The sequence below is a fragment of the Pygocentrus nattereri genome, chromosome 26, assembly GCF_015220715.1.
Source record: "Pygocentrus nattereri isolate fPygNat1 chromosome 26, fPygNat1.pri, whole genome shotgun sequence".
Taxonomy (NCBI): domain Eukaryota; kingdom Metazoa; phylum Chordata; class Actinopteri; order Characiformes; family Serrasalmidae; genus Pygocentrus; species Pygocentrus nattereri.
Genome location: NC_051236.1, coordinates 23,490,425 through 23,634,603, shown reverse-complemented (window position 1 = coordinate 23,634,603; position 144,179 = coordinate 23,490,425). Strand labels below are relative to the sequence as shown.

General features: G+C 40.2%; 3 protein-coding genes across 4 annotated transcripts; 1 reads left to right on the top strand and 2 right to left on the bottom strand.

Moving 5' to 3' along the window:
• Positions 1 to 17,127: 17,127 nt before the first annotated feature.
• Positions 17,128 to 21,476, bottom strand: mafaa (v-maf avian musculoaponeurotic fibrosarcoma oncogene homolog Aa). Its single transcript, XM_017721640.2, has one exon. It carries the CDS (start codon positions 20,545 to 20,547, stop codon positions 19,558 to 19,560), a length of 990 nt encoding a protein of 329 aa, XP_017577129.1. The 5' UTR covers positions 20,548 to 21,476; the 3' UTR covers positions 17,128 to 19,557.
• A 17,682-nt stretch (positions 21,477 to 39,158) lies between these two features.
• On the bottom strand, positions 39,159 to 127,617 carry zc3h3 (zinc finger CCCH-type containing 3). Its single transcript, XM_017721629.2, has 12 exons — positions 127,510 to 127,617; positions 124,530 to 125,997; positions 121,912 to 122,117; positions 78,492 to 78,630; positions 63,279 to 63,424; positions 59,323 to 59,398; positions 58,790 to 58,948; positions 58,365 to 58,434; positions 54,657 to 54,788; positions 46,403 to 46,566; positions 46,062 to 46,213; positions 39,159 to 40,009 (listed from the first exon to the last, which is right to left on the bottom strand). The coding sequence occupies exons 1-12, from the start codon at positions 127,553 to 127,555 to the stop codon at positions 39,978 to 39,980; spliced, it is 2,790 nt and encodes a 929-aa protein (XP_017577118.2). The 5' UTR covers positions 127,556 to 127,617; the 3' UTR covers positions 39,159 to 39,977.
• A 59-nt stretch (positions 127,618 to 127,676) lies between these two features.
• On the top strand, positions 127,677 to 137,268 carry cyldl (cylindromatosis (turban tumor syndrome), like). 2 transcript variants are annotated; one of them, XM_017721610.2, is made up of 15 exons: positions 127,677 to 127,925; positions 128,203 to 128,644; positions 128,732 to 129,010; positions 129,093 to 129,174; positions 129,402 to 129,583; positions 129,735 to 129,864; positions 129,954 to 130,095; positions 131,186 to 131,296; positions 131,463 to 131,554; positions 132,597 to 132,660; positions 132,842 to 132,977; positions 133,691 to 133,799; positions 133,900 to 134,018; positions 134,854 to 135,055; positions 135,784 to 137,268. In XM_017721610.2, exons 1-15 carry the CDS (start codon positions 127,813 to 127,815, stop codon positions 135,966 to 135,968), a joined length of 2,388 nt encoding a protein of 795 aa, XP_017577099.1. In that variant the 5' UTR covers positions 127,677 to 127,812; the 3' UTR covers positions 135,969 to 137,268. The 2 variants fall into 2 exon arrangements, with proteins under 2 accessions (XP_017577099.1, XP_017577107.1); XM_017721618.2 differs by having other exon boundaries at positions 127,764 to 127,899.
• The last annotated feature ends 6,911 nt before the right edge of the window (positions 137,269 to 144,179 follow it).

The window sequence follows — 144,179 nt, the reverse complement described above, 5'->3', positions numbered from 1 at the left end:
CTCTTTATAGTAGAAACTTAAACCCACAGCACAACAAAGGACACATAACACGTAAACACATGTTAAACTAACATCCATTACCTATAAATAAATAATAGCTGTCTCTCCTAATGGGACTGTGGCTCTACCAGGAGCATGAGGCCCCCCAAGAGCCTCTTCACATGGTAGTGGCTCCAGTGGCAGGACACAGCAATGTGCTTAAGTGAAAGTAAAAAAAAATTGCAAATGGTCAAGTATTGATAAAATGGTCAATTATTGCTAAAATGGTCAATTACTGCTAAAAGCAGTAAACGTAAAGACAAGCAACTATGTTGACATAACATTTCATATATTCAACCAACTGACACATTTCAATCACATATACCGTTGCACGACTTCAGATTTTTCAGAAGTTGACAGTTATGTGATGAAAGACAGGCCAACGTCAAGTAATTTCTGATGACATAATGAATTAAACAATAAGAGAAGGGAATGCTTCTCTTAAAGAATAAGTGACTTTAAAAAGCCAAACTTCACAAGTCAGTAGATCTAGAAATATTTATAGCACCTCTGTGAAAATAAGAGCAACCAGATTCAAACTTTACAGGACTATAGGATGTTATGCCCCCTCGCCAATGACAGCCAACATTTATTATAGCCTTTAGAAAACCAAAGTTAACAAAATTCAGTATTTGATCTCTCAAGAATGGCAGGTTGGTGGAGAAAGGTTAGAATAAAGCCAAACTCCACAGGTCAGCAGAGTGTAATGTACACTTTGAAACAAGTGCAACTAGCCATCAGGAAACTGGAGAAACAGACCCTGAAATGACCAGGCTCCTCACCTCTTGTCTTCTCTGAGGCATCCATAATTAGCCCCATAATCATCTGATTAGTGATTACTTGACATCAAGCTTAGAGCATCATCTACTAGTCTGTGCAACTCCTACCAGTTGGTTGCAATGCATTCAAAGCATTTTACTGTGTAGGTGTAAAAGAGTGGGCTTGTGAAGTGATGGGCATTTGCTCTTAAAAGTGATATAGACAAGTTAAGAAGAATTAACTTACCTGACAAATGTTTTAAGAGCTGCTGAGAATGCTTTACTTTCCGAGAGAGAATAAGCAAAGTGTAGAAAGGAGGGAAACTAAAAGAAAAAAAAACCTGAGAGGACGGAAAAGAAAAATAGAGAAAGTGGGGATGGAACAGATGAAAAAGGGGGATGAATGGGTGGTTGCTCCGAAATGTTAATGGCTTAAATCAGGGTCACCACAACAGGAAATCGCAGACGACTTGGGTGTCATAATTTATCATAACACCACTCAGTGATGCAGTATAGGAATAATGCAGAAGATTTTCTCCGACTCCAGTATGCGTGACCTCATACTGCCAGTGCCTCTCACCACAAGACATGCTCACCACCATGTGAGACGAGAGAGATGATTTGTCAGTCTCTCTCTCTCTCCCTCTCCCTCTCTCCCTCTCTCTCTCCCTCCTTCTCACATGCCTTTGTGCTAACCAGCCGCTGGTGCTAACACACCTCTGCCTGTCACCATATGCCAATTTCCTGTCATTTTTTGTGACTGTTCTTACCACACTTTCTGTTTTCTTTCCCTTCCTTCTCTCTACAATCTACGCCAGCAACTAGCTGAGCGAGCACTCTTAACACAAAACTTTTCTTTTCCGTTCTACTTGGTGTTTTCATTCACCTCCATGTTCATTACGCCTACTCTGTGAAACATAACCCAAACTGGGTAAACTAGGACATGAACTAGAGGACTCAACCCAGAAGTGTGGAGAATGTTTAGTTCACTTAATGCTGTTTTTTTCAGGATTGAAATAAGTTTAACTCAAGCAATGCTGTTTTATCAGCAGCACTCGTAGTAGTTCAACTCAAAAAATGCTGTTTATTAAGCAATATCAGAATAAGTTTACCTCAAATAAGGCTGTTTTTCTCATCATTGGAGTAACTGTACCTTCAATAATGCTGTTTTTCTCAACAAGACAAGGAGTTTAACTCAAATGCTGTTGCTTTTTGAACACTGGAAGAGGTTTAATTCTAATAATGCCTTTTTATCAGCAGCACAACAACATGTTTACATCAAGCGATAATGATGTTTTATCAGCAGCACTGGAAAAAGTTTAACTCAAATAATGTTATATTTTCAGTAGCACTGAAAGAGGTTTAACTCAAGTAATACTTTTTTTTTACAGCACTTTTTTTTTTCATATACTGCTGTTTTTTTCCTCAACATTGGAGAAAGATTAACTCAAAGAAAAATATTTTTTTTTCACAGAATGACATTTTATTGAAATAATGATAATTTTTAGCACTGGAGAACATTTACCTCAAACAATACTGTTTATCAGCAGGAAAACATTGTAATTCTCAGTTACAGGAGCATGAAATGGGTGGTTGGGATAGTGTAGTGGTTAACACCTCTGCCTTCTATGCTGTAGACTGGGGTTCAATCCTACACTACACTATACCAATAAGAGTCCTTGGGCAAGACTCCTAACACCACCTTGGCCTACCTATGTAAAATGATCAAATTGTAAGTCGCTCTGGTTAAGAGCGTCAGCCAAATGCCGTAAATGTAAATGTAATGAAATATAAGCCTGGACCCACTGGGAGGTCCTGGTCATTTGAGAGTTTAACTGTAAACTTCCCTTCCCTAATTAATGGACAAAATGAAGACTTCACCATTCATTGAATAAAAAAGTCTGAACTTAATATAGATTATTTCTGCAGGCACCCTAGTCTACAAAGACGATAATCCAGTTTCATCATACATATTTCCATCAAAATATATTCCATAGTTCTAAAACGAAGTGACCTTCAAATTTTCCTGTGAGAAATGACTAATTATTCCACACATTTTCATTCACTCAAATGGATTAGAGTCAGCGTAAAATAGAATAAACATAAATGCAGCATATTTTCCCTTTGCAAGTTTTCCAGCCTTGATGTAAAGTAACGTTGACCTGCCAAGTTCTGAGTGTTCACTTCATGAATGTTGATGCAGCAGAGAACAGAAAGAGAGAGTTTCCTGGATCAGGGTGACACTGATAGGCTATAACAAGTAGACACCAGGACAAGATACAGAGGCTGAAAAAAGTGACATTCAAATCCATACTTATGCAAACATGTGACATGTACGACATGTGCTGGTGTGTCAGGGTGTGGTAAAGTTGCCCCTTAGGGTGGCACTGTGTGGCACAACTTGTATAAATCACAAAGGTCAGCACTACAGCACAAGATTAGCCACTTGGCCTGCCAATCCTCACCATAAACAGGGGAAAAATACCTCAAAGACAGCAGGGTACAGAAGATCTTCAGTTACAGAAGATAGAACTGGACGAGGTATTTCAAAGGTTTGACGTGCGCACGCATTGCAGCTGGAAGCCTTTAAGACATACTGCTCTACAACTTGCACTGCTGCCAGTTCTTGTATTACTGTCAAATATTTTGCACTACTGGTAGTCCTCTGCTGTATTATCACCACTTTATTTCTGTCACTTGACCATCCCGACTAGATATTGTTCTAAAAACTTTCTGATAACATTACACACATGTTCTAATATTGTTTTTAATGGGAAGGTTTATTTTTTTTGTTCCCTGAATGGTCTTCTAGGAATGTTCCCTAATAACATCATCATGAAACATAATCTGTGGAGAAATTCTAAAATACTTGATCTCAGTATTCCACTGTCACCATAATAAATAATGACTCATTGATAGCTTCAATTCAGCGAAGTATGCCGATGGCAGGTTTTACAGCTACTAAGAAAATTGTCTTACACTTTTGGTTTGTAACACAACTTTCAGCTATTAAATTCTGGATACCTAGTTTTCAAAATATAGCTTGGATATAATATCTTACAGCAAAGCCTAACAAGGCAAAACAGTAAAAAGTAAGAAACAGTGAGAATGTATATGACTCTCTTCAAGATTTTTGGTTTCCAATTAAATTATGTGATGTTGTTCAGTTGTGTAGTTGTTTATGTATTTGTCATTGTTTTAGTTTTATTTGTGTGTATTGCTAAAAATGTATGTCACCGTCCTGCCTTCCCGTACCTTTACCTTTCCCCAAACTTGTTGTAAATTTTTCTATATAATGCAATAAATAGTTGATGAAGAAATCATAAAATAAACTTCCTAGCAATTATTTGAAAGTGTGATGTTGCAGAAGATCATTTATTTGTAACTACATAGTCTCTATGTTATTGAAAACATTAATTCCAAACTTCTCAGTGATAGTGTTTGTTCTATATACACATGGATAAGTACATTATATAGGTGCTTATTCTTTGTTCTGCTCATTACAATTTTTTGCCTTTATTCTTGTTTGAATTATTCTTCTCAGAACATAAACAAACTCATGGAGTCACAAAATGAAACTATCTACTTGTATAATGACAGTCAAGATATTCTATTCTATTTGCTCAACAAAGCCACTGCTAATCTCCTCAATAGACCACCAAATAACTGAAGGTTCTCTGTTTAAACCTAATCCCTCTGTACACACCAGGCTGTGCACAAATGTCTTAACTACAGCTGTGGTAATCCTCTCTCTTCTTCTCCACCCCTTACTCTGTCTGTGTGCTGCACTTTCTGAGTGGAACTGGCAGCAGAGCTCTGTTCTCGTGCCAAGTCTGGAGTGTGCCAGGTGCCAGCAAAGAGGTGCAGAAAGGTAAGTGTGTGTGAGGAAGAGAGAGTTAGAGCAGAGACAGAGCATAGACAGACACACACACAGAGAGAGAGAGAGAGAGAGAGAGAGAGAGAGAGAGAGAGAGAGAGAGATAGAGAAGGAGGAGGGGGTGTATGATGGGATAGGTCCAGGTACTCACTTTAGTAAATCACACTGAACGGCGTGTAAGTCTGAGATTGCCCTGAAGAGCACCATGATTCTGTCATAGTAGATAAAAGGCAGTTTAGACTCATGGGGTCTTTCATCCTGTTGTCTGGAGGGGATCTACTCACTCAATCTTCAAACCACACGGTCACCATGTTCAGTCAGGAAGACAGAATGTCACGCCTCAACAGATCCAACTACCACTTGGAAAAAGCATACCTGTGCTGGGTTACCTTGTACAGGTCAATTCCTGCCATAGCGGACACTTTAGGGACAGAGGAGCTGCTTGTGATTTCTTCTCACCCCAGGTGCAGTTCTTGTCAATGTTTTTTTGGTGTTTCTCCTGACCAGAAGAACAACAGGACAAATGGATTTCAGAAAAAAAAATTGAAAAATTGTAACAATAAAATAAAAATTAAACTCTTAAACTCTAAGAAATGTTGACAGGTTCAGACTTCAGTTTCTCACTCTTATAACTATGTAACCTATACTCTCAGCAAAAAAGGGTGTTACGTACTAGGACCAGGGCTTATAACTATAGTGGAATGGAAGAACCATTGTAGTCATTTTTAGTTTTTGGCATAATTTGAAAATTCCCATTTCCCTTTATATTTTATGTTAATTGCACGATGAATGGACCAAAATAAATGACCCAAATGACTTGGAAAAATGTCTAGTTTGATTGACTTCCATTGAAAGTGAAGTATGTTTTTTCCTTCTCCTTACCATTTTGGAGATACAAGGTTTTGTTTTGACAGCAGCGATGTGCAACTAGCTTTCCATCATTTAGAAAAAATCACTTAAGAATGTATAGAACAATGTAAGCATTCAAATGATTCTTTAAGTTGTTGGTTCTGTGTCACTATTGCTTTTACTACAGAACCTTTGAAGAACCTCCACACACCATATAAATGGTGTATGTAGTATTAGACACTGAAAAGCTACTGGAAAGAAACTCAACTAGAAGAAACTGAGAGGTATTGTTGTTGCTTTGCTCTATTCAAAAGCAACTACACAATTACCTGATTAACAACATAATTAATCACACAATAACTTTCTGTATCAAAAGGTTTGAACATGCACTTCTGATGTTTCTGATGTCTATAAATTATAAAAATATGGTTATTGTCCACTATGAATCCTTTTCTACAGCACAATTCAGGAAGAAAGTCTTCACTGCTGAAGTGCACCACCTGATGGACAGCTGAGCCTGCAGTGTGAACACAGGGTATGTGAGGAGGCCCTGGTGTCCCAGACTGGTCTGTAGAGAGGCAGAGGCAGACACAGAGGCAGGGGTGGATGAGTCCTGACTGTTGGCACAAGGAGTGTAAGCCCACCCCAGTGTGTGTTCACTGGGGAGAACTGAGCTTGGCCTATTTACTGACAGCCACGACTGATGATGAGGCTTCTGGGCTCGGCTGGAGCTGCATGTGCAGCCTCTCTTCTCCACTGCGCCTTATCTCTCTCTCTGTGTGTGTTCCCAACCCCTGGTGAAAAGGTGGGGAAGCATGTGAAGCATGTTTTGACATGTATGTAGAGGCGAGTGTGAAGAACCTTCTCAAAGTTTAAACGTATAATTGTTCGTTTTACAATACCAGGAAAAAAAACAGAAACAAACACAGAAGCCTCAACAACTAAATATGACATCATTTTTCAGTATTTAGTGTGTCCAACATTGCTTTCATTACAGCTTCCATTGTTTTTGAGAGACTCACTTAGTTTTTCAAAGAAATCTGCAGGAGTATTTTTCCACACCTCCAAAATTCAGTCTTAGAAGTTAGTTGCATTTTCTGCATCTCAAGTTCAACAGAATCCAAACAAATCTGGTGGGCTACCAGATCTTGCTTGGTTATTTGGTGTGCCTTTTTGTCTTTTTCTACATGTTCTATTTCATCTTGTCCCTTCTTTACGTAAGTGGATTATTTTTAACTGAAAATTAAATAAGTGAAAAGTGGTCTTTGACTTTTACACAGTACTGTAAAAAGCATTGCTTAAACATGCAAGCCATTTAGGAGCCCGAGTCTTGGCTGGGTGTATTTGAACACTTTTAACTGCAATAGAACATGTACCATATGTAGAGATTCACATATTAATTACAAAATTAATTCTTTAAAGAATCATCCAGTGTAAGGTGATTTAGGAAACTAAAAGTGGCAACTTCATGTCTGAAAGCCTTTGTAAGAATGGTAAGGTGTGTGTGTGTGTGTGTGTGTGTGTGTGTGTGTGTGTGTGTGTGTGTGTGTGTGTGTGTGTGTGATGGCTGTTGGCCAGGTCCACTGGAGTAATGGAGTAATTGATTGCCGATTGACCCTTGTGCCACTGAGGACACTCCTTCCCACTCAACCACTGCATTACTTTTATTTTCATTATGGAGCTGAGCAGCTGCATTGCCCTGCTGGATGCACTCAAACAGTCATCAACTAACACTACACATATACATAACCAGTGGAGCACTGCAAAAACATAGCCTAACACACACACACACAAGACAGAATACAGCAAAACCACTAACACAGTCAGGGCAACACATGAATGGAAAATACATACAAATCCAGATGTTCCCCAGCTCACTTGGAGGGGTTCGATTCTGTCCTGCTCTATACTTTCCTGTAACTGGGTGAAAGCTTCCCTGTGTGCTTTTATGATGCTGGCATTGGTCCCATATCAACATGGAGAGAGTAAAAACCGATCTATTCACAGTATTTCTCTATGAGAAATGAAGAGGGAGAGAGAGAGAAAGAGAGAGAGAAATAGTGATACAGACAGAAAGAGAAAGAAGACAGAGAAGAAGAAAGAGAGAGAGAGAGACAGAGACAGAGAGAGAAAGAAAGACAGAGAGAGTTGAAGCACAACAGAAAAGATGAAGTTTATGCAACTGGAGTCCAGACTGACATTAAAGCTAAAGGAGAACATACTTAGAAACTCTGATATTCACATAAATATACATACACTATACTGCCAAAAGAATTCACTCATCTGCCTTCACACGCATATGAAATTGAGGGAGATCCCATTCTTAATCTGTAGGGTTTAATATGATGTCGGCCCACCCTTTGCAGCTATAACAGCTTCAACTCTTCTGCAAAGGCTTTCCACAAGGTTTACGAGTGTGTTTATGGGAATTTTTGACCGTTCTTCCAGAAGCGCATTTGTGAGGTCAGACACTGATGTTGGACGAGAAGGCCTGGCTCGCAGTCTCCGCTCTAATTCAATTCAATTCAATTCAAGTTTATTTATATAGCGCTTTTTACAACAAGGTTGTCACAAAGCAGCTTTACAGAAAAACAGGTCCACGCCTCTTATGAGCATCACCACAATGAAGCCAATTTTGTGGTGACTACAGTGGCTAATTCATCCCAAAGGTGTTCTATTGGGTTGAGGTCAGGACTCTGTGCAGGCCAGTCAAGTTCTTCCACACCAAACTCGCTCATCCATGTCTTTAGTACACTTTGTGCACCGGTGCACAGTCATGTTAGAACAGGAAGGGGCCGTCCCCAAACTGTTCCCACAAACTTGGGAGCATGAAATTGTCCAAAATCTCTTGGTCTGCTGAAGCATTAAGAGTTCCTTTCACTGGAACTAAGGAGCCGAGCCCAAGTCCTGAAAAACAACCACACAAATACACATACATTTTCTAAGCCGCTTCTCCCTCAGGGTCACGGTGAGGAAAACAACCCCACACCATAATCCCCCCTGCACCAAACTTTACACTTGGCACATTGTAGTCAGACAAGTACCGTTCTCCTGTCAACCACCAAACCCAGACTTGTCCATTGGATTGCCAGATGGAGAAGTGTGATTCATCACTCCAGTGAACACGTCTCCACTGCTTGCTCTAGAGTCCAGTGGCGGCACTTTACACCACTGCATTTGATGCTTTGCATTGCACTTGGTGATATAAGGCTTTCATGCAGCTGCGAAGCCATGGAAAGACATTCCATGAAGCTCTGTGAGCTGTTCTTGAGCTCATCTGAAGGCCACATGAAGTTTGGAGGTCTGTAGCGATTGACTGCAGAAAGTTGACTACCTATGTGCACTATGCACCTCAGCATCTGCTGACCCCGCTCTGTCATTTTACGTGGCCTATCACCTCGTGGCTGAGTTGCTGTCGTTCCCAATCACTTCCACTTTGTTATAATACCACTAAAAATGAACTGTGGAATATTTAGTAGTGAGAAAATTTGCACGGGTGCACAGGTTGTTGCACAGGTGGCATCCTATCCCGGTACCGTGCTGGAATTCCCTGAGCTCCTGAGAGCGACCCATTCTTTCATAAATATTTGTAGAAGCAGTCTGCAGGCCTAGGTGTTTGGTTTTATACACCTGTGGCCATGAAAGTGATTGGAACACCTGCATTCAATGATTTGGATGGGTGAGTGAATATTTTTGGCAACATAGCGTACCTTTCACTCTGTCATACTGATAATATAATTTATGATTAAAAACTTTAAAATTAGAAAAGAATACAAAACAAAGCATTTTGTCTCAGTTTACACATAGTTGAAAGTGTTTAGGTTCAATATATTTAAGTCATAAATGGACTTTCTCACAGGATATTGATGAGCATCTTACTGCTGACCAGCAGTCTCTTACAGCCATGCAGAGAAAGGAAGCGAAAGCTGTAGTGTAAGGAACACAGCGATCCCAGTGAGTCAGCAAAACCATGACCTCTCTCTGGAGGTTACTGGAGGTCAGCACCCCTGAAAAACAAGAAGGAACACAAAGTGCACTCACACTCACGGCTGCTTAACACACTGCAGCAAACCCTGAATCCAAATCATTACCCTCACATTACCTCACAAAAGACAGGAAACACACTGTTCAGGTAACATAAAGGCTGACACCTCAAAATCCCAGGCTTATTACATCGTAAGCTGTATTATTCAGTAACTACATGGAAAACTGTGGAATTCCAAAGAGGCCAGGTAGTAACAATTTTCTGGGCTGGTCTTGAGATCACAAGATCATTATGATCTCAAGATAACTACAGCTGTTTCCTTGAGATAACAAGACAGCTAAGTTATGACATCATAATAACTTTACTGTCTTGTGATGATAAGATAACTTTGTTATCTTAAGATCACAAGGTAATTAAGTTATGCTCTCAAGATAACTACACTGAAAACTAAGGTTGTGACCTCAAAATAACAACTGTCTTGTGATCTTAACAAAGTTGTTATCTTGGGATTACAATGTCATTATCTTGTGATCTGAAGATGCCAAAAGTAGTTATCTTGAGATCACAACTTTAACTGTGTTGGATAGCAATCCAGAACATCATAGCCACAGCTTATGGCCTCTCATGACTCTGTAGAAAACAATGTAAACTGGCTGGCATATTCTTACCTTACTAGAGTGAGGAATGAAGGCCTGGACTCACCAGCGGCTCCTGTCCACTTACGCTGCCAGCATGAAAGCACATCGGAAAGAATTCCTCCCAGAGAGCGGCTGCATTGAGCGCTGAAGTCATAGGCCACACAGACGGTTAATGCATAGACTTTTAACAGCACTCACATTGTTTTTCAATGCTTGATTTTTCCAGGCTTATGACAACAGATCTATCGTTGGCAGCTGTTCATGTGCAGGTTATGCGCTCTTACCAGAGCAGTTAAACAGTCTTAGAGAGGGAAAAGCTCTGCCTGTTCTCTGCAGGGGTCTGCAAACGAAATTGCGCCCTTTCCCCCCTAGCAATTTACCCACAAACCAACGGGAATTCCGCTCGCTCACCGCTGGATGGTGACGTGCTGTCCAGGTGACACCTGACTGACAGGAGCCCTTTAGCAAACCCTAATTGGCGCAGCTAGAGCGCCGCACTAAGATTATAATCAGCTCCCATTCTGCATTAGCGGCCCGTTTGTTCGCCTGTTTGTTTATTTATTTGCTTATTTTAAGTCTCGCTTGAACAATAAACGAAAACAACAACAACAAAAATCGCTGGTGTTGCAGATTTCATACCCCCCCCACCCCCCGAGCTTCCCCCTTGCGATTGCATGTTTGCGCTTTGTCTATTCAGCACAGCGCGCGCGTGCATCGGTGACAGGCGGCTGCGCGCACCAGCGGGAAATTGCCTTTTTTTAACAGTGCCGAGTGTTGCTGCTGTTTGTGGGGGGTGGGCTGGTCTGGGTCACTTCTTCAATCCTGAAAGCAGCCTGCATCATTATGAGCCGCTCCTGAACGTTAATAGAGCTTCATAGGCGATTCATCAAAGTGTCCGTTTGTTTAGGGGCCGTATGGCCACCGGAGCGCGCGCGTCTGTTGCCCAGGTGTGTGAAAGAAGTGAGAAAGCACAAACGCTGACCCTTCAGTGCACAAATAATCACGAGCAACGGCAGTAGTAATAACAGTCTAATGTCATAGTAATAAACGAACAGCTTCATTGATAAAGCATTGAACTGCCCTCCGCAGTTGCTGGTGCTTATAGATGATGATGATGTTATTAGGAGCTTCGCCTTACACTGAGAAATATAACCTTTCAACTCAGATTAACAAAAAGTCAACATCTTTCTGTTGCAAAAACATGTCACAATTATTAGCACCCCTACAGCCTTGATTCATCGGTCAGACGTTAATACAATAAATTGCATTAAAGGGGAGCTCCACCGATTTTTCAAAATTCCTGCATAGGTCAGTTGTTGTGAGATCCATCCAGAGTGGTTTGTGTGAAATGTTCTGTTCTAGAGAAACTTGCTGAGTCACAACTGCTCACAGTGGTGGTGATAGGAACCAGATGTCCGCCTCTTAAAAGCTCCATTCCAGAGGTTAATTGATTATGAATACCCTGCCTAGTGTATGAGACATTGTTTTACAATCGTTTCAGCCTTGAAATCTGTTCTTAATTCAGGGATACATAACATGTTGTGAGGCAAAGTGGTCCCCAATAAATCTTGCCATTGTTTTACCATCATCACCATGATGACATGCGGTGGTTTTGGATAGTAAATAAAATGGTTGTATTTATGTTATAGATATGTTGACCCCTGGTTCCTATCACCACTACTGTAAAGACGTTCCTCTACAATGAGACCACTCTGAAGGACTTTAACATGTCGTTTTTTGAAAATGGGCAGAGTTCCTCTTTAACCCAGTTATCAGTCTGCGAGTACTCTGACAATGCTGTTGATGCAGCATATTTTATTTATGTGGAACCACTGTAAGTTGAAAGTAGTAAAGTCTGTGTATTATTTCTATTATTTCTATTATTTCATTCATATTTTGCCATTTTTAGCCCATTTTAAGGAAGACGTGCTCTGTTTCACACCCTCAGTAAGCCATCAAAGATCAGAAAACACAACTGAAAGGACACACAAGGTCATTGACCTTCATTAGTGCAACATTGCAAAGCAGAACTCGTGTCTTTGAGCTCTTAAAGCAAAATTCCACCTTTTTAAACAATTTCTACACAGTTCAATCACTGATATGTAAACAAAGTCATTCATAGTTATGGTGCATTTTAGAGAAACTTTCTTTACAGTGGTGCAGGGTTCACAACACAGAAATAGCCATTTTATTTACTATACAAAATGACCAGCGAAGCTACACGTCTTCTGAGTTGTATGTGTAATGTTGATAATGGGAACGGTTAAATCAGAAAGAAGTCATTTTTAGGTGTTATTTTGTCTCATAACACACTGCACATACATATGCAGCATGAATGAATACATTTCAGGCCTCACTTGTATCTATAAACTGTCATAACATGATCAAACAATCTCATTCATCAAAAAAAAAAAAAAAAAATTCAAAAGCATTTAATGCAATAACTTTCTATGAGAGAGATTTTAGAGACATTAACGCTTCAGATATGTGGTTCCTATTATAACCACAGAACAAATCTGAACCTCTAAGTTCCTCTAGAACAGAGCATTTCACATCAAATCACTCTGAATGACTTTGTTTGCATCATTACCCTTTAATTACACAGATATTTTGAACAGATGGTGGAATTCCCTTGTATACTTGCCTACAGAATAACTCTATTTCAAATACAGGAATCTTTTAAATGATGCAGGAAGGGAAAACACATTTTTCAATAAGACACAATGAAATGACTGTTTTAAATGTATTTGGGTTTTAGGAGTGATCCTACAGGCCTACTGGGTTGGAGTGGAGCCTCGGTGTAACGGTTTATGTAAGCAGGCACACACAGTACACACTTGGAACGTGTCCTGTGTGTGTGTATATTGTGCATTGTGTGTATGTGTGTGTGTGTGTCTGTGTGTGTGTGTGTGTGTGTGTGTGTCTCTGCCTCTCCAGTAAACCGAGCCATAGAGACGCTGACTACAGGGGAATCTCATCAGCAGCGCAGCTCAGACGCCAAAGAGCACACAGGCTCTTCCTCTCCCTCTCTCGTTTTCCATCCTTCTCTCTTCCTCTCTTTTCTCTCAGCCTTCTCTCCAAGTGCACCTTGGACTGCCTCTGCAGCTGAAGATCACACAGTTATGTACTATGTTTGGGGAAAATGCAAGCCCATTAGTACACTTAACCCCTCAATCACACAGGCTTATTATACAGTGATCATTTTAAAGGCTTACTGCTCTGCATCGAATTACACAGTAACTAAACTAAACCTAATATGTCATTTATGTAGTGATGAGAGTGAGGAATTGAAGTGAGGGCACACATACAGACCAGGCTAAAGAAAATAATGAGCGCTGGCGCATGGACATTTGGAAACTTTGCAGTCACCATTAGACTGTGTTTGTGTTTATTTAGTGTTTAACTTCATCCAATTTAGCTACTCAATTTATTTCACTGCATTTTATTCTGTTTGCTTATGATTTTTACTTATTTTAACTTACTTAACTGCTGCAATATTGTCTATCTATCTATCTGTCCGTTCGTCAGTCCGTCCATCCATCCATCCACTTGTCCCCCCATCCACCCATCTGCTTGTTTGTCTGTCTGTCTTCCTACAGTAAATTGCCATTAAATGCAAGTCATTCTTTTTGCAGGAGATATTACTGAGGAGATATAAGATAATCTACTTGCACAAGGAAGGGTGAAGGAAAAAAAATAGTTTCCAAAACTAGAGTTCAAAAATGATTAAAAAGATATAGAGGAAAACAAGCCTCCTACGACTGTGCAAGACCTGGTAGACCACCAAAACTGACACCACCAGATAACCAGTATTTAAAGTGGTCATTTTAGCAGGAGAGGAGAAAATCAAGCTCCACACAATCTATCATAATTCAAAACAGTAAGGCAGGTGTTGAATACCATTAAAATAAACACTCACTGTATTGTCGTTGAATCAGCTGAAGGGCTAAAGCGATGTTTGCCACACACACAGGCCCTTCTGACTCAGCAGAAGTGTGAGGGTGGGGGTGGGGTGGGGGGTCTTTAAGCTGAGGTTGAGCATCAAGCTGGGAAACCACTTTGACTGGACAGTAAGAAACAAATCTACATTGCCACCCCTGGCTCTGACAAAACGCAGCCTGCGAGAGCAACACTGACAAACATCATGCTCATACTCTTTCAGTAAGTGACACAGACTCATACGCTATAATCATTTGGTTTTTCAATGTATTCCCCAAAGGCCAATGTCAAACAAAAGACCCTCTGAGTTGTGCTTGCAATGTCAGTGATCATTTCCATAACCACAGAGCTCCTGCGTTTTCACCCTACAAAGAAAACATGATCCAACAGACAGGTACCAATGCCATTTAAAATCTGCCAGAAGTCTTCACATTCTGATGGTTGTGTCAGTCTAAACTGAAAGAAACTTCACCTATGTCTGTAAATAAAACGCTTTGAATAAAAAAAAAGCAAATAAATTGATACTGCGCTGTGCAAAAGCACACCTTCCATTTATGTAATTTCAATTGAAAATGGCCTTAAAGTACAAGTTATTCATTTCTCAGGACATATTTCAGAGATTATGTAGAAGCCGTTCCACTGGGAAGTCAAAGGAAAATAAAAAGAGCTTCCAAAACTGGAGTTCTTTTTTTTTTTAAACAGACGAAGACACAACAGACCACCAGAACTGTCAAAATCAGACAGACCGTACTTAAAGCTTTCATCTTTGAGAGAGAGGAGGAAAGCTGCTGGTGTTCTTAGAACAATCAACTGACCAGCCCAGAGTCCAGACCATCACCGAGTGTGTTTGGGATTGCTTGGAGTCTGAGAAGCAGAAAATACATTTAACCTCTAAGACCGCTTCTCCTTTGAAAAACTGAAAGTCTTCTAAAAAGAAATAAGCTGTGATAAAAGCAGAGTTGGCACTGTGTATTTTTTTGTTAAATATATGTTTCCTGCTCTTATCCTGACTGATTAATAACTTGTACATCATGTCTGTTTGGACTAGAAATTAAGCAAATGTCATCTCTGATGTTTGCTCAGTACTGTGCAAATAAATAGCCGTTGTTTCAGAAAATGGCAACCTCTTTTTTTAAATACTGTCCATTCATTAATCCCTTTTTCTTTTTTTTCCTCTGCTCCAACACTGCGCCGAGCACTGTAATTTAGACTAATGCTTCTCAATAGCCACAAATACATTTAGATTATAGTCAGCTCATCCAAATGCCCATAGTGCAACTGTGCATTGTGTACTGTAATCACCACTAAGAGGTGTGCACAGGGAGTTACAACACAGTCTGAAGCAGTGACGATCACTGCTTCACACAGAGACACTGCAGCCTGAAGAAAACCAGTGTGGACACTTCAGACACTCAGTAAGCCAAGGAGCCTCTCCAGCAGTCCTCTCTCACTGCCCTCTCTCATTCACTTTCACCCTCTCTCGCTCTGCCTGTCACACGCTCATACACACACTCGCAGTTATGAGCATCACCACTAACAGCACGGTGTGGTGGATAAAGCATAAGTTTAAACACACGTCTGTAAGAGACAGGATCCCCAATATTCGTCTATATTCATCTGTTTGATTGAACAGACAAAAGGGCATGGCTACAATTAGGTGCAATAGATCTAAATTAAAAAGTCTCCAATTGGATCCTCTGAGTGGGGAGCACATGCAGGTCTATCTCTCTCTCTCTCTCTCTCTCTCTCTCGCTCTCTCTCTCTCATAACCAGTACATTACTGATGGTTTATTATCCTTATCCTGGGTTTGCCATGTTCCTCTGCTTCAGTTAGTGCACTCTGGGTAATTCTCAAAAAGATGTGACAAACGTGTCCTTCAGTTTAAATTCTCTACTGAGGTTCACTAGAAAACACTCCAGTCTTGCTGAGTAACGCAGCTGGATGAACTGTCTAACATGAGTTAGTTAAAAGGAGCGAAATGAGCTGAATGTGCGCGTGAACAAGTGATTAAATCTGAGAGAACAGAGCTGTGAGGGACAGGTGTGTGTGTGTGTGTGTGTGTGTGTGTGTGAGTGTGTGTGTGTGTGTGTGTGTGTGTGTGTGTGTGTAAACTCACTAACAGTGAGATATACACACTCTCATCTGCGGCTAAATGAGACTGAAGTCCTTCAACCCGTGTTGAGATCATCATGACGCTGTCTGCTTTAGCCGCTGTGATAAACAGTGAGAGCGCGCGCACGTGAGAACACTCTCACACGCGCTTCACTGCTTTTAATTTATTTACGGAACTGGCGTAAAATTATTAGAATAACGAAAGAAAACAATCACAATCAATGGCGTTTCCTCTGCTGACCAGTAATTAATGAACAGTATTAATAGCCCAATAATATTAATAACAATACTACTACTACTACTACTACTACTACTACTAATAATAATAATAATAATAATAATAATAATAATAATAATAATAATAATGTGGATAAACAGATCGGCGAAGGCAATTTCAGCGTAGGTAGGTAGACTGGCGAAGGCCTTAATATTATTATTATTATTATTAATGTTAATATTATTATTTTCTCATACAGCTATATACATTATTACAGTCCCAAATATAATGTTATTGTTATAGTCGCTTAATTTTTGCGTTTCAACATTTAGAAAGCATATTTTTAATTGAAGTTTATGAAGTGACGATTGTGTGAAATCGGATAAATGCGAGCGGCATTGCAGGGATTTATTAGAATATTATTATTATTTAAAATGTTATGTTAATGAAACGTTTCGTGTGATTAAATAAGCTGAACTGAAGCAGCCTGGTTGTAATCATCCCGTTGGTCTCAGAGGTCATGAGCCTAAATACAGCCTAACACTAACACTGTTTATTATTTACTGCTATTTATTTAAATAGCTATTTTTAATATGAGCTGACCGTTGATTTTTATAGTGTTAGCGGGTCCAACAGCGCAGATAATCTGACTTTGTTTAACACTGTAAAAGTCCTACACCCCGCGTGCAGGGACAGAGAAAGAAAGCGAAGCCTCGTTTGCCAGAACTTTTTATTAAACATTATGAAAACAAGAGTCTGAACAACATTCCAGTCAGAAACATTTCAGTTTAGACGTATCGACACGTTATGCACATTAAATGTTTCTCGAATAAATATATAGAAATCGTATGTACAGTATTTTTACACATCCAGCACACGTCTCTCTCAGGAGCTTCCTTTACATGTGACCGAATCACGCACAGAGCCACCGCGTGAGCGCTCAGTGAGAAACTGTTCAGCTGGCCTCCACTGACCATTCCCGCTAAAACCCAAATAAAGCAGAACTCTGCGTGGGGAGAGACCACTGAAGAAAAGCCTGAACGACCCTTATTTGGCAAAACGGGCCATTAAACGCCAGCTGGAGGTCTGGGGTGGAGCATCGTGTTCTCCATAAGCTACTGAGACTTTGTTTAGGTCAGTATACTGGGGTCATTTCTATTGCACATTCTCCTTAAAACGAGCTGAACGCCAGTCAAATGATCAGAACTGTGATTGAAGCTCCAGCTACGCTCACAGCCCTCGCCTCACGGTAATGCAATTAATGAACATAATTCATACATTTGGCAACCGCTGAAGACCGCAGCGAGCTCCGCCAACACGGAGCACAGTTTAGTCCTGTTCAGTCAGCTGCTCCTCTCTCCCCTCAGCTGTGACACTGCGCTCTCTATCAGCTCGGAAAGTCTCAGGTGGTGTCGAGCCTGGCTGTGCTGGAAAATCACTACAATGTTAGAGATGCTGGCGCTTTTTAACGTCTAACATTAATCTCCCCCAAGCGGAGATCTTCTACTCGTTTGGTATTCGTTTTAAGCACAAAAATTCACATATTCTGAGCTCGTTAATTGCTTTTGAGTAATTAGATGCATAGAATATAGCAGCGACTGAAGTCCTTGTCCTAGATGAAGTAGCTTGTGTACCATTCATCCAATACAAATCGATTTGGGCTCATTTTCCCCCCAATTCTTCTCGCCATAGTGCAGTAGGCTTCTCTTTTATATTGTACATTTATGGATAGGAAGAGAATATCGTTGACCATTTGCATGCTTTTACATACAAACATTGCATTAAGACGTTTTAAATAAACAAGCAAACAAATGATAGAGAGAGAGAGAGAGAGAGAGAGAGAGAGAGAGAGAGAGGGGACTTTGAAAAAAAGAGTCATGTAAATGAACACACTAAACTCATCTCTACATATTTACATGTGAGAATAAATAAATCAAATCTGGCTCAGTTCGTTTCGGGTGTCCTTGTTTTGTTGGTTTAGTTAGAAAAACAAACAAACCTGCATGAAAAAAACCCTTCGTTGAAATATTCGCCTCAGTTCTGTCCTGAACTTGTCCTGTCGCAGTTGAAGAGGTTACACACGTTTTATTTTTCACCACAGCAGGAGGGAGAGGACCAGGAGGAGGATGACGAACGTCTGGGAGGTATTTAAGGGCCATGCTTTTCATCCAGGTGTGTAATGGGGGGGCTGAAGCACCGTACATGTCCCGCATGCAGGGTCGAGGGCGCAATGCTAAAGTTCACGAGACGCTCTGGAGTGTCACACACTCTCTCTTACACACACACACACACACAACACACACACACACACACACACACACTGTCCAAAGAGGAGGTGGAGTAAGACGACCACGTATTGCTTTTTCCCTTCTTCGTTCGTTCATTCGTTCGTTGTTTTGTGTTTTCTCATTAAAGTCTGATCAGAATGAAAATAAATAACAATAATTATAATGATCTTAATAATTATTACAATAATAATAATAATATTATTAATAAAATTGGAGTTCCATTAAGTTTCCCCGCGACTTTAAGACTCGTGCCGGTCCGTTATAAGAGCAGTAAAACTGAAAGGAGTTAAACTGACAGTTCAGTCTTAACATGAGGTGGCTGTGAGTGACTTTATACGACTTTTGTTATTATTTAAAAGAAGAAAAGGAAGAAGAAGAAGAAGAAGAAAAGCCGTACGCGAATGTATGAACTCAATCTAATGAGAATAAAACTGAAAAGCAACTCCAGACTAACCCTGGAGGAGAAACAAAAAGACTCGCGCTGAAGTTTAATGGGATAAACGACATACTGCGCTTTGATTGGAGAGGTCTGACTGCAGGTGGTCTGACCGGAGGTGACTGATAGTGATCCCTTGTTGAAGTTCACAGCTTCTCTAGGAGCGCACTACGTTAACTATGTTAAGACTTCTGAAGCGTCTATGACAGTCTAAGAGTCTAAGAGTCTGCGCGCACTTCGCTGCTAAAAGGTCTGCGTGTGTCTGAACACACCAGCGCGGACTGTGAAGAGAAGTTCACTCTGAGAGAGACAGAAACCAAAGCTTAAAAAAGATGAACACTAATGACGATGACAATGAACCCGTTGTTGTGGAGCAAGAAGAAGAACTAAAAAAGAGAGTCTAAGACACAGAGCATTCTCACATGAAGAACTCCGCAGACGAAGCTTTGCCGTGGTTGCCGCTGGACGGGTCCCGGTTGCCGCCGCCGCCGCCGCCGAAGCTCCGGCTCGCGAGCTTCTCGTACTTCTCCTTGTAGAGGTCTCGCTCCTTGGTGAGTCGCGCCACGTCCTGCTTGAGCTGCTCCACCTGGTTCTGCAGCGTGCACTTCTCCGTCTCGAGCATGTGCCGCTGCTGCACGCGCTTGAAGCGGCACGACTGCGCGTAGCCGCGGTTCTTCAGCGTGCGCCGCTTCTGCTTGAGCCTGATCACCTCCTCTTTGCTGAAGCCGCGCAGCTGCCGGTTCAGCTCGCGCACCGTCATGCTGACGAGCTGCTCGTCCGAGAAGCGGTCCTCGAGGCGCGCGTGCGCGTGGTGGTGGTGCCCGTGGTGGTGATGGTGGTGGTGGTGGCCGTGGTGGTGGCTCGTGGCCGTGCTGAGGTCCTCGCCCACGTACTGCTGCGCACGGAAGCCCGCGCCCTCGTACGCCTGGTGCGCGTGGTGGTGGTGGTGGTGATGGTGGTGCGCGTTACCGATGAGCGCCTCAACGGCGTCCTCCGGTGTCAGGTTCAGGGCCTCCGGGCTCACGTGGTGCTGGTAGTTGGGGATCCAGTAGAGGTCCTCCAGCTGTGCCGCCTTGCCAGATGCGCCCTGGTTGTTGCCGCTGCCGTTGGCACCGTTGACCGCGCCGTTGGCGCCGTTGCTGTTGTTGGCGACGCCGTTGGCGAGGTTGTGGCCTGGCTGGGCGCCCGGGCTCGGGGCGCAGAAGCTGGGCGACGAAGGCACGGAGGAGCACGGCGTGCTGATGGGCGTGGAGGACAGCGAGCCTGGCGGCAGGCGGTGGCAGTAGCGCTCGGATTCGGGCGGCTCCTTCTTCACCTCGAACTTCATGAGGTCGAAGTCGTTCACGTACTCGATAGCCAGGGGGCTGTTGGGCAGCTCGCCGGCGCTCATGGCGAGGTCCGCGGCCATGTCAACGTCAGCGGCAGTCCATGCGATGGCGCGTGGAAACGAAGGGGGAGGGAGGGTGGTGGTGCTGCTGCTGCTGGTGCTGGCGGTGTGGCACCGAGACTGCAGTCCTTCTCTGATCAGGGTGGCAATGGTGGGTTTTGGTGGGGGAGCAGTTTAGCACATGTGCACGCAAACAGCCGGCCGCCCGAGTCTGAGTAGTCCTTAAAACAGCTTCTGTCTCGAGTGAAGGTGCTGCTGGTGGTGTGTATGTGAAGGCTGGGGTGGGGGTTGTGGGGTAAAGCACCCGTGTGCGTGAACTTGTCCACCTGGCAGCTCCTCCTGCTCAAAGTTCTCCTTTAATAACACCGGAAACCTGAAACTTCAGAAGCACCGACCTGTCTTGTCCTGTCTTCACCCTCAGTCCCGTTACAGGCCTTCTTTACAGACGGTCCTCGGCGTGACAAACAAAAAAGTAATACGCCAAAAAAAGGGATTCTGGACTCTTGTTATCCTGATTCGTCGTCAAGATGTTTTAGTCCTTCACAAAACCTGGAAGCAAGAAGTGTGTATCGTCATGAGGAGCGGAGGCCCAGAAAGTTTTCTTCTCTCAACTTGCCTGGAAATCAGTCTTTAGTCAAACTTCACCACTGGAGTCCGGTGGAATGACTAGACGCTTCAGGAAGTCGCCGAGAATCATAGCAGGAGCGCACATCAGAACAACAACAGATAATCACAGTAAGTTCCGGCGATGGGGCGCCCCAGTCACACAGCCCGTCAGCGCATATCCCGGGCTACCTGCGGGCCTTCTCTTCTCGTTTGTTTCACGTTTTCGGTGGGAATAAAACTGTAGTTCCCTGTAAACACCTTCCTTTTTTCTTTCTTTTCTCGCTTTCTTTCTTTTTCTCTCTCTTTCAGGGCTTGTGCTCTGTACCCCGCCGCTACTCTGTCCACTGAAGTACTGGCGAGAAAAACCAGCGCTCTGTTCCATTTATACACGCGGAGTTCAAGGTGGACCAATAGCAAGAGGCGATAGAAGAAAATTTGCATATTCCCGCAGTAACCTGCCGCTATAGGGCGAACCGGGTGAGCGCGCGGCAGCTGTTTTGGCGCGGTTTTTCCTTCTTCTGTTTTTTTCCGCCTCTTTTCGGGCAAAGCTCCGCCTTTTGCACCGCAACTGGCGAACAGTTCAAACCCGCATACAGCAGGGCGCGTCTCGTCAGGGTGGACGAGTAGCCAATCCCAGCGCAGGGGGCGGGGCTTTGTCGGAAAGTAGGTGGACAAAAGATGACCGCGGGAGCGCAGAGCAGCTCCGTCTCGCCCCCTAGCGGATATTTCACAAATTGGTAAGCAAAGAAGCTTCGCAAAGGGGCAGAGGACAGCTTCTTTACCCTGGACCGTCTTTAATCCTTACCTGAAACTGTTCTTTCACATGTTGATGATAAAAGCTCCAGCGCGTCTAATAATACAGCAGCCGAGTGCCATAGAGACCCCCATAGAATCCCCTTCCCCACTCCAGTGGCTCTTGGGATTTAACGCCATCAGCCAAAACATAACTTTCACGCATTCGCTTGGATGAAAGAACACAGCAGTAAGATGCACAGCCTTTATAATACAAGCAAGACGGATGTGAGGTATTCTAGACTGAAGATCTTTCAAAAGGTGAAATAATGCAGAAGTAATGCGCGCTGCTGCATTATAGCGAAGTGAGAGTGAAATTAAGACGTTTAAAGGCTCGTTCTTCATAATCTGAAGGGTACAAATAAAGGATAAATTAGAATAAATGGGTATAAGACCACCTTTCAAAGCCCCTTCATGCCCAGCACATGATTAAAGGATGAGAAAAAGAAATCGGCGGAATCAGGACGCTGCCTGTATTGGACGTTAGGCCGTATCAAGAGGCTAAGGCATGCGTTTTTAAGGGCACCTGAACGTTGCAGGTTAAACACACAGTCTTCAGGCTACCTACATAACACACACACACACACACACACACACACACACACACACACACACACACACACACACACACACACACTTTCTAAGCCGCTGCTCCCTCAGGGTCGCGGGGAGGTCCCGCGTAACAATGAGCTGTTATAATAAATTGATAGAAAAGGCGGATAAAGGACTTTTTTCCCCGATGTAATTCATTATAAACAAGACTTATGTGTTTAATGGCAGATCCTTCCGTGAGTGCAGGAAGGTAAAGAACGACCCCACTATTGATGGCGTGCTGATTCCTGCAGTGCCCTTTTCACTTCCCAGCCGTTACATCTGGCGATAAAATCAATCCTCATTTCCACCGGAAAAAGAGAGAGAAAATAAAATAATAATAAAAGAGCAGTGGGAGCGGATGGCTTCATTAGGACGGCAAGAGCCGGATTTCACTCGCTATTAACCCCTAATGGCCCCACGACTCATCTGCGCGGATCGACAAATAATTAAAGCCCCCCTTAGCACCCCTGGGTGAACACTGGCACTGGTGAAGACCTGGGGCCAGCACTCCTGGGTCATGGGAGAATGTGGGTCATCACATGCCTAAATCAGAGCGTTTCAGTGTCTAACAGACAGAGGCTGAATCGTCCAGTCTACACTGGACACACAGACAGAGCCTGGGCGTCAAGTCAAGCCTCTGGCCGCATTCGAATTTCAGCCTTTACCCTAAAGCAGTGGTCATGCCCCCTGATCCTGGTGACCTACCCTTCTGTGTAGTCTGGTTCCAGTTCCAATCTGACACTACTGCTTCAGTTAATTAAGTTTTTGATTGGCTAGATTAATATGTTTTGTTTTGGGGGGGGGGGGGGGGGGGGGGGTATTAGGGGGCATCATGTTAGATGCAGGTTGCAATTAAACTTTGCAGGAAAGTAGATCTGCCAGAGGAGGGTTGGGGACCACTGACAAAAAACACTGGAAAGCTCTTCTCGTAATGCCACTCCACAGTGCACCTCAAAATGCAGGGAACAAACCTGTGGCCTGTCCCAAAGTTCACACGTTCATGTTTTCCAGTAAGTGTCTGAGCCCCATTTCTTAAATGTGCAAAAAGACAGTGCGCATAACACAAGGATATAACACACGCTACATGCGTCCTTCTCTGAATACAGCATCTAAGCCGTGCTAAGTGTTGATCCCACAGTTCAACACGCTACTGGTGTTCAAACGTGTTGTTTTAGAAATATCAACGAAGAACACTAAAGTTGCAAGAACGTCCCACAAGATGGTGATGCATATCTGCACACTAGCAGGGATAATGAGGACTTGCACACTTTTGATAAATTTGTAAACACGCGCTGTAACTGGCGCAGCTAGAGTATCCTAGGAGGTGCTACAAGTCAAACCTGATAGCTGAATTGTCATCGCTTCATCGCTTCATTTACAAGTTAAACTGTTCTAAAATAGCTACATTTTCAAAGTGGAATGTCTCAGAGTTCCTATAGACTTGATCCCCCTACATGGCCTAATCAGGCCACTCTGTTTAATTCCACAGACAGTCATTTACTGTATATCTACCCTCTTATAAAAAGGGTTTTTTGATGCCATAGGTGAATCACTTTTGGGTCTCTGAAGAAGCGTTCACTGATTGGCTCTTTAAATAATCCTTTTTGTAAATGTGCAAGTGTGAACAACCGTTTAAAAGTTTAAAGAATGTTCTACAAAGCGTAAATGTTCAAAAACAAGCGAAGACCTAGAAGTGTTCATTCAAACCAAGAACCAGAAGAACAAGACGTTTTAAGAAGGATAACATTTTAAGGTGGATCCTTATGCCCTGCATGGGAGAATCCACTGTTGCAGACAGCAGAACCTGTGATTCAACTAAATGATTTTGTAGGCTAAGTTTACAGAGGTTTGCTCATAGTACAGTAATTTACTGTATAATTGGATAGTAATCAAATTCAGTCACATGAAACACAGTGCAGTATAAGTATTCTCTGTCCACAAGGACACACTGATTGTATCTGTGCATTTTCTCATTGTAAGAGTGGATATCTATCTAAGCTTTTGGACTCAACTATTAAATGGCTCATTTTCAAAATATTTCACGATGTATTGAATAGGTTATAGTTTGAGACATAGCCAGCCAGTCTTTTCTACAAGTGTATGTAACAGCAATGTACCATCATGAACAGTCTACCAAAGAAAGAGCAGAGTAAAAGAACAGACACAGAGCTGTAAGAAACAAACAGTAATGGTAAAACATCATGAAAACAACAAAGCAACATCACAAAGAATTAAGGGCCAAGAGCTAAGCAAGACACAGCACTTTAACCAATGTATTATCGCTATTGCATAGCATGCTGGGCAGGCCACAGGTGACCCACAGTACAGCCCCTCCATCATAGGCTATATTAGAATATCTTAAATAGTGTTTTTTTTTAAATTGATGAAATGTGCAGCCTGATATGCTGCCAATCTTTTGTTAGTTGTCAGGGTGTTTGCCAAATGTTTGCCAGTCAGTTAGTTTACTACCGCTACTGAATGTGAAACAGAAGCTGTGAGAGAATAATTGAATTAAGTTCTCTCCCCCATGTGCTTTCTTTGGTTTTGCCTTTGATGATTACTGTGTGAATCTACATGCTAGTCAGCTCTGCCAATATATTTGGTATGCCAGGGGGCTTATGGGCCCCAGTGCAAAAATACCAAATGCCCTTCCCTTTACTTACAGGAGTCAAATGTGCGCAATCGTGACATTATCTATATGAGGGGTCCAATAAAGATTCTACTGTGGTCTCCTTTGTGCTGTGGGCCACAGTGCGATTGCCCCCTTGCCCCCCACAGTTATGCCTGTAGTGGGCGATGCGCTACAGATGAGGCAAAATCAAAGAAGGCAAACAGGAAAAAAAGTTTCATTCAAATATTTGGATGAGTGTGTCACGTGTTTTCCAGCAGGGCTGAATGTTCCAGTAAATCTAACTTGGGTCATGATCAGGTCGTTCACCTTTGTAAAAGAAAATGGGTTGAATAGAGACACAGCCAGAGCAGATAAGAGATTCTAGTCTTATAGCCTATCAAAGCAGGATTTCTCAGTAAGAATTTAGTCAAAAGTGAGATATGTGCTTTTACCTTTTCTCCTACAGGGAATGATTCAATTTTGGCTTAAATTACCTGTTAATCCTAAATTAATCCTGAGAAATCTTGCCGCACTGCGTAGTTTAGCGTGTTCCGTGTGCTCCTGTTTTAACACATCTGATTCAATACATGCTGGACTAGATCATAATGTGATTTAAAATGCTGGGAAAACACAAAACTGTGTTGTACAGGTGGGACACAAAACTGGAGCTGGGAAGCACTTCAGTGGATTAAACACTATTGATAGATTATACTGATTCCATTTTGAGAGCCTTCATGAAACAGACAGAACAGTCCTAATTTTGCTATTGATATCAGACACTTTCTCAGCAAGTCATTACAAGATATTATCAAAGCTTAAATAGCAGCTGACCATGAATGGTTGCCTAATGTAACTGATGCAAGCCAAAAGTAAACTGGGGCCTCTGTGTTGAGCAGGGGGCCTGAAAGGCCTTAGGCCTCTAACCTGACACGGCAGAGTAAGATATTCTACCCAAGCTCGCAACAGTGAAATACAGACGCTCTCAAGGCTCAAATCTGCCTACGGAGGAGGAAAAAGGTAGGTAAAAAATATGGGCGATGAAGGGACAAATCATATCAAGGTATTTGAGGTGCGCTAAGTCATTACAGGGGGTTTTATCAAATAAGCAAGAGTGGACCCCAAAGTCCAAGCTAAGCAGTCCGCTTTAAAAATGCCACATTTAAGAAGATCTGCCGTGGTCCATTCAGTAAGCGGAGGCTGGGTGGGTGTGGACGAGGCCGAGGGCTTGAGACATAAATTTTGAAGTCAGGGCTTTCATTGTGCCTTTGCATATTGGGAGTTAGCTGCTGGTGCAGTTCTCGCGATTTAAGCAAAATGGACATCAGCATGTCCAAGGTGGAGAAAAAGAGAGTGATAGAGTGAAAGAGAGAAGGGCAGTGGGGGGGCTGGGCCAGCCGTTAGGGGGGAAATCACTGTGGCGGATTTAGTCCAGTTAACCCCCTTTTAACCAAAGGGAGAGTCGTGTGGTGAGGTGCTGGGGGTTATCAAAGGCAGGTTTGGAAAAGCAAGCATTAGTAGGCCTCCGAAGCTTAAAAGCCAGCTCAGAGATTCAGCAGTAATTGTGTATGTATACTCACACATTAACAACTTATTTGAAGTTCACAGCAAAAAACTAAGTACAAAAATGAATCAAATATTTTCACTGCAATATAGAAGGAGCCAGAGAGTTGTGAGTAAGCTGGACAGCTTTGTGCGTCAAACGGAGTGTCATACTGACTTACTGAAAACAAAGTTTAAAAGAAATAGTGACCTGTGAAACTAGCAAACAAACAGGCAAAGACGGATACATAGACTGACAGATATAGTACATAGACAAACGTATCGGGACACCTACACATTACATCTACAGGAGCTTTCATGACATCCCATTCTAATTCCATAGCTTTGTAGCTATAACAGGTTCCACTCTTTTGGGAAGCTTTCTACAAGATTTTGGAGTGTGTCTATGAGTTCATCCCAAAGGTGTTTGATGGCCATGCAAGTTCTTCCACATCAAACTCACCCAACCATGGACATTGCTTTGTGCACTGGGGCTCCATCATGCTGGAACAGAGAAGGGCCTTTCCCCAACTTTTTCCCACCTTTGCCAACTTTTTGTTTTTTGTCCAAAATGTCTTGGTAGGCTGAAGCATTCAAATTTCCCTTTAATGGAACTAAGGGGTCTAGACCTAGCCTTATCCCTTCTCCACCAAACTTTACAGTTGGCACACGTTGCAGTCAGGCAGGTAACATTCTCCTGGCATTCCCCACCCCAGACATCAGCCTTCTAGATAGAGAAGTGTGATTCATCACTCCATAGAATGTGTTTCCACTGCTCCAGAGTCCAGTGGTGGAGTGATTTTCATTACTCCTTCCGGTGTTTTGCCTTGAGCTTGGTGATGTAAGGCTTGCATGCTATTGCTCGGCCATGGAAACCCATGCCATGAAGCTTCCGGCGTGCAGTTTTTGTGCTGATGTTAATGCCAGAGGAGGTCTGGAACTCTGCAGTTACTGAGTCAGCAGAGCGTTGGCGACATTTGTGCACTATGCTCCTTAGCACTTGAGTTGATATGGTTCTTAAATGTTTCTACTTATCAATAATACCACTTACAGTTAATTGTGGAATATCTTCGACCAATTATTTCACAAACGTTTGTAAAGGCACACTGCATGGCTAGGTGCTTGATTTTATACAGCCACTCCAATGGGACTGAATGAAATACCTGAATTTCATGATTAAGAGGTGTTTCCCAATACTTTTGTCCATATAGTGTAGGTAACAGTGCTTTGCAAATGTTGGCTTTGTTTATTTCATTTCAAGTTCACTTAGCCAGTAAGTACATATTTTTCCTTTTTCACCTTCAGAAAAAAGTGCAAAGGATATATTTAACAGACAATTACACAAAAGCCTCAACAATTCTATGTCAAAATATAGAGCATCCATTATTTTTGTGAGAATTGCTTTCAATTTTAAAGAAATCTGTAGGCATATTTTATCACACCTTCAAGTTCAGTCTTACAAGTTGGTTGTATTTTCTGCTTCTTACAGTCCAAGTAATTTGGTGGGCTACCAGGTTTTGCACAGTTATTAAGAGTCTCATTTTCCTCTATATCTTTTAATAAGGTTTTAAACTTCTGTTTTGGAAATCCCTGTTATTCCTTTTGTCTTTCCCTTTCCTTATCTAATCTCTGCACAGATATCTCCTGAAAAAATAATGACTTGTAGGGGAGACCGGGTATGGTTGTGACGCTTTTTGCTTTAGCACCTGTAACTCACTCAATTTTTGAGCTAGAGTTCTCAAACATTTATACAAAGTACACACATTTATTTACTATAAATGGCACCAATTCAAACCTCTGCAAGATTATCACATACCTTGTGAGTTGATGTCAAATACACTGTGTTCCTTTGTTACAACCTACCCCACTACCAGGGTAGGTTGTAACACATGCTGGGGTGAGTTGTAACAATTAGACAAAAGAAGCAAAAACAGAGACCACATCATGCAATATGCTTCAAAAAGAGGTTTAGGGTTAGGGTTAGGGTTAGACTCAGACTCCTCATTGACAGGCTGGGGATCCGCTTCATAAAGAATGTGAACCAGTCAGGCCCTGCCACCTGCTTCTCATCCCATGTTTGTGGGTGTTTGATGTTATATATTACCGCCAGTTGATATGCAAACTTTCTGATCTAAAAGAAAGTGGAGTACAAAACCTGAGTACATAGACACAAAAAGTTTTTCGATTTGTCTGACACCCACACTACTATTCAATTCTTCTCTGATCTCCAGTGACTAACCGGTCATATGCTTACCTCATGTGGAGTGAGTCCATAATACAGGTCTGCTGCCTGAGTCAAACAGTCAACCAACACTGTCTCCTGCACCTCAGAGAAAACATTGTTGCTGCTCCAGTAACCCACACTGGGAAGATCACTGGATCCCTGGTCTCTCAGCTTCTGCAGTGATTTGCAGTATCTGCTCAGTGTTACATGGCAGATCCCATGTGCCTTCGCGACTGGTCTGACTGACTTGCCCTTCTTTGTGACCTCATCTGATGCTTTTTTTAAAACACTTGCAGGCACACCTCTGTCAGTCTTTCTTTTCCACTGCCTGGGCATTCTGTAAAGTTATTAAAATCAAGAAAGTTTTCTTAGTTGTACATAAGGGGATGGTTGTAACACTTTTTAAACATGTGTTACAACCCACCCCAACCCTGCCATGATCATATGATCTTATCCGTGATTGGTGCAATTGGTGGTGTTACAACTCTCCCCATGTTACAACCATACCCGGTCTCCCATACTTAGTGGCCATTTTAACTGGAAATAAGTGATAATAAAGAAGGAAATAATAGATAATAATGGAAATAATAAATAAGGGTAGTCTCTGACTTCTGCATAGTGCTGTACATGCACTGTATGTCCAAAAGACTGTAGACATCTGCTCATCCAAGCTTCATAACATCAAAGAACACAGTTTCTCTACTCCATGTTCCAATGTAGGGGGCCTTATACCCCTCTAGCTGACACTTTTAGCATTGATCATGATGATCTTAGGCTCATGTGCAACTGTTCCAGAGAGTCCCATTCTACTGTCGATGTTTTTCTATGGAGATTATACAACCTATATATGCACAATTGAACACCTATGTCAGCAGTGGCTGCACCTTAAAGTAGCTGGATACTTTGTTTAGAAAAAGCATCTGGAGAGTTTTGGAGAGAGTGAGAAGAAAAAAAGAAAAAAAAAGAGTGAGACTAATGAATAACTACTTGCAGAGAAAGTATGATCTTTATTGATGGGGCAGACTCTTTGCTGAGTTGTAATAAGTTTGTCTTTTTTTATGTCTCTGCAATCTATCGAGGGGGAGAAAAATTACATTTGACCTTTCATTCTTTCCCTTTTTTTCATTCAAGTCAGATTGTTCAAAGAAGAAAAGAATAGATGTTTTCTCTCTCTCTCTCTCTCTCTCTCTCCCTCTCTCTCTCTCTCTCTCTCTCTCTCCCCAACATTCCTCTTTGCTCTCCCTCTCTTTCGCGTGCGCTTTTACTAAAAATTGAAATATTGATCTTAATTAGAGTTTGCCGAGCTCAGCAGCTCGTTGAGCTTGGAGACAAGCGGCAGCAGACATCTGTCTCAGGCACTTCCATCCCCATCGTCAGAGCCAGAGAACAAGGGAGAGAAGGGAAGGGAGAGGAAAGAAAGAGTGATTGCTCAGTATCTCTGTCCTGTTTAGAGAATGTGCTTTCTTCCTCTGTTGGCAACAAAGTGGTGACTGCTCAGTACAAACACTTTCCGCTGTTCTTCCTCTTTAATATACCAGGCAGGACCTGTTAAACAGCTGCTATGAAGATATATTGCTGCAGTTTAAAAATCACTCAGTGCATTGTGCCCATTTTTGCACTGCTGTTATTTTATGCATATTAGTACTATTAATGTAATAACATTTTATCCCTAAACTGGTAAAACCGCATCATACATTTATCATTAAAATGTGGTCGTTTATACTATAGCGTATTGTCACTGTCGTAACTAAGTGTAAATTTACAGGAAAAGTAAAAAAACATTCAACTAAAAAAACATTCAACTTAATGTAACAAGATTTAAATGAATTCTATGGACTGCTGGTTCACAGGTTCAAAAGCTTCTGTATAGAACCCAGTACAACATATTCTTCATTAATAACTTCATACACAGAAACCTTTAAGGCAGGATGCAAGTTCATGTGTTCAAAGCCAGGATGCAAGTTCATGTGTTCAAGTGTTCATGTCTTTACTAATATATATATGTGTGTGTGTTTGTGTGTGTGTGTGTGTGTGTGTGTGTGTGTGTGTAAAAGTGGGCAAATAAGGACATTTTTTACATTTTTTTTCTATTGATGACAAGTGTTTGGGTTTATGTATGTACATTTTTATATTTCCATTTTTCATCATTTAATCTTTGTTAAATGCCTCCCCATGTATAGGCCTCATTCAAAAAATAGTGCAGGCTGAAAATTCCCAATAACTTCGAACGGATGGACCTGAACTGCTGTAAGCCAAACAGGTAGATATTAGTAAATGCCTGATAAGTATGACATCACAAAAAACAACAAATTCAAAATCTGATGTCTTGATTTCAAAGTATCAGTTATGTGGATTTCACAAAGCAGTCCAGGCTAAAGACTCCTCATAACTTCAGGATGACTGGGCGTGCTGTAGGCTGATGAGGCAGATCTATGTAAATGCATTGTTTTTGTGACATCACAGAAACCATCCAATCAAAATGTAAAAACTGCGGTCATGTGTTTTTACTCCATTGCTGAAACACACCTGTCACAGACACACCATCAGCTTCCACATGGAGCGTTTCTCTACATGACACACAACTGAAGAGGACCGATGGATAGAGTAAGAAGAGTGAAACAGAGAAGAGTGCAGCATTCTCTTTCACTCCATCCCTCTGTGTCAGCTTGTCTGGGTGAATGTGTACAGTACATCAGGCAGACAGCCTTTATCTCGTTAACACGGCGGCAGGCCTGTCAGGTTGTGTGAGTGTGGAGTGCTCCGAAGCGAAGCCCTCACTATGCTGTATTAATGCCCCCTGTCGTTGCTGGCGGCGACGGTTAACCAGGTTTCCCGTAGCGACCAGTGGTCGTTTGTCACGGAGTGCGAGGTCTTGGTTAAACAGAGTATTAATAGTGGAAATATCAGCAGCTTGTGCACAGTGAGGGGGAAGCAAAGGATTACACACCAGACATCATCCAGCATCCACCTTTCTATCATGCCACATACTAATTATATTAAGAGGGAGAGAGAGGGAGAAAGAGAGCACAGCAGCATCTCCAGCTGCTTTCTTTCGCAACTAAACCTCAGTGGAGAAAGCAGAAGAAAAGAGACAGTACCAGAAACAAGGAGTGATGAATTTGGAGATGCTGCAATACAGCAGCAGAGAGAAGCAAACAAGCACAGACAGCTTTTGCTCATTCTTTGATTCATACTTAAGACAATTATACATGTGCTTAGGGAGCATCAGTGTGGACTAAGGCCCAATCCCATTTCTTATTGTCACCCTGCCCCTTTTTTCCTTTGTAATGCTCCATTTGGAGTGTCCCTCTGAAAAACCTATGTTTGGAGGGTCATGTAGCCCTAACACTTCAAACTATCCCTCCACCAAATTGGGACCACCTACTCATACGTGTGAAAGCGCAAAATAGATGGCTAAGGGGTAAGTGGTAGGGGCAAGGGAAATGAAATTGGGCCCAACAGTTCACTTCATACTTGTAACCTTTCTCATTTGTGTCCTCAAAGAGACCCTAATTCTATATTATACTATATTTACTTAGTCTATACTTATCAGTTTTGTGTCATTTACAGTACCTTGCAAAAGTATTCAACCACCTTCTGTAAAAGCCATCAGATTTGCCTGGTGATATAAATTACTCATTCAACCCCTGTGCTGTGGAAGCTGATAGATGACAGAAATTGCCCTAACAAGGACTCAGTTGCCTTACAGTTGGCTTTTACTTGCGAATTGTCAAAGACATTTGAGAAAAGACCCCCTTAATTCAAGCCACTGATCAGACTGTGAATCTGAATGAAGACCACGGAGGATTCTAAAAAAATGAGATGCAAAGTTATAGACATGCACAAGATAGGAAAAGGCTATAAAGTAAGAGCCAAGTGCTTGGATATTCCAATAAGCACTGCTGGATCAATTGCGTGGAAATGGAAGCTGCATCATACCACCCATCCACTGCCTAGACAAGACCATCCCTAAAAACTCAGAAACAATAAAGTAAGAAAGGGACTTACTGATTGAAGCCACAGACAGGCAAGCAATCACTCTGAAGGAGCTACAGAGTGCAGTGGCTGAGACTGGAGTGGAGGTGCACCAGTCAATGGTATGACGAGCTCTGCATACAACTGCCTGTGTGGAAAGGTTGCTAGAAAGAAGACATTATGAAAGATGAAACACTTTAAAGCACATCTGGACCCTGCTAAAATATGGGATAAGGTTTTGTCATCAGATAAAACATAAATGGAGCATTTTGGCCAAAATTCAAAACACTATGTGTAGCACAAACCTAACACTGAGCATTCCTCAACAAACACTGTCCAAGCAGTGAAGTATGGGGGTGATAGCATCCTGTTGTGAGAATGGTGCAACATACAGGGATATAACTTGCTTCACTCTGATAAAGACCTAAAGCTTGGGTCACTTTTAAGTTCACTTTTTTTGTTTTGTTTTGTTAAGTAAACTTCACTTTTAAGCAGGACAGTGATCCCAAGCACAAGGCCAAAGTAACACAGTAGTGGTTGAACAGCAAAAAGGTGAAAATCTAAGATGACAGAGCCAAAGCCTAGGTCTCAGTCCAATTAAGAATCAGAGACACTAAAAAGCTGCTGCCAAATATTGAATTTTGATTTTTCCTTTAGGAACATATTGGTTTGCAATAAAAATACTGGTTGGAACACTCTTATGTCTCTAATCCAGACAAAAAATGTATGTATCAATAGTGATAATTAAACAATAGACAACTACAGTAATATGTGAAAGTTTTAGGCATGTGTTGGGCATGTGTTGTTTAAGTGTTCCCTTTATTTTTTTGAGCAGTGTATATTTTATATATATATATATACTAATATATATATATATATTTATATATATACTACTAATATTACACAGTACTGTGTGAAAGTTTTAGGCATCTAAACAAATTTTTCAGCAATTTCCCTCAGCAGTGAGTTTATCACAATATACATTAGAATAAAGTCATATTCATAATTCAAATAAACATAAAAACAATAAAAAGTAACAAGAATTTCTTGGGTCCTTTTTTTTCAACTTCACAGCCACCACAGAGACTTGATAATATCATTATTAATTCATATTCTATAAATGTTGTTCATTCAAATATTATCACTTTTCTCAGCAAATAAACACGTACTACACAAATAAATAGATTTTGAAAATGTGTCTTGGGTGCCAAAGACTTTCGCACAGTACCGTGCAAAAGTTTTAGGCACCCAAGACACATTTTCAAAATCTATTTATAAATCTATATATCAATAATAATACAAATAAATAGTGATTTTATGGATGTTTGTTTAACCATTTTCAAACCTCTCCTCCAGGAAGCCCAGTATTACAGTATTATATGCAGTTAAAAAGCAGCTCCTGGTTTGACCAATCAGTGCTCATGATGTAATTGATGATATTAACCAGTCTCTGTGGCGGCTGTGAAGGTGTCAAGGAAAATATGCACCCAAGAAATTCTTGTTATTTTTTTATTGTTTTTATGTTTATTTGAATTATGAATATGACTTTATTCTAATGTATATTGTGATAAACTCACTGCTGAGGTAAACTGTTTTTGCTTAGATGCCTAAAACTTCCATACAGTACTGTGTGTGTGTGTATATATATATTTTTATAACTGGGACGCTACCCGAGGACTGGGAAACTACAACTAAGGTGGTGCGAGAAACTGGCAAGAATGTGTTGGGTGTTTTGTCTGGTCAGAGGAAAGAAGACAAGGAAAGTTGGTGGTGGAATGAGGAAGTCCAGGAGAGTATTCAGAAGAAGAAGGCAGCTAAGAAAAAGTGGGATAACCAGAGAGATGAAGGAAGTAGGCAGGAGTACTGTGAGGCTAGTCGCACAACGACAGCATTTTAGGCTGATAAAGGATATAGAGGGAAATGTACTAGTGAGTGAACAGAGAATGTTGAGTAGATGGAAGGAGTACTTTGAAGAACTAATGAATGAGGAAAACAAGAGAGAGAGGAGGACAACGGGGGGAGAGATAGTGGATCAGGAAGTGCAGAGAATTGGTAAGGTGGAAGTGAGGGCAGCTTTAAAAAGGATGAAGAATGGAAAGGCAGTTGGTCCAGATGACATACCTGTGGAGGTATGGAGGTGTTTAGGAGAGAAGGCAGTGGACTTTTTAACCAGTTTGTTTAACAAAATCCTGGAGAGTGAGAGGATGCCTGATGAGTGGAGAAGCAGTGTACTGGTCCCCATTTTTAAGAACAAGGGTGATGTGCAGAGCTGCAGTAACTACAGAGGTATAAAGTTGATGAGCCACACCATGAAGGTATGGGAAAGAGTTGTTGAAGCAAGGCTAAGGCGAGAGGTTCAGATCAGTGAGCAGCAGTTTGGTTTCATTCCAGAAAGAATACCACAGATGCAATTTGTGCATTGAGAGTGTTGGTAGAGAAGTACAGAGAAGGTCAGAAGGAGCTACATTGTGTCTTTGTGGATCTAGAGAAGGCATATGATAGGGTGCCAAGAGAGGAACTGTGGTACTGTATGAGGAAGTCCGGTGTAGCTGAAAAGTATGCTAGGGTGGTGCAGGACATGTATGAGGATAGTGAGACAGTGGTGAGGTGTGCAGTTGGAGTGACAAATGGTTTCAAGGTGAAGGTAGGGTTACATCAAGGATCAGCTTTGAGCCCCTTCTTGTTTGCAATGGTGATGGAAAGGTTGACAGATGAGGTCAGGCAGGAGGCTCCATGGACCATGATGTTTGCAGATGACATTGTAATCTGTGGTGATAGTAAAGAGCAGGTGGAAGAGAATCTGGAGAGGTGGAGGTTTGCACTGGAGAGGAGAGGAATGAAGGTCAGTAGAGATAAGACGGAATACATGTCTGTGAATGAGAGGGAGGCAGGTGGAAAGGTGAAGATGCATGGAGTAGAGGTCGTAAAGGTGGATGACTTCCAAATATCTTGGGTCAATCATCCAGAGCAATGGACAGTGTAGAAAAGATGTGAAGAAGAGGGTGCAGGCAGGATGGAGTGGGTGGAGACGGGTGTCAGGGCTGATGTGTGACAGAAGGATAGCAGCAAGAGTGAAAGGGAAGGTTTACAAGACAGTAGTGCGTCCTGCTATGATGTACGGTTTGTAGATTGTGGCTCTGTCTAAAAGACAGGAGGCTGAGCTGGAGGTGGTGGAGATGAAGATGCTGAGATTTTTGTTGGGAGTGACAAGGATGGACAAGATTAGAAATGTGCAGATCAGAGGGACAGTGAAGGTGGAGCAGTTTGGAGATAAAGCCAGAGAGGCCAGGTTGAGATGGTTTGGTCATGTGTTGAGGAGGAATAGTGGATATATTGGTCAAAGAATGTTGGAGATGGAGCTGCTGGCTAGAAGGAGAAGAGGTAGACCTCAGAGAAGGTTTATGGATGTAGTGAAGGTGGACATGGAGATGGTTGGTGCGTAAGTAGAGGAGGCAGTAGAAGTAGATAGGGCAAGATGGAAGCAGATTATCCGATGTGGTGACCCCTAAAGGGAGCGGCCGAAAGAAGAAGATTGGCTGTGCATTACATGTGACAACAATCTCCAGTCTTCTTCATATGTCTGGGCTATGGGGTAGGGTGGCAAGACGAAAGCCTTATCTTTCAAAGAAAAACATCCAAGCCTGGCTTGATTTTGCAAAAAGACATCTGAAATCTCACAAACGTATGTGGGAAAATGTGTTATGGTCTGATGAAACCAAGGTTGAACTTTTTGGACATAATTCCAAAAGGTATATTTGACACAAAAACAACACTGCTCATCACCAAAAGAATACCATACCTACAGTGAAGCATGGTGATGGCAGCATCATGCTTTGGGGCTGTTTTTCTTCAGCTGGAACTGGGGCCTTGATCAGGGTGGACGGAATTATGAACAGTTCCAAATACCAGTCAGTTTTGGCACAAAACCTTCGGCCTTCTGTTAGAAAGCTGAAGATGAAGAGGAACTTCATCTTTCAGCATGACAATGACCCAAAGCATACATCTAAATCAACAAAAGAATGGCTTCACCGGAATAAGATTAAGACTTTGGAATGGCCCACCCAGAGTCCAGACCTGAATCCCATCGAACATCTGTGGGGTGATCTGAAGAGGGCTGTGCACAGGAGATGCCCTCGCAGTCTGTCAGATTTGGAGCAGTTTTGCAAAGAAGAGTGGGCAACTACTGCCACATCAAGATATGCCACACTACTAGGCTCCTACCCAAAAAGACTGAGTACTGTAATAAAAGCCAAAGGTGCTGCAACAAAGTATTAGTTTAAGGGTGTGCATATTTATGCAACCAGGTTATTTGAAGTTTTTTATTTTATATTTTTCCAATGTAAAGGTTATTGTTTGTTTTTCAATTGCATTATACAGGTTATAGGTCACATTAAAGGTGGAAAAAGTTGTGAAATGATTTGTCTTGCTGTCTTTTTTTTTACATCACAAAAAGCTGCCATTTGAAGAGGGGTGTGTAGATTTTTTATATCCACTGGGGTGTGTGTGTGTATGTATGTATGTATATATATATATATATATATATATATATATATATATATATATATATATATATATATATATATATATATATATATATATATGTGTGTGTGTGTGTATATATATTACACACACACACATGAATGAAATATTCTCATTGAATACTTTGTTCTGTACAAAGATGAGCTGACAACAAAATCACACAAAAATCATCAATGGAAATCAATGGAAATGTATTAACCAATGGAGGCCTGGATTTGGAGTCACACACAAAATTAAAGTGGAAAAACACACTACAGGCTGATCCAACTTTGATGTAATGTCCTTAAAACATTGTGTATTGTGTAAAAAGTATTGTGTGTGGCCTCCACGTGCCTGTATGACCTCCCTACAACGCCTGGGCATGCTCCTGATGAGGTGGCAGATGGTCTCCTGAGGGATCTCCTCCCAGACCTGGACTAAAGCATCCGCCAACTCCTGGACAGTCTGTGGTGCAACGTGGCGTTGGTGGATGGAGCGAGACATGACATCCCAGATGTGCTCAATCGGATTCAGGTCTGGGGAACGGGCGGGCTGGTCCATAGCTTCAATGCCTTCATCTTGCAGGAACTGCTGACACACTCCAGCCATATGAGGTCTAGCATTGTCCTGCATTAGGAGGAACCCTGGGCCAACTGCACCAGCATATGGATCTAACAAGGTGTCTGAGGATCTCATCTCGGTACCTAATGGCAGTCAGGCTACCTCTGGCGAGCACATGGAGGGCTGTGTGGCCCTCCAAAGAAATGCCACCCCACACCATTACTGACCCACTGCCAAACCAGTCATGCTGAAGGATGTTGCAGGCAGCAGATCACTCTCCACGGCATCTCCAGACTCTGTCACGTCTGTCACATGTGCTACATTCTACTCGGTTTTGCCTCCAGTGTTTTGTGCTTATGATAATTTTCACAGACATCAGCGTCACTAATGAATGACATTCTATTACAATATTGGCATTACAAGAATGACACTGGAGTATTTTCACCTAAAATAAGTTGATAAAGCAAAAGTCTCGTTACAAAAATGATAATAGGGTAATTAGAGTCATAATTAATCTTTCAGTACTTTCACGTTTGATACTTAAGTACATCTGAAGGCAAATACGTTGGCACTTTTACTCAAGTGAATGTCTAAAGGGAGGAACTTCTGCTTTTACTGGAGTAATATTTTACCTTGGGTATCTCTGCTTTAACTCAAGTACAAGATTTGTGTACTTCAGTGTTCTCTGTAAATGACGCGCATGTCCTTTACCTAGAAAATCAACAAAACGTCATTTGTACACTGCCCAAACAAGTACTTGCACACAAGTATGTCCAACAGACTACTGTTCTAATTGTCAGCATTTGATTGTTGTTTTCACATATATACTTATGTCCAATGACTCTGAAGTAACACCACCCCTTATCACTTCAATTTGAATGGTGACCATATAGAAATGTGTTCATGGATGTGACATCACAACAATGATTAATTCAAACCAGGATTTTTTTTTTTTTTGCAGCTTGGTCACTATAATGCACTGTATGGAGCAGAAGTGAACAGTACGTTCTTAAATGTGAACAGTGTTAGTGTAGTGAATCAGTACAACCTACTTCAAAAAAAAGCAAGAAAATTCAGTTCCTCATGATTTGTCCCCTTAAATCTTTTCATCTTCCTCAGTAAGGCATGTGCAACAGCTCCTTTTCTCATATTTCACAAACAGCACTTTGCATTGTTGGAAACACAGCAAACCCATGCAATCATTACTCCACAAAATCTGAAAACAGCTTTAATTCAACTTTCCAATACAAATATGCTCAAAGTTAAATATTCCACAAGAAAATTACAGATTATTTTCATTCAAACTAAAATTTATATTACTTTAAAAGTGTCACATGCAGAGAAAATAGTCCCTGAGATATATGAGCTCTAAAGGGCACCTGTGTGTATCAAAATAAAAATTGAATACAATTGTAAAACATTCCAAAAGTGATTTGACAGACATGGTCAGAGAGCAGATGATCCAGGTCTCTGGATGCAGAAGGAGATCTGCTGTCACATACGCAAATGGAAAGACACCGATCAGCCATACTATTAAATCCATCTCCTTGTATCTACACTCTTTGTCCATTTCATCAGCTCCACTTACCATATAGGTGCACTTTGTAGTTCTATATGCACAGACAGGAGGGCTAATAAAGTATGCAGAAAAACAGATGAACTACAGTCTGTAATTGTAGAACTACAAAGTGCTCCTATAAGGTAAGTGGAGCTGATGAAATGAGCGCAGACACAAGAATATGGTTTTATTGTTATGGCTGATGGGTGTAGCTGCTGTGTATATGCATATTCCAAGATATTTTTTTCTGTGTAACTTCTCTACGTAGTTTTCTGTATATTAAGTCAGTCAGTCAATCATTCAATAGTGTATCATTTACAATAAAGAATGACTTGGCTGCATTATCTCAAAAATATAATTAATAAATATGTCCATGAGTGGCAATCCTAAACACGCTTCAGTTGAGCCAAAGGACTCCTGCTGTTCTAGCCATCAGCTGTGTGTTGAAAAGGCCAAATAGTTCCTGGAGCTTCCTAGAAGCGAGGTTTGATGTGAAGTTTCTTTCCTAGAAAGCAAAATAAATAAGTTAAAGACAGAGAGAAAGCGGAGGCCATGGAAGAAAAAAACGTGTCCCTCCCAAGCATGTACAGCCAAACACGCAACAGCTTGGGCACCTCTGTTAAATGCCTTATTCTGTAGAATTTCTAAGAGAAAAAAAAGTTAACAAGTCCTCTACAGAGATCACAATTTAGTACACAATTACTGTTTATTTGCTGAACTTAGCATATTGGGGAAAAAAACTAAACATAAATTGTGGTCTGTGCAAAAGTCATGGTACATTTTGTGGTTTATGTTTTAATTTTTCCAACGTGCTAACTCAGCAAATATATATAAACTGTGCAGATACAGATTATACAGAGATACATATTTAAGTGTGTTAAAGTTATTTTCACTAAGAAAATCAAAAAGACATGTAATTTGGTACAGGGAGGTGGTGTTTAAACTTTATCATTAATTATAAGTGTGTAGCTCTGCAGGGATGTAAAAGTGATTGTCTAAATTCATTTTGGAATGTTAGAATTAATTATGGCAATATTCAATATTGTATGTGTCAAGGTCCTTTTATTGTGATATTTATCTCCATTTTTCAGTTTTTCACAGAGGACCAGCTGCCAAAAGAACTTTTTTTATATTATTTTTTTTTCTTTACCTTGACTTACACACAAAGTTAAGATTCCAACAATATAGTATATTCTACAGCTGCATCTGTTTATTCAGTTGATTAAAAAAAAAAAAATTGAGTCATACAAAAAAACAGAACCAAATTGTAGAGAAATTTGAGATTTTATGACACATTCCCCAAAAAGCTGTAATTGAACTGATCACATGAAATTAGAGGTTCACACCCCTGGCAGCTATGCATTATTTTTTTATGTTGAGCAGTAGTGCTGACTCATAGTGTGCTGAGGCCTGTGCCAAATGTGCGGCTGCCATGTGAAACTGAACAAGAAATAAAATATTCATACAACAAATGTAAGAAACGAGTGACACAAACCAGAGCAATGAAAGGAATCAGTGTAATGAAATCCCTGATCACAGTGACTCATGAGTGACAACACCAACGTGTGACTTCAGACTTGAGACTGAGTGAGTGCAAGGACCCCAGAGAAAGGAGTGAGAGGAAAGCAGAGAGAGTGAGGAAAGCAGGAAGTGAAAAGTGAGACAGTTGGTGGAAAGTGAAATTAAGAGAGAGGACAGAAAGAGAGAATAAACAAGCAAAAAACAAACAGCCAGAGACCCACCTTTCATTTCTTTAATTTATAGTCAAAACAGTTATAAAGTACTAGCTGGTCATTTTCTTAGTGACAGAAAAAAACAAATCAAACAGAAAATTACACGAAAGCCCCATATATAATAATACAAATTTTGAGGATTTAGTGTGTCCGCTCTTTGCATTTATCACAGCTTTCATTCTTTTTTGGGACTTGCTTTCAGTTTTGAAAAAATCTGCATACTTTTCCACACCTTCAATTTGGAAGGCAGCTATGGTGTATAGGGTAGGTACTTGTGTGAATATTAGTGTCTGTTTGAAGAGTAACAGTGTCAGCAACACCTTTGGTAACAGCTTTTGTTAAGAGGACCAGAGCTGGCTCTACCTAATAAGCAGCATAAGCAGCTGCTTAGGGCCCCCTGGCTACCAAGGGACCCCTAACAAATTCTGGATTATTTCTATACCACATTTTTTTTTTCTAAGATGCTGGAGTGAAGCAAAAGAGAAACAGGTTAATCATATTTCAAAAAAGAATGTATGCACCGAAAATGGATAAAAAAAAATAGTGAAGAGAAAGAGATGACGAGGAGAAAAAGCTTAAAGATGAAAATGTTTGTCTGCAGTGTTAACGTTATGTTAAGATATGCTAATTAAATACTGATATTTAATATTATACTTAATGTTGGGAACCTTTCTGCTAAATATATATTTCCTGCTTTCTTTCTGAAACTGAAAAATAAACAACCTTTACTTAATGGCCCTTTGGACTGGAAATGAAAAGACTTTTGCACAATGTCTGTACTGTAAATTGAAAAAAAAAACTTATTATATTCTCAGTATAATGTAATTAGACAGATCTATTAAACAGTCCATAATGTTTCAATCACTTCAAACCTTGTTTGATTTCATGGCAAAAGCACCAAAAGAAATGACCTATTTTTATTTAGATAGGAGCAATGGTATATTTTAATAAAATTAGGCCTGTCAAAATTCTTATATAATCTGACCACCAACTGCAATTCGTTTCCAGCCAATGTTTGTGTCACTCAATTATATCACAGTACGTAGTTTCTGACGTATATCTCACTATAACACTTTTTAGAGGGCAGAGGTGAGTGATGTTGGTTTGTTTGAGCTTGAGTTGTGTCTGCTGTCAGCTACTAAACATCAGCCAGGAAGCAAGGATGGCTAATCAGGTAATTTGGTCACTTTAGGCTTGCACTGTAGAAGCTACATACAATGAACAAAAGGCTATTAAATTGCTAATTGCAGTTATTTACATGGCAATTAACTTTCAGTTAAAATGTCATGATTCTGACAGGGTGAGACAAAATTCTACGGAACTATTCAATTCCAACTGAGTATTAATAAAATTCCATGGCACAGAGGAAGGGAGCGAGAGTGAGAGAGTGGGAGAGCGAGAGTCAGGCTGTGACACATGGGGTCTGAGCTAATTTATCCAAAGTGGAGTCCAGTTTGTCTAGTTCACTTTAATGAAGCACAGAGGTGGATTGGCCACCTATTACTAACACTTGACTTTTATCTCTAGTGTGTGTTGTTCCTTTACGAGAGATTACTGAATACTCTGTATTTGAACCACAACATTTCAAAGAATGACTGAATGTGAAAACGGCAGCTGATGGCATCTGATAAGGTATGTGAGCCACTTGTGCAATTCCAAGAGACTGGCCTGGCTTCTCGTAACACGTTGCTTTTCTCCGGTTTAATACCGACACACAAATCACTACAACTTGGCAGCGAGAATCACAGGGATGAGTGTTAGAGGAAGTGAATGTACGTGTGTGTGTCACAGGCAATACCCTATATAAAGAGCTTAGACATAAAAACTGAAATAAACATAGTTTAGTGCCCCTCCTCTCTTCTCAGTACAGTTTAAAGAGAAACTGAAGCATGGAGATAAGTGTATACTATATTACACGTGCAGTTTAGTATATTTTAGTATATTTATTTACTGCCATGCCAACAGAGCTGCTTGAAATGTGCCTTGATGGGTTCCACACAAACAATAAAAGACAATGACAAAATCCATTATAGACAACGAGACCAGTAAAGCAAGACAAAAACAAAGAGCTGTAATGTAATGTAATGTAATGTAAGAATGCTTGGTATTTCATATATAATTAGCAACAGAACATGAGAGGGAGTGTGTTATCGTGAAATAACATCACCGAGCCGAAGGCGAGTGCCGTAGATCATCACAGCCGTGATGTTCGTGATAACACATGACCTTGAGCGTTCTATTGCATTTATACAACAGTTAAATAAATAAATGAATGAATGAATAAATGAATGAATGAACGAACACGGCCATGAACGTGGCATGTAATATGTTTTAATGTCAGCAATTCCTTCCGCCAAATTACAGCTCCTTAACAAGTAGCTCGTTGCTACGTCACAGTAACGAGCTCCGCTCACTCGCTGCACAGTCATCACACTGAACTGGTAAACATGGTAAACTGGTGCACTGGTGCAAGTAGCCCAAAGGAAATTTTACCATCTCACAGAGGTGTGCGTTTGAAAATAGGTCCATTATTCAAAAATCGCCAAGGCATACATTCTGGTGACTGTGCTTGAATAACGGAGGCTGCCTTAAACACTAGAGAACGCTAAAACACTAACCGGTGCAGGAGAAGATGGCGATGACTCGTCTTCTACATGACATTTTTCTCTACAGTGGACAATGTTTCAGCATGTCAGTCTGTTAGGATAATAATGAGAACCCTGTATGTGAGGTATAATTCTTAGCGAATGGGACATGATTGAGAAGGCAGTGACAGTATGGTTGTAACTAGGCTATCTAGACTAGCTAGCTTTAGCTAGAAAAAATATCATAACAGAATAAAGGTGGTTTTTTTTTTTGCTTTATACTCTTCACAGTTGATTTTCAGCAAGTGCAGGAAACTATATTTAAATAAAAAAAATACATTCCTATAAGCCACTTGTGTTTTATGGTAGCAAAGTACAACATTACATACTTACTTAATCTTAAAGACTTAATCTTAATCTTAGTAAAACTGTTATAGAACTGATAAAAAAAAAAAAACTTCACTGAGTTGTTAGCCTAAGTATTTTCTCCCTGACTTCCTCTGATGCAGTGTACCAAATCTCGTTACACTGAAACGAGAATAGTGAATGCAGTATTTGGTTTATGATCACACCTGTAAAGGTTAACTCAAGTATTCGCACGCTCATGTGCATCCCTAGCACTAAATATAAGCCAAGAAATCTAGAAGTATGCTGAGATTAGAAAATTCACTAAATGAACATGAGTGAATGTCTGTATGTTGGGGGTCTCTCAGACACCAGACAGTCCCAATGACGGTCAGGAGACAGTGTGAATGAAAGTTAGGAGAGTGTGTAAGTGTGAGGTCAAAGGTTAATGAGAACAGATTCAGAGCAACAGAAGCTAAAAGAGGAAAGTGGCAAAAACAACTGGAGAAAGAGAGAGCGAGGGAGGAAAAGGCAAAACTGAAGTGAGCAAACAGTTACAAGAAGACGTTTCTAACAAATTTTAGATCGACCTCACAAAAGACACATTGGAAGGTGATGAACACCTGCTCCGCATACAGCATGCACTGATGTTAGAAATGTTCTATACCATAAGCTGTGCCTGGTGTGTGCCTGGTGTGTGACTGTGTGTGTGTGTGTGTGACACATGGGGCCCCTCTGCACTAATCCTCTATCAGTCAGACTGTCAGCACCACCTTCAGCTGTGCCTATGCTCCACAACAAACCAAAATATTATTACCCCCTTTCCTTAAGCATTATACTGACTCTCCCTATCTATTCTGAAATATTATTAGCTCCTACCCTAAGCATTATAACCCCTGCTCCACCCTATTCTGGAGTATTACTGCCTCCATTCCTGAACATTAAGTGCTGTGTCATGGACATGGATTAGGCATAGACTAGGACTAGGACTAAATCATAACATCAGTGATGAAAAAAAATATTTTGGGTCTGGTAAAACAGCCCTTTACCCACCTATTCCCTCTCTACCTTATTCCTAAATTTTACTACCTCCTTCTCTGAATATTATTCTCTTTCAAATGCAGTTTCATATGAGTTACACCTCATCTCCAACCTAAATCTTACATACAGTTGTGAGAAGCTGTGAACTTTGTGACAATTATGACCATTAGGCACCTTTAGGAACCTGATCTGAATTTCCTCAGGGAAGTGCACCTAAAACAATTTTGGCCATAATAATAAATAAACAAACAAAACAAGTGTCCTATCTATATTTAACAGGATTTTTTTCCATTCAATTAAACTGTAAAAAATTAATTTAAAACTGCTCAAACACACAGTTTTGAAACACAGAAGACTGCAGAAGCGCACAAAAGAATTTCTAAAATCCAGTGTTCACAAATTCAACACTGTTGCTGAACCTAATTCAGATGACTTTAAAGGGGTTCACAATTTCATATCATACTTTTAAATGAATATGTACGCACCAGGCAATAAGTAGGTATTAAATAGGCAGGTCAATTAAATATCAAAATCAGCATTTGTCCAGACATATTCTTAAGGTCCTAATTTTACGCCTTTCTCTGAAATCAGCATCCTTTCTTTTTCAACTGCAACACATTTTTTTGTTTTGCATTACAGCCCACTACTTTTATGTGAATGTCTCCTCCTACAGGGTATAACCCTATCATGATATCCCCTTAGGCACACCATGCTAGTTATGTCAGCATAGAGCACATAGGCTAGATGTGAAAATACTGTTTGAACCCGCATGATTAAAAAAATGTAACAAAGAGCTGATGAATTCTGAATACTATGAGATATCTAATAATAATTGCATATAGCTGAATCTCACCTGTGGCCTCTACTCCTGCTACAGTAGTGCCTTTGGGGCTATCCACGGCCTCTGGGGTGTCTGGGGAACTGGACAGAGAGATGAAGGAGGGCAGCTTTGCAAGGCCTGAACTAGGGGTGCTCTCATCTGCCTGAGTGGAGCTTGGCTCTGGACTAAACACAGAGGTGAAATATAGCATTACACAAAACATGCAATACATATATTATTGCCTGTTTTAAGTGTGATGCTAAAATAACATTTTATTACACATATTTGAGGTTTTAAATCATCAAAAAGGAAAATGGCAGCAGTGTTAAAAGTGCTGAGTTGTGGTGGCTGGTGGATACTGGTGCTGCCCCAACCTCTTCGTGGAGTCCCTGGTGCGGGCTTTTTTGGCTGGAGCTGAGATGAGGCTGGACCCGGTGCGCTTAGCTCTCTGTCTGTGCTGCAGTTTACACTTCGACCCTTTGGGACACATACCAGTGCTGGAGAACTCCGGGCACACAAGAGTGTGTTTCTTCTTACACTATGGGGAAAACGCATGTCACTACCGTGCCATCATCATTGTGGTAAGCAATTTTTCATTAATGGTCTCCACTGATGGTACACATTGTCACTGTCATATCAAAATCTCATAACTCCATAACTCCAACACCATAACTCACAACCTCAAACACAAGTCCTTTACATTCTGTGAACTACACATGATGAATGGACTAATAGAAACAACCCAAAAACTCATGCATTAAAGTTACTATGTAGCAGATTTTTTTACTTTTATATTTATGGGCATTATGAGAGTTTGTGTTTTGGATGGTGTACATGTGTTACAGAAGTTAAAGCAAATGCAGTATATGTTTGTGTGTGTGTATTTATGTGTGTGCCTGTGAGAAAAGGAAAGCGAGCGAGTGAGCGAGTGAGAGTAGGTGAGAGAGTGCGTGTGCCTGTGTAATATGGGCGTAAATTGGTAGCTTCATTCTTCAGGAGATCGGATCCTTTCCACCTGTCAGAAAAGCTAATTATACCCACTATGGGGCGAGGGCTGCAAGACGTATGTGTGTGTGTGTGAGAAGATAGAGAGTGCATGTGGAGCAGGTTGCTCTTGAAATAGAGCAAGTAAATGTGTGTGTGTTGAGGGGGAGCAGCTATAAGATCGTGTTTCCGGGAACAGTGTGGACTCTCCGTCACCCTGTAGAGCAGGCAGTCCGGTAATGCTCTCCACACAGACCAAAATCTCCAGCCCCTGCAGCCCCCCCACCCCCACCCCCAGCCCACTCCAACACACAGTGCCTTATAAACCTATACAAGCCCAGAGTCCAGTCTAGTGTCCAGCTCAGTAACGGTGCTGATAGTTAAGCAGCCATAAGACAGGCACTCCATTAAACACATAGCAAAGCAGAAAAGACAGTGCAAATACAAACCTGGCTTCAGCACTTTATAAGTCCTTTTTGATGAGGAAGGTAGCCTGTTCACTTTTTTGTTTCCTTTTTTATTTAAAACAAGTGTTGGAACAGAGTAGATTTCATATACAGAAGCTTTGACTTGACCTCTGTACTGAGAGTTTCTTTAACTGCCATACCTACATAAGAACGTGAGTTTAGTGAGTTTATACAGCAGGCCTGTGCATTTGCAATGCATTGGCCAGTCATTTTCTTTACATGCAGTGACTATGTCTCTGAACTAGCTCTTCCCAACCTCTAATAACATTTTAGCCTCCCTTTACTTCATGGATCATAATGCATCAGAGTTTAATGCAAAAACCTTCACTTTATAAGCCAGAACCTTTAGTGCCAAGATACATGCATATTCACTTCCAGTACGGAATTTAAGAACTCCCCTTTTCTAAATGTTAACACAGTCATTCAGAGTTCTTTCATGTGAAATGCTCCATTCTAGAAAAACTCTGAATTTTCTGCAATGATACAGTGGTAGTGATGGGAACCCGAAATTCACCTCTACAAGCTCCCACATAGAAAGTTATTACATTAAATGGTTATAAATACACAGCCTAATGTCTGAGATACTGTTTTGCAGTAGTTATATGACAGAGTTTTGATCTAAAACATTTAAATTAATGTATTTTATTGATTCAAGATGGAGGGATAAATGCAGGGTGTTTAAAGGCAAAATAGCCCCAAAAGAAGACTTTTTCTTCCAGATTTACCACTATTTTACCATCATCATTACACGTAAAAACTCAAAAGACGTGTAGATTCACTGATGGCTTTAGACAGTACATAAAATGGTTGTATTTGCATTGTAGTCATTTGGGCCTTTGGCTCCTACTACCACCACTGTAAAGAAACTCAGTCTTGGTAAGAGTCTCTCCAAATGAATTATTGCACATCAAATTACTGACTCTGACTTTGTATCTTAGCCACTGAATTACGGAGAAATTTTTAAAAGCCCTTGAAATTGCCCTTTAATACTACTTAGGCCTGCTCTGCTTAAACATTCCAATTGAAGCATTTGACATTTGTAACACCCATTCATGTGGCTGTTAGCTGTTCAGCCTAGACCTAAATAAACGTTTTACTTCATATACACACAATTTGTAACTACAAACAATTCTAAATTAGCGTGATTCTGTTGGTGTGGGCTCCTCTTTTTAAGTGATGCTCACAAATGTGACCTGAGTGCTAATCATTTCCCTTGTGGAGAATCCTCAGACTGCTAAACATGGCTTTACAATGACCAGTGAAAAGTTTACAACAGTTCTTTAGCTTGCAATTTGAAGGATACTCAAACAAAAACTAAGCAGATTCAACATCACATTTTAATCAATTAATTTTTGTAATCGAGTAATTAATTTTAGTAGGATCATGCGAGTAATCGTGAGTCTTGATTCTGAGTGCTAAGAATCTGGATTTTTTTTTGGTACAATTATTCTTGGACAATTTTAAAAAATTCTCTTCAATTGGAGAATGATTCTGTAGGCCCAGATGCTTTTGTTTCTTGCCCCTTCTTTAAGATGATCCTTCAAGAAGAGAAACATTCAATGGCATAGAAATCCATATGATCAATAATGGTAGATCAGGACTATGCCAAGCATGCAATATAGACTTCTTTACTGCTAAATGAATATAAGACAGATAATGGCCCTGCATATCATTATACCTTTAAAGAACAAAGTTCTGAAACCAAAAAAACGTGTAGCATATAGACGGCAACATGCACGCACGCACGCACACACACACACACGTGCACACACACACACACACACACACACACACACACACACACACACACACACACACACACACACACACACACACACACAAAGAGGGTCTCGTGGGACAAGATTATCGCAGCCTCTGAGTCCTGCTCCCTAATACCCCCTACATCATCCTATAGACAACATCATCACTCACCACCCTCGTGGCTAATTGCTCCAATTTGCTAAATCCTTCTCCACTTGAGCTCAGTCGATTCCAATTTCACCTCATCTCTGAGGAGCATTTGGGTCCTTTTTGTTTTTTTTCAACACCCATTTGTTTCTAGTTTGACTGATAATGTTGATCTAGAACGTCACTCATCAAGAGCTCTGAAGCAGGGCATGACGGCAAAACCCTTCGATATTCAGCACGGACCAAAATCCAATCTCCCTAGCAGCTAAATAACTGAAATAATAAAGCCTACACCCTGTTGTGAAAGTGGAATTAAAAGGAAATTCCAAATTTACGAGGTTTTCTCATTTCCCCAAATGCAGTCAATTATCAAAACGTTTAGTATCTTAAATTCTCTTCTTGTTTTTGCACTGGAGCTATGGGGCATAGCTAACATAGCTAACATGTAATGGAACCCTTTTACTCAACAATTAGCTTTGTGCAAGCTGCAAAAACCTAAATCATTACACATTTGCCCCAAACTACACAGAGTTGAGTAATCTCAAACAGACTTCTGTGATTTCTCACACTGATTGACAAACTGTTATTTATTAAAAAAAAAAAAAAGAAAAAAAAAAAAAAAGAAAAGGACAAAGTGTAGACCAAAAAACAAACAAACAAAAAGCTTTGAGGCATCTGCTACTACTGTTTTTATCCATGCAAAGCATTTTCAGCCATTTGTATGGATAACACATCATACAGTGTTAAAACAAGATAAATATTCTGTTAGATATCATGCAGATTGAAGCAAGTGTGTGGTGGTTTAGGCATGATGCAGTTTGTATGATGTTAACTGATGGGGTACAATCTTCCTTTACTAGCCAAATTACCGTGTGTAGATTCAAAGAAAAACTTAAGAAGCAATTTTCAGACATCAAACATGTTTTGAATAATAGACTGTAATTGGGGTCAGGAGAAAACCTTGTACATTTGGTTTTTCCCATTAATTCCACTTCCACAGCACGGTGTAGACTCTCTTAATTCAGTTATTTAGATGCTAGGGAGAAAAAAAAATGGTTAATGCAGAACACAGGAGCTCTGGAAGCAAACACTGGACACCAAATATGTCCTGGCTGATTCACATCATTTGTGGAAAGGTGAAATTTGCAAGATTATTTTTTTTGTGTCAAACTATCACTTAAAATGCTTTTTAACACACACAGTAAAGTGCACAACAGGAGTTATGTTAATGGAGTTCATCAGGTATCAGACTTTGGAACTATGTCCTATCACTGGCCTCTCAGGTCGCTGAGGGGTGGACAAATAAAACATCATAATACTTGAAAACATTTTTACAATGGCCTGTATTCATCAAAATTACATAAAAAGATGTGGAAACATACAGTGACATAAGCTTTAGAGCTATCAGCTACCGTGCGTGAAATCAAGCACTCATATGCATTTTGGCCAATATGTATCATTATTTTGTTTTTCTGAGGTTTGATAAGTTAGAACAGAAAGAATGCACTTGTAGTGCTACATTTAAAAAATACTACCAAAAACCACCAGTACAATTATTCTTATTCAGTGTAGTAGTGAGTCGTATGGCCAAAAATATAAATCATAGTATAGATATGATTACTGATAGTACCAGTATATGTCATGAATTTGTGTATGTTTACAACTCCCCCCCCCCCCCCCCCCCCAAATAAAACCATTTTGGATGCTTAAAAAAAATTTTTTATAGATAAAATGGCATATTACTCCGAAATGTCCCTTCACTTTTATTGACAACCATACTTAGTACGTGAGGTAAATATATTTACAGAAATAAACATACAGGCAGATGTCAATATCACTGTCTGACTCTGAGATAAAGGCAAGTGCAAGTAAAGCATACAGCAGCTTCTCTAAGCCCAGCGAAAATGGTACTTATACTCAAGCTTTCATCTGCAGTCATCAAGACACTGCTGGAATCTGGTGAATATTACAAGGCAATCGCTATCAGTATTAGCTGAGAAGCTGCAGAGCCACTTGGCTTGTAGGCTGAGACTGCTGCATCACCTGAAGCAGCTGGCTGAGTGAGGGGTGTCGTAGATGGTATGCGTGGAAAGTCGGCTAGTCTCCAACTGGCAAAGAGACTAGCTTTTCCTTCCACTCTCTTTTCTCCATTACTCATTAACTCATTAAGTTCTGATGTCTGCTCCTTCAAAAATAAACCAGCAGACTAACTTACCTCAGACTGCAACTCACTAAACGGAAGGTAATGGGATTAGCATGTTTTGCATGTATGTACGTAGCCTTATCTGTCTTTATTTGTGGAAGCCGCAAATTAAAATATTGCCCACTACTATTGCACCCTGTTTCACTAGGAGCCCCGCAGTAAATCCAGTTAAACAGGACCAATTATGCTCTTTGGCTAATGAAACACGGAGTTGGTCAATGCTCTTTAAAACCCACAATGATCCACAATATGCTAAGAAAAGATTACTGTGACAATTTATCATTATATATTATGACATGATAAACTGTCATACTGCCCATCCCTCGTTCAACAAAGTAGCATTTCCCTCCCATTGAGAGCATCTTGAAGCAGGCTGTGAAGTAATGGGAAAGAATAAGGTTGTTGTTAGGTGGACACTAAGAGAAGGTTCATTAACTGTGATGTGAATAGCTGCCTCTTTCAGCAAAGAAAACACATGAAAGGCCACGCCTGAGCCAACCCAGCTTGCCCATACATTTTCATTTACATAAAAGCAGTGAAAGAGAGGGGAAAAGGAGATGCATGAAAAAAAGGAGAAGTGGATGGAACATCTTTATACCAGCACAAGTTAACAATTTTCCACTTGATTTAAAGAAGGCTGGAAAGTCTCTGGGGCCTATTAGAAGAGCTTTCTACTGGCCACAAAGCAGAACGAGTCAGCACATTTTACAATGTTACATTACAGAGCGAGAAAGAGAGCAGGCGAGAGAGAAAGAGAGAGAAAGAGAGAGAGAGAGGGAGAGAGGGAGAGAGAGAGAGAGAGAGAGAGAGAGAGAGAGAGAGAGAGAGAGAGAGAGAGAGAGAGAGAGAGAGAGTACGCAACACAAGCGATGAAAACAAGATAGGAAAGACAGAATGAGAGTATGGAGAGAAAGAGATCCATGGTAAGAGAAAGAGAAGAGGGAAAGAATGATGGCGACGGAGAGGAAAAGCGTAAGAGAAGCTAGAAAGGCCGAGTGGTAGACAGCGTGAGCTTCAGACAGAGAGACAGATGGTGAGAGCAAGGCAGGCGAAGAGAGATGGAGTGAAAAAAAAAGAGGGGGAGAGAAATGGAGAGGATGAGAGTGCGCTTTAACCCTTGCTCCGCTGGCATATCCATCGCTGGCCTCTCGCCTGTACTGCAGTCATCAGCACTTTTTCACGTCCATAATTACGGCATGCTATCCATCATATCTGAGACAGTGCTTTTGGGACGGCGCAAAATTACAGACCTAAGCACTTCGGCTAATAGAATAAATATTAATATCTCTCTCTTTATATATTCGCATTCTCACCCCAAATATTTAAATGAGCCCTGACAGCTAGAGAATGCATTTGTTACGATGGAAGAAAAAGCTAAAGATGAACAAATGGAGAAGGGGTGAAAAAAGAGAAAGGAAGAAAGGCACAGAGATAAACAGGGGTGATGGGGGAAACAAACCAGAGTAAGAAGAAGAAAACGGGAAGGAAAAAAACGCCTTGAGGCAGAACATCACAAAGCCATTTCATTTTAAGAAACACTTCAAGTAACATCTTGTAATTGTGTGAGATAATTAGCCTCTAAACACCCATTCCAGTGGAGTTCACTTCTGGAATGGGCGTGCAGAGGTCACTGTACTAAGGAGAGCTACAGTTAGACACAATGTTAAGCGATCAGTGGAAATAAGAATGAAAGTACTAGTGTATACCAGCAAACAGAGTTCTATACAGTCAGAGTGAGATAATAACAGAAAACATGTAATCAGGATACAAAGACCAGTAATAATTACATTCCAGATTTTCTTCCAGTGATGGGTCTGTATTCTTATTTGACTGTTTAACATTTAAAATCAGGTTAGGATAAAAAGCTTCCCATACAGCACAGAAAAAGAAGCATCCTGAGAACACACAACTGTATCCGACAGGCTCCTATGGGACAATATGGACTCAAAGGTCTAAACAGCTCAGCTAAACAAACCACATGAATCCCATAAATGCAGAACAAAACAGAAATGTAAAGCTGAGGAAGCATAACTTTCCAAATTTCCAAACTATTTATGCTTTATGTGAACAATATTTCACAGCTGTATGTCCATTTTCAAATACGGGCCCCATAACCCACTGGAATCATTATTTTGTGTAAAATAGTGAAAAATACATTTTTTGTTAATTTCAAAGCAGGCACAAAGACTTATAAATGGTGATATAAACACAATAAAATAACTAAATACAAAAACAGGGACACAATATTTTATTCTAAACTCTCCATGTATAAATAAAATATAAATAAATTAAATTAAATGTATAAATGCAAGATATTTTCTGCCAATATTATAACGGACACTATATAATAATCTTGCTAAACATTATTACTGTTTATTATTATTATTATTATTATTATTATTATACCACCCTTGGGCCCTTTGTAGCTCAGCGGTCCCAAGCGACTGTTTATATTGTTGATTTTTTCTATAAGGGGAGCTGCACTGAACGCTTATGACAGGAGCTGCTGGGCTGGCAGATGGAAGGGTCATGTGGTCATCTCGAGTTTACACCCTCAATTTGTCCGTCATTCAAACACTCCATGGAGAGCTAACTCTAACCCTTGCGACTCTGATGAGGGCTTAAGGTCAGCATCCTTAACCTTACATAAACCTTTGCTTTAGGAGTACAGTACAAAACTAATATAGTCCTCAATACAGGCAATTAAGCCTGTAATAAAGCATTGTGAAACAGCTAACAAAACCAGTGGTTATGTATCATAACACAGTGTAAAATGTTATCAATGCAGTGATTACATTATCATTTTTTGCAATATACAAGCACAAAGTGTACACAAGCACAGAAGCAAGCTAAACACCACTGTTTTGAGTGTACAATACACTAAGCTCTAATGGGGTTTAACCCATTCCATGATAGGCACCATTTAAGCCAGTGTGTGTGTGTGTGTGTGTGTGTGTGTGAGTGTGTGTGTGTGTGTGTGTGTGTGTGTGTGTGTAAAATGAGCGCTTGTGCGAATGCGAGCGTGTTGAGAGTTGGACATGCTGCAGTGTTGAGTGAGTGTGTTACCTTCTCTCCCTGTGGACAGTAGCCTCTGACGAAGTCTTGACACACGGCTGCTTTGCGAGATACATAGACATGGCTATAGGGGCAGCTACTGTTGTTACAAATTCCCTTCAAGAAGTATGAACATACAGGCATCTGAAGAGAGAGAATAGAATATTAAGAGATTACTTTGTGGTTGCCCCAAAATTAGAAATAAACGATATGTTATGGTTATTTAATAAAGGAACAATTAGGTGAAAAATTTAATTTGCACAATTCTCCCATAACCTCAAAATGTAATTTACCAACCAAGCCAAGTTTGCATCTTTAAATTTGAAGCACATTTATAACTGCAGCACTTCACTTAAGATGAGCATCATAAACGGCTACTCAAACCTCCCCATAGGAAAAACACAGTACATCACATCACACAATTTGTTACAGGAATGAATTGGATTCCTTCAGTGCGAGACCTGGCAGAACACCGAAAAGTGTAACCATGAGTAGTCTTCATCTAAACAGTAAACTTTAATTAATCTTTGAGATAGAGGAGAAGATCTAGCTCCACAGCATCAGACCTGAAAAAAAACAGCTATCTCTGTCCATCCTTCTGCTGTAAGGAGAGAACTGAACACTATGAGTCTGAAAGGAGGTGAGACTATCAAAATCACATTTCTTTGAAAAAGCAAGTCGCCTGTAAAGAAAGCTGTAATAAATGCAAAAGGTGGGCCAGGGTCATTATAGTTAAATAAAACCGTTATTAAACAAAAACTAGAAGTGAAATAAAAATGTAACTGTAATAAAAATGACAGTTTTCAAAACATGAAAACAAAATCAACATAAAATAAAATTATAGAGACAAAACCTTCAGCGTTTTGAGTACATGGGAGTTTAGAATGGGATCCTCTCTGAATTTCCGAAGTTTCTTTCAGGAAAGCTGCAGCAGAGCTCAGTGCACAATTCATATTTTATTCTACACTTAGGCAAGAATACCTACCATCACAGTATTCATCATAATACTGAAAACTAAAACTGAAACTAAATAAAAACTAAACTAAAACTATTAATACCCCTTTAAAACAAACTATAAAGCCAAAACATAAAACTAAATGAAACTAAAAAATAGTTTCAAAAATACAATAACCCTGAGGTGGACACACTAAATACTCAAAAAGGTCATATTATATTTAGTTGTTAAGGCTTCTGAATCTATGTTTTCCTTTTTTTCTGATGCTGACAAACGTATAACTTGTACTTAATGACTGTTTTAACTGGAGATTAAATGAAAAAGGACTGTCTCTGCTTTTTGCTCAGCACTGTACATCAATCATTCTCAGAAACCACATAACCACAAAGTTTATCTCAGATTACTTAACAGTACAGTTTAAGGCAAGTGTATAATGATGTAGACATGTATTTTGTACAATGTTAATTAGCAGGGTATGGGTTCCTACTACTTGTTAGCTACATTAAGCATCACAGTGAAGAAGGAAACTCCAAACACGTGTTGGCAGATCAGCTACAATTTGAGTGGAGGGAAATCTAATAACTTAGATTTTTCGACCAACTAGTGCTTTAATATTCTGATTTATTGGCATGGTGGTATAGCAAATCAGAGGTTTTAAGGCACATCGTGCCAGTAAGAGCCTACAAAGATACTCAACTATACGCAAGTCTACAACCAGCCTTTGTTACTCTGTCACCGCTTCTTTGGAATACCAGAAGATGCAGGATGTGACTGCTGCATGATTACAGTTTGGGTATTTGCAAGCATGTCTGGTACATATAATACATGCCGACTGTAAACACACTTGCAGCATTTCTCAAAATACGTATTATCGAATATTGTACATGCATTCACATTCATAATCTGTATGTATAATCTCATGTACATGTGTCAGTGACATAGTTATGCATGCAGTTTGCAGGCCCTGACTTTGCGAATATTATCTGCATGTATGAATAATCGTAATGTGACTGTGTGCACATGTGTGTGATTGAGTGTTCTGTAGGCTTGAAATAGAACATCGGGGGTTTAGATGTTGTATATTGGGGGGCAGTGAGAGAAGAGGGAGGGGAAACTGGAGCCTCCTTAAGTGGAATCTCATCTCGATGGGGGTCATATCATTTCTGTCTAATTAACTGCTACAGAAATATTTACCCAAGCAGGGGCTTGTACGGTGCCCATGATGTGTTTATGTGCAGGGGAGGGGCCTGGGCAGTCTGCAGGCTTGGGGAGGGGGTCTTGTTTCAGGCATTACATGAGGTGGTGGGAGATGTACAGGACTGGTTTCAGTTTCAGGTGCAACCTCAAGCCATGCTTCATGGAATATACACGTGAAATAAGGAGTAGGGTTAAATTCAGTTGGAGAGCAAGGGGGAGGGAGGAAGGGGGTTACGATGGTGGACAGGTGGGGCCCACAAGGAGGTGGCATTGCTCCTTTAAGACAAGCAGGCAGCTGGCCTCTCAGCGCTTGGTGGGGGAGACCATGACGACTGTCACAGGTGCAGTGGGTGCGAGAGCGAGAGATAGCATTAGTGTAGCGAGAGAAGGGGGGGTGTCCACTGGACGCAACATGAGCAAAAGTCTAAACAAGTGCCTGTGCGCGTGTGTGTGTGTGTGTGTGTGGATTCTTAAGGAAAGTGAAGAGTCTCAGTGGGAGAGCTATTTTCTACCAGACAAACAACAAGGAAGACAGGTGTCCTCCCCTCAGCAAGCAAAGGAAGTCTTAGGGGAAATCTTCGGATTGTGGCCTAAGCCAGAACGCAAAATTTATTCTTGTATTTGAAAAGCAGCCACTCTTTCCCTTGGACTTCCTCCCAGAGTTAAAGCTACATGTGATGTCATGAGCTTGAAGAGCTTGGTCTTTATGTATGTATACACCAGGGACATAGCTACAGGAGGGTATAACATTCATAGACTGGGAGGCCTGGCTTCCAACTAGTGCCTTTTATTAGTATATTATTAGAGCCATTATCAATGCCATAATGTGACATCAAAACAGACACACATATAGATTACATGTTAGCTTGCAAAATTTTAATTTCTCAGGTGGAATGTGTCAAGAATTCCAGGGCATGTAACAGAGAGGACAGACCATAACAAGCTATGGAATTAAAGCCCATGTCCATAACAGATGAAGAAGTGTCGTTGCACATGCCCAGATGTGTGTGTTTGTGTGAGGGAAGGAACATCTTGTTTCTGGGCCTAGACTAACTTGACACTCAAATCACACTTTGCCCTCAATACTGTGCCTCCCCGCTTGTCTCCACGGCTCCCAACACCAAGGTGACGGCTGCCAAGTATGCGACATGGGAACCTGATGGCCCAATCTTACAGATCATAATACACCATCATAAGCTGAGATCAGAAGTTCATAATCTGCCAGAAGATCTTAAATTATCACCCGGCAGGCGAGCATGTACTGACCTTAACCTGACTCCAGTGCCACAGGGCGCTCACTGCTTTTTCTTGTAAACTTGCAGAGCACAGGTTAACGGCTACAGCCTGCACATGATATGTGCATGTTAAAGTGCATAATTAATGTTCCATTATGATTTCAGTGATGCATGGACCCTGGCCTCTACATGAACTGGAATTGCAGTGGTCCATTTTATTTACATCCAACATCCAGATTTCTTTCTTTTTTCTAAGCATGGAAGAAACTCAGGAGGCACCTTTCTGTTTTTTCTTTCTATCAACCCATCCCTGAGGAAGTAATGATGACCCACCTTTTCCTTGGACACTTTGTGTGAGAAAGGACATGTCCCATCTGTCTGCTTACACGTGCCTCTGAGAAACCTGTAGGTCAATCAAGAGATTTCACACAGTGTTCAGAGATAGTAAAGATTAAAATACAGTAAAATATTAAATAAACATAAGACCTTTAGCCAGTTAATGTAAAAATAGCTTAATAATACTACAAATATAATATTTTACATGAAACACTACAAAAAACACTGGAAGAGGCTACAGACACTGAAAGGAAAGTATCATAAAATAGTCCACAAAAAAACAAAAAAAACAAAAACAAAGATCAACACAAAACAGAAGACAAAATGATAAGGAAAAAAATTAAATAAAAAGCAACACTGGTTTAAAATCTGGATGCAAAATCTGTGTATGTACACAGTTTATTTGGATATATAATATGTACCTGGTGCAAACAGCCACCTTATCAGGGTCATGGATGTAGGGGCAGGCGTTGCCACGGTTACACTTGCCAAAGCGGTTGTAGTACATGCAGTACTGTTTGGCGTGTTGCTTCTTCTGCCGAGCCTGCCGGATGATGGCCAGACTTCTCTGCACCACCCGACTGAAAAAAGGAACATAGACAGGTTGAAAGAGTAACATGCGAGCTTAATCTAGTTTATTATATTCACAGTCATATAAAAGTCAAGTGTAAAACACAGAACTCGTGTCTAAATAGAACGATGGCCATTACTAATGAACCATCTTTTTCAAGTGGGTACCAGACTATCTGACAATAGACAGAAGACTGGTCCTTGAGATAAACCCCTCATTTCTCCCATAACGGAACTAATGACTGATTGTTAGTCAGGCGTCCTCAGCACTGACCTACCCACCTTACAATGGACCATAGGCCCTTTTGGCATAGTTAACACCTTTAGGCACTCAGAAATATCTGGGATTTTAGTTAGGTAGCATATTTTCACATTACGAACTCACCTGGCGACATGTCGCATGTTGGACGTCCTCACTACACTGCTAGGAGAAGATGCTTCCTGTGAACTGAACCACTTTCCTGAATTTTGGGAAAAAAATGAGTGTTAATCTATTTGTCATTGAAAAACGAGTGCTATTACATGCACACAAAAACCCAACAGCGTCAAATGAGGTCAACCACAAATAAGTTCCACCCCCTTCCTCTTACACCTGTCTAATCTGTACACAAATACATAGAGTTATTTATAAGCTCTGCCTGAACTCATGAAAGTAGAACTTATCACACTTATCACACTGTTTATTTATATGCCAGGGCAAATCAGTACACAGTCAAACATGAACGTTACAGAAAGAGAGGGATGAATAAACACGATGTACGCTATGTACAGTGCTGATGGGTGAGAGGCAGCGATATGGGGAACGAGAAGAAGGGTATGTAAGGACTGGGTGTGTCAGTGAAGTGTGAGACTGAGAGAGATTGTGTGTGGTGGAAGGACTGTGTGGTCAGTCTCGGTATGACGTTTCATACTGTCTGGGCATGCGTGCATGTGTGTTCTTAGGAACTCATCACAGGACAAGTGCTGCTCTTTAATACAGCTAGCAGTTCTGACTTGGGCTACATGGTTTAATCTCGAGCGCCCAGTAAATCTCCCTCCCTCTCTGCCTGTGTCACACACACATACTGAGGGCAGTGACAGATGACAGCTTTATTATTTCAGATGGTGACCTGTGCAGCCTTTCTGCTCTCTCTTTTAATGGACAAAAGCAACAGTACAGTATTCCCAAGAGGAAAAACAACACAAACACAAAACTCTTATGATTCTCAAACTTGCATATCATACTGTTTCTTTCAAACATAATGGGAGAAATGTACTTATTATTATCATTATCAATCCAATACTATAGCCAATAACTACAATTCACAACTTGGCACTGCTCTCATTTTTAATAAAAAAATTGATAGTTTTATGAATACCACCATGACACTGCTTTAGAGGGATTTCCCAAGCTGAATCAAGCATATTTTAATGGATAAGGTTTAGACTATTTTAAGCCCTATCCACTTCCGATCCATTGTTTATTTTTGCATGTCCTATTGCACACAATCCACAATCTGTTGCAGTGAGGCATGTATTCATTAGTTAACAAAACTAAATATCTGTAGTGTATAATTATTTAGTGTAAAAATGAAAACTTGAAATATGTGCAATCCCATTGTTATGAAATAATCTCCTTTCATCTAAAATGCAGCAAAGGTGGGTCCTGACGCTCTGCATTTACTCTATTTATGTCTTCTTAGTCGTTTTTTAAAATTGTTTTAATACAGCACAGCTTTATGCCATTATGTTCATGTACATTTGTCCCAATATTTTTTAATTATTTGAATTCAACACCAATTCTGTGTGTTTTGTTGTTCTAGAGATTATTCTTTTTCTTTCATTCTAATTGGTACATTTGCTGTGTGTTAGTTACACCGCCATATTTCTCCCACATCATAATCATGCCCCATTTTACATGGCTGCCTATCAAGCATGGCAAGTCACATACATGCAGTGAACCAGCCCTTGAGGTGAACTCATAGTGAAAGTGAAGCCTTGACTGCACTGCATTACAAACCACGCAGGCATCTGATTCTGCAGGCAGATCACCCCTGCATAGCCATGTTCAAGATGCCAAAACTAATGGTCACAGTCACAGAGTGTTTGGCTTTTCGGGAGAGAGGAAGAGTTTGAAAACAATAATATGTGATGTTTGGAGGGTCACAGTTATCGAAAATGAACCATTATCTTATTAATAACCATATACTTCTGCTCTGGCTCGATTCCAACAACTGTTGCTTGATGAATGTACAATAAAAGTTTATGCAGTTCAATGTGAAGTAAATGTAGATTTAAGTGCTCTTATGTGAGTTCATTTTATAAAGGCAGGAACAATTTAGCTCTTCTCACACAAATGCTAATATGAGTGTGTTAGTCGGTTGGTACATTATATGCTTATTTTCGCTCAATGATCAGTAATATTGTTAAGATTCGGTTTTGAAATTTTGAAATTTGAAACATGTATAAGCGTGCATTACTTTCAAAATGAAATTCATAGGCAGAAACCGAATCTTAACAATATTACTGATCATTGAGCAAGAATAAGCATATAATGTATGCATGCATAAGCATATATGTATGCGTGTCCAGTGAAGCAACTCACTAACTCTTATTCCTCTTAGTGCATTTTTGGACGACTGCTTTTAGTTCAACTTAGTGCTTCTTATTTCTTAGTGCTTCTTATTTCTTACACACAGGGTGGTTGGTTAGTGTAGTGGGTAACACGTCTGCCTTCTATGCTGTAGGCTGGGGTTCAATCCCCACCTTGGTAAGCACCCTACGCTATACCAATAAGAGTCCTTGGGCAAGACTCCTAACACTGCCTTCGCCTGCATGTGTAAAATCATCAAATTATAAGTCGCTCTGGATAAGAGCGTCTGCCAAATGCCGTAAATGTAACTTCAAGTCTGTAATCACTTCTGGATTTTACGCAGCAGAATTTGTCATAGCAGGGAAAACATCACAGGCGGCGAGTCCATAAAGGATTTACTCGTTTTATGTCCTCAGGTGTTTTACCTACTTTTTTTCATGAAAAACGTCATTGTTTTGTGAAGCAGGTTTTATTTACAAAAAAGAGCAAGGCTGATAAAGGTTACAAGCTTTTCTTTGAGAATTACCTGCATGACTCCAAAGGTAAGAATCCCATAACAAATTACCCAATGAGATCAGATAACATAAGCTATCTAATGTTTACCAGAAATCAGTCAAAGATGTGTAAGCTGAGAGTGAAGTTAACACGGTCAGTTACATCTCATTGTCTTATGGTCATATTATGTGATTTGTGATTTTTACATGTTTCCCTGTCTAACATTAATGTACAGTGTCCAGTGCTGTAAATGACCTAACTTTAGTCAGTGTTCTTATGTAAGCTAATTGACATGACAATGTTTAGACTCTGAGTCAGCCTTTAAACAGTATGATCACTAACATTTACTATACAGCAGCATCAAAACATACCAATCAACTGGCAAATGTAACCCTGCAACCAGTCCACACCATTCACTTAAAAATACATAAATTTAGCTACCATTAGCTAGTTTATTTATAAATAATGTCACATATTCTCTCTCCCATTCACAGACAATTTTTATCTTCTTTGAATCTGTGCTTGCCATCCAGTGCTGAAGCAACAGGCATCAGCAGCCAACATTTAATATAGACATTGTCAGCTTTCATGGAAAAATCAGGTAAATACCTTAATGAGGACATAAAAATAAGTGAGTGCTCTACTTCTCTGCCACTGCTGAAAGGTTTTCCCTCCTTGATGACTTCCGCTGTGTTGAATTATGGAAGTGTAAAAAGGGTCCACTGACTTTAAGGGTCCACTAACATTGCATTTTAAACTGACAGGTCACTGTGCATATGCTAGGAATTTAAATTCACAATTTCATCATAGCGCTATAAGAAAAATAAGTGATTTAGGGATTTAACTGTAGAATGTTGAACTAGCTGGTAACAATACATAATTAGGATGATGAATCAAATAGAACCATAAGCCTATTAAACACACTATAAGAAAATAATCAGTTCAGAAAGTCACATTAGGCACAGATTATACAGTTTACTGCAGCAGTGGCATATATCTTTCCAAAACTGTGGCTATATTAGGTAAGAAAATACAAATACTGGAATGGAATTGTCTGTTACTCAGCATTTAAGTATTTGGATCAGATGGGGGTGCAAAATAACTAGATTTTTTTAAAAATTTTATGTAAATTGTATGTATTATATGTAAAATGCAAAAAAGCTAAATTATTTGTTTATGGCCTTCAGCAAGGTGTTAGACTAAAAGGCCTAAAGAATTCCATATCGGTGCATCCCAAGTGCAAACACACAAACAACACTCAGAGAGCATTTTACCTGATCTGACAGATGACGTGCTGGTAGTATGTGTGCGAGAAAGCTTATTGGCAGAGACTCTGTAGAGAGCCCCTCCTATCCATCGCATGCTCCGCCCCCTCCACTGTCTATCCGGGGCTGTCTGGAGACGACTCTGTAAGAGAATCCTGCAAAAGACATTATCATGAAATAAGTGAATAAACAGGTGACAAGTGCCCCCCCTCCCCCAGTAAATATATAAATGAATAAAACTTTCTCCTCTCTGCCCACACAGTGTTGTGCTCCTCTGTTCTTACATCTCCCAGGCCCTTCGTTCTCTGCCTCCTTCCTCGCCACCCCCCTTTCTTTCTCTCCCTCTCCCTTTCTCTCTCTCTGGCTCCTGTGTCACAGCACTCTGGTAAATTGCTCTTCTAATGGAAGGGACGGCAGGGTGGAAATGGAGAGAATTGAAAAGAGGAGGAAATCATTGAGATAATTGCCAGGGCAGGAGGCCAGAGCAGGGAGATTGCCCTCCAAACCCCTCACACACATGCACACTTTTACTCCACCTCTCCTGCTTCCTCCTTTACTCTCGCTATTTCTCTCACACGCTGCTCATTCACAGACACTCTAATCCCTAGTCTCTCTCACTCATGATCCGGTGCAAGGCCATGTTCAATATCAATATACAGATAGCACAGCATCTTCACAGTACAGTGTAAATATATATATATATATATTTTGTTTTCTTCAAGCTAAAGTGCATTAAACTAAAGTGAGGTGACTTTTGTTGTGATCTTTGGCTGTAGATATCAAAACACACCAGCCAACAAGTAACTGTTTTTTAAAAGACAAGCTTGCAATTATTGATACCTGTACAGAAACTGACCATTACAGCTGTTTTTAATGGCAGGACAGATGTACACGCTCCAAAACAATCATCTATTACTCCATGCTTGTGACTATGTCCTTCCCTCAACAGCTCTTCAATCAGAGTGTCACTATGTTAGGGAGAACATGTATGTGTAGGTGGGTTAGAGGTGAGGTTGTGAGAGCATGTGTGAGAGAGAAAAAAAGAGGAGGAGAAACAGAGAGGGAGCAAGTAAAAAAGCTAGAGAGACCTGGTATCCACTCTATATTAGGAGACATGAACTCTGCTCCAAGAATTTCGAATCCATCTAAACCCCCAACAGCAAATTACACCCAACATCAATCTGAACCCAATTCAGGAGCCTATTCTACACAATCTATTGCCATGGCCAAGTCCAACGCCCCCAACACACACACTCACAGACACACAAGTAACATGGACCTTCGAAAACGTAATAAATCTTAAGTAAATGCACATACAGTGTTCTCAAAAACTGTTGGCACTCTAGGACAAAATTAGCAAAAAGTCTATGAAAAAAACATTTCACTTTTCTGCTTAAGTGATCATCTAAAATGTACTGAAAGGGGAAAAACTATAAAAAAATCAATTATCAGACAAAAAAAGGTTGTTGGACTTGATAAATCAGGGAATGACCATTAAAAGTAGCTTTGCATGTGAAAATCTCCACTACAAGCAAAATAATTAAGGTGTTTCAAACAACTTGAGCTGTAGTGATTTTGGTTGGTTAGTGTAGTGGGTAACACCTCTGCCTTCTATACTGTAGACTAGGGTTCAATCCCTGCCAGGGCAGGCACCCTACAGTATACCAATAAGAGACCTTGGGCAAGACTCCTAACACCACCTTGGCCTACCTGTGTAAAATGATTGAATTGTAAGTCGCTCTGGATAAGAGTGTCAGCCAAATGAAATGAAATGAATTAGTGAACCTGTCTGAAAAAGGATACACATGTATCATATCCACAGACATAGAAAGAAGGAATGGTTTGAGAACCAAACTTTCTCTAAGAATCATAAATGAACAATTCTACAACTTTTATGCACCTGCGGTCACCAAAACCAGTTATGGTAACAAAGTCTGTGGGTTCAACAACACCCAAGCAATCTCCAAAGGTAAACACTGGCAGTTTAATGAGTTATACCGAAGAGCTCAGTGACTTCCACTGACATACAACGTCACCATTCCACAAGCTTTCGCAATAGTCACAAGTCCCCCAAAGTGAAAGCTCAGTGAAAATTTGGGCAGAGGAAAAGAGTCCAAAAGTGAGGACGAAGGACTCTGAAAGATCTAGAGAGGTTTTCTATGGAGGAAAAGTCTCAGATCTCTTTAGAGATTTTCTCCATCGTTATCTTGTACTAAAAGAAAATGCTTTGAGCTGAATTTCCTGAGACATACAAGTTTTATGAAAACAACAACAATTCTAACTTCTGCCTAGAGCTATAAAAGCTTTAGAGGGCAGTAGTGAGTGATGTTTGTTTATTTGAGCTTGAGCTGTGTCTCGTCAACCAGGATTAAGTACTGACAACTAGGAAGGAAGATAGCTAGACAGGCAATGTGGTCATTTTAGGCTTGTACTGCATACAATAAACAAAAAAAGACAATCAAACTGTTAATCGTAATTATTTACATGGTAATCATCTGCAAAAATTTTGAGACTGTAACAAGGCCTGTAAATTGCAGTTATCTTGACAAAGGGAATGTGCACAATATACTGTATAAAAGGGTGGGGATAATGTGGCAATAACTGTGATAAGTTTTAGGACTTAAAAAAAATAACAATTAATTGTTTTTACTTTGAAAGTCTTACCTCATCGTATGGTTATTCTTCTCACATATTATCACTATAACCTCATGCTTATAACCAGCAAAGTCATTTTTTGCTCATTTTTACAAAGGCTGCCAATAATTCTGGAAGACACTCCAACTTAAGACAGGCTCACACTAGCTAAGTGACTACAGCCACGGGAGCCATAATGAGGGATAATGGGAGAACAGTTGCTGCCCCCACAGAGGCTTTAGTAGGACACCCTTGAGCCAAAGAGCCATAATGGAGACTAATGTAGTCATGACATGGGCATGGAACATGGACAGCAGTTAACCTTTCACAGAAAGGAGTCACTGTGCGTGAGGAAGTCACTGTGTGAGTGTGTGTAAAATATGCATGGAAGAAAGAGACAGACAGGAATATGGCCTCACCGCAAATACAGTGTTGTGGCTCTTTTTTGTCACTTAAATGTATTTTTCCACAATGGTTCACTTGTTCACACAACAGCACACATATCTTGACCTATGCACCAAAAATATTGTGGCGTTTGGGGGTGTGGGTGTGGGCAGGACACATCACACTATCACATGCATCATCTGAATGGGGTAGGGGAATCATTTTAATGGGACACACGCTAATGTAATGGCAGTGCTGTAGCTGGAGGTGATTTAGAGTGGAAGGGGTGTGACCCCGGTCTTGCGAGGCTGCAATCTAAAGAGGTTTTACGGCCTGCTCTCAACCACTCAGGAGAGTCAGAAAGAGGCAAAGTGCAGAAAGAAGGAAAAAGAAAGTACTACAGGTATGGAGTATTAATTAGAGTTTGACTGATATGAAAACTGCATCGTCATTACTGCTACTAATTTTAAGGAGCTAAAAATTCGACGGATAATAATAACGGCATAATCTTATATGAAAATAAAGGCTGTCAAATGATTACAACTGTATAGTCCATTATAATCGGTCACATTCATATTGTTCGCTCAAATCTGACCCTAAAGAAAAATTGTTCTATTTAAAAGCCAGCCCATTTTGTTACAGCTATATGAGTGGATTGAAGGCCATCGCTCTCTTTTGTTTACAAGAACCTGAATTTGTTCTTTATGGAAGCTGATGAAGGTATTGCTTCAAAAGCTGTTTAAGAGCTTTATTTTGTATGTTCATTAAAATATAAAAGAAGCAACATCAAAGGATTTTCAGTGCAGGATTTTATGACTTTAATAACAGTCGATTTATGATATCCGTCAGGCCCTAATATGAGCTTTGGTGCCCATCTTTTTAAAAAGCACAACTCCCACAGATACAAAATGCTAAGATGATGCTATGTAAGTGCATTAGATATTTTTGCAAACTATCTTTAAGAGTAAAAATACATTAGTGCATTTGTTTGTGTAAATCATGCTGCCAAAATAAAAGCTATTATAGCAAACTATCACTCCCAGTAGACATAAATCCCTCATTCAGCTGCTACCTGGCATATTCAGGGGGCACAATAAGCAAATAATCAGCAAGACCGAATGGTTTACACCTGCGTCCCCCCCAAAAAGACATCCATCTTGCTCCATGTTTTAAAAATTATTCATTTAAATCTGAGCTACTTTACTCCTTTTCAAAACTGCTGTGGGCAGGCGATGAATGTTCATACATCGCCCCTTACACAGCTTGAGGCGTCTACAACGCAGCTGCTGTGAACTTCCCGGTTCACAAAGGAAGTTATAGGAATGAAGGCAAGGAAAGCTAGATGTTAGATGCATTTCACACAGCTCACACTACCAATCAGCACGTATGCTCAAGTTGAACAAGCGGGGCTTTGTTGCTTGAGCGTGTATGTGAGGGTGTGTGCCGTGGTGCGTTTCGACCGTGGGACGAGCACAGATGAAGGAGAGAGCGAATCAGCACTCCGGCAGAGTGATTAACGATGTGACTTTTGTTTTGGTGACGGCGAAGAATTCGCAAGCCACACGGGCATTCACAATAATGCTTGTCTGACCTATCTGTTTGCAGAGAAAGCATTAGTAAGCTCATCCTGAGGAAAGGAAAACAGAGTTACCCTTGAAATGAGCTAGCTAGCTTCATTTAGCTAATTTCTGTTGTTTCAATGGCTCTTCGCTTTAAGCAAACTAGGTAATGGAGGAATCAAGAGCCATCAATGTGCTAAAGACTATTAAAGGAGCAGTATTATTTTGTAAAGAGGCAGGTGGGACTCTGAAATTAGCTTCAATGAGGAAACATACTGGAGGGAAGCACAGAGAGCAAATTGATGCAAAGTGGAATGAGGAGACACAACGAAGACGAGAAAGAGGAGGTTTAAGAAGAGGTGATGAGATCTGAATATATCAACTATATCATACTGTTTCATTCTCAGTGTCAGCTGTTCTATAAATATATGTATAGCTCTTATATCATCACTGTCATAAAACCTCAAAAGTGCATTATTTTTTCCTACACTATTTCGAATTGCTAGCTGCCCTTTACATTGCGTGAACACCTCATGACAAACAGATGAAGCTGAAATGAACTGAAAACTATTAAAACACCTTAAAGTTAAGAACTTTTGTCCTCCTACTGTTAAGTGTTTGTTATGATAGTGGCAAAGTGTTGCACGATTCTTTAGCGTCATTGTGCAAGTTTAAGCATTAAGTAGAGGCTATTCATTTTTCAGCATCAGGATAAAAAAAAAAAACAGAAAACAAACAGAAAACCTATTTAATAGAATAGATGTAATAAAAATTTTAAAAATATGTAATAGAATTACATAAGAGCCACAATAACTCACTAGATCATATTTAGTTGCAGTATTTACGGTGCACTTTGTCTTTGTTATAGCAAACATTCTTTTCGGGGGCTTTTTTCAGTTTTTCAAAGAAATCTGCAGGGCTATTTTTCCACACCTCTGAAGTTGGTTGCATTTTTTGCTTCTAACGATACACGGGATCCCAAACACATTCAACGATCTTGAGGTCTGGCTTCTGGTGGGGGGGGGGGGCAGTCCATTTTTCTAAGCATCACAGAAGCATCACTTTCTTCTTGTTGGTCCATTTCCTTTCCTAGTAACGGCTTCTTGACAGCTACACATTCTTTCAGACTCATAGTGCTGAGTTATCGTCTCACAGTAGAAGCATGGACAGAAACATTTTCAGCTCTGACTCAAGAGTAGGAGCTAGATTTCCTCCTCTCGTTTGAAGATGAAAACCTTTGAACACCAGTTTTGGAAATTCTTGGTTTTTTTCTGTCCCCCACTTGCTTTTCTTTGACTTTTCTCTTCCTTATGTAAATGAGTTACTATCTAGTTACAAGGCTCTATCGATTTTCCTGTGGCTTGTCAGATCTACCTAAAATTATTTCATGTGGCAACAAGTAAATTAACTAGTTTTACTCAGTCTAAATGAATACTTTGAATGAATGATTCTGTCAATCAATGTAGTTTTTAAGTTGAATAAAACTAGTTCAACTGCTTGTTACCACTTGTAGTAATTTTTGCAGGTATATCTGATGAGCCATTTTTCACAGTGTAAAAATATTCTGAAAAATTAATCACGTGTGCTTACTGAAGGATTTGACTGGAAATTAAATAAATGAAGGGTGGTAACTTTTGCACACTACTGTATATTCTGCTCGTACTACAATGCTGTGCAGGCAATTCTCTATTTCTGTATTAGCATCCTTCCCCTCTTTGTCTGCGTAACACTCAATCTGACTTCCAAAAAGCACCATCAGGAGCCATGTCCTTACTCTCCACTTCTCTCCCTTCTTCTCTGAAGATGGGATGACTGGGATGGAGAGCAGGAGAAAAGTGAGCAACGCTGGGTTTATTACCGACTCTCTCCCACATCCTGTACTGATCAATACCAGAGCACTAAACCTGATGAAGGCCACGCCAGCCGCCTGACCCACACTTTGCACATGGCTGTGCAAGTAAAGAATGTGTTGGAGTAAGTGAGCATTAGTGTGTAGCTTTCTCCAGTCCCAGAGTCCAAGTGAACATTGGACCTAGTGTATATGTGCATATTAGATACAATCCTGAAAGCCAGAGTCTCCAGAATTAAAGAAAGAATCAATTCTTTCTGCCACAAATGAATCTGAAAAATAGTTTCTTGCTTAAAAATTGAGCTATGAAATCCTGCCAGGAAGGGCAATGAGTTACAAACTAGACCTGCACATTTAATAACTGCAATCCTGATGCTTCAGATTAGCAAATGAGCCTCCTATTAGCTAGAGATGTGCATTCTGAATAATTCTAATATTCAAGCATGCACAAGAGTTCATGAACACATACCTGATTAATCAAAGGGAAGCACAAAACACAAAAAGAGGGGGGAAAAAACAATATAGGACCTTTTTGTAGGTAACAGCACTGGTGTTGCACTAGGGAAACATGTTTTATCATTCAAAAACAGTTGAGGCACACTAGCATGATTTCAGATTGGATGAGTAACAGAGGCAATCTCTGCAGCAAGCTAAATAGCTAAAAGAGCTAACAAGTGTCTCACCTTGTACACAAGACATTTTTGTGGCTAATTACGGTCAACAATTAGCATTTCTATGAGTGTTTGGATTAATCAAAGTAACCATGTAATCCAAGAAAAGTAAATTACCCTGGTTTAAATAACAAAATCTATTTCAACCATCTCAACCACCAAAACCATTGAACATTTTGAAGTTACATGCTAATTTTTTGTTGTGTACATCGTTAATTTCTTTCAAAATTTTTGATTTAATTCCATCAATGAGCTGTAAGCAAAGTTATTCAGAGCAGTTGGATGAGTAATGATAGACTGTGGAGAAACTTCTGAGAGACATGATCAGATTTCATTACAGTGGTGGTGACAGGAACCAGGGATGGCAACGTCTACACTGCATATAAATAAATACAGCCATTTTGGTTTTGTTTTACTATCCAGCAAAACCACTGAGAATTCATGTCTTCTTTTTTTTTTTTTACACAGTTTTTCTGTGTAATGTTGATAATGATGAACAGTAATAAATTCAAGATAATAAACTGTAGCTCTCTGCCATTAATGTGTTGGGAAAAAGGATATTTTAGACCACTACCTTCTCACAAAAGCATGTTCAGGCATCAGACAGTGTATTCCTCACCACTTCATGCAATAACTACATGTGATGCAGATTTTAGAGGTACTGAACTCACTGTGAACAATTCTGACATCAAACCACTCTGAATGACTTTGTTGACATCTAAATGTTTCAATTATGTAGAGCATTTGAAAAATTGGTGGAATTGGCCTTCAATTACTGGTAATGGTAACATGTTACATTACTGAACCACACCTGTATTGGGGACTCTTGACAAGATATGACTGCTATGAAACGTCTCTGGCATAGTTTTGTCAATGTTATGTAACAGGGTTCAACCACAGTGTTACAGATTCACCCATTCATTTTAGAAACGACCTCTGTCTGTTAAAAACAACTCTAACATGGTAACTTAACAGAAGAAGCAAAAACATTTTTAACTTTCAATGTAACTTAATGGAGAGAAAATTCGAGAGATGGAGAGAGAAAAATGGAGAAAGTTTTGTTTTGGATATGTTTCCAAAACATAACACAATCGCAATATAATCTCAATATAATCACAATAATAGTATTTTGTCTATATTGTGCATCTGTGAAGAAGTCAGAGATGGAAAGATGGAATAGTAATTAGATATATTTGAGCACCACAGAAAAAGATGAAAGAGAGAGAGAGAGAGAGAATAAGCGAGAGACAGAGTGTGTGTGTGTGTGTGTGTGTGTGTGTGTGTGTGTGTGTGTGTGTGTGTGTGTGTGTGTGTGTGTGTGTGTGTGAGAGAGGGGGAAGAATGAGGGGAGGGGCTCTGAATGTATGTGCGCGTGTGTGCTTGTTTAATTTATGCCTGAGCGTCCATGCTTTATGGCTTTCTTAATTCAACTCCTGCTACTATTAATGTAGTTAATGTTGAGATTATATCTATTTTCTGGTGGTGGCTGGCGATTTACGAGGGCCATTCCTCCCCCACCCAGTCGCCCCAAACACTCAATCACCCGGTACAGCCCAGCGTGCACTGCTGACTGCACACTCCCACTCTACCCAGCACACACCGGGTCACTGCACTGAGGTCTCAGTCCCCATGTGTGGACGTGTCTGTGGTAATAGGGGAATGGGCTGGGAATGACTCGAGTACAGGCTGGTAAACTACCTGTCTGAGTCAATTACTTTCTACAATATACAGAAATATGAGATCCAAAAATGACTAATTAGATTTCTGTTTTATAAGAAGTGCAGCTTGACTGCTGCATGTATGGACACCAAAATACCAGAAATCTTCACACCAGATAAAGAACATTCATGTTGTAAGCAGGGACACTCCCTCAGCTTTCCTCCTTCTCATTTCTCTTACTCTTGTAATATTTCATGCAGCGTCACAGTGGTTCAAATTGAAAATCCCTTGATGAATCAATATTTATTGCAGGGAGCTAAATGAATAGTGATAAGTCACCAGAGCTCAATGCTCAGTCCGGAGACAAGCACACTGTCTCACAAAATCTGAATTAAACAAATGAAGCACTATGCATGCCAATGTCGACATACACACACTCCTTTTCCATCTACACACAAATGTATTTGATTTGAACTGAACTGAAATGCATGCAGAATCTTCAGGGATTTGCTAAATAGCCATGATTAACTGAACCACACACATACAGGGGGGTCCGAAAGTCCACACTAAAAATCTGGGATTTTTTTCCACTTAAACCTGAAAATAAACAACAAAGTTTAAGAATTGTAAAAAAAACAAATAAATAAATAAACAAAGGTTATCACCAGTAAAATGAAGAAATTCAAGATGCTGCCCTATTTCTAGGTCACCATTCAAATTTAAGCAAATCTATGATATTCGTGGGTCAGACTTTATTTTGCCCAATTTCTTCAGTTTAGCTGAAGATCACACTCAGACAAATGAGCAAATACTGAGATTCGTGTAAATATTTCAAAGGTTTTACTTTTCCTTTAAATTGTTCTGCAGATACTATTAATTATAATGAACAATTCATTTAATTAGAAAAGAATAGAAGTATTATTACTAGTGGTCTCAGACTTCTGGACCCCACTGTAAACAGACAAGGTGATCAGCATCTTACTCTTTCCAGCTCTTGTATTCAGGTGGAACCTGTCTTAGGCCCAATCCCATGTCTTATTTTTACCCCTAACTCCTTGGGTCACGTTGCCCCTTGGAACTGAGTTGCAACCTCACTGATGGTTTTTAGTTAAATTTACGACATCATAGGCATTCAAAGGCCGAAGGGGGCGGGGGGGGTCTGTGGCAATTAATTATTATCGCCCACCCCTAATTGTTCCATGATATGAAGCTGAAGTCACCTATCCACCAGCTTCTTGTTTGAATTTTAGTCTTTAGTCTTGCTATGAAGAAAAGGACCATAATACATTGAAAAGACATTTAAGTAAGACAATACAATGACTATCAAACTTTTAATAGAGAAAATACTCACATTTGTGGGTTTCTTTGGTCACTGCAGCCATCCTGGCAGTTTTTCTCATAACACTCTGTTTGATTTGTGGCTCTGAAAAACCTGGAGGGTCATGCAGCCCTAACACTTCGCCCTACCCCTCTATTTCAACAAAAATCAGGACACCCTACCCCTAGGTATGGATGAGCAAAACTAAAGGTTAAGGGCTGAAAGGTAGGGGAAAGGGGAGAAATAAGTTTGGGCCTTAATCATCTGGTTAAAAATGCGCTGTCCCACATGTGCTGTCAAAACATCCACAATCTGCTTATAATGAAAACAAGGATGGGTTATACCAGAATACCTGTAAAGGCATCATGTAATCAGAATATAGAAAAGGTTATTTACATTATAGGCACATTACACTCTTAAAAAGATGGTTTTTCAAGGGTTCTTTAATAAGGAAAATGGTTCTATAGAGAAGTATGAACGCTTAAACATTTTCATGATTAAAAGCTTCTTTATCCTTTTCAGAACCTTCTCAAAATAGTTCTATATAGACCCCTCTACAGAATATTGTGCCATAATCTGAAAACTTTTTACTGACGCAAAGAACCTTTTAATCATGCAAAGGGTTCTTTAAGAGTTCAAACTTCTCTATAGAACTATTTTCTTTACTAAAATCCCTTGAAGAACTGTCTTTAAGTGTAAACAAAGTGCTTACTAGCAGGAGTACATGAAAACCACACACAACCAACACTTTTTCCGGCCTCCAGAAAATGCAACCTTTCACAATCTCCATGTATGGTACTGCATTTCCAAAATTCTCCACGATACCAAACGGGAAAATAGCCACCCTTTGTCTTTTTTGTGAGAACTGATATCTTTGTTTTTGAAGACATTCTTCCATTTTTTATTTCTATTTTTTTTGCATGCAGACAACACATCAAATTTGAAACACAGCAAAAATGAGACAAGTCTTTAAGCATTAGGCCTAGACATCTATGGTTAGTGCTGAACAAGGTAGGACAAGGTAAAGCTTTGCCCACTGTAGTTTGCAGGAAGTTAACCAGGTAGTTAAAATGCAAGGTCAGCAGCTGAATGTTGTGCTTAAAATTTCATTTTTTTCCCTCTGTTTGTGGAAGCTTGAGTGAAGTAGGCTGCTGGCTGCTGTTTCCATATCACTACAACGATTTCTCTGGGACATGCTGTTTCTGAGCTAGCCCCCCTCCAAACTGAAATTCTGGCTATGCCATTGGCATAACTTCTGCAGTTATGTTAACTATGTCATTTTGTTTCATCTTTTCCCATTTGGGCTAATCTACAGATTTCAGAATTTTATTGTGACTTAAAAAGACATTAAAATATAAAAAGACAGGCAATCCAAAAGTAATGAAAAGTAAGATTATATTACTTTAATACAGCAATCCTTTGGATTAGATATGTAGGTTACATGTGTGTTTGCGCCAAGCACAGATTAAAACTTCTATGCTAAAGAATAAATCCAAAAGGCTAACAGCTACAATGCCTTTTGCTCCCCCCAAAAAGCTCCCCTTCTGTAAAAAAATGCAGCCCATTCTTTAACAACATTGGTCTTTCCTAAAAAGCTCTGAGTATGAAAAGGCTGTTGTCATAATGTAGTATAATCAAGCATTACTGATTTCAGACAATTATGCTAATTTTATCACTACCATGAGCTCCAGTTTTACTGATAAAGTTTGTTCTTTAACCTCTAACATCCCACACTGCCTTAATGAGCAGTTCCTGACCGAGCTCTAACATAGGGTTTCAGTATAGTTAGCAGGGCAATGGCAGATCCACAAAGCCATCTAACAGAGCTCTCACAAAGAAAGAAGAGAGGCTAGAGAAAGAAAGAAGAGAGATGAGAGCAGGAGTGTGTAAAAGAGAAAATGGTAGCGCTAAGCGTTTCACTTAGTGTGGCAGTGCTCTTAACATGTAATGCATGACACAGCCTCTCTTCTACATGAGTGAGTCTGAGAGGTGGTGTGTGGGAATTTACTATGGAAGATAATCTTTTCTCTGTAGATAACACTGGGTGTAAAATATTTACACCCATATGGATGAATGATTCATTTACACCATTAAGCAAATGTGATTTTCCATAGAGACCAATCACACTAGAGCTAGTGTAAACTGCAATCACCCAGGAGTCACCCCTCAAACCTCTTGCTCTTTTTCAATATAAAGGCTGCTGTAATTACGCCTTAACAGATCTCAATAATTCATTCACTTTTTTGTCCCACCAAATCTCTGACCAGTTCATTCATATTCATATATATATATATATATATATATATATATATATATATATATATATATATATATATATATATATATATATATTCTATAATTATATGGAGTGTTCTTCTAAAAAGGGCTCTTCACATTCGCATCTCATTCACCAGTGATCACAAGGTCAGTTAGGAGGGGGAAAATGAGCTGTCGAGTGAGTTGTCTTAGAATTTTCAGATGATCTGCCATTCAGTTTTCACAGTGTAGAACAGGGTATTCAACTCCGCTCACTCAGTTCAATCCATGTTTTAATTACCAGGTTTAGTAGAAGCTGTTCAGCTGGAAAAGCAGATTGTGCTGGACACTAGGCTTCCAGTAGGAAATGTATGCATGTGCATAACTACTTTTGGTTCCAAAATAACCTTTCAACGCACAGTTAAAGAACAATTTTTCAAATAAAATATTCAAGCCTATTAAACTCTTTTCGTGTGAATCAATCAAATAAATAAACTTTTCACTTTTTACACTGCATAGCATCATTAAAATGTGTTTCTGTTGATTTACATGAACATTTGTAAACATATCAGACTTTGATTTGATTTACTACAGCTGTACAGACGATCGCAAGCTAAACAGTTTACAAGATCGAAATTCTACTTCAGATTAAAAAAAATCTCTAATATCTGAAACAGTAACACAGACTCCACATGCATATTGTGGTCACATTATCACATGTTTCTGACTGCTGCTGATGATAAAGGAAGCCTCACAACAACACACTTAAGACACTAACTCAAATGTATGCCTGGTTTTGAAAGGCAGAGGAAAATCCTCGCAAAACTTTAGTAACTTCAGTAAACAGAGAAAAACATGTCCCTTTTTTTATCCAGTCCTCACACATTTTGCATGAGCCTCCCTCAAATACACATAACATGAGGGAGAGAAGCACATTCTCTGCTGCTCCCTGCTCATGGCCAATAAACCGCATTAGCCTTATACACCAGTTTCATACCATAAAAATGTAGTGGGGCTTTAAATGACCACAGAAGAAGGGCAGAGTGTCAATTAGTTAAAGTGAACAAACGCTAATTTATAAAAACAGAGAAAAAACATAACAGCACTGCCCCATTTCTGTTTACTCCAAACTCTCTTTTCTCACATGTCCACTCTAAATGATCTAAAGCCTTTTTTACAGACTGCATTAATGGTTTTATAAACTCATCTCTAGTGGACAGTGGCCATTAAAAGCTATCATTTAAAAGCAGCATTTCGGTGCCTACTCATGTGTTCCCATGTGGGCATGGACTATATTATAGCAACATGTTTATGGTCTGAGTAATAGATGACCATGATGAACAGCACCTTCCTCCTGTCATAATATTATTGGTGATGAGGTGCTTATATCTCGTAGTGTTATTAGGGCCAGCCTGTTAGTTAGTGTTTTATTATGGTGCTTCTGAGAGACTGTTAAAAACGCAATGTGTCAACAGAGAGGCTTTAATCAGGCCTGTAATTGGTTGTGGTGGGCTAAGATTGTGTGTGGGCTGGAGGGCACCCACCCACCCACCCGAACAAATAAAAACTTCTTTTATGATGGAAACAGACTCACTGAATATAATGCTGTTAAAACTTCTCATACTTCTCAATTGCATGTTGTAATGAAGTCAAGACTCTAACATCATTCACACTTTTTTTTGGAAATTCAAATGGTTTTATGTTCTTATATAACACTCTCTACACAGGCTGCTAAGCTGCCGATACCAAGTTGCTCACAATTGTTCGCGACACAGGGAACTAGTATGCTGAAATGGGTAAACTTTAAATGCACCTGAGCCAAACCGTGAGGATAACATTACTGCAAAAGGTTCCACCAAGGCTTATCATTTGCTCAAAATGATTAGGCTAAAAAAGGATGAAAAGGTGTTACTAAGGAGCATTTAATTCAGACACATGCAATCCTCATCAGCTTGATATGGTGCTATTTTCTTTTCACTCCTGAAGCTAAAAAGGTTTTGGATTAAAATCCGTGAAGGACCACACTCACAGCTCAATGTCAAAACTATTAACGGGCAGAATTATACTGGCTCTAAGGCGAGCTAAACTTTATCTGAGTTACTGTATTTGCTAAAAGTCATTTTAATATGATTAAACAGGACTGTACAGTGCTCACATTTTCAATTAAAAGCATTCTGTGTAAAGATCAATTTTACTGCACTCGTTCTCGCGCCATCACTTTTATTCCGTCATTAAAGTTTGCTGAAAGACCTCATGTATAAAGATGATGTATCCTCCTCTGCATCTAACATTGTTCTGACTAGCCTGAGTATCTGAAGAAGCAACTTTCTTACCTCCTTCTTCTTCTTATTGAGCATGACCATTTGTTGCTTTAACATTGAGTTGCTAAAAGACTCCCTGGTTTGAAAAACATTTAAAATAAACAGTTTTTGAAAGTTTTAATTGGCGTACATTCATGTTGTCAGGTCTCAACCACGTCTCCACTGAACAGCCTGTTAAGCCAGTTTACATTTGAATAATAAGATGTTGTCAGAGGTACTCCTCTGCACACATTTTAGAAATGTTCTTTACGCTAATAAACTTTTTTGTTTGATTGAACAAGTACTATAGATACCACCAGGTAGCTTAAACTGAGCGCTTGAAGGACAAGGCAAAAGCAACCAAGGGCAGCTGAAACTTAAATGAAACTTTCAAAATATTTGACAACTGAATCAATCAGTAAAGCACTGCTTTTGAAAGCACAAGAGTTCATTCATCTTCATATTTGTCCATATGAAATTATATCGACCAGTATTATTGCTTTTTGCAGTATTATTTGGATTATAAAAATGAGTATTTTGACAAACATTTTCACATCATTTGGCCCTAATTAGTATGTTTATGTATGTGTACCTGGCTGACTGGATTCTCTTGACTCTGTAGGAGAGGGCAGGGTTGTGGTGCTGGAACTGTGCTCTGCGCGTGTCAATCTTGTAGCGGGTTTTGATGACCCTCAGAGACGCTGGACTCCGCACTGAAGGAGATGAAGGGCCTACGGAAGAACAGACAAATGGCAGGAGGATATTAATGACTGCCACTTCACATCACCAATCAATGGTGACCAACCACCTCATGCAAATTTTGCCTTCCATAACTCATCTTTGTCATGCGGATTGCTTAAACCTCAGTCTCTGGGCATTCAACTGTATGGAGTTTGACCTGGATTTTTTTTGTGGTTTTATGGAAAAGTTAGTTTTATCAAAAGGGATTTGTCGCTCACAGTTGGCAATAAGAACCACATGTAGTTCTGGGACACCATGTGGTATCGGAGAGTTTCTTTATATATTATCTTCATGCTCCCTGATGTTCATGGAACAACGGAACATCAGTACCAAATTTTTCCAAGGTTTCACGGTAATGGGCACCAGTATGAGTCAGTCAGTGCTTCTAATGCCGTGAAATTCAGTAGCTCTGCACACTCACACACGGACCGCAGACTCGCTCATCCCCTGACAAACTCCCTTTCACTGGCAGGTGCGCTCCTTAATAAGCTGCACATGTAAAAATGAAGGAATAACAAAGGCTGAATTTTTATCAGCCTAATAAATCATATCCTCTGTCTCTCTTGCACCCCCCACCCCCTTCTCTTCCTCTCCTTTCTCTTTAGGTCTCATTCGTTATATCATTTCACAAATCCATCAGAGGAGAGACGGAGGGAGAGAGCAGAGGGAGAGAATAAGTGTGGCTTTTATTTATTTCTTTATTTCTTCATTTATCCATCATGCTGCTTTATGAGTGGCTGGGCGGAGGTGACATGCGTGCATGCAGGCTGAGTAAAAGATGGACTCTGCATGGCGGCTTTTCGCTCGCTGCCTTTTCACGCCAACGCTAAAAACCCCAAAGATTTATTCCCACCAAACACCATTTAGCATGTTAGACAAGTCAGCGGGAGAATGGAATTACTTACAGAACTTAAGAAATCCTGAAAAGGTTATTCAACAACACAGGAAAGAAGCCTTTAGCTATACTTCAATTTTTCCCCCCAAAAGTCTTACTAGGCCATAATTATCTAATACCCAGTTCATAAGCAAGGCTTGTCATTACAGAGTGGAGCAGATTGGTTTTAGGACAGCCACGTAATCATCGCACTGCTCCATTACAGCACGGAGTAAAATGTTTCGAAGAAACGCAACTACTTTTTTTACTTTTCCCTCCGTCGCACGCACACGTCTCTGTCCCTCATTCCTCTCAGAGTCCCTGACAACACTTTATCTTTCTAATGAGTGTGAAAAGGAATAAGCTGAAAAGAAGGAAAGCAGAGTAGAAAGACTAGAAGGCAGGAATAAAGAGAAAAAATGAAAGAGAACTGGAGCCTGATTGATCATCAATATCGATTTACCAATATATCTGACAATCGATAAACGGAGCCTATGTCGATATAATGTTTCTGTATAGGCACTCAATGACCATTAAAGCTGATCAACTGCTGATCACTGCCTACAGTCAACAGCAGCTGAAACAACTCGGTCAATGTCAAGATAATGAGCTACTGTTAGTACATTCCTCACTGCAATTCATAAACTGATCTATATAAAAATAGACAGTTTCCTTAGTCCTTTAATTTAGTTTGCTTTTGCTTATTGTGCCATGTACAGCATTACAGCTGCCCAGGCCATCAGCCAGAGAAACGAGTAAAAAAGTTTGAGATTAAGCTTAATAGTGCTTAGTAAAGGGCCCATATCCTGCACTACTTTCCATATTTATATATTTCCAGCTTCAACTTCAACATGAATAGGCAAGTTAAAGCACTGTAGGCTGGACAGGAAGATACATGTAAATGTGTTCGTTTTGCAACAGTACAAAAATCATCAATTCAAAACAGGCTTCCATAGATAAATCACATGGACTGTGAAGAGAACGGTACGTTTTGAAGAAATTTAACAGTACTTACATATTACATCTAAGAACCATTCTACGTTTAACAAGAGATAAATCACAATTCTGAGCTTGCACTGGTCCAATACCTATTTTTTCCAACTTGATACAACAACGGTCCTTGCCAGTCTTCGGCTTGGCATGCTTTAAAGGGAAAAAAGGTGATTTGACTGTGATGTGTTTTTTCTCTAAATGACTTGAACCAATTTTTTCCAAGTGTTTACCCACCAGGGATGGGTATTTCAGTGAAATTTGCTATTATTTTTCTTATTATTATTCTTCTTATTGCTTAAATAACAACCCTCTAAACATATATAAATAAATTAAATAAATGAAAGCACCAGATACATCAGTAAATGCTACAGGTCATGCGTATGGGATGTGTTATGCAGACAACATTCAGCCATTTACCTTTACTGTGCCTACTGTACCTGAAATTTACATAGAGAAGGACAAAAAATAAAAATGTAATTTTTTTTTAAGATAAACAAATGCTAAATCATCTGTTACCTTAGCTAATAGCCCTAGGTTTGTTTCATTATAAGTAGGGCTGAATGATATATATATATAAAATATGATGAATAAAGATGTTGGATAACACGATGATAAGAGAAATTACTAATTTAAGGTGAATTGCTTACTGGATGTGCCACAAGCAGAGATCCTCTTTTTCCTGTGTAAACAAAAATCTAACCAACCCCTTAATGCAAATAAATAGCTAAAATACAACATTTCTAATTAGGAAAGCATACTAATAGCTACTTACATAAGCACTACAAGAACATTTTTATGCACTGTAAGGCTGTTTAGTCAGTATTCCCTGAACAACCATTGCTATAGAGGCCTACAACAATAAAAAAACAAAATCACAAAAAAAAATCTTTATTAGATCTACTGATATAAATAAGTACACGATTAAGTTCCCAAAAAAGCTCCTTATGGTGATGCAGGCTTGTTGTGACAGTAGTTACAGGAGTTGGCATTACTGCTTCACACATTTTACACACAATGGAACTGAGGATGATCATTACGTTTGAAGTCTTTTTAATGGATAGTAGCTCAGGATGGAGGAATTGTGTGTTTTTATTAATTGTCTGTTTCGGACAATTCAGAGCACAGATCAAGCCCACATAGGTAAGCATTTTCTGGGCCTCTAATGTTATATTATGACAATGGAAATTCTTTCACTGCACTAGAACCTCTGATCAAATGTAAAAGCAGGCTCCAACACAGTCCTTTGGTATAGTATTTCAAGATTCTTAAATATGAATATGTATAACAGAAGCTAAATTGTTTACCAAAAAAGTTTAGTTCCTATTCAACTTTCCTGACTATTTAAGTATATAAAGTACCCAAACACTAATGTGTCACTGCAGTCCAAAGAAAACACTATCTTCATTTTTGTCATTTTTTTAAAACAACATTTCAACACACAAGGTGTTCTTTACATCATGTGGAAATTTCATGATGAATGGACCAACAGAAATGCTGTAAAATCACATGGAATAAAATCTCTTTACATTATCTTGCAGTATAAGGTAAGAGCGTTTTACCTTCGCCTGTGAAGTTACTATTTTGGAGATACTTGCTTTTTGACCTTGCCTTGTACTGTATTTAAAACTTAATAATGCCACAGTAAACAAGAATCTCTGAATTCAAAAGCACTTTTCTTTCTTACAACGCCATAACACTGTGTTACTACCTCGACTTATGGCCTCATAACTAACTCACCCACACTTCCTTTTTCTCACTTTCCACACTGCATGTCCCTCTCAATTTGTCACCAGAACACACTTTGGTATCAGTAAGAGAATTCATCTTCCACAAACATTTACCAGTGATCAAACCTCAGCAACGTGTGTGTGTGTGTGTGTGTGTGTGTGTGTGTGTGTGTGTGTGCACTGTGTGAGGGCTTATGGGCATTTATGTGAACTACAGAGTGTGTGATTTATTGTTTGAGCTGGGCAGTGTATGACTGGACTTTAAGGGAGCCAAATACACACAAGGGTGTGTGTGTGTGTGTGTGTGTGTGTGTGTGTTTGTGTGTGTCCAGAAGCTGGTATGTACTGCACATGTTTACGTGTGAGCTTGTAGGATTACTTGGCTGGCTTGAAGTCACTTTTTCACCTGGCACTCATCTGTATTGCAGTCTGAGCTATTTGGGCGTCCCAGTGGATGACAAATTTGGCTTGTCAAAGAGCTCGTGCCTTACACACCCAACCCCTCACTGAGTTCTTCACTACACTGTTCCACCTTACGTACTGTTTAACGACACGGCTGCAGAACTCATACGGCTTCAACGACAACTGTGTATGTGTGTGCGTGTAGCCCCGTGTTGAGTTCTATGTGCCAAAACTAAGGCAGTGGTCCCTGTCAGGACCCTCTTTATTTATGTGGGTGCTTGCAAGTGTGTGCGAGTGTGTGTGTGGCAGGGATCTGTCAGTGGCCTATTAAGGGGAAGATTGAGACCCCACTCGGTGCAGACTCACTCAACCAACACAACCTGCTGGGCTTTACAATCAGGCCTGGGGACTCATCCATCGCCCGCTGACACCCCAGCCCCGCGCCCGCGCCGAAACACACCGCCGATTATTTACTCAACTCACTCCGGCTCCAGCCAGCGCCGCGTGCTCCCACCTTTATCTATCCCTCTCTGTCACACACGCACGCTCATTTTTCTGACAGGTTCCCATGTTATTTTTCTGTCGGCTCTCTGCTGGCGGTACAAAAGTCCCTGCGGTTCTGCTACAGAGGAAGTTATAGCTGTATAGCTGTTTATTCTGGAAGTGAAAAAAGTCAAACTATATATATATTTATATTTTATAAAAGGCACAACAGCTGTTAAGTGATTAATCAAAGGCCTCCACTACATTAAACATGCTTGCTTTTCTCATGAACGACGCACAGTAATTTTAAGAGTTTCTTCATTTAGTGCCAATGAAAATATTCTGGTCATTTTCTACTGACGGCTAAACAGAAGTGGGCAATATGATATTTAGGCCCGTCACAAATATTACATAATCACCCCATTTATTTGAGCTAATTACTATTATATGAGCTGACTGCAATTATGTTTCCCAGTTGTTAGCTTTCACATTCATATATTTGTGTCACAACAACATAATTTAATTGGACGCATTTTCATCCATTGGATTCAGGCAAATGTATGCAAATAAAAGGAAGCAGAAAATGTATTTATTGAGAAACGCCGCAGGTCATACAACAAAAGCTCTTCCATCTAGGGGCTGTAACTCCTTTAGGGGGGCACCGGTAAGACATGTTTGTGTATTTGAGCTTGAGTTCTGTCTGTTGTCAGTTGGGAGCTACTAAGTACCAACAGCTAAGGAAGCTAGTGAGCCAATACGGACACTTTGGCATTAATACAACTTAACTGTCCTCCAAAAAAAGACCGTTAAACTGTTGATTGCAATTATTTATATAGCAATTAATCCTGAGATAAAATTTCATTACCGTGCTTCTGATATTCTTACTGCAATAACTTTGTAAAAATTTACAGTGACCATCGCCAAAAACCAAAAACAAAGGAAAACAAAAACAGGGAGATTTAGCTCTTCGTCCGTTTTATCTTTGTCATAACTGAACAGTCAAATTCATGTATAGTAGGAGTATATGTAAATTTAAGTATAAAAGTTTACCAACCTAAAAAAAAAACCCTTGGTTTGTAATTAACTAACCAAACATATTATCAATATCATATAGTATACCAATAACAGGAATAAAAATTTAAACTAACAATAGCACTTTATGAACATGGCAATCCAGTATGAAAGTGAAATTTACAGTACACTGGTTAAATAATGCTGCAAATATTTAATATACAATATGTTGCTTGTGCACAGCTAGCTCTTCTTATATACTGCAATAATATAGCAAAATAAGGCGTATTCACTGCTTGGTCCTTAAAACTCTGCCTATGAGTATGGCTTTTAGTTCACGAGCCCCTAAATGTTGTAATTTTATGGTTCCCCACATAAACATCTACATGTATTAGGGTGTGCTTCATGCAAAAGACATGTAAATATTGTACTGGTCCAATTCATCATTTGCACAGAAGTCTCCATTGTTTCCACATTGCACAAAACTTTTAAGAATCAGATCCAGAGCAGTCATTAAAAGGTGGCCAAATCTGCACTATTTTTTATGCAGCTTTGATGAATAAAGGCCACTGTGCATCAATAGATCACATTTTTTCCATATCGCTCACCTCTGAGGTTAAAAGTGTGGCACTGGCAAAATTCAATGCCACTGTACAGATTCCATGCCAATGCAACTCCTTAAATGATACTGAACCACTTTCTCCTGTCTTTGCCCAATCAACAGGGATAAAGCCATTTAAACACTTACTGCCATTTCACTTCTTCCGGAATGTTCGCTCGCTTCCATCTCTGCTATGACAGGGCAGCACTGACACCCTGCAGAAGAGGTATCCGCTTAGGGATTATCAAGCCATGTTATCTCCCCTACTCTGATCCCCTCTCCAAATTTGACAACTAATTCCAGCTAACTGCACTCCCATTCTTTACTCTGGCATCTCTGTCACATCATTAATCTTATTATTGACAGCCAGAGACCCCCTACTCCTGCTACAATCCCCATGGGACTCATCTTCTGATTCCCACTGGGGCAGCAGCATTGCGATTAAGCATTCCCTGTGCTAAAGCAGCAATGCCTGGCACTGGTCAAAATAACATTACCAATGCAGGGCGGAACCTTACAAGCAAAACAACGATGCAAATGTGCTATAGAGTATGGAAAAGCTCCAGTTAGAGTTACAGTGACTTTCTTAATTGCTTGCCCAGAAACAAGCAAGTACTTAGTCAGTTTGTGTTGGCTCCATCACTGACAGCTTTGTTCCCCCCCTCTGCTACAAACCGAATGCCAACAGTGTTGCACAATTTGATTCATATTCTAAAAATGGCCCCTAAGGCCCGTGTTATAGGGCAGCTGTTTGACCAGCATTCTCAACACCCAATTCTGCTGCACAGATATTGCTTCAGCATACCAAGGTGTACCGAAACCACAACAGAGATATCAGCCAAACTGAGCTGAAAGCACCACATAATTTAATATAAACCAAGCAAGAAATCAAATTAAGGTTATTTACCAAATAGAATGCAGGGCACTGATTTCATTGCTTTGCAACCTGATATACACAGTCAGCACTTCATCTTCAGAATGATAGTCTGTTTCACTCACTTTGCTGAAAAAATGTATTTACAGAATAAATGAAAATGACATTTTTGAATTTGGTTTATGAGGCAACCAATCAAAGTTGCATCACTGATCATGTACATTTGGCAACATTTAATAAGTCCTTGGCTCATGTGCAATTTTGTGAAGTTTCTAGTGGTAGTACTAGGGTTACAGGTCTATATTATCTCTCTCTTATAGTCTATATCACTGCTGTCCAAACAAAACCTTGCATCTCCAAAATGGTAACTTGACAGAAGAAGAAGAAGAAAAAAAAAAACATGAAAAAAAAAAAAATGAACCACTCCCCCATTCATTATGAAATTTGTGCACGATGTAAAGGACAATATCCATTTTTAAATTACGTCAAAAACTGGGGAAAGAAAAGGGAAAAAAAACTGCAAAAATGGATGCGCAGTTTAGTTCCGATATACTGTCTATAGCAAGTTGTAGTTCTGGAAATTAACATTTCAACAATATACAGTATTGTGAAAAAGCCTCCGGCAACTGAGAAATTATAAATATCTTATAGAAAGATTATTATTATTATTATTATTATTATTAATAATAATAATAATAATAATGTCATGATTTTCGAGTATTATACAAAAAAATTATGCAAAACATTCCTGTCAAATTACAGGTTTGTTGATTTTATATGTGAAAATAAGTTAAATGTATCCTCTACTTGGGAGTACAAACTTAAAAATGGACACAGCAAATAAACATTTTTTCTTTAAAAACATTTACTCAAACTTTTGCATATGATTGTTTAAAACTACATGCTTAGCTGCCTACAACTTCTGCTTAGTGCTATATGTCTGTAAAAGGCATTTTCTGTGATCAGCAAGATGTCAGAAGATACTGAAGAACTAGAAAGCTATTCTGGCTCCTAGACTTATAGCAACATGACCTTGAGAGATGCCTCAAAGCTGCCACAGGAGACGTGCCCTGCGCTCCAAGGGCCTGCTGATGCTGACGGACAGACAGCGAGAGCGCTGACGGACTGAGCAGAGGGCTAATGAAGGAGGGATGAGAGATGGAAGAGTACTACAAGGGTCCCAGAAGCAGGCCACTTGTCCACTGCTAGACTTACGGCTAGATCTGTGATGTCAAACAACTCAGGCTTGGCCTTGTCAGTCATCACAGTGGTGTAATAGCCATGGAAACAAACACCAAATCAACACATAACAGCTTGCTACATTTGCCATGGTTGGGGCCCCTAGGAGCGATCTCAGCAATGTCCCTAAGAGCCTATCCACGGCATTATCTAAATTTCCTAAACAATATATGTCAGTGGCCCTGAGAAATAATCAAGGATATAATGTTGCAGTCTTCTAATTTAGTATGACTATTAATTTCCTTCAAGAACGTATTTTAATATACAAGGAATTCATTTAAAATGATGGAGAAAATGACATTTATCATATATACAATAACCCAGAGAACACATTAACATTAACACATTAACACCAACAACTTTTTAAATATTTCAAAATCATTCAGAACGGTTTGATGAAACACGCACCACTCCAGAGAATCTTATCGAGTCAGAATTGTTCACCTCAGTAGTGAGAGGAACCAGACATCTGAAGAATTTAGTGTCTCTAAGAGCTCTCCAACGATCGGGAATACGCTGCCTCATGCCTAACATATTGTTTAACAAAACATTTAGGGAGATTTTGGTCTAAAACTAAATTTTAAAATAGTCCCCAATTTTTTTTTTTTGTACCACTATTTTACCATCATCATTAGAATATTTAAACACTCATAAGACGTGCAGCCTCAGTGGTGGTTTTAGATGTTAACACAAAACAGATATATTTGTGTTACAGACATCACAAACCCTGGTTCCTATCAATCTGAGTTGGCATGCTTCTCTACAAAAAACATTTCATATCAAATCACTCTGAATGGCTCGGTTTACATTTTAGCAACTGAGTAATGCAGAATTTGTGAATAATCAGTGGAATTCCCCTTTAAGCCTTGGACATTTGGAAAGGGTTCCTGTTTTCAATGACTGCATCTGAAGTGGCCATGGTGACACTGCTTCAGGGCTCAGCTGGTGATCACAAGTTAAACATTAAAAGCTAAAAGGCAAACTAACTACGATTCCAAATTCACTCATCATGTAATGCATTCTTTGCATGGTACAAACTGATCATGAGGGTACCTCATGATATTTTCATAAGATGCTCACCATAGAGTTCAAATCATTGGAAACAACTCTTGGACATGGTCACAAATATTCCATAGAATGGGTTTCCCTCTATAGGCAGACATGGTGTCTGTCAGGGGCAGTTAGAGACAGCAGCTGAAGTGCAGGAAGCAGAATCAGAAATGACACTGCCTCCTTTATTCACTGCTGTGTTTACCTTCAAGTGATGGCTTTCTGAACATGAATAAGAGATGAGAAGTAAAGCAGTTCCTTTAACCTTCAGTCTTACCTTGTCCTCAAAAGGCAATACATGAACTGCAGACATGCACACTTTGACTGTAAGCATGCATACTGCAAAGAATAATTTATGATATGCAACACAATGGATTGGACAAGTGTTGGGAGAGTATGGAGAAGATCTCGAGAGCATTCTACAAATGTACAGTACTGTGCCAAAGGTCAGAAACTATGCTTCATTTATTGGCAATTAAGCACACATTCTTCCATTTCAGGATGTATTTTTAAGTTGATTAAATATGAAAATCTGCTTGGAAAAGGAAGGGAAAAGTCAAAAGAAAATGTAAAAAAAAAAAAAAAATGGAGATCAAAAAATGATTACAAGATATAGAGCAACATGAGATTTCTGTTCCTGAGAGAGCTGTTTAAGAGCTGGTAGACCACCAGAATGGTCAGCATCAGTCAAACAGTACTTAAACCTTGTATCCTTGCAAAAGAGAAGAAAACCAAGAGACACTCTTGCTTCAGATCTGAAAAAATCCACAGACGCTCATCCTTGCACTGTCATAAAACAACGTTGTGGGTCCGAAAGGATGTGTAGCTGTCAAGAAGTCATTACTGAGAAAGGAAATTACACCAAAGAGAAGAAAATGCAAAAGATCAAACACAGAAGCTACTGGTGTTCTCAGAATAATGGACTGACCACCCCAGAGCCAGGCCTCAAGATCACCGAGTGTGTTTGGGATTTCTTGCATCGTGAGAATCAGAAAATGCAACCAACTTTTAAGACTAAACTTTGGAGGTGTGGAAAATATCCCTTTCTTTGAAAAACATCAAACTGGAATGGAAACCATAATAAAAGGCAAAGTGTGGACACACTAAACACTGATAGAAGTTGATATTTTATTTAGTTGTTGAGGCTCTTTTATATTAAATAAATGCTTTCTGTTCTTTTCCAGATGATGTGTAAAATAAATAAATAAATAAATAAACAGCTGTTTACATGTTTACATGTTCAGTAAATGAGGAATAGTCTCTGATTTTTTTCTACAGTACTGTAATCTAATCTAGTCTAACGCTTTAAAATTCTGTGTATGGTAGGACTGAGTGTAAAACAAATAAACTGATAGTCAGTGCGGCAAATGCAAATAGTGTGATACCGGTAGTAAACGGTACAGCCAAAATAAAAAGTTTTAATAAAACAAAACCGATTACAGTGAATAAAGGTTACAGACTGTAGTGTGTATATAGTGCACTCTAGTACCAGCTGAATACATAAAGATAACAGCACCTAGAAAGATAGGGGAGATTGACTGATGACGCTTGTCTAGCAAAGATCACCCATCAGAACTTATATCAACCTGAAAGCTGGAAGCTACTACAGAGGAGAGGCACAGGGTTGTTGCACCGGTCCGATTTTTACCAAGGTGTCATTCTGTGTCACGTATGTACATTGTTAGGTCTGTGTGGCATGTGCATATTGAAAAGAGGGACACATGAAGGTTAAGTGCTTTGAGCCCTGTAATCCAGAATATGCCACCCACAGGATCTGAACCTCTACCCTTCCGGTCCTGAGAGCTGTGAGGTACGACACAAAAAAAGATCCCCTGACAGATCAAGAGACTCTGCAGACATGCCAATTACAAGAGTCAACAAACACAAACATGTGGTAAAAGAAGGAGGTACACACATGTGCATGCATGTATGCAACAGTCTGGGAACGCCTGGGAAAATCAAGTTTCATTTATTTTCTAGATGGAAAAAATACACATCTAGTCCAGAGAACAAACTTTTACACATATACTGTTTATTCGCTGAATACAACTTTCTAAAACTACAGCTAGATTAGCTATTACGCTATCAAGCTAGAATAGTTGCTGTACAAAATCAATCGTTTCAAGTTGTTTTGCATTGTTCCTTACTGTGTGCAGGCCTTCAGTTCTGTCCGTTGACTGAGGGACTGTCTGAAAGCTGACAGGTTTTTAGAAGGGGTTTACTTCTGTACAATACGATCCTTGCAGCTAATAACAAGACTAAACTAAAAGTCTCTACTCAAAGACTCAACACTCGAGTTGCGGTGTCTCTGTGGAAAAGTAAATGAGGATTCTGATACAAAACTTTAATACATCATTTGTAAGATTATGCAATATTCCCAGATGAGCTCTAGCCCAGAGAGGTCAGCAGCGTTTTGGAATTGTGTTAATCTGTGGCTTCTGCTTTGCACAGTTGAGTCTTAACTTACCATTGTAGATGCAGCAACAAACTGTGTGATAAGGACTTTTTTAGTATTCCTAAGCCCACATGATTATATTCAACATAGAAGCATGTCAGTTTCACATGTGAGTTGCGAGGGATTGAAGGTCGTGGGCATTCAACATTTTTGGCCTTGCCCTTTATGCATAGAGATTTCTCCAGATTCTCTGAACCTGTTAGTAATCTAGATAATAAAATCTTTAAATTCCTTGCAATCGAGCATTAAACATTCTTAGTCACCTATTTGCACACAAACAACTGAGCCAAATAAATAAATGCTCCTTTTATACCCAATCATGAGATCATAACCTGTCAGCTATTCATCCATTTACCTGTGGAAAAGTTCCAAAACAGATGTTTGAGAATTCCGCAAATGTCTCACTGCCCTTGCCCCAGCTTTTCTGGAAGGCACCAATATTGAAATTAGCATATATTTGCAAAAATGAATAAAGTTAAAAAGTTAAAACGGTAAATTATCTTTGTGCTTTTTTGAAATAAAATACCCATAAAAGACAGTTTACAAATCACTACGTTCTGTTTTTTATCTGCATTTTACCTACTGTCCCTATTTTTTTGGAATTAGGTTTGTTAAACCACTGTTAGTTCCTACCAGCACCATCCAGTCCTCACTGTAAGCCACTAAGCTTTCTTTTTCTGGCCAGAATGCCCCTTTAAGTCAACAGGAACACCCTGAGTCGCATGTGTTTGTGTCTACTAACAGTTGAACACACTTTCACATGCCCTTACACATTCTTCATCTGTCAACCACCTGTCTGCCATAAAGGACACCTAGGAGTCCACAGGTCAGGAAAAAAGCTGGACTAGCTTCTAGCTGTGCAGGGTCATTAATCACACTCTGCGCATGTGCGTGTGTGTCCTTAGTTTTTAGTGTTGAGTTTTGGTCTTGGACTTAAACAGTAGTAGTCTGAGAGCCTAAAGATTACCCACTGGTCCCAAAAGCAACAGCATAAAGCTGCATTTGACTTAGCTCAGAAGTTGAAAGTTGTGGTTGGAATTACATCATTTTCTTCCTCTACACATTCCACAAAAAAAAATACACACCTCCATCAAAGCAAGTTTGTTAACAACAAGCTAGCCAGCTAACATTAGTGATAGACATTCAAGTGATAACATTGGCATAACAACATTTCTTTGCATTAAATCCAATTAAACTGGACAAATTTTGCTCTCTTTGTAAAACGAATCCAGCAGTTGTTCAGTATTCTTAAAGTACTAACATTCATGTTATGCTAAGAAAAGCACATAGACACACTATGCGACCTATATTATCACAAACATACATACTGTCATTGCTCCCACCTCTATATGGCTGTCTGGAAATGCAGTATTACACAGTGGAGAGGCTCCTATCTTCTGGTGTCATATAACACAAACCATCACATCAAACATGTAAGAGCACTGAAATATGCATTAAAAAAACAGATATTTGATTAAATAGGGCTACTTTGCGCAGATCAAAAAGATAATCACTGGGTTATTAATATTCCTGACGGATGTCGAGGCTGAAACCATTCTTAACAACAAAGCACTGCTGTACTTCATTACACAGGTCTGCACAATACTTTAAGACTATTTAAAGACACCAATATGTTTTCAGTATTTAAGTTAAGTTAATGTGATACTTTTTTGATCCCACAACCGGGGAAATTCCACCTCCGCATTTAACCCATCCGTGAAGTGAAACACCACATACACACTAGTGAACACACACACTAGGGGGCAGTGAGCACACTTGCCCGGAGCGGTGGGCAGCCCTATCCACGGCACCCGGGGAGCAGTTGGGGGTTAGGTGTCTTGCTCAAGGACACCTCAGTCATGGACTGTCAGCACTGGGGATCGAACCGGCAACCTTCCAGTTACAGGGCCAGTTCCCTAACCTCCAGCCCACAACTGCCCCAACACATACATTAGTTTCCCTGAGGTTCACAAAAAGGTTAGAACAGACAAACAGTACAAGGAGAACAGCAGAGGCAAAGGTTATAGAAGGAATGGAAAGAAAAAAAAAAAAGATTATTGGTCAAATTAATAAATGATTCAGACAAAGGCATAATGGGCTGAAGTCCAATCAGCTCTCTGTTACTATGCAGTTTATGCAGTTATATGGTGTGTTGTTCACAGGCCAGTGATAGCTGGTCTACATCTGTATTTCTGATACATGCAGTTTCTAAAATACTGATGATACCCATTATATACAAAGTGCAATGTGACGTAAATTACACAGTAATGGTAACATATCACCCATACTACCCACCACATGCAGGTGGCAGAACTGCAGTAGCAGAGCTGTACTCTCTAATATTTTACAGCTGGAGCCTAATCATCACCACACAGACCTTCTCTTTTCCATTACTGTTATGTGAGGTGGGAAGTGTAAACCAAGTTTGTGTTGAAAGTCAAACAAAGCAACAGACTTGCCCTTTACCTCCTCCATGCAAATATCAGGCCTGGAGTGCAGGAAACTGGAGGAGGCCTGTAGGCTAGAGCTTCATCTAACCCAGAGTTCAGAGGGAAGAGGTCATGTCTGGTAGGGGCCGTATGTTCTTGGACTGTGTGCTAATTTAGCTGGCAGCAAGTGTTAAGACCAGTCTATGCACTCAAGGCTTTGAAGCCAGGCAGGTGTTCTAAAGACACAGATTTGTCCCTCTCTACTTCCATTCCTTACCAACTTCTCCTCCTTCCCCATTCCGACTGGAGTTGGTGCCAGCAGCTGTTGTAAACTCTAATTGGTCCCTCTGGGCAGGGCTGGCACCAAGGAGAACAGGCATCTGTTCAGAGTGGGCACAGGAGCAGGAACCTCACCACTGGAACAGCTGCCCTCAATGTCACTGTGCTAACTGCAAGGGCAATAAGATCTGATGGGCTCATGACCTTCAACAACAACAAATAAACCTAATCTCATGCTTGCACAGGGTTCCCTAAATATTTTTGCATAACTGTCTTCTTCTAGAAGGCATCAATAAAATAAATTAACTTTTGATTGTCAAACATCAGTGCTGAGAACACAACTATAGCAATAATCTACAGGAAAGACATTTGTATTATGGCATCAAAGGATTTCCTTCAAAACCTGCAATGTGCAGTTTTAAGTTATTGACGTTCAGAAAATCCAACTGTTATTGATCTAGTGAATAAACTTAAGTTTCAAGTAGATAAGCAACAAAAGAAAACAGCCTAAGAGTTCTAGTCTGGTTTTATGAGATTTATGAGTTTGTTTGTTTTTTTTTTAAAGCAACAGCCAACCAATAACACTAGAGTTGGCCTAAACAGCATTTTGAGTACTGAGTGGTACTGTATGGTCAAAAGTAAGTGAATACCTGCACTGCATCCATATGAGCTTGTTGGACAACTTGCTCTAAAATCATAAGGATTAAAATGGAACTGCCCCCGTATTTGCGGTTGTGACAACCTTCACTCTTCTGGGAAGACTTTCTAAAAGATTCTGGAGTGTGTCTGTGGGAATTTGATCTCATTCAGTCAAAAGAGCATTTGTGAGGTCATGCACTGATGTTGGAAGAAGGCTGGCTCACAATCAATGTTCCAGTTCAACCCAAAGGTGTTCAGTGGGGTTGAGGTCAGGGCTCTGTGCAGGTCACTGTAGTTCCTCCACACCAAACTCATCAAAACATGTCTTTATGGAGCTCACTTTGTGCACAGGGGAACAGTCATGATGGAACAGGGAAGACCCTTCCCCAAACTGTTGCCGCAAAATTGGAAGTTAAATTGTACTCGTATGCTCTAGCATTAGCATCATCCTTCACTGGAATCAAGGTGCCTAGACCAACACCTGAAAAACAACCCCAAATCAATACCCCCCTTCACAAAACTTTACTGTTGGCACTACGCATTCCAGTTGGTAGCTTTATCCTTGCATCCACCAAACTCAGATTCATTCATCAAACTGCCCAACAATGAAGTGTGATTCATCACTCCACAAAAAACATTTCCATTGCTCCAGAGTCCAGTGGTGGCTTGTTCTACACCACTCCAGCCAATGTTTGGCATTGGGCATTTAGATCTTAGTCTTGGTGTGCAGCTGCTCAGCCACTGAAGGCTTCCGACACACAGGTCTTTTGCTGATGTTGCTTGCAGAGGCAGTTTGGAACTCTAGAGAGAGTGGCGCAACACTCTTCAGCACTGCACCCCCACTCTGTGAGTTTGCATGGTCTACCACTTTATGGCTAAGCTGTTGCTTCTAGACACTTCAATTTCACAATAAAAGCACTCAAAGTTACCAGGGCAGATCTAGCAGACAAATGTCACAAAACTGAATTGGCGAAGGAATTTCAAAGTAACTGAGCTCTTTAGTATCACTCATTTTACTGTTTGTCTAGGGAGACTGAATGGCTGTGTGGTTGATTTCATCTACCTGTTAGTAATAGTTGTGGTTGAAATCACCTGAACTCAATAATTAGAAGTGGTGTCCGCATACTTTTGGGCATATAGCGTATTTTCAAATAAGCACTCGTTCTTAAAATCAACCTTAAAAACAACATATATGTTTTAAATTTTAAGTTATTTATATTTAAATACGTATGTTTTTATTGCAGTTCAAAATATATTCAGTAAGTGACAATGTATAGTCAAGCTGAAGCCAACCAGTCTGCACACCACATGGTGCTTTAGAACACTGCTGGAGCCCTCAAGTACAAGTACAGATTTTATGAGTCACTTCTATAGCTTTTATGAATCAAGGTATAATGAATTAGAATTACCAGTTTTATACACAAGGTGTAATTGTTCTTTAATTAGAGCCACAGACCTCTGAAGGCAATGGGACAAATATTGTTCTATAAAATATCAAGTCTATAGTACTTGACCTAGCCAAGACCTGGGTTGAATATGTTGCTTACATCAAATGGGTGAGTGAAACCCCACAATTCTGTTTACACTGAACTCTCGTGAACTCCTGGCCACAGACATGTGGCATCACTTGAATTACTCACCAGTGTAGGAACAACTACAGCACAACATCTTTCCTGTGACACTTTGCAAACAGTGGAAACGCATTAAAAGTGAGACTTTCAATAATCCAATCTAAAAATTAGGTAAACTAAACAACTGCAGGTTCCTAATTGCATATGGTCCATGAAGTAATTAAAGAACTGCGTGGTGGTAATTGCAATAAAGAAGAGATCTGTAAGTTACAAAGGAAAAGACAGAAGCCAAATCCAATAATGAAGTAAGCATTTCTTAAGATTCTGATTAAGAGCTTAATCTAAGAAGTCTAAGCAGTACAAATTCTTTCTTTAATTCCTTATTGGAAAAAAAAATGTATATACACATAATAATAAACAGAGTGAAAGTGGTGCAGATCATACATTAGTGACCGAGGCTGTCACAGAGGTAACCTGAGAGGTGTCACCTCAGGTTGGTCATTAATATCCACAAACTCGTTAAGTGGAGAATGCCATGAAAGAGGATATGGGACAGGACAAGCGCCCTTGTGGGGAGAGAATATCCAGCCCCAAAATAGTCGAAGGTGCGTTTACTAACCCCTTCCATAAAGTAGTCATATGTCCTACTGCAGAAAGCAACCGATACAACATTGCTGTCCTTATAAAATCTTGTATCTTCAAAAGTTTGAAAGGTTTGCATTTCAAAGTTTCAAATGGATCTGTTCATCATTAAGTTATCAAACAAGCATCATTTTTCAAAAAATTAGAAAAATAAAAACTAAACGTATTTTATCGATATAAAGCACCTTCTAAATCAGGGGTGCCCAATCCTGCTCCTGGAGATTTACCACCCTGCAGATTTAGCTCCAACTTCCCATTAACACACCTGATCCAGGTAATGATGTCTTTCAAGGGCCTCTGAATTTAGAGTCAAGTGTGTTGGATCTGAAAGGGTGGTAGACCTCTAGGACCATGATTGGGCACCCCAATCTAAACTTCATCATCATAACAAAAAAATCTATAAAACACAAAGGTTAACTTGCAATTTATTTCTTCAAACAAGAAGTTTCCATTCAAACAATTCAATATAATGACTGGAATCTTCAACACTAACTTCTGTACTGTGGAATATCTCTCATAAAACATGAACTTGACTCTCATATTGTTCCACATAAAAATGTGAAACTTATAACAATATCTAGAGAGCATGGTAATGCTTACTTTTGGGTAGTTCTGCTACCTGACCTGAGGCACCAACAGTGCCTGATTAAAAATACTGGGTTTCATGCCAGTTCAGATCGATTTTCATGTTTTTCATGCTTTCATGTAGTACAGTTGTTTTTATTAGAAAGTAATAATGTAAAGTCTGCATAGTCTTGCACATTATTTCTGTCTCTGCCTCTCTGGCAATGTGCAATCTAAAGGTGCATTCACAATAGCTTTGGAGTGAGATTTGGGTTAATGTGCCACTGAATGAAACCAGATATGAAGTTCCACAGTAAATCAGTCAAACACACCATGGACAGTGAGGGCTCGTCCGAAGACAAAACTCAAGGTTGATTCACAGTTATTAACAGGTATTAATCAGTTCCCGAAGCTAATAACCATGAATGAGAACGACGACCTAGTCCAGTGACAGTAAGTGATGTCCATAGTGATATGTATGAAGTGTAATTCATAAACAATTAAGAAAGAAATAATTTACTCACAGCTAAAGATGTAAAATCTCAGAGCATTAAAATGCTGCTAAACCTGGTCTATACGAAGCTCTTCCTTAAAAAGTACCAGTAGCTTATGGGACATAACAGCAGCACTGTTGACTGTTGCATGCAGACATACAAAGCCAACTAACTATTGGCCACACTACCTAACACTATTTACCCCTTCACGAGCCACCACAAGTTAACACACAACACAAATCAATATCACAGACAACATCCTCCAAGAGCACTCACACACGGATTCCTTACATAAAAGAACAACTATGAAAGGAGATGAAAACAAGCAAGGCTCTAACAATGAAAATGTGGAAGAATTTCAGTGTTCCTCAGGTCCAGGCCTGTTTCAGTATACCTGATTTGACTCAAAAGGACAGATAATTAGCCATTTAATAGTTGCCCTTCGCGTCTTGTAATAACTCAACGCTCCCTGTGAAATCAAAGTGAAACAGCAGGCTAAACTGCTGTACGTCGGCAGGCAGTCATATGTAAACGTGTCCATGGTTGTGACTTCAAAACTGTTTTGCAGCTTAATATCTACATATGGACAATAAGGACCACAGAGTGATCAGTACATTTTGAAACTTGAAAACAAATGAGTTTTCTAGGACGTTCCCTTTAACACATTTATTTCCCTTGGCTTCCGTAATCTCCAATTTTAATATTAAAGTAAAAAGTTAATGCTTAAATATTAAAGCTCAGGACTAAAAATAACGGCTTCCTGACGCATCGTCATGTCTCAGCTGTGTACTGGGGTGGATATTTAAGTGTAGTCTCTGTTCTCAACAGCTCCACAAGCTTTTCTCCTCACTAGAACACTGAAGTCACTGTGACAGCAGACAAACTAGCTATTTCCTACAGACCAGCTCACCAGGGACAGCAGAAAATGAACTGGCCCTGATCAATACTGTCCTCTCTCTCTCTCTCTTGCTCTCCTGCACCTATTGCTTTTGTGTGGGCCATGGTGGGGGTGGGGAAAGACGCATCACAAGTATGTCAAAATGTCCTGAAAATGTTTAAAAACATCAAATACAATTGAAATTGATATTAAGATATTAATATTATGAATGGTGGCATTTGCATAGACAGCTGAATAAATTTAAGGTGATTCCTCGCTTTGCGTCAACTTCCTTTCTTCAAGCTCTGCAGACTGGGTACTGCTCTTTTGATTGAATAAGTCACATTTTCTGTTTCATCTACTCAGACAGGCAAAACCATGGTTTGAGAAGTTCTCTAGCAATGCATAAGGTTGGCGGTGTCCTGGGACATACTCACCAGCCACTTTATTAGGTACACCTTGCTAGTAAAAGGTTGGACCCCCTTTTGCCTTCAGAACTGCCTTAATTCTTCGTAGCTTACTTTCAACAAGGTGTTGGAAACGTTCCTCAGAGATTTTGGTTGGTTATTTGAGTTATTGTTGCCTTTCTATCATCTGGAACCAGTCTGCCCATTCCCCACTGACCTCTCACATCAACAAGGCATTTTCGTCCACACAACTGGTGCTCACTGGATATTTTCTCTTTTTCGGACCGTTCTCTGTAAACCCTAGAGATGGTTGTGTGTGAAAATCCCAGTAGATCAGCAGTTTCTGAAATACTCAGACCAGCCTGTCTGGCACCAACAACCACGCCACGTTCAAAGCCACTTAAATCCCCTTTCTTCCCCGTTCTGATGCTCAGCCTGCACTTCAGCAAGTTGTCTTGACCACCTCTACATGTCTAAATGCATTGAGTTGCGGCCGTGGGATTGGCTGATTAGCTATTTGTGTTAACAAGCAATTGAATAGTGAGTGGTGAGTGTACTTGAGTGAGTAGTGCAGAGAGACTGTTAGGCTATTTGCTTACACTGTCATCTTTAGTAGTAAGGTGATAATGACCATTTCTTAGCCTAATAATTCTGATTAAATTACTGGTAGTACTATACTCACTACAGGTTTGTTTTGAGGAGCTCTCTGGAAGTTTTTTCTTTCATTTGACAGAGGAAGGAATTTTCTAAGAAGATTGTCACTGTCTGAGACGCATGGGAATTATAATTATGGCAGTGAATTGTAAACAGTTATAATAATTCCATCCATCCATCCATCCATCCATTATCTTCCGCTTGTCCGGGGTTCGGGTCGCGGGGGCAGCATCCTAAGCAATGAAGCCCAGACCTCCCTTTCGCCAGCCACTTCCACCAGCTCTCCAAGGGGGATTCCGAGGCACTCCCAGGCCAGCTGGGCGATACAGCTGGGTCTTCCCCGGGTCTCCTCCCAGGTGGACTCGCCTGTGACACCTCCCGAGGGAGGCGTCCATGAGGCATCCTAGCCAGATGCCCGAACCACCTCAGCTGGCTCCTCTCGACGTGAAGAAGCAGCGGCTCTACTCCGAGTCCCTCCCGGATGACTGAACTTCTCACCCTATCTCTAAGGGAGAGTCCAGACACCCTGCGGAGGAAACTCATTTCGGCCGCTTGTATTCGCGCTCTTATTCTTTCGGTCATTACCCAAAGCTCATGACCATAGGTGAGGGTGGGAACGTAGATCGACCGGTAAATCGAGAGCCTTGCCTTATGGCTCAGCTCTTTCTTTACCACAACAGACCGGTAAAGAGCCCGCATCACTGCTGACGCAGCACCAATCCGCCTGTCAATCTCCCGCTCCCTTGTACCATCACTCATGAACAAGACCCCGAGATACTTGAACTCCTCCACTTGAGGCAAGAGCCTATCCCCGACCCAGAGAGGGCTCTCCACCCTTTTCCGCCTGAGAACCATGGTCTCGGATTTAGAGGTACTGATTCTCATCCCAGCCGCTTCACACTCGGCTGCAAACCGATCCAGCAAAAGCTGAAGTTCGCGGCCTGATGTCCCCAATAGGACCACATCATCTGCAAACAGCAGTGATGTGACCCTGAGGTCACCAAACCGGACACCCTACATCCCTTGACTGCGCCTAGAAATTCTATCCATAAAAATTATGAATAGAATCGGTGACAAAGGGCAGCCCTGACGGAGTCCAACTCTCACTGGGAACGAGTCTGACTTACTGCCGGCTATGCGAACCAAACTCCAGCTTTGTTTGTACAGGGCCTGAATGGCTCGTAGCAAAGAGCCATGTACCCCGTACTCCCGAAGCACCTCCCACAGAATACCCCGGGGAACACAGTCGAATGCCTTCTCCAGATCCACAAAGCACATGTGGACTGGTTGGGCAAAATCCCATGAACCCTCCAGAATCCTGGAGAGGGTGAAGAGTTGGTCCAGTGTTCCACGACCAGGGCGGAACCCGCACTGTTCCTCCTGGATCCGAGGTTCGACTATAAGCCGGACTCTCTTCTCCAGTACCCCTGCATAGACCTTGCCAGGGAGGCTGAGGAGTGTGATTCCCCTGTAGTTGGAACACACCCTCCAGTCCCCTTTTTTAAAAAGAGGCACCACCGCCCCAGTCTGCCAATCCAGTGGCACCGCCCCCGATGTCCACGCAATGTTGAAAAGGCGTGTCAGCCAAGACAGCCCCACAACATCCAGAGCCTTGAGGAACTCAGGGCGGATCTCATCCACCCCTGGAGCCTTGCCACCAAGGAGCTTCTTAACTACCTTAGCGACTTCGGCCTCAGTAATGGACAAGCCTATTCCCATGTCCCCAGACTCAGCCTCCTCACTGGAGAACGTGTCGGTGGGATTGAGTAGGTCCTCAAAGTATTCCTTCCACCGCCCAATGACATCTTCAGTTGAAGTCAGCAGCACACCATCTCCACTATATACAGTGCTAGTGGCACACTGCTTTCCCCTTCTGAGTCGCCTGACGGTTTGCCAGAATCTTTTCGGAGCCGACTTAAAGTCAGTTTCCAAGGCCTCACCAAACTCCTCCCATACACGGGTTTTTGCCTTGGCAACAACTGAAGCCGCAGATCGCTTGGCCTGTCGATACCTGCCAGCTGCCTCTGGTGTCCCACAGGCCAACCATGCCCGGTAGGACTCCTTCTTCAGCTTGACGGCATCTCTCACCTGGGGTGTCCACCACCGGGTTCGAGGATTACCGCCCCGACAGGCACCAACTACCTTACGGCCACAGCTACAGTCAGCCGCTTCAGCAATGGAGGAACGGAACATGGCCCATTCTGAGTCAATGTCCCCCACCTCCCCCGATATCTGGTCAAAGTTCTGACGGAGGTGTGAGTTGAAGATCAATCTGACAGGTTCTTCTGCTAGACGTTCCCAGCAAACCCTCACTATGCGTTTGGGCTTGCCTGGTCTGACCGGCATCTTCCCCCACCACCTGATCCAACTCGCCACCAGGTGGTGATCAGTTGACAGCTCAGCTCCTCTCTTTACCCGAGTGTCCAAAACACATGGCCGCAAGTCCGATGACACGACTACAAAGTCAATCATTGAACTGCGGCCTAGGGTGTCCTGGTGCCATGTGCACTTATGGACATCCTTTTGTTCAAACATGGTGTTCGTGATGGACAAACTGTGGTTTGCGCAGAAGTCCAAAAACTGAACACCACTCGGGTTCAGATCAGAGAGGCCATTCCTCCCAATCACACCCCTCCAGGTCTCACTGTCATTGCCCACGTGAGCGTTGAAGTCCCCCAGTAGGACAATAGAGTCTCCAGGAGGAGCACTTTCAAGCACCCTTCCCAAGGACTCTAAGAAGGCTGGGTACTCTGAACTGCTGTTCGGTGCATAAGCACAGACAACAGTCAGGACCCGTTCCCCAACCCGAAGGCGTAGGGAAGCTACCCTCTCGTCCACCGGAGAAAACCCCAACATACAGGCACCGAGTCGAGGGGCTATGAGAAAGCCCACACCTGCCCTCTCACCATGGGCAACTCCAGAAAAGAATAAAGTTCAGCCCCTCTCAAGGAGATTGGACCCAGAGCCCAAGCTGTGTGTTGAGGTGAGCCCGACTATATCTAGCCGGTATCTCTCAACCTCGCGCACCAACTCAGGCTCCTTCCCCGCCAGTGAGGTAACGTTCCAAGTTCCAAAAGCCAGTTTCAGCAACCGAGGATCAGAACGCCAAGGCCCACGCCTTCGGACACTGCCCGATCCACAACGCACCAAACCCCTACTACTGCCCCTCCCATTGGTGGTGGGTCGATGGGAGGGGGGACTCATGTAACTCCTTCGGGCTGGGCCCGGCCGGGCACCATGAGTAAATGCCCGGCCACCAGACGCTCGCTGGCGAGCCCCTCCCCCAGGCCTGGCTCCAGGGTGGGGCCCCGGTAACCCTGTTCCGGGCAGGGTACACAAGTCCTGTTTTTGTGTCTTCATAGGGGTTATTATGGATCACACTTTGTCTGACCTGTCACCTAGGACCAGTTTGCCATGGGAGACCCTACCAGGAGCTTTTGCTCCAGACAACATAGCTCCTAAGATCATTCAAGCACGCAAACCCCTCCACCACGATAAGGTGGTGATCCAAGGAGAGGTTATAATAATTCATAAAATTTAAATAGTATTATCATCATTGGGATTTACACATAGTTGTGTTATTAAAATTGTCCTATCCCTATTTTATTTCTGCCGTTTCTGTTTGTCTCACTTATTTACAGACAAAATGTTCGAGACAAATTAAGACAGACCAGAAAGTCAGAAGAAATAATGTGTGAAACCGTTTCCCATCATTTTATTAAGGTTTCAAGCTCAAGCCCAACAAGGAAAGAAACGGAATCGACAGGGCGTTCCAAAATGTCAAAGCAGTTCCTCACCTAAAGCTGTATGTATGCATTTGACAACAGGTCAGTAAAGGCTTTCCCACATTACTGACACTCATTTTTCAAGATGGTGTGAGTGTGCTTCTTGGCACTCCAGTATCAGAGTGGCAGAAAGAAGAGTGCAACTGGCAGGTGACAACCCTGGCATATAAGGTAGGTTTCTCCATACTAACCCCCACAGGGACAGGAAAGGGTGCAGAAGAAGGAGGGAGAGAGGGACTACTGCTGACATTTAAATATACCCTCTGACATTCCAGCACCGTTACACTGGCCTGTGATTACAGTTCAACACGCAAAGTAGCTTCTTACTCCATCATAGAGAGTTGAAAACAGCCCTGGGTATGAAACTGATACGAAGGCAGAGATGCTGCTCTCCACCCCAAACTACAAGAGAGCGTCCTCATTTCCTGAGACATCTTTTGGCCAAGCACGTAAGCAGGAGAAAGGGCTCCAACAACCAGCACTGTACCCCACTAATGTACACTTGTGATTAAATAAATAATAACCGTAGGCAGATTTAAAAATACAAAACTTTATACAACTAGTAATTCCAATGCAGTGGTCAACAATCCTCCTGGTGATGTGTCACCTTGCAAAATGAAACTACTTCCTTAATCCACTATACGTGATCCATCTAATCAGCTAGAGCTTGAAAAGTCCAAATCTGACAGTTCGTGACTAAAGTCAGATTCATTTCTCACATGTGAGTTCCTCAGAGGCCAACTTATAATGAACTCTGGCCTGCACTTACTCCAGTTTCCCTTCATATTTATTCCACCTTAAACATTTTTAATCTGACACACTGGAGTCACATGTGGTCCATGAGGACAGATGCAAATGATTTTATCAGACTGCTGTCGAATTCAGACAGAATTCTGTCAATCTACAGGCAAGATCAGAGAGAATATAGGCTCCTGTCAGATACAGACATACATTTTTAGAGCTGCTTCAAGTTCAGAGAGAATTCTGTCAGAAAACCAGTGAGTTCAGACAGAATTTGTGGGGCTGCAGTCAAGTTCAAAAAGATATTTTGGGGGCTCCAGTAGAATTCAGACAGAAATTTGTGAAGCTACAGAAGAGTTCAGACAAAATTCTGTCAGATAACAGGCAAGTTCAGACAGAACTTTGTGTGGCTGAAGTAGAGGTCAGAGAGAATTCGGTCAGTCTACACTCCAGATCAGACCATTTTCTCTTGTGGGCCTGAAGTCAAGTTCAGACAGAATGTTCTCAAGCTGCAACTGAGTAACCATTGTAATCAGACAGAATTTTGTTAGGACTATATAGAGACAGACTCCAGAGGCTACAGGGACCGCTGAACTGTGCTCTCTCTCAGACGGCACTGCATCAAGAACTGCCATTCATCTATAAACAATAAACTCAGGATTACTTTGGCAAACCTGTGTCATTACACTATAATATGTAGTTACATCCACAAACGGCAGTTATAACTTTACTGTGCCCAAAAGAACTAGTTTCCCAAAGGACTTTTGACGTTCTCCGGGCTCAGAGGCATCTGGGATGGACCATCACATAGTGGAAACGTGTACTGTGGCCATACGAATCAGTGTTTCAGGTCATCTAGAAAGAAACAGACACTGTGTGCAGACCAAAGATAAAAAGGACCATCCAGACTGTTAAAAGCAACATTGCCAAAAACTAGGGACTATTATGGTATGGTAACTTGCCCACCCTACACTGATGTTCTCATAGACTCCTAGTTGTTCCTAATACCAATACTACTGCTATTAATATTAGTAGTATAATCACTTGTAGGTAGTTTGACCAGAGGAGGATGGGTCCACCCTGGTGACCCTGGTTCCTCCCAAGGTTTCTTCTTCAGTTCTGAGGGAGTTTTTCCTTGCCACTGTTGCCCCTGGCTTGCCCACTGGGGGGGGGGGGCATAGTACATTTTAGACTAGATTTTGGAGCAACATATGCGGTCTTCGAAAGAACATTTTCTTCAGGAGTGGCCACACATTTCAACAAGACAACGTAAAACCACATTTTGCATAAATTACAAAAGGCATTGCTGCAGAAGAAGAGGGTGAATGTGCGGGACTGTACTGTCTGCAGTCCTGACCTGTCCCCATTAGACAATGTATGGGGCATTTTAAATTGCAAAATGAGACCCCAAAAGACCCCATTCTGTTGCACACCTTAAAACTTGTTTGAAGGAAGAATATTTTAAATCCCTAAACATCTTTTAACCATTGTTAAAAAGAAATAGCAACATTATAAAGTGGTAAATGCTTTACCGTCCCAACTGTTTTAAAACATGTAAGGATCAAGATCGAAATAGCTGTTTATTTTGAAAAGAAACAAAAATAAAATTCATGAGGTAAACAAACATGTGCTGCTGTATTAATTTCAATGTAATACAAGTCAAAAATAATTTACAAGTGCCTGTTTTATTTATGAGAACTTCAAAGAATCTCTATAGATTATTCTAGATCATCCACTAAAATACAGATTATTTCTAGCTGTATGTTTTTTATTCTAATGGCAATTTGAATGGATTTATTTCTTTTCAAGACATGCAGATATTTACGCTTGTTAAAAGAAATGTTGCTTATTCAATTAATAATTAAAACAAGGACAATTATCTGCTAATTTACTGACAATTTCAGTAAATAAAACGACAAACAACTAAAACATGTCTACAAAGAAGTTAAATAATCTTATTTTATTATTACAACAACCTCATAGCAAGAAATATCAGATATCCACTACACTTATGCTTTCACATGCCAAAATATAAGTAGGCAAAATTTCATCAAGCTGCAGTTGAGTTCAAACTGAATTTTGTCAGTCTAAGTTGATCTAGGTTAAAAATGAACTCTACAGGTAAGACAAATGTGACGGCTGTTCAAGTGCATTCCTAATGAAGCCAATGTTGAGTGCAAGAGGATAATGGAGATGAACATTTAAACAGCAGAGTCTGTACTTCAGATGTAAGAACACTGAAAAGTTCCCCCACTGACTGACCCCATGTATAGGGCTCCCTCTGCAGGGACTGAGCAGCAACAGACGAAGAGCAGAGAACTAAGAAAATACAGGCTGACACCTGTAAGAGAAATCAAATGAAATCTTCAGCTTCACTTCAGGATGGAACACAACCCAAAGCAAGCACTTTGATGGGCTGTTGTTTTGACTGGATTCCCTGACCTAGTCTCTGTGTCAACATGAGAGAGAGAGAATGAGATAGAAAGAGAAAGAGAAAGAGAGAGAATGTAGGTCTAGGTGTACAGATATAGGTACAGAAATAGAACTGGGACCCATGCCTAGCAGTGTGACCCAGAGCTGGTAATGCAAACAGTATGTATCAACTCATGCTAGTGCAGTAGTAACTGCTCCAAGGTAGAGGTAATCTACATGAGTCAACTCAAGCGTGCACACACACACACACACCACCATCTGACAAACACTGAAGTTGATTTGCCCCTCCCTCTGGTTGGGACTCAATTACTCTTTGCCTGTTCAAAGGAAATCTCACTAATTAAATACGTTAAGCATTAATTATTCAGGCTGAGCGGAGCCTATAAAACCATACTCACCCAGCACAGCTAATCAATATGCCAAGAGTGGAATTAACAGTTATCTTAAAGTCCTCTGCAAACAGAGCAGGCTGGAAGACCAATATAAACAGTATTCCGTAATTAAACACAAGCTAAAACACCAAATGCCAAATGCGCCAAATACAAACACACAAAAGCACACAGGAAGGAATCTGTTTTAGGGGAAGAGAAGTACTAGACAAGAAAATTGACAAAATAAGTAATATACTGTTATGTCGTATAGTATTATTTAAAACTAAAAAAGTGCATTTCCTGAAGAAAATGAAAATTGACTGCACAACGTAAGCAGTTCCTTTGTATTGCTAGGGTGTTGTTAGATGTAATTATGCTAGCTGTAGTATTTTAGGCAGTCATTGGGTTGTCGTAAGGTTTTTGGCAGCATGTCACTAGATATTTGCTGTAGTGTTTCAGATGATTGCTAGGTTGTGGCTAGGCATTTGCTACGTTGTCCCAGGTGATTGCTAAGGTATTGTGAGTTAATAGTTACTATGGTACTGTAAGGTGAACCCTTATTAAAAGAGACAGCTTTTGCACAAATTGTGGTGCTTTATTCTCCAACTGTTGTGTGCCACAAGTACTCTGTACATAAGCAGAGTTCCTCTCAGATAGTTTGCTCTATGACTCGGCTCATGTCTCGTCTCTCTCAGCTCACGCACACACAGTGCCTGGGTGGTATTCCACAATAAGAGTCCACCATAAAAAACCACACCGAGTAAATAACTGCCAGGGAACACAGAACCCAAAATTAACATGACATTTCTCAAACTTGCTACAGTATTTTAGTAGTTGGTAGAATGTTGCTACGTGGTTCGTACATTATTGCAGATGGTTGCTAAGGTGTTGATATGTGGCTTCTGTGATATTAAAGGTGGGTGCTAAGGTAATATGCTGTTGCTCTTGTATCTCAGGTGATTGATGAGGTTTGCTAGTGGATTGCTATGTTATTGGAGATGACTGAAAGGGTATTTCTAAGTGGATATTATGGTATCTCTCATGGGGGTTTTCCTAGTGATTGATATGGTGTTCCAGGTAGTTGCTAAGATGTTGCTGGTGTACTTGTATTACAGTACTTGTATCTTTTTTGTATATTTTTTTGACCATTCTGCCTTATATTCCTACATGAAAAAATCAGCATTTAAACAGTTGTTAAATTGAAACTGTACATCCAGTCAAAAAGCTATAAACAAGAACACTTCTCACAATCAGTCCGACAATTCTAGAGTTGGTTCAAGTTGGTTCAGTGTTGATATCTTGACTGCCATATAAGCAGAAAAAAAAACAATAAAGAACAATATCAATTAAATATCAAAGGTTTGGCACATTACTGAATCAGTAAAGATATTTGTTCAGTCCAGACAGTGAAAAAGTGGAGGACTTCCACTGGAGACTTTCACTGCCATGACGGAGCAGTCATGGTGTTCAGCTATCATCTATCCATCAGTCTAACTGCCTTGTGTGTTAAACAATCTGGGACACATTTCCCAGAGCCACACACACATACCGTTCTTGTGGTTTTAAATTTGGACAGGCACCTGTGGTGATGGATGGGATAGTTGGCCAAGCAGTCTGTGTATTTGTGTGTGTGTGTGTATGTGTGTGTGTGTGTGTCAAAGTGTGTGTTTTATGGGACTTACACGGACATCGGGGCACTCAGCTGGGGGGTTGGCATGCCGATCATGGCTAGAGGCTCAGAGGTGGATAGTGTGTAGCCCTCAAGGGGCCCAAGCAAACTTAACTGCTCCCAAGGGGAAGGCAACACAACAGCGAGGGAGGAGGCAAATCATGAACAGCATTGGACAGGAGGGAAAAAGTGCAAAAGCACAAGAGTAGATGGAGAGACAGATGGGGAGAATATATAAAGGGGGAATGGCTGGAGATATATATTTAAAGAAATGGGGCTGGATGGAGATATAACGTGAAGGAAATCAAGCAATGCTGGCTCACTCCCCAGTCCCAGAATAGAGCACCAGCTCAAGTGTCTGGGCCAGTTTAAGTGAAATGGAAAGCTGCGAGTGATGGGGGGTCGGGTTTCCCCTGTCCACCCCCACGTTGTGGGCCAAGGGCCAGGTGGAACGGCCGGTGGGCTGCAAGATGAATGTATGGGGGGTGGGAGGTGGGTAGAGGGGGTGGAAGCTGGGCACTTTGGCCCCGGGATGGCCTCTCTGGCCTGCGGACAGCAACACCCAGCCAGTTAATTAGGAGAATTTCATCACTCACAGAAAAGACGGAGGGAGGAAGGGGGAAACAGAGACAAATATATCTATGACCCCACTCTCTGGTCACTGTAGCTGGTCCAGGTCCATATGGGTAGGACTAAGGTTAAGCTATAGCACCAACAGCTTGCTTTACATGTCCAGTTGATTTATTTCAAATTACTACCAAAAGAAACTGACAAAGGACCAAATCCAAGGTGCATCAAATTACTCCATCATTTTTATGTATGGCTATGAATATTCTGCTGATTTCAAAACAAACCTAAACATGTGTCTTTGGTCAGTCATGATTACCAGAAATAGGCTACCTGCTGTTGAACATGTCAGCAGGGATTTAAAGAAACTCTAGGACACACTGGGTGAAGAGGCTGCATTGTTTACAATGCACAAGTTGACCCCCTGACCACTGAAACACTAGCATGAGGGGCATAAATAACTGAAGAAGTTTCATAACAGAGCGGACTGACCCTAACCACTGTGACTGTATTTGGCACTAGTACTTCTCATTTTGCTTTTCCCCTTTCACCCATCACTAAGGCTTCAAGTTCAAGTCCAGCAAGAAATAACCCCAGTGAAGTATAATGAGTTAGAGAAGCAAAGCAGTGTTTTGTTAGGATGGGTCTGAGTCACTTTTAATAGACTCATTCAATGCCAAATTTTTTGTTTTGCAAAATGCCAAAGTTTTGCAGAGGGTCTAAAGTATTTTTGTGTAACTGCAAAGAAATGAAAATAAATATCACTAACTGCCAAAAATCTAATATATTTATCTGAGAAGTTTTCTCTGCTAGTAGATCTTCAGTAAAATTCAGAAACATTAACGTAATCTCACAGTATATATCCATTATTGTGTCTTATTCTCTCAAGCCCCACTTGACTCTGTACCAGACCTGCCACCACTTCAAGACTTTGGCAACATCCCCTCTAATGTAGTTTGACAAAGCCTCTTCAGTCACAAACAAGACAAATATCATGCCTGGGAACTGGGCAACTTAATTTGTCTCAGAGGTCACAATTAGCAATGATGGTCATAATTGATGAGTTACTAGAGACCTGAGAAAACAAAAATAGGATACACCACAGACCACCAGTGACATTAACGTGTTGAAACTACTGAGTGATATAGCCACTGATAATGTCAAGCACCTGCAGGAGCCACCAAAGCCAAAATTATAAGTGAATATTAGATTACTCAAACTGTCTTATTTTGCCATTTTCACTCCACCCTTCTCTACCAGTCAAGTTTGCTGAGTTTACATCTTTCCCTCAAGGGATGCCTAAAGCAATGAACATAATAAACAGTCTTATGGTCAGACTATCAATAACTATTCACAGGGATAAGAGTCATCATATGTCATGGTACTCGTATCACTAATCAGGTCATAATAAATTGTCTCAAATTAACATAAAAGTTTAAAAGAGAATAAGTGCTCAACTAAGTGGAAGTGAGAGATAAAAAGATCATATGAAATAGAAATCTCCATTTGGATGCCAGTGACTGAAAAGAACTAGGAACGGTTTTACATCTGTAACTGAGGGAGCTTTTGACAATGTGTCTTTAAATGCACACTTACTCATGTTTTTACCTACAGATCTACATGCAATTGAACTATATCTGTGACTGAAGCTCCTGCCATCTGCACCCCAGTAATGAATTCTCTTTTAAAGACACTTCACCTCTTGCTACCTTTGGCCAAAATTGAGGTCAACATTATTATACATGCCACAAAGCATGGCAGGATTAATTTCTTAATCGAATCATGTAGCACACCTGTCTGGAAGTACCTGCACTTGTTAAAATTTTATTTTTTTCACTTTAAAATTACAGAAAGGTGACCACTAATGTATTTATGTTGAAAGCTCATTTTCTTCAAATAGCAGAATTGTGTTTCAATCAACTTTTGAGATTTTCCTAGCAAATGTTACAACTGATCTCACCTACGAGATTAGCTACTTTCGGGTGAGTTACCCACAAATGGTAGATGCACAAAACAAAGATTCTTAATTTTGCTCATATATTTTAAATATCCAGTATAAAAGTCAATGTGCCCCTCTCGCTCCTACATTCACAGATTCTTTTTAAGAAACTGTCCAGAGCTGAGGCTATGCCAGGAGCCTTTCATCATCATTCCCATCCTTTCTACTCAAAACACAGAAGGTACATTAGAAGATTCAATTGAAAATGGTTGCATCAAAGCACACTGTGTGTGGCATGTTCTGCACTGCACGGCTGGCTGTAGCAAAGGCAGGCTAAACACAGCATATGATTGGTTAAATTTAGGAGTTTAGGGTAGGGGCAGGTTATATGTAATTGGAACCATTCTTTGTGGTTGTATCAAATAGACACTAGCCATAATTAACATGCTTGGCAAGCCTGAGGCTCTGTAGCACTCTTCCCACACAAATGCCAAAGCGCTGTGATTATTATGGTAACACTTCACTCTGTGAGGACAGACAAGTCTGGCTTGGGTTATTGGAGAAGGGGAAAAGGAGACAAGCAGGGGCTGGGGAAGGGATGGTGGGACCTAAGTGCCATTTGCAGGAGCCACAGTACAGTCACAAAATAACCAAATGAGCCACAGACTTTACATAAAACTAAGCAGTATATTTTTTAAAACTATCCCATTTCTACAGTTCTGGCCATTCAATTCAATAAATTCAGTCAAAACAGATGGAGACTATTACAGTGAAACAAATGATCATCATGTTATTTTCTACTATTCAAATGACAATAGCATGTCATCACTTGTTATAATAAGTGAATATAATATTTCACTTGTTGTAATAGGTGAAAATAATAACGCAATGAAGAATACTTTAATTGCTGCTATAATAGTAATAATAATAATAATAATAATAATAATAATAATAATAATAATAATAGTAATAACTATTATTGCTGCTACAGTTGCTATTATTATTATTATTATTAGCAATAGCAGCATCTATTCTTTACTGTAAGTACTACCACACACTCCAGGAGCTTCTGCAATGCAGATCCAAGTTTTAATCCTTCTCTCCTCATGTTTATTCTTACTAATCCTCAATTCCATTTTGCAACAAGAGTTTTTTGTGGTCCAACAGAAAAACCTCTGCTGGATCCACAGTACAGTCGAGTTAAACTTGAAATTCCTGCAAAGTAAAAATATGAGTAAACACCGCACAGCGTGACTGGCAAAACTGACTGTGTTCATGATGCTTCATGCATGTGGCACGCGCCCAACAGCACACTCACTCTGTGCGCGGAACCACAAAACACTATAGTATTTAACACTCAACGGTGCACTTTTTCCTAAAATACCATTTTGTAGTTTATAAAAGTTATTTAAGCTGATTACGCTCATGTTTAGTTTGTCTCGACGGCAGTGCTGTTTGTTCATATCATGAGAGAACACCACACCGGTATTCCCTTTTATAGCAGTATACATTTCCTTTTATAGCAGTATACATTTCATGATATTTACATGCTGATAGTGGAACTGCTAGGTATGCTGAAACCTTCAGGGCCTCCTGTTTCCTAAATGTATTTAATATAATCACTGTGCTTGAGCTTTGTATTAGGTGAAGCACAAAACTTTAACACTCATAGGAAAATTTTTCTCTATGGTATGTAGGCAGGTACACTCATGCATTGTTTGGAACTTTAAGAGCTTACCAAAAGGCCTACTGAGCCACATTAAGCACTAGGAACCAACAGTGGGATCAACCGTTTTGATTTCCAATGTTTTTGATCAATCTGGGAGAAGAAATGTCACAAGGCCTTCTGGACGTCTCTGACTGCAGGACGAGTGGTAGCCTCACCAACACATTTCAGTCAGATGTTAAAAATGGGCAACAGAGGCAGCTCTACTATCATGGCTCTTTACTGAAAGAGTCGATGTAAAACTGCTACAAATACGGTAAAAACACATCTGTTACAAACCTCATAGAAAACATGGAATATCTTCATCAAAAGTTTATGTTTACTCTAATAAAATGTTCATGTAGAATATCATAATAGCTCTACCACAAATTATGATTTATCATAGTCATTGTTCCACATTTTTAACGGAGTTTTAACATTTGTAGGCCCAGCTCTAATAGTCATGGTTCAGTATATCAGAGTATCTAAAAATTAATGATAATGACTGTGTACTGTAAATTAGGCCGATACTTCACCTGAAACATAACCAACTCTAACTGATAAATTAGCACATCTGTGTGAGGGCATGGTTTTGGTTTTCATAGGCCCTAGTTACACCCTCACATATGGCATATGTTCAAGGTGAGAAATGACATGACTATTTTAAATAATTAACAAACGCGTTCCTGTTTAAGGTTTCTGATTTATTCTCTCTTCTGTGTCACCAGAGACTCTCAGTGATACCGAGAAAACATTTACCCCCAAAACAGGGAAGGAACGAGCGTAACTGCAGGCTAGAATTTCAGTGCACTGGCATATAGGTTACACTTTTCAACACTCAGCCTTCAACTGCTGGCACAAACAGCCAACAAATGGACACACGCATGTGCATGCACACACACCTCATCCACATACGTGCTTCAACTGCATGTTCTGCACCATTCATAATAAGAACCCCTTAATCTGCTGAGACTATACAGGCCAAACAAAGCTTCTCCTAAACTAACAGCACACTTCACAAAACATGCACAACACAGCCAAACAACGTGCTTCAATCCTACTCGATTTACTTAAACTAATGCAATGGTCTTAAATATAGTCCTAATATTAGTCATAACATCTCACATCTACTGGTCCAATTATTATGAAACACAGCAAAACAATGGAAACTAGTGCTTTCAAAACAGATCAGGAGTTATGAGGCTCTTATACAACAGTAATAATACACAGCTTATCACATACATATATATACACACACACACAATACATATACATACATATATATATATATATATATATATATATATATATATATATATATATATATATATATATATATATATATATATATGTGTGTGTGTGTGTGTGTGTGTGTGTATGTATGTATGTATGTGTGTAAATGTAAAGATGGAGGCTGACACACACGTGCCCACTGGCCGGGTGTGTGTCATGTGAGGAGGGGCACAGAGAGCTTTTAATTGCGTGCAGTTGACAGTTTGATGAGGGACCAGCAGGAGGCATAGAGTCTCTGCAGGAGCTCAAAGATACAATCAGTATCTTTCACTGACCCTGTAAAATTATGTGTTAAATAGAGGAGGACATGTTTAGTTTGGAGAAGCAGCAGGGCTTCCCTCTAAATGCTGGCCATACACAAGCCATAAAATCAATCAGGCTGTTGGTACAACTTGATGTGGTCATCTAGAGTATGCAGAATACTATTATATTAATGTAATTTAATATATCTATTTAAACATAATGTATTTACATACATTTTTATATTACCATTACACTGTATATCTTTATAAAATCATTATATTGATATCAAGTCCAATGTTAGTGTGATGTCACCAAAAATAAAGAGATACTCCTCCTCCTAATAATAATAATAATAATAATAATAATAATAATAATAATAATAATAATAATAACAACAACAACAACAACAACAATAACAACAACAAATTTTTTATTGTCAGTTGTCTGGTCACAGAATAAGGCTGGTCCTGGACTACATTTTCTTGCAATTGAGAATTTCAATTCAGATTCAATGTGTAATCTCAGAGGAAACTCACCCTTACTGCAATAATAATAATAATAATAATAATAATAATAATAATAATAATAATAATAGTAGTAGCAGCATGTTAAGTATTTATTATACTTAAATACAAATAAATTACAAATAAATAAAAGTACTTCTGAGCCACATCAATCATCATTTGCAATTTTAGAATTATAGAATTTGTTTAAGGAATTTATATCTCATAAATCAATACTTATGGTCCAACAGTAGTAAACTAGAACACCTTCACCTGTTGTTATATTGCAAAATGATTGCATTTAACCTACATCATTATTATTACTACTGATGAGAGACCAGCAGGAGGCTTAGAGTCTCTGCAGGAGCTCAAAGACACGATCAGTATCTTTCACTGACCATTTCACTAACATATATCATTATTATTACTGTTGTTTATCTTATTATGACGCCCTGCTTTGACATGGGGGCACAATTAGTAAAAAGAAAACTAATGTTAATGTACACTAGAGAAGGAGTGGTCCTTAAAAGTAAGACTAGTAAAAAATATTTTAGACAAATAATTATGGACAGAGCACAGACCTGAAGACAGCAGAGTGAGCCCACCTGTCTGACACAGAGGGCCTGAGAAAGTGGGGCGGAATGAGCAGAATGTTTAAAGTCATAATAAGGGAAGGCCACGTGGTGTGTGGGTGTGTATGTATAAGCATGACTTGTAGTTGGAAAAAGCAGCGTGGTATTATGGTATTTAGAATGGAGAGATGTGGGGCAGCAGCTGAGAGAAACCATACACTGATGGGCTGTCCAGCCTACACTTGCAAACAAATTCTCTCTACGTGATCAAGTCAATCTGGGCCTGGGGACGGGCATTTGTCGTAAAAGGCACATATATATTACACAGCCTGGCTAGAATTACTTACTTGATAAGGCAGCAGTGTATGGATGGATGGAGGACTGAATTAGACAGATGAGGGAAGAGACAGCAGAAGAGAGGGAGTGACAACAGTGTGAAAAAAAGTGGCAGAAATTGAAGGAGGTGTGAACTAGCCAGTGATGCCAAAAACAAACTAAAATAAACAAACAAACCAACCAACCACATAAGGAGAGAGAGAGAGAGAGAGAGAGAGAGAGAGAGAGAGAGAGAGAGAGAGAGAGAGAGAGAGAGAGAGAGAGAGAGAGAGAGATGTTGTAAAGCTGGGCAATATGACAATATTTATCATATTTATCGACATAATATGTCACAATATGCTTTTCTGAGTATATTGCGGATATCGTCAGTACTTTAAAGCCACTTACTAACTGGTTTTAAAGTTTTTGACCATTTTTAAATGTGGGCTTGCTTTGTTCTGTAAGAAAAACTAAAAGTAACATTGCGTATTGGTAAAAAAACTTCTTGACATATTGTGATACGACATTTTGCCATATTGCCCACCTCTAATGTGAGCGCATGGATGTACTCATGATGTGAGCCTACTCACAGCAGTAGTGGCTGTCAGTCTATTGCAATAGAATTATTATGCAAAGATATTTTAAAATAACTCTCTAAATACTAGCACAGTAGGGTAATCACACCTGGAATGAACTCCAAAAACACATCAAGTTGACTAAAATGTTTTGTTCATCAAAATGTTTTGTTCATTGTTGACTGAACAAACGCAAAGTGTCTTGACAACCGAGCATTTGTTTTTACAATGGCCAGAACCAGAACTTCCTCCTTCTGCGTTTGTTGGTCATTAGAAGCTCTCCTGGATCACTCCATTAGAGCCAGCACACACACAGCACACACTTCAGCACACGCAAAAACTCAGAGTTGTGTTGGCTTTAACAAGACAGCAAAGATTCTTCACACTTCTTTCTTTATGGAAATCAGAGATCACCTTTCATTTGTTTAATAAACGGTTAACAGTCATTAACTACAAGTTATTCAGTTTTCAGCATCAGAAAAGAAAACAGAAAAAAATATACTGAACAGGAAACTACAACCGCAACAGCTAAATCTAATATCAGTATTTTACAGTATTTAATCCCAAACACACCCAGTGACGCTCAAGTCTTGACTCTGGGTTGGTCAGTCTACCGTAGTCTAGAGCAACAAAAGGTAAAACTGAACTTAATAACATTGTAAAATAAGGTCAACTCAACCCCCCACGGTGTGCCAACTTAGCCAGTTCACTAACTTGCCAAGATGAACTGTTCGCTCCACTACCAACAACTTCATTCAGCACTTCGACTCAACTCGGCTGACTGTTCAGGCAATGTTTGCCCCCCTGCAGCGGTTTGTAATTGCAACTTCATAAAACTCTGAAGCAGTGGCGGCAATAAGCACGAACACTGCACCAGAAGCGTCTTTGTTTCATTTGCTAATTTTCTTCTTTTTTGTCTATTTTCTTTTCTCAGTAACAGCTTCTTGGCAGCTACATATTCTACCAGACCTACAGCACTGAGCTGTTTTTTAAGTGCTTTTTATCTGATGGTGATCGCGTTGGTGGTCTACCATGTCATGCACATGCTTTTAGTCACATTTTCTTTTTAAAGTCCAGTTTTGAAACATTTTCACTTATTGCAAGGGGATTATCTAATCTCCTAAGAAATACCTCCTGAAAAATGAAATGAATAACTTGTACCACTACTTAGAGTTGCTGATTTCCAAACATCAAATATATTAAACAGAGTTTTAGGCTTGTTGCAGTGTGAGCATTAAAAAAAACATTAAAAACCTGGGGTTCCGCAGAGATTCAAACTTACTTCCCTGCATTCTACCTCTATACAGGCTAAAGGCCTAGAGACTCACAGACAGAAACGCTTGCCAGTCCCAGGACCTCTAAAAGTAGAAATTGGAGCATTGAGATGGTGGGGGACTGATTTAAATGATTATATCAATGACAGTGCTGCAACAGGAACCCTGCAGAAAGGCAAGGGTGGAGGTGCTAGGGGTAAAATGATTCCGTGAGGTAGTGAGGGTGCTTTAGAGGAGAGCTACTAGGGGTAGGTGATATAGAAATTATATCACAATGCACAATTTTCATGAGACACATGAGTGAGAAGTTTGAAGGAATAGACAAAAAACAACCAGTAATGTTGTGTTTTTAAAAAAAAAAATACTATAAAAAGTAAGAATACAATGATTTTTATTCAGTGTTTCACACACTGGGCCACACTAAGTCCAATAATGCTCCTTGTGTAGTGAAAATATACAGCTGATCAGTGTTCTCTAGGCACTGACCATATCCACAATAGTTTCACAATAGTGATGTAACTTACACAATCACACTGCTCAGCCTTAAGAGCTACCCAAGCTGCTCAACATTTATGTCCTGTGTGTATATTTGTGAGCTCACAGACACACACAGACATAATTTACACACACACACACACACACACACACACACACACACACACACACACACACACAGCAGAAAGGGTAATAAAAGTCTGACCTGACTTGACCTCTGTGTGTGTGTGTGTGTGTGTGTTTGTGTGTGTGTCTGTGCGTATATATGAGATGGGACAGTAGATGTTGTTGGGGGGAAGGGGGGCTATATACACATCCTACCAAATAAAGCCATGGCATCACTCCCCTGAGGCTAAGCTCCTGCACACATGATAACCTGCAAACATACATACATGTATATATCCCCACACACGCACACGCACACACACACACACACACACACACACACACACACACACACACACACACAGCAATCCTAATGTAAGTGGTCTGCCAAAAATAAGAGTGCCTGAAGTGTTTTGAGCTTCAAGCTTCTTAACGATCTTCATATCACTGGTACACATTACCACAACACTACAGAGGCAAGATAATAAACATGTAGATAGCAGGGGTTGGCAATATTATAAATAACACGATATGCTTTTCTGAGCATATTATGGGTGTTGTCTACAACAATTAATAACTGCAGCTGACCGTTCACAGCAACTGCACACACCATATAGAAATGTTTCCCAAATGTTACACTGCGGTGGTGTACACAGGTATATGGACACCTGCTCAAGCATTTTTCAACACATTTCAAAAAACATTATCAAAATAATTCACAACATCTGGTAACTCTTTATTTGGATGGATGATTTTTCTGTAAATGTTTAGTATATCTTTACATGCAGTTACACTACATCTTAATAGATGACCATTGAAAAGCATTAGAATATTAGAGGCCACATGAGGAAGATGAGAGATTACTGCACAGATGTGCACATTCAGAGCGCTTCAATTTTACGTGCTTATTTTTCAGCGCACTTTGGAGCCATCAAGCTTTACTGAAATACAGTCAGAAGAAATGGCTATGTGAAGTGTTTTTTGGTAATGCCACCACATTATTAAAGTACATTTTTATTACTGTTTGTGTCTAGCTCAGGTCTTCATTTTTGACATGTGTTTATCCCCTTTTGCCAGTTATACACCGCATTAGCTGCAGGCAGACTGTCAGTCATAAAACTCTTCGATTCACTGTTCCACCTGCCAGAGTGCAAACAGATGCTTTTTCATCATTCCAAATAAAAGCCTCTGATTGGCCTACCACAACCTACCAGAGCCAATAAGACTCAGATATCTAAACTGTCAAAGAGAACAACAATCGTCCAACAAAGACGGCAGATAAAAACTGTAACATAACTGCACTACATACCAAAGGGCAGTGCACACAGAGTACTAGGCAGATGGTCAGAGCCTCTGTTTTTAATAGCCACAGCGCCAACGTACATTTCAAAACTGTGGGAAACACTGCATTGTCACAAGGACTGGATGTCTGCCCATTATGTCATTACCATATTTTAATATAGACTTAAAATGTGGGATAAATGTTATTACTGTTTAGGTCACTTTCCAACTTGTTTGCAAAACTCAGAAAAACAACTACTACTACAATGACCAAAGCCAAAGCAGAGTTGCTGGGTGTAAAAATCACTGCATGAGGAAATATAGTGTAGAAGCTTCATCTCAGTATCCAGATGGTCTCCTTTGTGTGTAGCATCTATTGTGACAAATAGTCTGGGGCCAAACGTCTGTCGCTGGGCTTGAGGCCCCTTCATTTCTTCTCTCGTCCCTCCCTTCTCCTCTCCTCATCTCCACTCTATTGCACTCTTCTGTCGTTTATTCACTTTATGGGATTATCGAGGCACTTCTCTCTCGCCCGCGATTCATTACGCCACTAACTGCTCACTTAGGTTTATGCCCCTTTAAATCCCCCTCCAGATAACCAACTAGCCACAGTAAACAGGGACAGAGAGGAAGGAAGGCAGAGAGATGAGGTAATAGAAGAGTGAGGGGGTGGGGGACGAGGAGGAGAGTCATCAGAGAGAAAATTAAGAGATGTCACGCAGCGGTGATCGTGGCGGTGACGAGAAGCGGTTAGTCGCCATTTTTAACACGGCTGCCCTCTTTCTAGTCATTAGTAATTCAATTTGGTCTTTATTAGCCGCTCTTATCTTCTGCACAGAGTCCCCTTGGCTAGTCCATATGACCCCATCCCCACCCCCAACTCCCTCTCCTCCTCTATCTCCCTTTAGTCATTCACACACTCCTTCAATCTACCCTCTCATTCACCTCCTTTTTTCCCCTGTGAGGAACTTTACCATAAGCTAGACAAATAGGAATGAAATAACGCAGCCCAGTTTTAAAAGAAAGACTGAAAGAGAAAGCACAATATTGGTCTGAAAAAGGAAGATGAAGCCACTTAAGTGGCAAGTCTGAGCGTGTAAAGTGTAGTCAAACAGACTGCAGGCGATTACTGTGAGATGGGCCGCCTTGCTTGCTCACTATCTATGGGAGGAGGGAGTGGGCTGTAAAAACAGTGATTGCTTTAAATCAAGTCAGGCCTATATTCTCCAGTTCGTTAAAACAATCCAATTTGCAAAAGGATAATTATGCATTAGCTCCTTTTTATCTACTGAGTGCGAGAGCTGGCAGGGCTTGATAGCGTAGCTACATTCAGCGCGCCATTGCTGCAAATTACCCACTATCGGCACATGTACACCATCACAGCCGGAGTGGACAATTAATTAATCCCCCCTCCACCACTGCCCCCAGGCCAGCACCCTCACACTCCGACCAGCACAGCTATACAACTACAGGTAAAGGAGGAATGCTGACCTCTACTGGACAAGTCTTTGTACAAGTCAATAAAAGTTTACCCAGCACTGTGTAGGCTGATCCTTAAGGAAAATCAGTTATCTTCTGCAACTATTTAAAAATTAGCATAAAATGAATGCCATAATTCATGACCTGACCTAAGACACCAAATAACAAATGCATATACCCAAGGCAGGCCACACCCTCACGTTCCCATGTTAACATATGGGACACAAACAGTTAATGAATTTTCCAGCCTGTTTTTGCACTAATTGCTCATTATGCCAATTAGTCACAGAGGGTGCGTGTATATCTATTTGTTTTCCTGGACAGATCTCTCTCATACGTTCAGACACAGAGAACAAAATGTATCTGTCTGCCATTTCATCATCAACCTTTCTGTGACTTGTGTACAAACAGCCCTGGACCTGGAGTTCTCATGCACTGCAGAGTTCAGTCTTCTCTATTCTCAAAACACCTGGCTACACTCATCAGCAAGGAAACCGGTGAAATATGTATGGATTACTCTGCGATGAGGACTGGAAAAGCCTGAATTAAAACTAAAGCAGAAATGCTTTAATTACTATACAAAGCAATGTCTTGAGTAGAAAGTGCTCCTTTGAGAAAATACATAAATAAGGTCATTTTAAAATCATTCAAGTCAGTCAAACTGTATTTGTGCTTTAGCATCTAATTACTAGGAGACTGAAAAAAGCAAAACGGATTGTGGATCGGGGCCTAATTATCTAATTACTAGGAGACTGAAAAAAGCAAAACGGATTGTGGATCGGGGCCTGTGTCGGATAACCACCTGCATGCGCAGAACATCAAAATGCTGAGGACAGCCAAAGCAATGCTATAGTAACGTTACACGTCTGACAAAAAGAAGCAAGGAGGAAAAAAATAGCAGCTCCTTCATGTCATTTATGAGTGGATTATTTAATGACATGCCTGCGATATTTTGAAAGCTTAAAATGTAAAATCTTGAAAAATTCTTTTGAGCCCGAATTTGTTCAATTAAGTAAAAAAGAAGCCAAGGGAAGAACGATTATGCAGGCTCAAACATTCATGCATAAGAAGACCTATAGCTTGCATTGGCATCATATCCAAACAGGCCATTGTGGCCCATAAGGCCCCTTTTGTCCAGCCACACAGCAGAGCATGCAATTAATTCATTCATTGGTTTTGTTTTAAAGAGAAATAAACCAATTTATAATACATATTTTTATATCCGATTAATTCTAGTAATGATTATTTGATTGTAAACCCCATAATTCCTTGCGTAGTGTATGTGATTCAAAGTGGCCTATGTCCAGTTCAGTGCGCTGGTGTAGTACCTGAAGAGGCCAACAACACCTTTGTTCAGAGTAGGATGGTGAATAAAATTACTATTGAAATGTGAAAAAACCCTTAGCAACTGATCTGGATTTTTCTCTTTATTTCCAGTAACATCAATGTTAGGTTGAGCACAGGGGGCCATCATTTTTCAGGTCAATACATTATGGTGAATTGATGTAAACAATTTAAACAAATATTTGGTTTCTCTGTGAAAACTTGTTCATGTAGTGAATTCATTTTACTATTGTCCTGTTACTTCTACTCACTTTCATGCTCTACTGGACAAATTCAGCTACTGGAGCACCTATTTCCTTGAGTTATAATAGACCTACCCGTTCTCAAGGTCCATGCAGAAGTGGAGGGAGCAGAGGAGGAGAGGCGCCGCAGCTTGTGTCTGCCGATGGAGACGAGAGCTCTGGACTGGCCTCGTTTGGCACAAGTCGGAGTCCTGACAGAAGTGTGTGTCTTCCTCCTCAGTGAATATCGACTCCTCAGAGTCACCACACAGAGACTGGGTCTCTTCTCTGGAGCAGGATTACTGAGAACAGAGAAAAGTCTGGGTGAAAGACTGGGTTTGGTCACAGTATTGCGTATTATGGTCCTAAGCCAGGCAGTCTACTCAAGGCTGAATTCACTGAAATGCAGATTCAAAGTCAATAGGTTTTAGTCTGCTGCCATCTTGTGGCCCTGCTTGCAGTTGAGCCAGCTTTGCACATTCTGTGGCCTCAGAATGTAAACACTTAAATCAGGGTAACTAAGTAATAGGTTAACAAGGTTATTTTTTCATTGTAGTCATATCTGTCCAATTTGCAAATCACAATTCTCAGAGATTTTTTTAAAGAAAACACTGTTTTTCTGTCAATAACCTCTTTTTCATCAGTTTTCTTCACTGACATTATCTGCGTTATAACATTATTCTCTCCATCACTCTAACAACTTTCCCAGTTGTTCGTCATTATGCTTTGTTCTGGGGCAGCAGTATTTGCTTGACTGGCCGATGCTAACAAAATGAGAATGCAGTGGGTCCCCAGCATGTGTAGATACATGCACTCCAGTATCCTGTAGTCTGCCACATGCCGTTAGTCCCAGGCGGTCTCCATTCATCTTGTACAACTACAGAACTACAGCAGCATAAGAAGCGTGGGACTGAGAGAATTCCCAGTGGGCCACTGGGAGAATGAGAAAGAATGTGAGTTACAATTCCCCACCAGGAATTCTCCCAGTCCTCCCGATGGTCAGTTCATCCCTGCGATAAATTTAAAGAAAGCGTGCCTTTCTCATGTGTCCTCAAAGGCCTTTTCAGCTCATAAAGGTTGTTGCCCAACTTACCAAATTTGCTCAATATACTAAATGAACCCTCCAAGATTTAAGTAATAAACAGTTTTTGGCACTGCAGTAGCAGCATCATTGCATATTCCCTACATACGCAACCTTATGTAGGATTCGACTGGATCCATTTATTAGATCTAATCAAATTAGATCCAGATTGATTTGTGCATCCAAATATAGGACATCCTGCCGGTCTGGACACAGAGAAGTTAACAGACTGCCAGTACCTTTCCCTTGTGGACAGTCTTGTTAAATGTGAGTGAGCAAGCAAGTGAGAATGTGAGTTACAAGCTCCATACAAGATCCATGAGGTGCCTCACATCTAAAAAGTCCAAGAGTTTTACAGTGATTTGGAAATACTGGCAATATTTATATTCAGAGGTTTTTTTTGCCAACCTCTTGGCTATACTGATTAATCCACAGTATTTATAGATAATATTGGGCAATATTTTAAGCTCTAACTGTAATAAAACAGATACATGTATGGGGCTTTCGTGTCAGAGCCCCACAGAAATAAGATCTTTTAACTGAATATTGAGTTGAAATTAATATTAAAAGGTAAAAAATGTAAATTTAGACAAACAAATATTGTCTGCAGAATTTTCACAGTAATCAATATTATTGTGATCCGAATTCAGTTATTAACACCTAGCGGTTCTTCATGCGTGTTTGGGTGGAAAGCACAATATTGACGACCTGCCACACTCACACCCTTCTTCTAGACAAGCTCATTTATTTCACTCTCTACTGGAGAGCAGTTCTAAATTTCTTTATTTCATTTTTCAGTATGCATGAGTGCAGTGAATTAGTTTGTGGCATTCTGCTTTTACAGTCTATAATTAAGTGCAGTCTTTTCAACTGTAAACTAACCATAACCAGGCACAGATTAGAAAGACTACAGAAGGGAATGTTAAAACTAAAGCAATGCAATAAAAAAAGAACAAAAAATACATAACTTGCATTGTACTGGCACTTATTTAAAATGATCTAAGTATTTGATAATATCAATTATGAGCCCAAGGCTGATCACAACAAAGAACAAAATGCAGAGAATCATGTTATACGTAACAGGCCCAGTCATAAAAAAAGACTCAAAGTCACACTAGGTAAGTTTTGGTGTAAATGCAATTGGATGCAACAAGAGAACTCAGGCAAAACTTGTCAAAGGCAAGTCTTCTGAACATGTAAGTGAATTATCTACTGTTGTTGATTATAATGTTTATTTTGCATTTGAGACCTAAACACTGAGCCAGACCTTTTATTTGAACCTGTATATGTAACGTCTATATATAAAGAAAGAAAGATGCAAGGCGTGATTCAAAAAACTCTCACCAAAACCTCTGACCTGTCAATGGTGTCTTTTAAATTAAGATTTTTTTTCTCACATCATTTCAGGCATATTTTACAAATTATACTACATACAACAAAAGCAAGCCATAAGAAATGAGTCAATGTGCTAACAGTTTCCAGCGAACAAAAACATTACAAAGGGGTCAAAGAGTCCTTTGTGCTGTAACATCATCATAACCAACATTGGTTTGATCAGGACAAAAGACTGTCATATTCATTAGTTTCACTATTAAACAAGTAAAGAGACAAAAGTATTTATTACAATTCTTACCTGTTGCTATACCTCCTGATGATCTTGGTTCTGCTCCTTAGCTTGAATCCACTATTGGAAAGATGAGTGATGGAAGGGTTTTGCTGGGCTCGTGATGGATGCGGTCCAAGGCCTGAATCTTTTCCCTCTTTCTGAGCAGTCCACCGATATAATGATCCCTTTCGGGAAGACCTCAGGGTGGACCCAGTCAAAACCGTGGAAGAGCTCTGTGCAGCGGCCTTCCAACAATAACGATTGGCATGGCTGACTGGAGGTGTGGAAGTCCCTCCACTAACTTTAGTCCGCTTTGATGGTGTCGAAGGTGTAGAAGCGAGTTTTTTTGTCCCGTCTAGTCCCTCCTTTGTTGCTTTTCCAAGCACCTTAAGAGCTTTGGGAGAAAGTTGCTTGTTTGGCAGTTTTGATGGAGTTACTTTGGCAGCTGCTGTAGTAGAGCAGGAGGATGACACCCAAGAGTACTTTGAAGTCTTAGGAGGGCCTGAGGAAAGACTAGGCTTTCGCTGTATCTTCTTGTTAGAACCATGAACGGGCTTGATGCTGGCCACCACAGCTGTAGCAGTGGAAACTGAAGATGAGGTTGGAGAGGGCTGGCTGCTCTTAGTCCCTTGACTCTTCACCCAGGTAAACTGTGATTTTTTATGGGGAGAGGAAACTGTATGCACCCGTATTGTTGAGTCTGATTTAAGCTTAAGATTTGCTGCAGGACTAGAGCATGCCCTAGGAGGGACTGCCTGGCCTGAAGAAAACTCCTCAGAGGCTGTTGTCATTATCACGGTCCTTCTGGACGAAACGCTGCTGGTGAAGTGTGATTTTGCTTGCAGTTGGGCTAAAGTATTCTTTTTATTAAAGGCACAAGTCCCCTCAGATGAAGGGACAGATGAGGTAGCTGTGTCGCAAATCATATCTGATGCAGTTTTCGTTGTGGCGTTTAAACTTGTCTTCATTTCATTTCGTTTACTCTGTTGACTGTCAATTAATGCAGAAGACCCTGCCAGTTCTGCATTTGACTTAATTCCAATTTCAGTCTTAGTCCTTGTTGGTTTTAATACTGTCCTGTTTATACTGGTGGCTGGAACAGACAATAATGATTCCTTTCCAGTTATATTCTGTAAAGGTGCTGTGCTGCCCTTAACAGTCTGTGCCTCTGTCGCCCCCTTGAGAAAAACCTTACCGCCAACAAGTGAGCCAGCAATAGAGGGTACAGAACTGATAAGCTGAGTCTTGTCCAGATGAGGCTCAGAAAGCTGAGAGGATCCTCCTCCAGAAGCTCTGGTGGTCTTGTTGTTGAGAGAGTAGGTTTTTCTCCAATGGCTAGTAGGATGAGGTGCATAAGGCTGGTGCTCACTTGAGTAAGAGTGACTGTAACTTGGGCGGTGCCCTCGACCTCTAGTCAGGCTATGTTTTGAAGAAAACCATGGAGCTGAGCTTGATGGGGCATCACCATGAACTCTCTTGTGGTTCTTAATAAGGTCTGCAAGAACAGAATGAGTGTTTTAAGATGGATATTTAGATGACTAATATAAATAGCATCTCTCACTATTAGGTTTATGCTCTATTTAATCACATCTTCTAAGCCACTTCTCCTTCTGGGTCATGGGGGTGCTGGAGCCTATCCCAGCTGTCACTGGGTGAAAGGCAGGATTTGGTAAAATCAATATTAGAAAAACCAACCAGATAAAAAAAATATATTTAAGCCTTTTACCAGAACAAAGAACGAATTTGAAGAAGCATAAAAAATAACATGCACACAATTGTTGTATTGCTAGCTAGCTGGCCTAACTAGGTGTCTAGGAACGAGTGCATATCCATGGCAGCAAGCACAGAACACGATGGTAGGCAATATATTATCGACTAAATTTCTAAATTTCCAGTTGGACACTGAACACCAGGAAAATTAGCCCCAATGAACCTGCTGAAAAAAGCTTGGCCAACTCAAAATATTGACCTGGTAGACGAACATAAAAGTATGTTTTTGCCCTTACTGTGATGGTCTACCAGCTTTACCAACTCAAGTTGGTACATCTTAAAGTATTTTGTCCCCTTAGTTTGGTGGTTTAGCTTTATCAAGCCGGCTTACAAACATGACCAATCTAGACAGCGTAATTAGCCTCCTTTAACTTTATCACGAGAAAAAATGATTGTTCTCAAAGTTTCTTCTGTTCCAACGTATCAACTTTCAGGAGAAATAAATACTGTGAAAGATATTTTATCAAACTCCTTGATGTTTTTAAATGTGTCAGTACTGGGGCCTTAATCTTTTGTTCCAACTAATCGGACCTCAGAAAAAAATATATTGCATATCATGTAAATACGAAGCCACTCATTAATATACTGTGGCCACAAGATGAGTTTCTCATAACTTGTGGCCTCGATATAGTTATTAGTGGCCACACCTTAGCAAAAATAATCACCATGTCAACTTAGGCCAGTGGTGTCCAAAGTCCAGACCCAGGGCCAAATGGACTGATTTGAATCAAGCTTTCCACCCAACACACTGCAACTGTTTCTTCTGATTGACAGTGGCCGCAGTACTGTAAACCCAATTCACTTACACTTAACCTGCAAATGAATTACTGAATGATATTTAGTCGTGACTACACACAGATCGATTGAATACTTTTTAACAAGAGCCATAACAAAACGGGGCGTCCTCCCTACACAGTCTACGTAACCGTTAGATTCAAATGCCTAGTCGCGTTTCTGGAAACACACTGAAATATAATCTCCGGCACGACAACAGTGTGAAGATCCTCATGGCGGTCACTCTAAAGGCTTTACTAGACATGCGTATCAAAACAAGTTAGTTAGCTAGCAAGCTAAAAGTGGCTTAGAACAGGACAACGCTACGTAACCGATACGGTAAAAGCGTAACCACGGAAGAGGCTGAAGAAGCGGGTAAACGGTGCTGGTTTGGAAAAGTGGGTTGACAGGGTCGCTGACAGCCAGCCAACCCATAAAACAGAGCTAGCGCGAATCCACTCACTCTGAAGCTGCTCGATTTCTCTTTGTAAAGCTTCGCGTTCTGCCATGTTTGGATCCAAAACACCATCGTATTCAAACAGCGCCCGAGGCCCGTGCTGATGACGCAGCCCTCAGCGGATATATGATCTATATACGCTCGCCGCACCCACACAGTGCGCGCCATGCTATACATATCACACGGTGTCGCGTTGCAGAGAACTTCGACAGGAGCTCGCCGGAGTAATCAGCTGGGAACAGGACTCGCGTTCCTTTAGAGCATCTGGACATTGGCGGGTCCTGAGGGTTTTCTCCTCATCTCTAGCTGATGTTCAGAGAAAATGGCTTGTTGTGTAGTCCCTCGTCGCTGTCTCTGCTCTCTGAAGACGCCTACGATCTGAGCGACGAAACGAAAGTAAGCTGGGAGCGTGTAGCCGAAAAGTGAGACAGTTGTGTTTTCTTTATTCATTGTTTCTTCTAAATGTCGTATTAATGGCTTACCAGACTGGTAGTTTTACCGTATAACTTTATCAGGTGCCTAGTAGTCGTTACGTGTCTAGGCCGCTTCATACTTTCACTTTCTTTCTCATGTTCCCAAACACTGGCAGTAATCTGAAAGAGGAAACAACAGAATGGGGCCCAGCTGCAATGTACACGTCCATGTTACAGGAGTTACTGTCTAAACCACGACACACCAGGCATGTTTTTCTTTTTACAGGTGTCAGCTTCCAGCAATGGCCCCCAAGAGCAAGAACCTTTATTTCATCACTACTGCAACGACTGCCTTGCATGGTGTCAGAGCAGGCCAGATTTGTTACATAAATGAGGACCTATATTCACTAAGAAAGGACCCGAAGAGTGACACCTTGCCTGTGATCGTTCTTGGTTCTGTATTCGATCGTAACCTGCCACTTGAAGTGCTGGAGCCACTGACAAAGCAGGAGGCAGAGTATCTGTTGGCTCTTGAGACACCCAAAGAGAGACTGGAAGAATTTATACAGTCAAAGAATCTGAAGCAGGCAGAGGACTTGCTTCAAGGTTGTGAAGTCAGAGTGGAGCAGAACGGAGAGTGGCTCAAAGGAGTTGTTAGATACATCGGCAGGCTCAAAGAACCAGTAATAGATCCCATAGCAGGAGTATATTTTGGAGTTGAACTACAGGTGGGGTGTCAGTTTGTTCTGTGTGTGCGTGAGTGACGTATTTCATGATGAGAATAATTTACTAAAGGATTGCAATGCCTTTCTTAGGGAGAAGACACGGGGAAAGGCGAGAATGATGGAACCTACCAGTTCAAAACCTTTTTTACATGTCAGAAGAATTGTGGTATTTTTGCCCCCTTTAACAGAATCAATCCAATGCATACCAAACCATCATGCTTTTGCCATGCAACTCTGTCTGGCCTACCTGAGACTCCCATAGAGAAGTTCTCTGTTGGAGACCGTGTAGTTTATTTTATTGGTAGTGAACATCGCCATGGCATGGTTGTGAAGCTAGATGAGGAAAAAGGCACCGTTCTCATCTCAACAGTAAGTCACTAAGCCTCCTTCTCTTAGAAATTGAGAGCACTTGTAGCATTAAGTCTCAAGCTTGCCTACTGTATCTTCACAGGAAAGGGATGAAAATGGGAGGGACGGAGGGGAGACAGTCGTGTCAGTGAAGTATGTTTATAAAGAGGACGATTTAAACAAAGGTGAGTGACACACGACTGTAGCTACAAGCTGTTTTAACTGATGTAATTTATGATGGCTGGAATTTCTTACAATTCAAAAAAATCTCTTTTGATTATTTTAAAGACCTCTACAGTTGATGCACCGTAGGTTGTGACTACTGTATTCTAATGGAAACAAATATAGTGTAAAGATGAATTAAACAGCTTTACCAGCTCCTGGTTTAATAACATTAATGTTTTATCTAAAGATGAAACAGAAAGAAAGGACACTTCAGAAAGTCCAGAAATTGCCATGGCTTTGGGCATTAATGCAGACATAAGCAAGAATTCCATGGTGGAGGTGAATTTGGGGAAAGGACCTGCCTATGGAACTGTCCGCTGGATTGGCTGTCTCCCTGGAAAGCCTGAACTCATGGCTGGGCTGGAACTGGTACTGAACAATACTGACCTCCTCTGTTAACTCTGGGAAGTGTTGCCTTTTGGGAAATCCCCTGGGTTAATTTATAAAAAAAAAAAGTACAGTTTATTTTTCACTGATCTGAGATCTGACTCATTAGTGCTGTCACATGTCTCTGTTTCAGGAAGAGGATTGTGGAGTGAATGATGGTACATTCAAAAATCATCGCTTTTTCACATGTCCGCCAAAACGTGGTCTGTTTGTGAAACTCACCTCTTGTCAGCCTGATGCCCGTTTTCTGGGTGGACATTTCAGTAGGTTTCTTATACAGTTTTATACCATAAGCACTACTATGAGTGATGGAGATTTTTTGTGTGATTCAATATCTCTGTTTATATCATAGGTCATGATGGGGTGGGTGCATCAGCTGTGCAGGACAGTGTCCCACCTGTTGGATCTGAGGATGTGCTGAAGGTTTTGACTGGAAGGATGAAGGGTATCCAGGGTCACTGTAACTCCTGCTACATGGACTCTGCCCTTTTCAGGTTCAAACTCATCTTCAGACAAATAAATTAATTTCCCTTTTATTTTAGGACTTTCCCTAATATTTTAGGACCGCATTCTGTATCATTTGTTAATCTTTAATTTGTCATCTTGGCCTTTGTTTCATTAATGCTGCAGAAGGCTGCAAATTGGCCCATTTACAAATTACAGGGTGTTCTTGTGTACTGTGAGCATTAAGACCAATCCCAGATATTCCGAATGAGTTTCTGTGAGTGTAAAATAATGCAGGCCAGTGTTTAATCATAGCAGTTTGGCAGAATGTTTTAATATATTACTAGACATACAGCAATTTCAATATGTGACAATATAATCCCAATGTATTTCTTATGCATCATGCAGCCCTATTAATGAAACCTAATATTTAGTTAACACGAATATTGATTTATAGGGAATGCTTTCATTCCCCTTAAAACAGACCATTTCCACTCCTACAGCGAAAATTAGAGAGAATAGTATATGTGGGTGAATTTTTGACCCTTTATTGATTTTTACAATGTGCATTTTCCCCATACTTTCAGCCTGAATTGCCTGAGCTAAACGTCTGTAACCTGAGTAGACAGAAATATGTAAATGCAACAGTTTTGATGACATCACATAATGTTGAATATGCTGTTTTTACATCTTAAACTTGGCAAAGTTGAATTTGACAGATGATTTTTTTTTCCAGAAAAGCCACTGAACCTCAGTTTCCCATGTTATTGGCCCTTCTAAAAGCCATTCATTCAAACAGCAGTCTGGACTGAAACACTTCTTATGATTTCTGGATTAATGGGCGGGCCAAATCACCTTAGGCTGAATAGGATTATATGTAAATTGGTTGGGTTTGTGACCTTACAAATAAAGTGCTTAATGGGGTCTGAATGGTATGTTTTAATACTCTAACACTGTTTACATACTACATCAAATGAGTTATTTAAAGAAACGCAAGAAGAATTTGGTTTGCCATAGCATGGGCCTATTAAACACCATTTGCTGAAAGCCCTGAGTGAAAAACCCAATTAGATGTCCAGTATCTGTGCTTGGGAAGCTCTGTACTGGTCTTTACTCTTTGCACCTCTTTCTCTCTCCTAGTCTGTTTTCCTGTTCATCAGTACTGGACTCTTTGCTATTTAAAGTCACTAAGCAGAATGAAGAACCCATCCAGAAAACCCTTCGAAGGGACATTGTGTGTCCTCTGCGCAGGTACATTTTGTGCGGATCACACTGTTTAAACATAAACATGTGTTTGATGCTCTTTGTTTATTTGCTTACTCATATTCCATCATGAGAGAGACTAAGGCAGAACCATCAGAATCATTCAGTATCATTACTACTGGAGAGATAAGTTTGCATCTGTGTGCGTTTACAGCGAGGGCTTTGTAGCTAACCGCAGCGTGATGAAGCTTCGCCAGCAGTTGCAGGACCGAGGCCACTCTCCTAGCTACACCACAGATGAGAAAGGTAAAATTTGCGTCATATGATGCATTATTATTAAATCATGACACATGATTTACACACATCCAGCAGTTGAGTGAAAACAGAAATACCCTTTCTACAACTTGATTATAAGTAGAGTAAAAATTCTCTGCACATACTTGCTTTAAAGTCCTTGCTTTTAACTGTATTAAAATGAAAGGTACTGTGAGTCTAGCTAACTTATTTATTATGTGCTATTGTTTTGATAAATCATTTCTGTTAAGGTTTGTGTGCCTGCAGACTTATAGGCAATAGAGTTATTGGCAAACTTTACTGTTTTTTTTGTTTGTTTTTTTTTAAAACTAAAGTTAGTTTCATTAATCAGAAACGGCTTTCATTATTATTGTTTCATGAATTTCACTTCCCCCTCCAAACTCTCTATCACTGGGTTTTCCGTTTAAAATTACCCCACAAAAGGTTGTGACATGTCTTTAAATTCTGAAAGTTTGAGGCGCCCAGGCCTATTGAGTTACTAGACAAAGACTGGGTGATTGGTATTTAAGGAAGGGGTTTAGTGAAAGTTGCTTTATGAGTGGTTTACTTCATTTTGAATGCACATCATATTCTGCTGGATAGTTTAGAAAATCCTTTTTTCCCCACTTCTCACTAACAGTAACAAGCTGTAGGAAGTAGTGGAGTGAGAAGCAGGATTGAAAATGTAGTGGCGTGAGAAGTAAAACTTAAACAAATGCTACTTTAATAACTGATAACTAATAACTGAAAAAGTTTACTTTGTTACTGTCCATCACTGGGCCTTACACTTTATGATTTCTGTTATACAGTAGTGTGGTTTTTTTTTTTTTTTTCTGTTTTCCAATCCCACTTAAAAGCAGCACACAAAATTCCCACAGAAATAGACAGTGTACTCAGAATAGAATAACATATTATTAAGAACTACTTATTTCATTAATGAACTATTGAAGACCATAAAATATCAAAGATAAGGGTCCATTCTTTTTTTAAAGTAACAGTTTTAGCTTTGGTGAAGTCTCAGCAGAGTAACTTGTGTGCTTGTCCCTGCACACAGATCCAGAAGAGTTTCTTACTCTCATCATGCAAGACATTCTGTCACTGGAGCCGCCACTCAAACTGTAAGTAGGACACCACATGACTGTCAATCTGTCCGTCTGTCTTCTTTTCGTATTTTCCTTTTCCTTTGCACTTGAAGCAAAATGTGTTTTTTTTTTTTTTTTGGTTTTTTTTTTATTTATTTATTTTTTTTGTTTACTTGCACATTAAAACTCTCTTAATTTGCCTTCATAATCGTTACAGGCAGACATTTGGAGGGAAGGTGGAAAGTAGTTACTTTTACCAAATCTTTGTGGATTATAACAACTCTCTGGTTTTACCAACGGTTCAGCAGCTGCTGGAGCATTCTTTCTACAACAGTGGCCTCAGATTGGCAGAGGTGAGCCCAGTATATGTAGTGTATGGAACGTTTTGCACTGTGTCATTTGTCTGTGTAAGTGTTGTGAAGTAATCGGAAAGCAGTGAATCTTTGTCCTGTAGATGGCGCTGTATATCTGCACTGAGCGCCAGAGTGTCAGTGAGTCAGCTGCCAGAAATATTAGTGCGAAGTATTACAGTAACTACACTTAGATACACCAAAATACATTTTTTCAGCATTTCTTGGCTGAGTTTGGGCCATTATAAGTCATGATCCCCAGTTTCTGATTCCATGTTGTTAATTGGAGTTCAGTTTTAAAGATTTATTTTTATTCAGTTTCACCAAAATGGCTACCTCTGAATTAGCAATGGTAAGGTGGAATTGACCTTAAGTGGTGAGGTTTATGTAGGATAAGTGAACACTGGCTTTAAAGAATTTCTTCAAGAATAATGCAGTGCAGTGTGAATTGTTATATAACTTAGAAAGTGAAAACAAAAATGCTGTATTTATTTATATTTTTTATTTATTATGACAGGACTTGTAATGAAATAAAGATTTAAAAAAATGTGAATTTGACTTTTGCATGAACCATTTCTTTAAGACCATATACTGTATGTGGCAACCTAAAATCCCAGTGATGCCTACCTCTCACCAGTACTTTACACATCACAAGTTTTGCAGCCAGAACCTTCGCCCACCTTTCACCTTCTATTTTTATCCTTCTCTGACTCCAGGTGCCCTCTTGCCTGATCCTCACCATGCCTCGCTCTGGGAAGAAGTTTAAAATGTTTTCAAAAATCATTCCTTCACTAGAGCTGGACATCACTGCTCTTCTGTCCAATGGTAGGCCTGCCATGATTTCATTAATAGCCATCTAATCATGCCAATGCTCCTTCTGATATGTGGCTGTTTATATGCATGTTTGTTCATTTATATGTTTCAGGTCCTCAGCAGTGTGTGGTTTGTGGACAGCTGGCACATGTGGAGTGCACCGAATGCTTTGGAGATCCAGTGTTTAGCAGTACAGGATTCAAACTTTTCTGTGACACATGCTCAGCTCAGGTTGGTTAACACACCTTTCTTCAGGGGTGCATATTTGATCTGACGAGTGGAGCGGCACAACATTGAGACACTCCAGCCTACATACAATGCTGGCACCACATAAGTTGCAGATTTCATATGTAGCAATAGGTAAAAAAAGTATGCAGTTATTGTATTCTCATGGTGATGTTTTAAAGGTCAGCATTAAAATACAAACACCAACAGTGTTATAATAATTATCGCAATAAGACAAATAAGAAGCGGCAAAGGCGGATGTTAAGCTACCTGTTTCAGTTGCTGCTGCACACTGACAGAGACTCTTTTTGCACAGTGTGCACGTGGTGTGTTTTCATTCAGGCAGTCCAGATTTCAGCTTTTAACAACAAAGCAGAATGACTGGTGTCATATTAATAAAACATATAATACTATAAGCTATGTACTTTGTTGACAACCAACCTGCTGGCCCACACAACTGTTCTGCATAATTTCCAAAAGTGACACCAAGTCCTGTCCTACATTGCTTTAAATAATCTCTCTTCACACGCTTTGCTTTGATTTCTGAAGTCAAATGAAGTCCTAAATCTCTAAACTTCTGAGAGATTGAATGCTTTTACATTTACATTTATTCTTTTCCAGCAGACTTACAGCTTGATCATTTTACAAAGCCATGAAAAGGTAGTGTTAGGAGTCTTGCCCAATGATGTGGCATAGGGTGCTTGCCTAGGATTTGGATCAAACCCCAGTCTGCAGCATACAGGGCAGATGTTTTCTGGAAGAAAGAAATGGTATAGAACAGCCTGAACTTAGAAGAAATTTGGAAGAACTTATTTGTGTTGCATGTGAATATCACACTCAGGTCCATTTGCACCCCTGCCGGCAGTTCCATAAGCCCACTACCCTGGGCCTCCCTGAAGGATTTCTCTCAGCTCACATTCCACGAGAAAAACTGGAGCTGTTCGCTGTGCTGTGCATAGAGACCAGCCACTATGTTTCCTTCGTCAAACATGGACCAAAAACAGCTGACTGGATCTTCTTTGATAGCATGGCTGATCGAATGGGTGAGTAGGGCGCATTGTTTGGCTTTCAAGTAGGGTGTTTGTGGTAGGAAGTGTCAGTACTTTTTGCATCAAGCTGCATCTGTAGCACAAAGAAAGTTTTAGGCACCTAAAAAATTAAAAAGCTGTTTATCTGGGCAGTAGGTGTTTGTTTGTTCAAACACTTATATTAGAATAAATACAAATACATTAATCCATTTGTGATTTTATGTGTGTCTGTGTTCACTTAACCATTTCCAAAACTTTCCTTGTGGCACCCCAGTTCTCACCCAGTATGTGGTTTGGCTAATCAATTCTTAGTCAGGTGCTTAGTCAGGTGCTTAGTCAGGTGCTTAGTCAGGTGCTTAGTCAGGTGCTTAGTCAGGTGCTTAGTCAGGTGCTGGTGGTGGATTTGAACATATAAACTACTGTTTTTTGTTTACTGTATTTTGTTCGTTTGTAATTTTTCTAATGTTGCTGTTGTGTTTTTTTTTTTTTTTTTACTAGCAAAAAAATTTTACTGCTAAGATACAATCACATGCAAAAGTTTGAACAGCCCAGGGCAGATTACTTGTTTGTTGTGTTTTTTTTTTTTTTTTTTGTGTGTATGTATGTATGATAATAAGTGAAGACATCAATCAATTAAACAATTAAAGAATCAATTAAAGTGAATCTTATTTTTTTTTGTTGTTTTTTTTTTCTGTGTAAAATGTATGTAACTATATACTTCCCTTATTCTATTCCAATCTTAGGGGACCAAGATGGCTACAATGTCCCACAGGTTAAGGAGTGCCCAGAAGTGGTGCGCTACCTCACTATGCCTCTTGCTGAGCTGGCTGCGCAGGTGCCTAGAGAGATGGAAGGCGTGGCAAAGCGGCTTTTCTGCGATGGCTACATGTACATGTACCGGAGCCCCAACATGGCACTCTATCGCTGACCTGACCAGCTATCAACAAACACACATACTCATACACAAAAACTGACACACATCCATTCTGAAGATCCCTGATGCTTGTACAATAATCGGCCTAAAGCTTGAACATAAACAGGAGTGTGCTTCTGAATAATAATATTACACAGTATAATATTACACAGAAGCTCACTCTTGTCTAGGTTTAAGCTTTAGACTGATTATTGTACAAATATTTATACTCCAGTTGTATAAAAGAGAGGTTCTCAATTCTGGTGATAGAATACCACTGTCTGGCATGTTAGTTTCCTCTAGTCTCAACACACATGATGAACTTTCCACACATGTCTGGAGCACTACAACATGCAGGGTAGTGATACTCCAGGACCCAGACTGAGAACCACTGCTGTAAAGCTTTGTTGTCCTAGATTGTACGTCAGGGTATACTTGTAAATGCACTTTGTAAACTTGATGGCCACCTGAATTGCTCTGAAAGTAGGGTGCTACTCAAAAAAAGTATACTACCTTGAATCTGTCTTTGTAAATAGAACCTTTGCTACACTTTTTAACCATCACAATGTTAATTTCTGGTAGATGTTATTACTGAATCAGATGGAGATGCATTCTCCAAGAAAAGGTAGAAAGACATTAATCTTTTTTTTTTTTTTTTTAATTATCAATCAAATAATTCCAGAGATGCTTTGCTGCCTTATTTCTTCTGAAGCCAAAGTTCCACGGTCTATATTCTGTTGGGAAGGCTTTACTCTATATGTTGGAGCACTGGTGTGAGGATTTGATTGCATTCATCTGCAAAAGCATTAGTGAAATCAGAAGCTGATGTTGTTTGTTTGGAATGCCACTCCAATTCATGGTAATGTTGCTTCGTCACTCCAGTGCAGTTTCACTGCTCCACAGCCAAACATACAGAATCTAGACATTAATTATGCCCTTGTGATTACGGGGTCTAGACAGTTATTTTGAACCAAGATGACAACCTGTGGTATGAAGTGGTGCAATCGGGATACAAATTGCGAAGGCTTTGCTATACTTTGGTTCGCAAGTTCTTGTGGAATAAATAGTTCTGTCTCGATACTACTGATAAAGGGCTCTTTCGTATGGTTAGTTCTTGGGGGAAGTGAGGATACTTTTAATAGTGGGTGTTCAGAGGGGAGAATGAGTTTATGTGGTAGAGCAGGAATATGGACTTAAATATTTTTGATTTGATTACTGATTTCGTTGTGCACGCAGTACAATCACATGACATCTCAGGGAAATTGGTTTAATGGATAATGTTAAAACCTAATAAAAAAAAGATGCTTTAATCAAATATTGTTGTATTTTCCTCCCCAGATGTTATTTTTTGTGTGTGTGTGTGTGTGTGTGTGTGTGTGTGTGTGTGTGTGTGTGTGTGTGTGTGTGTGTGTGTGTGTGTGTGTGTGTGTGTGTGAGGCAGACAGATCTGAACTTCTTCAAACCAGTTTCCTTAAGCCTGGATGAACTGCCCTATGTTTATATTATTCCCTACACATCCCTTTCTGATTTGCTTCGCTTTTCCTTAAACAGTCGTACACTTACTATCTTCATTTCTACGATTGCAAACTGGGACTATTTTAACCAAACATTTACAAGGTAGGGATTAGTAGGGAAAAGAAGTGATAAAACTGTCAAACACTTCAATTCAGGTATTCGTTGTAGGGTAATTGCAACAGTCCAGCTTAAACATTTACACCAGATTCTAATGTTTATGCATTTCTGTTATGGAGACAGATTGCTTCCTGACTTCTGCCTGCCTGATTCCTTGATATTTCTATCCATTTTTTATAAACCAAATGTCTTGCACATGTGCATGAGGAGATGGTTCTTGTCGTAGGGAATAAATCAAAAATGCTGATTAGATAAAAAGGGCTTCATATCAATCAAACAGTGCTAAAGTCAAATAAAATCCGTTTGCAGAATGTCCCGGAACATTCCAAGAAGTTGTAAATCAAAATGGAAACACTCCTGAACCTAATGAGCAGTTGAATATCTTATTCCAAAAGGGACTTCAACACTCTCTCTATCTCTCTCACTCTCTCTCACACGTTAAGCCTCTCCTCCCTTTTGCGCATATCCATACTCTCCCCTCTCTCTCCCTCTTGCCTCAGCCTAGAACAAAGAGAATGCATGAATACACATTTGACACATGCAGAAGTGTCCTTTTCCACCAAAAACTGACCACGGGATACTCTGTGCTGCAACATAGACTGGAAATTTGTCTCCACTTGACCCTTTCCATAAATCCCACTGTCAGCCGAGTAGCTCAAAAATCAGCGTAGCTGAATGGAGAGAGTACAAAATGACTTCCAATTAATGAGATCAGTCTTAAAATCAGCTCGTATGTGTGTATGTGTACCAATGTCAATTCTCATTATTATCATATGAGCACACCAGCTACCCTTTACATTGTGTGACAACTGGACCAATATAAATGCTCCAGAATGACTTGGAATAAAACTATTTTACATTAACTACATTAAATATGAGAAACATTTTTGACCTCTGCTGTAAAATTGCCATTTTGGAGTAACAGCCTTTGCAGTAACAGCCTTTAGTCTTTTGCAAAGGCTTCACACTAGATGTTGGTACATTGCTGTGATGATTTGATTGCATTTAACTGCAAGAACATTATTGAGGTCATGACTGGATCACAAACTACACTCTAACTCATCCCAAAGGTATTGGATGGAGCTCCATCGCTCCAGAGAAAAGAGTTCCACTGCTCCACAGCTTAGTGCTGGGGAGCCCTATTCGTCTTTAACCAACGGTTGGCATTGGAAGTGGTGATTTCAAGCCCATTTGCAGCTGCTCCAAAGCTTCTATTCTATTAGCAATGCTTATCTTTGGAGATTACAAGCTGTGTGTGCACAGTTGAGCACATGACAGCAACAGGGACACATTAAAGTAACTGAATTCACTCAAGCCACTTTTGGAAATACAATCTTTCTACCAAGGTTTCCTGAGAATATGCATAACCTGCCAAATGTTACATGAATGGTGCTTAAAGATCCAGGAATGCACCTGCTTGCAGCTGGATTTCAGACTGTATTCCAAATTTTGATGAAAAAGTAGGCATGTTTTTTGACATCTAATATAGTATGTAAAGAGCCCATAAAGCATTTCAGAAATATGGAGTAGTGGATGTCGAAGTCATGAAAGAATGGTGAAGCTAGGAAAGGAGAACATATGAAAGGTGAAGACAGTGAAATGAGGGAGATGCTTATCATGACCCAAAGCAAAAGGGATATTGGATGTTGGCACAGAGGTGGGTTATCTTACAATGGAGCATGGAGAGGTTGCAAAGACTCCTTTAAGCCATTAAGAGATACTGTTATGACCTTTTTGACCCCACATAACAGTAATTACAGAGAGATGCTATGCAAAGAAATCATAGCTGCCTGGACCCTGCCACAGAAGGATGGATATGAGTCACATTAAACATGCTGTGGTGAAACTGGAGGGGATGATAATATGTGGCATATTAGTGGGGACTAACACTAATGTGGAAGTGGAATGCTTCAATTTTTCAACATTTTTGTGCTTAAGAAGTAAACAAAATCATTGAAAGTGGTTTGATGTGAAATGCTCCATTCTAGAAAAACGTAACGTCAGAATTGTTCACAGTGGTGGTGATAGCAACCAGACGTCTGAAGATTTCAATGCCTTTAAAAAAACTCCCTCGCAGAAAGATATTAAATGGTTAGAAATGTGACGCTGTTTTATAATAATTCAGAGAAAAACATCAGGCCTCAAATGTGTGTTTTTTATCCTTAATGGTTAAAGGGTGCAGGGTACAATAGTATTTAAAGAAAAACTTTTTTCTTCTTCTATTTTCTTCTATTTTCTTATCATCAACATTCCATGTGAGAACAGAACACATGTAGGTTCTCTTTTGTTTTTGGATAGTAAATAAAATGGCTATTTTTTTGTTTTGACATTGCTACCTCTGGTTCCTGTTGCATCAAAACACTCTAAATGAATTTGTTACAAATCAACAGCCGAATAGCCGTTTAATTGACATCATGCAAGCCAAGGGTGTTCAATCTCATCCACAAAGGGTTGGTGTGGCTGCAGGTTTTTTTTTTATAATGACCCTTTGCGGATAAGACTGGACACCCCTGATGCAAGCAACATGCGTGTCCATTAGAAAAGGAAAAATATTTGGGATTTGCATCCTCTTGAAACCAAAGATCATGTCTGTTGCGTTTTTGTGTCTCAACAAAATGAAAATGCAAGGAAATGTTGGCTAAATTTCTTCAAACTGAGGGCAAAGTAAGGAATCACGTGTTTTGATGTGTAAAGCTCCTTCAAAAATGACACCACAAAGTATAAGCCTTCCCACAATCAATCTCCGACCTGAAATGAGTCATTGCCCTCTATTTCTATGGTTACAGTTTTCCTCCAAAAACTGCACTCTGACGCATTTCAGATTCCACACAGACCTGCTGACTGTTTAGAATTCCTGGAAGTTCGTCTACCTGCTTCTCTTAGAACTTAGCTTACCTGAACTGCTCAAACTGAACCCAGGACCTGAAATAAGGAAAAAATCCAACACAATCCTGTAACAAATCTATCCTCGAGTAGCACACTCCCATTGTCTGATGTGATGTTGTTTTGTATTTCTTCCTGTGGAGTGGTAGAGTGAGTAGTTGAAAATGATAGTCTATTTTTAGATGCTTGTCTTAAGTGCTTCATCTGAAAAGAGCTTAATTTTAAGTTTACTAGCTTTTATTGACAAACTGTCAGATTAGTGTCAGCCACACAGTGTTTTCCAAGACTTATATTTTTTTCTAGAATATTCAGACAAGCATCTCCAAACTAGTAATTTTACAGTAGAAAACAAAAATGACTTGAACTTTTGAAGTATGGTGCTGTGAAAAAGTATTTGCCTCTCGCCTATTTTCTTCTATTTTTGCTACTTTGTTATATGGAAATGGTTCAGATCATAAAATTAATTTTAGCATAAGATAAAGATGACATGAGTAAACACAGAATGCAGCTTTCCAATGATTCCATTCATTGAGATAAGGGTTTACTCAAAACCTACAGCACCCATGAGAAAAAGTAATTGCCCCTGAACCTAATAACTCATTGTGCTACTCTTGGCAGTAACAACTGCAATCAAACATTTGCTATAACTTGAGATGAGATTTCCTCACCGTGGAGAAATTCTAGCATATTTGTCTTTGCAGAATTATTTTTTTTTTATTCAGCTACACTGGAGGGTTTTTAAGCATGATCTGCTTGTTTCAGGTCTTGCCACAGCACATGAATGAGATTCAAGTCAGACTTTTTTCAGCCACTCCAAAACCTTAATTTTGCTTCAGATCACTGTCTTACTGCATAACCCCACTGCACTTGAGCTTTAAGTCACAAACTGATGGGCAGATGTTCTCCTTCTGGATTTTCTGATAGGGAAAAGAATTCATGGTTCCATCAATTATGACAAATTGTCCAGGTCCAGCAGAAGCAAAGCATCCCCAGACCATCACACTACCACCACCGTGTTTGACTGTTGGTATGATGATCTTATGGTCGAGTGCAGTGTTAGCTTTACATCAGATGTAATGAGACCCATCTGAAATAAAACGTTCCACCTTTGACTCATCAGTCCACAGAATATTATTTTGAACATTTTGGGGGTCATCTAGATGTTTTTTTGGTAAATGAAAGACAAGCCTTTGGGTTCTTTTTGGTCAGCAGTGATTTGCAACTCTTCCACGGATGCCATTTCTGCCCAGTGTCTTTCTTATTATGGAATCATGTACATTGACCTTAACTGAGGCAAGTGAGGCCTGCATTTCTTTAGGTGTCTGTTTGGGTAAATTTGTGACCCCCCTGGATGAGTTGTAGATGCAGTCTTGGTGGAATTTTGGTAGGTTGGCCACTCCTGCAAAGGTTCACCACTGTTTCAAGATTTCTCCATTTGTGGACGATGGCTCTCACTGTGCTTAGCTGAAGTCCCAGAACCTTATTAATGGCTTTATAACCCTTCCAGAGTGGAAAATTTCAGTGACTGTTTTGCATCTGTATTTGAATCTCTTTAGAACGTGGTATCATGTGTTGCTTTTTGAGAGCTTTTAGCCGGCTTCACATTGACGGATAAGTTCTATTTAAGTAATGTTTAGATTCAACAGGTGTGGCAGTAATGCCTGGGAGTGGCTAGTGAAACTGAGCCCAATAGTCAATTGAATTTGGTTAACTGGTCAATTAAGTAGCTAAGGTGACAATTACTTTTTCACATAGGGCCAGGTAGGACTGAACAGCATTTTCCTTTTATTAAATGAAATCATCATTTTAAAAATATTTTTTTTAGTGTTACAAATCATCTTTGTCTAATATTAAAAGTAGTTTAATGATCTTAAATATTCAGGTGTGACAAATACGCAAAAACAGAAGAAATTGGGAAGGGGCAAAAACTTTTTCACAACACTCAGTTAATGTAAAGAGGTTTTGTTCTAAATCCATTGGTCTGTTTGTCATGAAATGTTTACACAATGTAAAGGACAGCTGCCAAAACAATCAACAAAAATAGAGACAGGAGTTTGTTTGCTTGTTTTTTTTTGACAGCAATAATGTGTAGGCATCAAGTTAACCTTTTTCTGTTTAACCTTTAAGCTAACATATTGTAAGATTGTAAACAAGAACACAGTATCATTGATGTAAAGCATCAAAAGCCATTTGATTGCTAAAGGCACCCCCTTGTGGAGAAGTTTCAGCCTGCTAAATGTGAGTGAGTGAGTGAGTGAGTGAGTGAGTGAGTGAGGGAGCTTTAAATTCAAAACCATACATTGAATCAGGTATGTCTAAATGTTTAACCAATACTGCAATTCAGAGTCTGAAACTCATTGATAAATAACAAGTTAAGCAACAACATACAACATAAAAGTGAATATGACCACTGGACAAAGTAATACCAGTTATTTAAGTTTGAAACTTTGGTGTCCTTGGCCCGTTCTTTTCATTCTCTATTTTCAAAAAGTGAAGCTCATGCTCATCCTCATGTTATCTCTCACTTTGTTAACAACTCAAACACGGCAGCGTGTGCGATTAGCATAACATCCGGCCTTCTCCCAGCAAAGTGTCAGCATTTGTTGGGACGTGAGAGACAAACCGATACATGCCCTCCTTCTATCAGAGTTTTCTCGCTTTCATCTTCCTTGAGAAGTGGAATTATTTTTCATGTGCTTTTAATGGGGCTGTGTTTGATCTGTCTGCCCATCATGTGCAGGAGCCTGTGATCAGCAGAACGAGTGACCTCTGGCGTGCTTGCAGCGATTGTGATGCACAGTGTGCTGCTCTTGGATATAATGCAGTTTCAAATTCATCGAATATGCCTGAGGACAGCATTCTGGAGAGAGGAGTATAGATGGAGCTCCTGTTCACCCTTAAAAATGAAGATGCCATTTAAGGGTTCTTTGGAGCAATGCCGCAGAAGAACCACTCATGATTCCCAACAGTTTTTGTAAAACGAGATTTTTCTGAGAACCATGTGTCCAAGCCTAGATCCATTTAAGATTTTTAAGAGTGTATCTGCCCATTATGGGGCAGAAAGAAAGTGCACTGTGCTGTTATGAGACCATTTGTGTAAAGTAAGGCTTTGGCTAGAGACAGGCCAGGACAGGCTTTATTTAGATACCATTTTTGGTCTGAAATGATTATGGTGACTATGCTTAGGCTAGTCATTCACTCTTTCCACTCTTTTATAGTGTTTCAGCATTCATAGTGTTTACACCATTTTATAGTGTTTATGGCATTTTGACAGTATTTTAACAGTAATGACTGTTTTCTGTATTTGTTCCTGAAATAGTACAGTTGTTTGCAGAAGTTTGATCACCCCTGTTCAGATTACATGGTTTGTTGATTCTGGCAAACATTTTTGCTGTAAACTGTACAGAAAGATCTCAAGGTCTGCTGTATGGAGTTCATGAACAGGGTGAAGAGTTCATGCTGGCAGCCTTGCGAATGCAGTGGTTGTTGATGGGGGGTAAAGAGACCCTGATGCTCTTCTAAACTGTCCTTACAATCCGCTGTAGGATCCTGCAGTCTGAGATCATGCAGTTCTGATACAGCACAGTGAGACAGCTGGGCAGGACACTCTCTATTGTCCCCTGTAAAATGTAATGAGGATGGAATGCCAGATAAGAACGGAGGAAGAAAGCAGCAGAAAGCAGCTCAGACTGTTTGCTTTTTTGTGAGGGA

Excerpts from the sequence above, each read along its gene's own strand:
- mafaa (XM_017721640.2), bottom strand. The coding sequence starts at position 20,547 with ATGGCCGCGGACCTCGCCATGAGCGCCGGCGAGCTGCCCAACAGCCCC.
- cyldl (XM_017721610.2), top strand. The coding sequence starts at position 127,813 with ATGTTCAGAGAAAATGGCTTGTTGTGTAGTCCCTCGTCGCTGTCTCTG. Across the intron at positions 127,926-128,202 it reads TGGGAGCGTGTAGCCGAAAA|GTGTCAGCTTCCAGCAATGG; the intron begins GTGAGACAGTTG and ends TTCTTTTTACAG. Across the intron at positions 134,019-134,853 it reads GTGACACATGCTCAGCTCAG|GTCCATTTGCACCCCTGCCG; the intron begins GTTGGTTAACAC and ends TATCACACTCAG.
- zc3h3 (XM_017721629.2), bottom strand. The coding sequence starts at position 127,555 with ATGGCAGAACGCGAAGCTTTACAAAGAGAAATCGAGCAGCTTCAGA. Across the intron at positions 63,425-78,491 it reads AAGAGAATCCAGTCAGCCAG|GATTCTCTTACAGAGTCGTC; the intron begins GTACACATACAT and ends TGTCTTTTGCAG. Across the intron at positions 54,789-58,364 it reads ACAAAGTGTCCAAGGAAAAG|ATGCCTGTATGTTCATACTT; the intron begins GTGGGTCATCAT and ends CTCTCTCTTCAG.